The sequence below is a fragment of the Perna viridis genome, chromosome 7 (assembly GCF_037379345.1).
Source record: "Perna viridis isolate PV_CMFRI_1.1 ecotype Kerala chromosome 7, ASM3737934v1, whole genome shotgun sequence".
Lineage (NCBI taxonomy): Eukaryota > Metazoa > Mollusca > Bivalvia > Mytilida > Mytilidae > Perna > Perna viridis.
Genome location: NC_142451.1, coordinates 39,573,772 through 39,684,951, shown reverse-complemented (window position 1 = coordinate 39,684,951; position 111,180 = coordinate 39,573,772). Strand labels below are relative to the sequence as shown.

The window sequence follows — 111,180 nt, the reverse complement described above, 5'->3', positions numbered from 1 at the left end:
TTTTTTTGGACGGTGAAATAAACCGGAATATTTTTTTTTTTTTTTTTTTTTAGACGGTGAAATAAACCGGAAATTGTAATAATTTAATGTAAAGATGCACCAAAATCAATAGTGGAAATACCATGTTTGATTGGAAAAAGAAATATTTGAAGTAAATCCATGACATCAATTTCCACTGCAAATACATATAATTTAGATTTTTCAAATATGTGACATCACCAGAAATTATAATGAACCTTGTATTCTTTAGAAAAGATGTATGCAAACAAGCATCTCGTTAAAAGTATTTGTAAACGTACTTCGTGGAAATGATAAATCCTTGTTGATTCTACCATGCCCATTACGACGTGGAAGCTTGCAAATGAGGATAAGCGCACCACTGTGTCACGGGTAAAAGTAACAATACGTTTTGCATATAGCTACAAGGAGTAGATGTAACTCTAAACAGTTAGTAGAGTTAACGATCAATGCACATGTGAAAGGAATAATAATAAAAAGTAGCAATAGCGAAGGTGTAAGCGAGAGGAAATCCTTTCAGGTGCTCCGAAAGGGTGTTTATTTCTGCTTCTTGCAGAAAAAAGAGATATATCGTTAGCACACATACTAAAATACATACAAAACGATACGTATAACAAAAGGGAAAAAAGAAGTTTGTACAGAAAAAACCGAACCCACAACAAACTGGGAATTTAATCGGGTGCTCGGAAAGGGTGAGTAGTTTCTGGTAGCCTTACTTTTAATTGAGAGCCAACTTGATTAAAAGGAAATATCTTATACAATTGGAGAGCGCTTTTTACAAACTGTGAACTGAAAAAAGGAAAGTGCGTAGAAGCTGCGTAGTAAAAGAAAAAATAATAAAGGAGAGTCACAAAATATGAATACTGCACCATGGACGTGTGTTATGAAATAGTAATCAAGGGAACCAAGATTCTTGCGGAAATCAAAGAATGTAACCCAGGGACATAGACCAGACAAAGGAAACATACAAACTCAACAAAGAACATAAAATTACCAAAATAATACATACAAAGTAACAAAAGTAAATGAGCAAATGAAACTGGTTCAATATGGTCAACACTTCCAAGTCATGGAATAATATTTTAGGAGCTCACGCAGGAGTTGGGAAAATGGCTGGATATTTGGAGGAGAAGACCACTCAATATTGAGAGAGTATACCTATTGATTTTGTAAAATTAGTATCAAGAGCAGGATTTTATAAATGGCAAGATGTAAAGTGAATGTAAAATGACTAGATTTACAGTGTCAGAGATCAACCGGTTTGGTTTGATGAATATGTAGTATAAGTCTTAGTTCAAATAAATTATATACGTAACAGTTACAACATTTTTTGTTACATCGTGAGTCAATCATAGAGCAGTGGAAACGATCCAGGTAAATGTAACCATTTAAAAACTTCAATCCGTACATTCACAACTTAGCTATTTTGAAAATTTCGAAAATCTTTCTTTCTTTTTATTATTTAGAGAAATCCAGTTAAAAGCACATTGAACAATGAAGTTACTATTTTGCATCATTTTAAACGTCTTTTAATGCACCGTTGATCTTGAATCATGTTTACAGTCTCCTAAATTGATAGATAGACTTGCATGTTATTTTTCACCTGACATACAATTACTTCATATACCTTGACATGTAAAATGCATGTTAAATAAAACTCAAAGACATGGGCACCTCCCTAGATATACAGATGAAATCAGTTCTAACATCTCGCAACACTGTTCTAGAACTGCCACAAAGAACAGTTCTATGACAAATTTAGAACAGTCCTCCGATAGCCGGCTCTACTAGTAGAAATGATATCGTAGAGCTGGCTCTACTTCTCGAACTGTTCTTATAGAGCCAATTCTGCTAGAACTGTCAGAAGAGCTGGCTATAGTAGTAGAACTGTTCTAGTAGAGCCGGTTCTGCCGGTAGAATTGTCAAAAGATCTGGCTGAAGAACTGTTTTATGACACATTTAGAACTGACTTTGAGCCTGCTCTGCTAACAATTCCCTTGAGAGGTTAGAACTGATCTAATTAGTTTCTTTGAGTTGAATCCATAAATTAGATTTGTATAATGCATGTTTTCATATGGAAGCTCTCGAGCGTCCTTGGTAATCAAGATTATTTTAACCGCATGGAGTGGATAAAGCTCATTTGTGCAATATTTTTTTTTGAAATAAGACCACAAGCACAGCCAACTTCATTATCATGATTACAGTATTAAATTTGAAAGTCACGCCAAATATTGTTTTGATATATATCAAATTAAGTTCAGGGACACTACCGAATCTGCATTTTCATCAGATCACGCTCTTGACATCACACAATTGGCCCATAACTTAAGAGAATAAAACTAAAAAATACAAAAACAAAAACTCTACCTACTACGATGGTTTGTATGAAAAGCACCACCCTCAAAATTCTAAATTTTTTAAACTTAAATTAACGGTGCATCTCTCTATGTCAAGAAGAGAGCGCAATTATCTAAAACTAATAAATGATATGAAGTGATTAGTAGAAAAAACTCAAAGAATTCAAGATCAAAATCTGATCCATTTTTTAAAACACTTTGCACGCTTTTCGATATATTAGTTTCAATTCCAAAATTTTACGTTGTCCCAAATTGCTTACATAAAGGAATTTTACTTTGATTTACATCATAGGTAACCTAAACATTTTCGGAGACTTAACAACACGTTGAGACGAGTTGTTAGACAGGTAGCATACCTTTCCGAATTTTTACCTTAGTGACCCAAATCGAGCAGGTAAATGACCTTATTTTATAAAATACAACGTCTGATAGTGCGTTAATCCTAGGTATGTATAAGTCATACACAGTGTCACGTGATTTAAAATTAAGTTCAAAACACTTTTTTTCAACGTCAGAAGACAGACTTCATACCGGACCTATCAAAATTCAATGTCGTATTTCCGTTCTACTTAAGATCACTGAGAACCTTGATAACAGGAAGCTGATACTGAACATCCTGGTGGCTGACCAGGGGAAACTTCTAAAAATGCGAGAGAGGACAACATTTGTTTTAAGAGGAAGTGTTTCGATGTTATCTTGATTATGTCATTTATAAGGCCTGCATATTTGTCCCTTTGAACATTTGTAGGTTTCAATTAAATTTTAAATATTTAGCTATTTGACTATTGAAAGTATGCACACCGATTTTGTAAGCACATTCGGAACCAATTTTCAAATGTCGCAAATAAAGCACTGAGTACGTTAATTAGTTGTGGATTCTGAGCATCGCGATGAGTGTAGTTGGATTTCATTTGACGGTTTCCTTGTCATTCATTGAAGACCCACGGGTGGTCTCGGGTGACCTTGAGATGACATTTTTCATCCCAGTCGGATTGTTGTCTCATTGACATATTCATTCCAGTTATATTTTGTGTTTGTTGTGTTTATTTATTTATTTATTGTTATTTTGCTTTGATATTTTTTTATTTATACTTTATTTATTCATTGGTCTTCATATTTGGTTTCCCACTAAGGGGGGGGGGGGGTCAAATAAATTCAACTGATCACTTAAATACTCCCACATCCAGACCTTTTAATAAACGAACAAGTAATTACAGCCTATATCTTTTAGATGTTGTCTTAATTTCATCAATTTTTCCTCAGGAAAAAGGATATTGAAATATGCTGGTTATATTTAAGTACTGTAATAATTCATAGAAACCACATTTGACCTCATAACCAAATTTCCCAATAGATAAATGAAAGATCATTTTAAATGTTCATTGTTTTGTAGTTTGTAGATTGAGTGTGGTTTTAGCGAGAAGAATGATATTTCCTTGTAGAACAATATGAAAGTCATTTGATTTTTTAGGGTTAAATTGACCGTGTAAGTGTACAAAAGCCTACTGTAGTTATATCTTTGCGATGTCACTAGTAAGTCGGAACGGGAAAGAATTTATATGAAGGCTATGAATATATATGTTACAAAAAAACCAAAACAAAAAACAAAAAAACAAAAAACAATACAAAAAAAACAAAACAAAACACACACGCAAATAATATTTAATCTTTTTAAGCTACAAGCCTATCTTTTTGACTACAACAAATGTTTTTCAATTAAGTTTTCTTTTTAGACTTAATGTCACCTTTGTTCTTTTTGTTTTTTTTATCTATTTTTAGACCACTACATCGTAACTTTACAACAATTTCCTTGTACATTAACTATTTTTAAGAACCCAAACAACCTTTGATATTTCAAACGAACTTTACGACTTTCTTTGTTTATTTATTAAAGCAAATTGAGGATTATTCGGTAACAGGTATAAATTCCCCCTTTGTTTATGAGGTAGATATATATTAATATTTTGCCGGGACCTTTTTGAAATTCAATTCATTTCATAAATTATGTTAATTTTGCCATAAACTGCAGATTGAAGATGAATAAAAAGTTCTGTAAAGCAAATAATATGTTTGGTTTTATATGCATATTAATTTGTTACATTAATAATGATACATGAAATATCAAAATAAAGAAAGTATATTTTCGATTAATGGCTAGGCAGTATTAAAATATGCAGAAATTATTGCTTGCAATTATTAATGCGATCCTTGTATATAAGATATCACTATATTGATTCTTACAAGAAAATAAGAAAATAAACTGATGAATTTGTAAGACGACTTGAATGCACTTAATATTGAGAATATCGATTTGGAGTGACATCTTTTTACACCCTGTTGACATACCTACAATATCGGATGTCATTGTACTCGAATCAATATTTCGTCAGTTACCATGCTTTTACATACATTGTTGATTTCATAAAAGGGATCTAGATCTATTCCAAAAGAAACATATGTCGACTTACGAACAGAGAAGTACTAACAATAGTTAATACTGAACAATCGGCTTTTACAAAACCGTACTTATTGTGAACATGAAATAGTAGATCAAAAGATGATAATTATCAAAGTAATATTGTCAGTCTAAATTCTATACTTCGGAATGAAAATTGTTGATTACCATAATTGAAAAAAAAAAAACAGTCTTTATAAACATCAGACAAGAAGTGATTCGTGAATGTAAAAAAAAAAAGACGATGTAGACTTGTTTTACCTGTACATCAAAAAACGTGTTTGTGCTTTTGCATTAGATTAGATAACACCTTATTGAATATATAAATATTTTTGGGAATAATTAAAAGTGATTTGATTAAATAAATCAGGACTCGAAATGAGGTCGTCAAAAGAGAAGAAAACAATATTGAAAAAGTAAAAGGAATCATGAACAAAAATTATGAAGCAATTACACTTTCGGCTTTGACCGCAATGGCCAAGTACTTAATTGGACAAAATGCCTTAAACATTTGTTCTGAACTGTTATTGATGTCAATCAGCAATCACATTCAGGATTTTATTTAAGGGTTAAAATGTACACTGAATAAACCTTAGATAAAACGCGGAAAAGTGTATTTCTGTGAGCGAAGTTTTTTTTTAAGATAACATGCTTGTTGAAATAAAATCTATAATTAACTAAAGTAAAACCCCATGCTTATAAAAATAGTCAAATACGGGTGTCGCAATAAATGACGCATGTGTTCATCAGTGATATTTACCTACATACGTATGACCAAGAATGGGTATACAAGGGTCATGTGATCAGTAAAACTACTCTTGTGAAACAACAGTCTTTAAAAACCCACACGTCATCGACCCAGATAGGGTCGTCACAATTTTAGTTCCTGACGACAACGATTTGTAATTTTACCTGTGTTGACCTGTAGGAAATTGCATTTCAAAATAAAAGAACTTATTCGTATCATGTACATTTACACCATTTGGAAACTAAACAATAAAATCCGTATATCATCAGGCGCGCTGATTCAAAAGTGGGCCGTGCCCATACTTCCTTTAGAGATGAAAAACAAATTGTTTTTTGTTTTGTTTTGTTTTCTGTTTTGTTTTTTGTTTGTTTGTTTTTTGTTTTGCATTATGATATAATTGTTAAGAATCATTCCTCTAGGCAATTATTTTTGTGGACTCTTCTATTTCTAACCCGGAAACATAGATCTAATTCTGACCATTGTCATGTATTTAAGAATCTTTAAAAGTTGATGAGTTTTCGGGAATTCTTAGTTTGTCACTGTCATTGCTTTACAAGCTTTGTTTTTAAATGAACCTGATTACTTCGATACAATTTCTTGTGGACATGAAATGTTGCACGCATATTAGTCATGCCTACTTTGAACTAGTAGATGATGATATATCACAAGACATCACTGGTGGTATTAGAGCTACTACAAAAAAAAACGTAATTCAAACATTTTTATCTTCCATAGTTCTTTACATCTATTATTGGGATCGATTGGTTTTAAAAATTATTTAAAACATGTGACATTGAATTAAAATACATTTATACATCAAACTATGAAATCAGCAGATATCAACTGTTCACCTTTTTTTCAAATTGCACTGACATACATTTTCAGGGCACTGATCCAAGACTGTGTTTATACGTTGTGACGAGTTGTCCTTGTTAAAAGATAAAAACTTTTTATTGTCCTTATTTTTTAGGAAAAAGAAGGGGCTATGAAAATTTCTTATAATATCAATGAATGAATCATTTGGTCATCGAGTCAGTATTGTCAATACTAAATTATGTTTTGGGGAAAATCGTAAAAAATTTGCAGATACATATTTCAAGGAGTAACCATTCATCGTCGACATTATGAAGTTCTAAATTCATAAGTAATTGAACACAAGAAGTATTCAAAACTAAAACAATTGCAATTGGAAGCCAAATCCATCACGAATAGGTTCAACTATGTTCAATACAAGGGACGAAGCCTCAGTGTAAGAACTTATAAACTATTATTTTCTGAGGGGAATTCTTTACATATTGTGAACATAAATAAACTAATTGTGACAGGTAACTGGGGCACAACTTTCTCTCTTTACTCCATAAAACATTTTAAAGTCTATTTAAGTTTGCGGGAAATGGTGCATCACGAAATTCGCGAATACAATTATCAGACAAACGTAAGTATATTGACAGCACCGCCCTGAAAGTTTATCATCGCCCAATTAAAAATCGTGGATAAACTTCAAGATGCTCCGTTAAAGTGAGTAGATACTGTTATACATTAAACACCATTCTTGCTGTCCGTTTAAGACATATCTGTTGAAAGTGAAAGTACAATATGATATTAAATATGCATTCGTTTTGGCCTATATTACATAAATCGTTTTAATGTGTCTTTTGTTAATAATATTTTTATGGATCTTTAAATTGGTCATACAATGGTAAAGCTATATAATTTAAAATATTAAGTATCCATCTTAATATCCTTTTCAAGGACGATGAGTTAGGTAAAGTTATACATGGTGTATGATTTGAAATGACAATTTACATGCTTACATTGTATATGTTTCGCAATTGCATAAGAAAAGATGTGATCGACTAAAATGTATTTGAAACACCACAAGTAAGTGAAAGGTCTTAAAGTCAGTCACACTGTTTGCCCTGCAATAACCTTCAACGTACTAGTTAAAGACATATTAATTGTTACTTTCTCTGACTCGAATTCTCTGTTTTTCATTCGGTTCTTTTAAATGTGATTTTTGTATAATTTCTTATCGTTAACCCAACTGGTCTCTGGTTGCTTTGATTGTATTCGTTCTATTACATTTAATCTCATCGTGTTTCCTATTCTATAGACTTTACGTTTAGGGTGAAAATTTAAAAAAAAAGCACGATGCATTCATGTATAATGAATTGTTCAACATACTGACGTACAGATAAAAAAAAAAAACATCAAGACGAACTCTTTTGGAACTAGTCTCAGTTTGACATTGACCACTAGGTACTTGTACCTAATAACATTATTTGGAATTGTGCACTTTAACTAGAATATAATCTTATGAAACAGGATTTAAATATTTCCCAATAGTATCAAATATTTACCGATTATAAGTCGAGATATTGTGTACTTAATATCCAATATATCTGACATACTAGTACATATGATATAGTTTTACGTTCGTGCCTAACGTAAAGATACTCAAAGATGTGGATATTTTTTGCATATATCTCTTAAATGTGAAAAGATATGGAAGTCCGTTTTAGAGGTCTTTGTGTATTATAAAATCTACATATCACTCCATTTCAGATTTTATGAAGTTAGTAAAAAGTATAAGAACTTGATATTTGGCGGAACATTGTAAGAATAATTCTACATCTTTAACAGCTATATTTCACTTTGAGAACAGATTTTGCATATTTTTTGTCGTGATTTCTTTTGAACTCACCCCTAATAAACAGTTCGGGACACAAAAGGCGATCTGTAAGCAGATTTGTGTTCATTCTTTTTTTTTTGTAAATTTACCATATATAAACATTAATATATAAAGTGACCACTTCTAACACAGGACAACCATTTCAAGAGAAACTGCTCTATCAAACATACATTGTTTGATAATACAAAGCCCTTCCCTTGATTCACTGGAGGTAAATTGGCCCTTTAAGGACCCATGACTGTATTCAAGGTTGTTGTATGAGAGAAGATATAAATTTAATTCATTGACAGATATACCAATCAATCGTCGTTTGAAAAAAAAATAATAGAAAAAATATCTCCGGTTTGATACTCTTTAGCTTCGAAGAAAGAAATATTTTCTTAGTTTTGGCGACTTGTTTTCATCATAAGGCTTCTAACATTAAAATAAATGTGTAGTATTAGACCCAGTGACCCCATAACGATCATGACCCTTTCAGCAACTTTATACCGAACTTAACAATGTATTGCATTTTTTGGTGTATCATATATTACGAAATTTTCACGAACGCTACAGAACTAAAATCTAAAATCTAAATCATTATTATTTTTCTACCTTCAAACAAAATTTTTATTTTCCTGGCATTTCCTACGTATTGCCAACATGCTTTTCACCTTCATGTTGTCATGTTCAAATTTTTTTATATTTTTTAGAGATGTTCGCAGTGATTGACAGGTAGGACATATATTTTGATGACTCCAGGCAGTGGGCGTTTTATCAAATGTCAGGTAGTTGCTTATCTGTTATGTACTAAATTATAAAACATAGCAATATGAACATGTCCCTTCAATGTACTTCTGATTTTTAAAATCACATTATCATTGTTACTGTTATTGTCAAAAAGCAGTATTTATTCCCGCCGCATTTTTTGCACATGCCCAAAGAAATTTCTGGCCTCTGCATGTATGGTTCCGTTTTAACTTTCGGTTTATTTTTATGTTGTTGGAGTATGTTGGGACAACTATTGTGCTGTTCCCTATAATGTTGTTTTGGGGACGGCTGCAGCCTTCCCTGTGGTATGAGGGTTTCATTGAATATTCAATGGGTGGCCTGCAACATTGACATTGACATTTTTCATCCCATTGGGTTATTGTCTCTATGATATACTCACCATATCCATTCTCGTTATATTATATAATACAACGGATTTAATACTGTCCAGAAAAACAGTAAGACGAGGCATCTTTATGGAATGCGTTGCAAATGTTGAAAATAGATGAAAATACTAGTTTTGAGACCAACAAAATATAAAGTTTGAAACAGGTCATAAGTTCTTCTATATAAGGACAAATGATACCTGTACGCGTATAGGGAATGACATGGAATGACCTACCAATTAAGTCATTGAGAAACCTGAACACGTAATAATATGTTTACTATAAGTTGTTCTCACGCGTTTGATTAATTTGGATTAATTTTGAGGTATATTTTAAATTTATACCTCCGCCTATCAACATTCAGTATTGTCTTTTTTACCCCGAATATTAATCATATTGCATATTGTAGTATTTCTATGGATTGATTGACCGCCAGTATATAATGTAATTAATGACATAAATAACAAGTCTTGGAAGTAAGTGTGCACCTCTATAAAAAATGCAACATCAGGTAATTAATTAAAAAGTAATACCCTTACAGCCAGATCAAATTTCCATATTTTTCTTATGTGAGTAAGCAATTAAACCCAATATGTTTTCGAAATAAAGTGGAATCGGAACTAAAACGTAACCGGAAATAATTTTGTTACAGTTTTTACGTGTTCAAGTTTTTCAATACAAATGTAGAATTGAAGCGATTGGTCATTAGACAGCACGTGAAAGGAGTCTATTGTTTTGCTCATTTGGTCCGAGAAGCGTGACATTCTATAGTACATCAGATTTCCAGTGATCTTGACATGTAAAATTACCCGGCGTAGATTTATGGCTGCCTTTTATGATCAAATGTAAACTTTTGTCTTGAAGCAATATCTAATCCAAATAACGCTACCGACGAATTTTTTAGGACAAGAAAGTTTTGCATAATTTATCCTTCATTTAATAGCAAAATAACAGATTCATAACATTTTCGACATTTATGGTTATTCCATACCTAGCACTAGGATAGATGTATGCTATTCAACAGATTATTAGCAATAATTTGAATAGTTTGCAACGTTTTGAGTGTCTACTTATAAGCGGTGGTTACCCTTGTTTACAATTACAAATAATGTTTACTGTATTCGATTAAGGAAATCTTCCATCCTTGATACCTCATGCCATTATGATAATATATATATATATATATATATATATTAAAATGCACTCGTCAAAAAAATGATTTTTAAAGGAAAGAAAACAAAATAATGAAGTTATTGGACACAAATTAAGTCTGGGTGTCTGTGACGTCAGTTAATGTTTACTGGTATTGTGGTTTTATTTGTATAGCAAACACACACAAGAAAAACAAAATAACTTTCAGAATATTAAGAAATACCGGTAAAAAACCTGTCTGATCCAAACCCTGAGTAAAAATGAAAGGTATTCAATTATTGAAGTGTGCAACATTGCAGTTCAGCAATATTTCAAATTTCACAAATGTGAATACGCTGACTACATGGTATTATGGGAAAAAAAGGAAATGCATGATCTCTATTGAAACTTTCATCCCCTGTAAGCTTTGTACTTCAACAGCATGTTTTAACAGGGTGTCCAGGCAAAAAAAAAACAGGTAGTGGGTGGCACATGACATCACCAATTTCTTGTCACAAATGTATCCTTTCTCAAGGCTGAATCTTGTTTTTGGATTAACTGCAACGAAAATAGAGAAATAAATTACGTAGAAAGCATTAAAATTTGTTGAAAAAAGGGAGATAACTCTTTAATTTGAGCAAAATGCGGTTGCTTTGTTGGGGAACTTCAAAGTCATTTTCTGTGCCATCTATTGTCGAACCAAAACAAACTTTGTACTCTTTTGACACACATTTGGTATTTTCATTATATTGAAAAAATCAGTGGGAAAGAATTTTTCTCTGTACCAATCATATTATAGAATCTGCCTGTTATTTTTACATGGACAGCTTTTTAACCGCTACATGTTTGGTCTAAAGCAGTGACAGTCTGGGTGTTCTGTTGTGTATGCTTTCACAATATTGATTCTCATAATATTTTTTTCTTGAAAAACATTTGTCTTTGTCACAATCAGAACGGATAATTTGTATTATTGACTCAATGTAAATCTCATTAGGCTACTTATGCTATGAAATGTTCATATAGTAATTTTTGTGTTACTTCATTGAAAATCTTTGTATTAAAAAACCAGGTTGAAAGAAATATTTTATCATGTACTTCTCTTTTTTTTCTATTTTTAATATTGGTACAGATTTTTATTGTGTAAAAATTTTGCACGCTACCTTGTGAAGTTAAGTATCTGTTTAATTTATAATTTAAAAGGTTTCTTTTCTGTATGTGATTATCAATACTGGGAAATAAACTTCATGTCATCATTTGCATAAAGATTTAATCACTTGACGCGAATTGCAAACTTACATAATATCTGGCGTCATCATGCAAAAATAATCATTGTTTTTTTTTAAATCTGTGATTGATGATCAAACAAACGGAAAACAGAAAGTTACCAAAAGCAACCAACTAAAAGGTTTTCATTGCAAAGAACCGATGTTACATCAATCAGTTAGTTACAGAGTGTTGCGGTGTATTGATTGACACAGTTAAAGACATCCTTTTCTATAACGTTCGTATGATTGACCTAAAACCTACTTTGGTAGTCTTTGTTACAACAATCAATACGAAGAAATCTAGCAGAGAAATTTACGTACTGAATGTTATAATTTAACCCAATTTATAAACAGTAAAGAAAGAAAACAAAACTGCACTTTCATGCTTAATGTAACCAAATATATACTCGTACATTTAGTTTTTGATTTTTTTTCTCTCACATTTATTTGTACTTTGATTTAAAAAAAAGCAATATGTCCCTATTCTAATAAACTACCCCAAGTTGGTCTGTGACATTTTTCTTGAATTTCAGTGCAGATGACACCTACTCAACACGCATTTCTATGAAAGGGTACACGTATTTCATTGAAGTCATCGTCTACATTATTAAGTTGACAGAATAGTTAGTCATCCTGTAGACGTTGTTTCTCGATCAAGTCGTTTCACGTATGGTAATACTTGGTTCATCTAAACAGATGGTTCACTTTTTCCTTGGAAATGAGAGTTTTTGTGAAAGCCTTAGATTAAAACAAAATACAGTAAAATCTGTCTAAAGTCTAAACTGAACCTCTTTAGAACTCGATTAATTGTTCGCTTTAGAAAGAATTTTGGTTTATACAGGTTCAAAATATGTTGCTGTAGTTGAGGAGACTGAATAACAAATCTGGTTTGGACAGGTTATCAGTTTACTTAATGTTTGGTTTCACTGTACAACATATTCTAATATCAGCAGTTTCGACAATATACATCAGCAGAGAGACCTGGCGTATGTTGAGGAAGTGTGATTACCAGATTAACATTATCATAAGTAATATTGATTGTTTCCTGAAATAACTTTTAATTATCCAATTCAGCTACTATCAATTCAAAACGTCATTTTTTTCCATATATAGCATATTGGATGCTATTTACGGCTTTCTCAACTTATACATTGTAGGTTCGTGGTACGATAATTATGCAACACATTTCACGTGTAAAGACAGATTAGTTTCTTTATCCAGTAATATTTACCTTCAATTTTCTTACTTCCCTCCCGTCATTGTACTGATCTATAATAACTTATGTCCTATCGTAAAGAAAATGCTCATATGTATTTTATATGTTACACGGACATCGTTTGTGTACCTTAGAAAAACTTTGAAAAAATTTAAGGATTAATCGACATTCTAGTTTTACTTCGATGCACTTAACAAAAATGATATAATAATACTCTCAGGATATGAACATTACTGTTTGATATAAAAAATGCAATGAAGTGTAAGTCCCAATTAAAACCAGGCAGTAAACAAGGTAAAAACAATATTCATAGCATCATATTCTAGTAAGATAACTCTGTTGAAATAAACATTTCTAACACTGAAATGACATATCCCCTAGTATTGAAGATGATCAAACCCAAGTGGTAGTAACAATTAGCACAAAAAGCCACTTTAAGTGACAATATATCGATTAATCGGTGGGATTTGACATCTCCTTTTTCACTTTTTCACATTTAAAAAAAAACGCGGGAATTTGTCCCCTGCAAAATGTACATGTTGTTGCAAAATCTTAATATGGTACTGACAAGAAAACGCAAATTTTATTTTTATTTTTAATATGAAATTCATAAAACAAAGGCAAAGATAAAAAAAAAAAAACAGAACAGAAACATAAACCGTGTTTACTTAATTTGACAGAAACTCATTTTTAAACAAATAGTTTCAATTGTTTAACAAGTTTTTATTCGTCTGATGCAATCTTTATTGTAAAATCCTATTTAATAGTACATACTTGAAACATAAACTTAACATTTGTGAAATCTGAACCAATAAAATAGTGATTGCCAAATATGTTATGTTAATGAATGACGATTGGTAAATACTTCAATTTACACAACTACTTATAAAAATGAATGGGATTTGTGTCATACGATATAATATGATATGATATCATGTGAATAAGTACACAATACTATCACGTAGTATAGTAAAGTATGATAAAGACGACATTTTGAACGTATACCTAACCAGATTAATTTGGGTTACTGTAGTTCATTGGAATAAACTAAGTGGCCAGATCCGGTGAACCAAATAAACGTAAAGATTTCAAGTATTTATTGACCAATACCAAAAGCCTATTCTAATTTGTATTTCATTCCAATACAAGTACTACGGTTGCTTATAGCTGAAATTAAGATGAATTTGTTTTGGAAAAGAGAGGAGGGAAATGAAAGAGAAACCAAACTCTTGTTTTATATTACATGTTTAGGTATATTTTTACTGTAGTATTTGTGTTATGTAATCACAAACAATACTAACATCTCTACTAGAACTTTCACAGCTTATTACACATCCATGAGTATGTTTTGTCCATTAGTTTTAGTATCTTGGTGTTTTCTTTCTGTGTCTGTGTGAAATTCAGTATCTTTTCTTGGCTTTGGCGTTGTAATTTGTATAATTAATCTTATGTTATCGACCAATCTCAGTCCTCCCAAGTTTTACTTTGCTTCACATCGTTTTTGTCTCTTTGTATTCCGTGATTCTTGTCTGTTGTCTAAGGGGTCCCTGCTTTGGATTTGGATCCGCCTTCGTTTAACACTTAGCTACTTCTCCATCATATGGTCGTCATCACTGACCCATGAGTCGTAATGGTGTATCCATTTTATCATGAGAACCAATTTATCACCGGTTTTCCTTTTTTATTTCGTCTACCCTGATTTGACATTTTATGAACAACTCGGCAGGTGTTTTTTTTTTTAGAAAAGCAGAGGACGCTTACCCTATCAGTCCACCTGGTCCATGATCGTAGTTTTTAAAGGATTCCGGTTTACTCATTTACTTTTGTTTCTTTGTACGTTTGCTGATTTTGGTATTTCTCATTTGTGTGTTTTAGTTTCTTGTCTGTTTGAATCCTAGTTTTCTTGGTTTTCTTTTTCTTCACTCCAATGCCAAATAATGTAAAGTGTACACTATCAACTTTGCTCAAGCTGTTTTTTGTGTCCATTGAGCCACGGATAGAAAGCAAACTTAAAGCAAATTTTTAAATTTAAAATACACTGTTGTTTTCTTACTGTTTTGCATACTGTCAACAATAACTTCAGGCCACCCTTTGTTTGATGTATTTCTTTCTTATTGCTACAACGGCTTTTTCAAACATGTTAAAAATCTTTTACAACCATTCTGTTTCAGTAGAATTTAGAATCAAATAAACAACTTTAGCCTCTCGAAATTTATCTAAACTTTCCTTAATTAGACTTTTTCTCTCATTTTTTTCTACCTATCATTCTTTTTTTATTTCATAGCAAATAATTATCTGTTCATATTCAACAAACTTTTATTGCAACAAGTGGCGAGATGTTGTCTTGCATTATTTCACCCTTCTACAGTCGCTGATAAAGATTTCATCTTCAGTTTAAGTAGGGTATAGGTTTTGTTGTTGTTGTTTTTTTTTTTTTGGGGGGGGGATAATTTCTTTTTACTTTTTCTGTTTGTTTTGTATTCTGCTCGTTCTCTATGGATCTCTTTGGCATTCCTTGCATTGAATTTTACAGCGATTACCTTTGATAGTTTAATGGTGATCATATTTCGACATTTCATATATTATCTGCTGTTGGTATCCTTTTTCCCGACGAAGTCGGTATAGTTTCGCTTTTTAACCTTTAAGACAGTCTTCTATAGAAACGGAAGTCACCTGATCGCAATTCTGTTTCCCGAATGGCCAAATACTTATAGGCGTTCGAAAAAAATGTATTGGAAATTTGAAATGGCGTGCCATTTGTTATTTTCTTGAAAGAAATGAAGTAAAAGGAACAATATTTTACTGCGTCGGCTATCTTTTTTAAAGATAGTACTTGTTTTGTTTTGTTTACAAAAACTACAAAGCTAATTACCTAGGTCCAGTCTATGAGCTAAGACCTCAACTAATCTTTACTTTTACATTTTATATGGTTAGTGTTATACATATTAATGCATCTACTTAATTTTTTTGCAGAAATATATGATAATATCCATTTTTATGTGTAAATTTTCGATTAAAATATGATTGTAATGTATATTCAGCATTCGAACACTTGTCACACAAGAATCAAATGATACATTAGTAAAGCCATAACAATTCATTATATCATTTTAATCTCAGCTAAATAAATATGTATTCTAGACTTTAACATGAAATAAAAATATATAACAATAAAAATTTTCAGAAAATATATGCTTTAGTTCATATCTTTTTAAAGGACTACCTGATAAAAAACCGAGTTTTATGAGAGAAAAAAGTAAAAACTTAAAGATTGATTAATAAACAAATAAGTAGCACTTTTACCTGTATTTATGGCTGTATGGTTGCTTAAAGTTATTGACATGGCAATGACTGCTGACTCAAATACGAAAAGAAAGAAAAGGGGACCTCCCACTTACACGTAAACTAAGTATAAAGTACAAACACGGGGAAATGGTAAATTACAGGACCTTTCTTATCCAAATCTACATTGGGCTAGGGATATTGGTTATAATGGGATAGATAAATGAGAGTGAAGGACATCAAAGCTGATACATATTTCAAGGTATAACTAACAATTTAAACTGTGTTATGTAAGATATATGATTCCAAACACAGTTTAAGCCGAACCCCTTATCAAATGAAGGTTTGTTTACTGTTGAAACAAGTATTCGGTAACGTCAAAAATGCATGCATAAAAGGCGTCCGAAGATATTAAGGATTAAATCTAAAAGCAAAATACTGTTTTCGTCGTTACTGTTACGACTGAATGTGAAACATTTGCGATAAACATGCTGCAGTTACACATTTTTGTGATAATTCGGTCAATTTTATCCTTGAGTGTATGAATGAATATTCTTTTTACTAATGAAAAGAACTAATACCGAAGTGTCAAATTTATTTTATCAAGTATAGTGCCTTCTAGTGATTTAAAATTGATACAAAAGTGTTGCGTTTTTCTCGGAGTATCTGATATTGATTTCAAACTTGTCGTGTTCCTGTGAAGACCTTTGCATTCAAGGTTACTTGAGGACTAATATCAAGACCTAGCGTGCTTCGCCGAGGAACCTATTGTTAATACTAAGGTTTCTCGTGCATCGATGAAATAACCTTGTTTTACGCCGAATATCAATATCTAAACCAAGCAAGCATACAAACGTATGATATAGAACTGAATACACGCATTTTTACGTTCAGGAATTGTATCACTGTACGACCACCCAACTGACCACAGATCTAATATACAAAATGTTATGAATAGTCTAAATGCATGTATGTGTATTGTACATACTCGAAAATCAAGTATGAAGGAAACGTTGACAAACCAGAAACAATATCAGAAATGATAAAGAAAAGTAAAGAAAACACAAAAATGCCTTAAATGAATTGATGTATTGTATTAGATATATTTATTTGATGCATAATTTTATTTATGAAAAACAGAAATACATGATGAGACATGTAACTCCATATGGCTTTCAAATTAGGACGTCCAGTGTGATCATGCGAACAGTCAAAGTTTTTTTTAATCAAAGTGAATCAAAATGTCTGACCACTGCTGTGAAATGATACCGAAAATGCAAGGGAATAACCAAATCGTGAAGTACACGTTCTAAAATGTATAACATATGATCTACTAATATTTCATAATGCTATTTTTTAAATATTTCTGTATATCATGCCACTGCACGTGTATGTACATAGCACATGCTAAAGTCGTAGTCTTTTTAACTAAAGTAAATCAATAGTCTGGCCACCGCTGTGAAATGATAAAGATAGTGCAAGTGAGAATATGTCTAAAAAATATGCATTACAAATGACCTCGGTAAACTAGACGAAAAAGTTCTACATATTATTCCAGTATATTTACATGATACATGTTACAGAATATAATGACTTAATTCAAGGTCGGATGATTTAACTAGTTCGTTCAAGGTGGTGCACCTGTTCTGTCTTCACAAAGCACTTTTTCAGATTTTATCTCTTTTTTTCTAGGTGTATATGTACTTAGTTAGGGTTTTAACAATATAATGGAGAGTGAACAAAATAAAACAGTATAAATGATTGACGAAAGCGGTTAAGTATCAGTCTCTGTAAAAATCAGGCAGTGGGTGAAACATGGTATGAAAAGAAACCCGTTTAAAAAGTTTAATTTGAATATTTGTACCATCAGAATCAAGGCAAAAAGTAAGATTTTCCATATTACTTTGAAAAAAATGAGTTATAACTTCATTGAAAAGCACCGAAAATGAACTCTGCCAAAAATTTCATCTTTCTAATCTAATATTGTATTGAAAACTTTCTGAGCAAATCCAGTATTGCTGAGATGAAAAAAAAATGTTTTTTACTATAGAGGAAGCATTTCTTACAAAAACTTACAATTAAAACAGACATTAACGAGATGGAATAAATCTAATCCTTATATTTACCTGAATGACCTGTTTAAAGAAGGTAAATGACCTTACTTTAAGACGTGCCTGATTATGTATTATAACATCAAAGATTTTAAACACACTGGGTCATAAAAATAATAAAGAGGTATGACTGATAAGTTATGTGGTTTCACTTCAACCATTTCTTTTTTACATCAAAAAAAGTACTACAATTGCTATATGAAACAGTAAACAAATTTTAAAAAAAGTTATACAATATGTTTTGTATGGTTCAGTAAAATGAATAAATAATAAAGGAGCTAAAAGAGCAATGTAAATTAATTTCAATGTAGTAAGTTTTATTGTTTGCTCTACTGCCAGTCTTAAGCGGTGCTGGTTTTCGGGTAATGTCTCAAGGAATGACAGTTGTATCTGTCTATGAACAATAGCATATGGTGTACACTCAGTAACCTGCAAAGTATTCACCACGTGCATGGAGTTTATGTGTGAAAAATATACAAATATCATTCCTTATAGTTGTATTTTTATATAAGGTCTTAGCATTCAACGAGTACATCATAAAAATGTTGTTGGTGTCACTGTCACAAAGCAACGTTAATTCAATGGAGTAAGTGACTAGTTTTTATCCATTAAAAAATGTGTTTTATCAAACTATAACAATAAGACTTTGTAACTTCTAGTACACATAAGTTCCATTTTTAGATATAGTTGTCATGTAAAATTAATAGTTCTACTCTGTCAATACTAATATTATTTAAGTAAATAAATTGCAGAATTCTTGTTTAAACAGAGAAATCCATGAAAGTTTCAAATGTTGAAAAAATATGGTAAAAAATACAAGTGCATTTACTTCACATGCACTGCACGTCTCATGTACTTGATATGGACAAAAAACGTCTTTTGACACGTCACAAATAAAACAAATTCAAATAAAACAAACAAATATAAATATGAAAATGAGTAGAAATATTCTGTACAAGGATGAATAACAAAACAAAAACAGGAAAGGTTCTCATATTCTACAAATATTTCTGCTCCATTCTTTTCCCTTTTAACTTATTTCAGCAGACAGACCTATCGAAATTCTCGAACACTATTTAAATCATTTGACAATCGGATATCGTCAATTAAAATCATCCCATTTTGGGTTAAAACGCCCATTTTGGGTTAAAACGCCCATTTTTATCGCTGGTGAGCCCCATATCTGGCACAATACGAAGAAATTCTGAAAGGACGAATGTAGCGTGCATACTCAGTTTAAAACGTCGGACACCCAAAGTTAAGCAATACTTGCGGTATACATGATAAGATATTATGAAAGGTATATGATATTTATGATTGTTTTTGTTATGCATTTTATAGCAAATGTACTCTGAAAAAATAAACAAAGTTGACGATTGTTTTATTTATTCATTTCATGGTAAAGGATAAATAAATAGTGAATTTATTTAAATAAAAAGAACATAATTATTTACATTATACACTGGCTTCTCTCAAAGACGTATTTCTTGTAATCATGACGTTTCAATTTGTTAAGACCTTTTATTTCCTGATGAATGACATAGTAAATTGGTTATTTCATTTTGAGATGTAAGGATATTATCTGTCTTTCCGGAAATTATTTCCTTTCTCAGATTAAATATCAGGAAACATATTGAATTCAAATTATAAAATTGGGAATGTTCTACCATTTTTGATAATATTATTTTGGGAAGCTTCTTTTAGAACAATAAATACAGTGACTGGTCTTTATATGAGGCGGTGTCAAATTGAGATTTTTAAAATAAATATTACTGTGACAACCTGTATTTTTTGTGATTTTCGAATGATTAGTTTAATAATGCCATCTGCTTTTTATTATATTAAATAAAATTCTATTGTTTATGGCAAAGCTATAAATATATACAGTGGAAGATATCTAAACCTAACATTGAGTAAACCTATGACACATCAAAACTCGATTTCTTCTGAAGTCCTGTATTACCAATCCAATACATTTTGAATCTGTATAAACCGAACAGCTTCCTAAACCACACCATTCATTCAGCTCTAAAAAGGTTCGGTTTAAACATGTTATACTGTACAAAAAATACGAATTAAGTACGACGGGTAATATAACGGAATTAATTGACACCTCAACTGAAGCTAGATCCATCGAGCTTAATACCAAGAGAAAATATTCCTTTTGGTGTATTAATGTGTCTTATGTTTGCATTTGTAATTTAAGACAAAATTGTAATATATATTTTTGCTACCTTTGCTAAGAGGTTTCAAAATTAATGCATACAAAGTAACAAAAGTAAATTTGCAACTCAGATTCAACTTAAAAAAACTAGAGCACGAACTAGGTGCACCGGTAGGAAAAGCGTCCTCTGCTATTCTAAAAAAACAAAAACACCCGCTGAGTTGTTCATGGAAAATCAAGGTCAGAGTAGACGAAAGAGGGAAGGAAAACTATGATGCGTTGAACAAATCGGTTCTCATTGTGCAGATGGATACAACGAAACGATCCACGAGTTCATGATGAAGGCCATATAACGTCTGTAGTGATAACTTCAAACTTGTAGCAACATATACCTGCTGCGGAAGCCTAATTGTAAGACGTCTGGTGCGCTACAAAAGTCTGCGTAGTTACGTTAAGTTCTGGCATGACGTATGAGTTGTGATATGAAAACTCAATTGAGGAATGCACAAGATCTTACTTACTAAGATAGTTGAGATTAAAGAATCATTTTATTGGAATAAAGACAAACGTGTGAAAAACTGTCACCAAAAATATCTCTTTCCCTTGATCTTTGAATGTCTTATTATGTGTGGAAATTGCAAGGAAAACAAAATCGTATTTTTAATTATTCCAGATTACACATTTGTTGAACGCATTTCACTAATAATTAAATCTATGTAGCTTTTTGGTCGAAAACACCAATTATGGGTATTGGGATTATGGGTATTGGGATTATGGGTATTGGGATTATGGTATTGGGATTATGGGTATTGGGATTATGGGTATTGGGATTATGAAACTGTTTCATATATCATCTAATAGCTAAAGATTATTGTGTGCTTTGAAATATCATTCCAATCAAGTCTTCAACTAATATTCAATTAATTATCATGTGTATAGTTTATCGTAGCTATATACATTCCCAATAAACTATTTTTGGACAGCAGTTCCTATAATGGTAACCTTTCAAAGCAACAAATGAACGTCTAGTTCAAGATTATCGTGATTATATTACCACATTATTGAGTTGAAAAAATCTAAAACGGTGCTTCAAACCCTACGCATGAAAAATATCGCAATTAATGAAATCGTTCGTATATTGATACCGCATTTGGTGAATTAAGTGATAAAAATCTAACACTGTGTTATAACTTTAATGCATATATTCGTTATTTCGGTGTATTTTCGGTCTTTTTTTTAATTCCATCATTATGTGTAAGACTCGATCATACTTGAGAAGTTTGATTTTTTTAAATTTTGTTTTGTTTTGTTTTTTCTTGTTTCGTTTTGTTTGTTAGTTTGTTTGTATGTTGTTATATTTATACTTTCAATATGATTTCATATATTTTGACATGATAACGATTTTGTTTTCATGTGATATGGCCAAAAACATATTTTTTGCGTTTCATATATAAAAAAGTACGTCTTTCTATACCGGACCTGAATATGTGCTGTAAAGTATGATTTAAAACACATGAAAACATTTGTTACAATGAATCATATGTAGTATATATAATATATTATCCATACTATAATGATTTTATATTATCATTAGACATTACAATAATGATTATTATTGATACTAGAATATTATTCATATTATAAATATTATTTAAAATGCAATTTTGAGAACCCTGCAATATTTCAACTGTCTTTCGCAAACACAAATGATTCCCTCGAAGCGAAATGAGATGGGAAAAAATCATTATCTTCAAATAATTCAGAAAAACTGTAAAAAAAAAAGACTCCAAGAAGACAACGGTCGAAGAACACGTCGCACTACACAAGAGAACTAGCAATTCCCAACAGAAAAATAAGAATAAAAGACCCTACTAAAAACTGAGGAGTTGAAACTGGGTGTTCTGGATGGTGGTCAACTTTTGCGTCTTCCTAGACAACAATATGCTGCTCGTTTTAGGTCATGCTTGGAAATGTAAAATAATATCTTTACAGACGGAGGTCAGAATGGGCATTCTATATTGGTCAATCAGTTCACTTTGACGGCAAAGATCCCTTACCCAGCCTATATTTGCTTCGCTTACTTTGAGATTGTTGTTTCGGTTTCTTTTTTATAGTTGTTTCCAATTTTAATTTCTTTGCTTCGTAGTTCGTCTTTTATTTTCCTGTCACAAAGCATTACCATTTCGTTTAGCAGCACAAATTTGTTATTAAAAAGATTGGATTCAAATGGAATCTTGTCATTTAAAACCCATTACCTTTGGAGTAAATTAGATTAAGAATATATGAGGTTGGCACCTTACATGCCCCTTATTTTAAGATCAGGTGATATTGAAAATATAAGTAGGTGTAAATAATTCCTTATTTTAAGAAAATTACAAAATTGACTAAAGTTCTTATAATCTATATTTATTCTATGTAAAACCCATATGCTCATAAATAGTCATTACCAAATACGGGTATAATTATTAATGACGCGACACACATAATTCGGTCACGTGATTACTTACAAAATACTATCATATACTATATCAGTTACTCGAGTGAGACGACCGTTTAAAACGTCCCGTGATGTCATCGGCTTAACCAAAGTCCTTGTAATTTTGTTGGCATATGGTTACGGTGTAGGCAAAAACAAAACAAAAATATGCATGTAGGTGTGTTATGACGGTTTCCCTCCAAACTTTTCCAGTAAAAAAGTGGTTATTGGTCTATGAGTACTAGTAGATTAAACTATTTTTTTTCAAGCACCGAACCTCGTCTGTCGTCTGTCACAGAGCACTATATACAAACATTACAACAGACAGTTCTTTCGAAATCTAATGACACATATCTTTCAAGGAAAAAATATTTGAATATTTTTCAACATCTTTAAAATGGCCTTTTTTTCAGAAATTATTAAGGCTGGGCTTTTGGCCAATTTCTTATAATTCAGACAGTTCTTTTTATGGATAAACCATTGGAAACAATAAATTATCTGCTCAAAATGTAAATTGGAAACTGATTAATCGACATAAGATACTAGTGTCCTTTATTTTAACCTTTGTTTTTCAAATACGGTGCTAAACTATGAAATTAAATAGGGTTTATAACAATATGATTGACATTGATACATGACAAATCGTGTCTTTTAAAATCATGCGTTCTATAAAAGTCATCCTAAGTTTCACTTAGTGGGACGAATTGTTACTTGGACTCAGAACATTTGTTATGACGACTTGACATTCATTCGTTAGTAATACATTGCTCGAGTGTCATTAGATGTGACGTAGTCATCTATAGTACCGTATGGAGTTTTCATATTACAACTCATACGTTATGCCATAACTTCCCGTAAATGTGCAGACTTTTTGTACCACTCTAGACTTCCTACAATTAGGCTTTTGGGACAGGGTTATGTTGCTACAAAATTGAATTCATTGCTACAGAAGTTTTATGGTCATCATCATAAACACATGGATCGTGTATCCATCAGCACCGTGAGAACCGATTTGTTCAACGTGTCATAGTTTTCCTTTCCTCTTTCGTCTACCCCGGCCGGTCTTAACGTTTCATGAGCTGCTTGTTGGGTGTTTTTATAAACGTGGAGGACGCTTACCCTACCGGTGCACCTGGTCCATGGTCCAAGTTTTTGGTGTAGTCAGAGTTGCTCATTTACATTTACATTTTGTTGTTTGTACATGTTCGTATCATTATGGTTATTTTATGTTTTTTTTTTTTGTTGTGTTTGTCTGTTTTCCATGTCAGGTCTTTGTCCCTGGAATACATTCTTTTGATTTCCGCTAGGATCATGGTTCCCTTGATAACGATTTTACCATTTCGATATTTAGAGCATTATTTTGAACTTTCCACGTCGACATTTTACAAGCAATATATCAAAGGTACACTGGATAACCACGATGATTAAAGCAGAATTAATCATTTTTTAAGCAAAATGGAAATGCTGTCGACATTTCAAAATTATACCATAGAAATGCTTATAGCTACATTATGTAAAGATAAGATGAAGAAACGTTGCATTTTATTTCGTAAGCACCTCTGTTTTCCTTAAATGACGTGGTTTTTTTTTTTTTTTTTTTTTTCAATTTTGCTGTATTTTGGCACCCTACAATGATCTTACGCAATTGGAACAGTCATCAATTAGAATACATTTTCATGTGGAGTATCTTGAACTTTGTTTTCATTAAACATATCCCTTCCCAAGTAAGACGCTGTAATAGAATTAGCATTGGTTTGTTGTTCAGTGTTTGTTGTACTTTGCGCTACAGATTAAATTGATCTGTCCTTGTTTTGTTATTACATGTACAAAATGGTGGGCATGTACCCACGTAACTATTTCTATTTCTATAATTGTTTAATCCCAGTATAGTTCAATACCAACCCACTAGATTCATACCAATCCTTGTCATTACTTAGTACCGTCATGACATCTGTACCCGCATAAACTGTAGACTTTTTGCACTTCTTAACTTTTTTATTTGTACTTAATCATTATGTATAACCGCTTAGGAAAAGTCCGTCTACATTGTTTAAAGGATTATATGTCTGTTGCGGTCAAGTGAGTCAAATTCTACTTTTGTCAATATCCTACAGTACAGATGATTGTATGTTGGTGTTGTTGTTTTTGTCTGTTTGTACAATTAATCGCGCGTTTTCGCGTGCCATCCAGAACTTATGTAATACGAAACACACGTGTTTTTCTCTTTTTTGGGGGGTATTGGTTTTTGATTTTGTTTTTTTTTTAGGGTTTTGTTTGTTTATTATCTTCCTTTTTGTTTCGTTTTTGTTTTTTATAGAAACATGTATAACGAATCGTACAATGTTCAATTGCTGAATGGGACTACCTCAATTTAAGCTTTATTTCCCGTGTTCTTCTGAAGTTGTATGGTCATTTTCATGTTGACAAAAACATGTGCGAAAGTTGTATTGTTACAGATTATTCTTCGAGAGTTTAACGAGCACTTTCACACCTTTTTGCGTACTAAAAGTCGAACTATAGATTACACATCGCCACTCACACACTTAGTCTCATTATTCTAGTTTCAACTTGGTTCAATTACTTCAATGGTAACAATATAGTTACAATTATCTACGCGTTTTGGTTTCTTCTTTAACTAAAAGCACTGAATTGCTTTATTGTTATATGAAGACAAAATGCGTGTATCATTAAGTTTACAGGTGATCCTTGTAGACACAGACGTGCTGAACTAACTACTACATGAAGTATATATATATGCGCAAAAGAGAAAAAAAACTATTGTTTCAGCTGTATCCAGACAGCTGATGATTTATCTGTTATTTCTAAATGTATAATAATCCGATTAAGTTTTGTAATATTCATACAGATATTTTGATACATTTCAGGCAGTAGGAATTCTTGTATACCATTTAGAAGTACAGAGTAGCCTGTCTTAATCGAACCCTGAATAATCTGAAAACCTGTCTAAACCAGACCCTGAATAATCTGAAAGTTAGTCTGAACCAAATCCTGAATAAACTGAAAACCTGTCTAAACCGACCCCTGAATAATCTGAAAATCTGTCTAAACCAAACCTTGAATAATCTGAAAACCATACCCTTTTGAAAGTCTCTTCATATTGATTTAAGTAGCAGTCTGTCTAAAAATCAGACAGGGGGTGATTCATGCATGTCAAAAAATCCATGGAATTCAGTTTTATTTCTTGTTCAGAAATCGTTACAGATCACATAACCAGCCTTATTTTTTTTTGCATTTGGAGTTTGCGTTTCTGTTGACATAAAATTTATTTAGATTGTACATGAAAACACTTTGCAAGAGTTATCGTTCTTGATTTGGTTTGATTTGGTTGATTTAAGTGGGAGATTAAAGTGTGATTTTCTCAAAAGTACAGATCTAAATACAGAAAAAAAGACTATTGTCACTTAAAAATATAGCATATGTAGACCAAAAAAGCATCGTCTAATCCGTGGCTTTTTCTACACCATGAATCACCTTACCATAGGCAGTGTCTGAATTTCGTACGGACTGGTACAAAAATACACTTGGAACCTTGGGTAACCCAACAACAGTCTAAACCCAACAATTATTTAAGGAGGTAGACCTGGGTTAAGGTACATAACTCTTGAAATCAATGATATGTTTGTATCATATTAAATTTTATCAAAGCCTATCAAGCTTTCATCTGAAACATAATGAAATCAGTCCAACATACTTTGATGCTTACATGAGATTGATGTAAAAATGCTAAATACAAACGTTCCAGTGATTTGTAAGAGTCGTGTCCCTTACCCCAGGTTTACCCCCTTTAAGTCCAAAACAGGTTTGGTTTAGTCAGATTTCACTGTAATATAATGTCAGTTATCGATTGTTGATTCCATATTTACTGGTAATTGAATGTTATAATGAATATCGATTCCAGACAAAGAAATTAATCCTGAGATATAGAATCTGTCCTGTATTAATTGATATCCACATGGAATGTAACGTGAAGTTAGAAGGAAGGGAATAGTGTCACCTTTCACTTGAAACAGAGTCTTGTCTGATTTTTTCGATCGCTTTCTTAGTCCTTATGGAATTAGACAGTTCTTTTGTCAGGGAGCATGATGAAAGTTTTACACGTAACACTTTATCATTTATGCTTATCAAGGCATATATAGCAATTCGACCACCCATCCCCAATTTGTACGTATAATACCAGTATATAGTTCCGCTATAGTTCACGTCCCATAACAGCTTTGTTCTTTAAAGGCAATTTATTCTAAAATGATTTCCATGTTGATTTCATTCACATAACAATTAAAAAAATAGCTTCTCGATCGACATTGCAGGTTGACTTGAGTTGACCTCACGATTTTTGTGCTTGCTGGTTCATGGCTATATGTCAAGGTTCGGACTTCAAATATGTATTGTATGTAAAAACCCCATTGACACTGATAAACTCATGCAAAATTAAATAGTCTTGTATAAGCCTTTATCAGTGATAACTGGGTTTTAATATTTTTATTCAACCGATGTAATTGACATAGCTATGATGGGCGTGTGTCTAGGTTATGGTTCTTGGCGTTTCTTTCCCTGGTTAATACAATGTACTTTTTGTGTATCATAAGCTCTTGTTCAGAGGGTGTTAAACAGGTAGTGTTTGTCACGATTTAAAAGATATACACCCTGTTGATAATGTTTGGTATCTGATAGCTTTGTAAAATTTAAAGAAGATATTTGTCGATGTAATGTGTTGTTAATGGGTGGAGTAGAAAGTTAAGGAGTTGATCGATTTGAATTATCAGAAATCTTCACTTTCGTCTTAAATAATTTACACTGTAAAAAGAACATCTTAGAAGTTTATCAAATTACAGGGCACGCGATTACTACCTAACTTGATAAATAGTGTTCGAATATCAACTAAGGGAGGATATGGTTAAATTGAATAAGTTGTAAAGATTATATGTAACGGATTAATTCGTGTCTTTTAATCATTACTTTGACTCCCATGTAAAAGCTGATAAGAGTCGCTTGAAGATTAAAATTAACTGGGAACATGTAAAGAGAATGTTGAATTTTGAAAGTATATGAATTTATAAAATATAATCATGATGATCTATGTTCATAAAAAACTCTATCAATACACTAATTCATGCCCAGAAACACGAAAAAAAAATTCTCACCTGTATGAGATTTTTTTAAAGCAATATATCTTCTACCAAAGAGTGAAAAAGCCTGCAAATAGCAAGTTGATAAAAACAAAAGAGATCAACAGAAAAAACCGAAAAGTTCCCAAGTAAAAACACCTGTCTCAATATATCTTCCATAGTTTTAACGACGGCGGTGTTTCTTCCAAGCTGTTGCTTGGTAATACTCTAAATGAAGCAAATAGTATTTTGTTTAATATATTGAGAAGATTGTTATTACGTGGCAATTGGGCAATTTGTTCAGTTTGCACCTGTCTTTGCGTTGCTATATTAGTCTGAAATTTGACGTACGTGTTTCTTGTATACAGGTAGGATAAAACTTCTTCCCTTTTAGTGAAATCAAGACTCCTTTCAAGGTAATTTGCATCTCAGATTTTTGCTGCATGTACTGGTCAGTCTGAAGTATATGATATCATAGACACTCGTGGCGGATCCATGTGGGGTGCAAATGATGGACACCCCTTCCATTTGTGTGATTTTTTTTTTTTTGTGTTTCGTATAAATTTACAGCAAAAATGGGCAAATATTTTAGCTTGTTCCCCCCCCCCCCCCAAATATATCTGGATCCACGCCTGAACACCTATGATGGTGTCGCAAAAAAAGGGGTATCAATGCTTAAAAATCCTTAAACAGCATGCATTTAATTGTTTTTAATTGTTAAGAAAGGACTGAAAAATCTAATCATGTTTATACCTCTTTACTTTTTGCAATTATTTGCGACAGATCATACTTGACGATGGGTAATCAAAAGAATTATTCTTTCGGTGCATTTTTATACGACCGCAAAAATAACTTGAATATAGAAAACTATATATAAATATATTACAGTGTTCCTTAAATTAGGACATGACGGAGGGCTCTATAGTTTTGTTTCATTCTAGTCCTATCCCTTTGAAAACAGTGTACTGAAGGGGTTAAAAGGTCGAAGATGTCGTTGATCTATCTGATTTCGATGATTCTTTTAGGTATTATAATCCGAAAGACAGAATAGAGGCTTAGAAATTGGTGAACACCCTGCAAGTAGTTCTAACTTCTTTTTATTAACTGTAATTGAATATTGTACAATACTGTGCCCAAACCACCAGTTGTTAAATTGTGTACGTAATGGACTGTATATATCAAGTGTGTCAAAAACATACAGCGTGTCCACACTTTCCCCAAGTGGACAGAGTAGTGTTGCAGTCATATCATTCTGCGCTCGATGAAGCTCTTTATTTATGTTTTCTAAGGCTTTTTAACCCCGTGCAGGTCCGGGTGTTAAAAGAATAGGCATGCAGCAGCGCTAAGCTTGTCGTAAAAGGCGACTAAATAGTGCTCAGGACCCTAGCCGGGGGCAAGGGCGCCCTGCTCACAGAGCAACTGGGATGTGTGCCCCAGGTGGTGGAATGGGGTACCCCTGGCGTGTTACATGCTGGGTTGTCAGGCTATAATACGGAAAACCTGACCGCAAACCATAGTGGTGCACCGTGTTGGGAAAGATGCCACGTTCTTCGCACGTTAAAGAGCCCTACTGTGGTATTCTCCCGGAGTAGGAACCATAGGGCTCCGCCACAGGAGGATAAATTGGCCGATCCTACCCACCTCTCCCTATTTCCAGTGGTAATCAAAATGTGTTGACCCCATTGTCCTTGTGTCCCATCCTTTTTCTACTTCATCATCATTTCATGTTCATTTTGTCATCAATTTCATGTTCATCGTCTGAATATAGCTGAAATATTGCTGCTCGGACGTTAAACCCCAACAAACTAAGGCTTTTTGTGTTTTTGTTCGTTTGTTTTTTTTTTTTTTTTGTTAGTTTATTTTGTAATTTAGTGTGCTTGGGTAAGTTATCAATCAGTGTATCAATGCTCTTTTGAATAGTTCCTGATTTTCTGATGGTAAGGGAGATAACCATAATTGTAGAGGGCATTGCTTGAAACGGAAGCGACACATTTCCCAGCTGATTTGAAGACACTCCATGTAATTTTTAATCAGACACCAAGTTATTACAAATCAATTCTTGAAAAAAAACGATAATTCGCTATCTTCTTTCTTCTGTAGTGTTGTATTTCGGTATAAAGCCACAAAAAGTATAATCAGAACATGACATCAACCTCTAGCTTAACTCTTACAACGTCAACGGTTGGAACGCATGTATTTACGCTTGTTCCTGTCTACTGTACATGTACATGTAAGTGTGAAACACTTTCAAACGGGGTCATCTATCAATGGCCATTATTAGATAGTCTACCCTATTTCTGTAGTGTTTACCTACATGAAAACATGTAGAACTAGAAGCAAGGCCCTGTGGCTGTGGATCGGAATTCCATTCCTTCCACAGTCCTTAGCCCAAAATCTTGTAAATATATGTTGTATATACATGTAGCTCTAAAAAAGGATAATATACAATAAAAAGCTTCTGTAGAAGCTCTTAAAGATATTGTACACACAATAAGAGCTATCATGACTGTTTATAGCATTTATTGATAAAGACTTCAGACTCCTTTGGTCTCTCTATACTCAATACAATGTAACTCCAAGTCAAGAAAAAAAAGCTTTCTAGACATCCTCTGGAATTGAGTACCCCCTAAACATCAACCACATTTTGTTACTGCAGAAACTATATCATAGTGTTGACAAAATATTCAGTTGCACAATAAAAATGTTTTATTGCAGAAAAGTTTGTCAGTATTCAAGTACATTTTTAGGACAAAAAAAATTGTGACTAGAAGTGTGATCTGCACTGTGTGAAGTGCTACAACAAATGTACCTCTGAATTACATTTACAAGACTATGTTTGTTCACTAAAGGTATTTCCATATAGAGTATATTACTGTTCTTTCCATGCACTCAGTTAGTAAGGGTAGGGACTAAAATGTGTACATTGAAATCAGAAAACCAATCAAACAAAAAATATTATAAAAACAATCATATTTTCTTGACAAGGATTGAATTGAAACCAATTTTTGCATATCATGTGCATATTTCATGCCTTAAAATTTCATAATAATGAATATTTTTGCAAAACATTACTTGGATGTGGGTAAAACTTGGTACAGGTACAGGTTAGACATTTAAGCCCCTACCATTATTTAGTCCTAAATTCTTCTAACCCTGCTACTCCCTCCAGTTATTTCGACATTTGATAATGATGTGTGGAGATGGGTTCAGAAAAGTTCTACAAAAATGGGATTATTAGTGGTACATTTTTTGTGCATCTTTCCGACTCAGCATTTTCATTGGTTGGCCTTAGTCCTATTATATCAAGATTTTGTCAAGTCATTGCTCTGTTATTGTCTTTATACTGCAACAAAATTGTAATGTTTTAAGCAAAAAAAAAAAACAAAAACCCCAATTTTTTTTATCAAAAGTGGGTGACTTCCTGACAACTTCAAAACAACAGGAAGTTGTATTTAATCATTGACTGTATATCACTTGTAAATATATGGAGAATGCATTTGACTGCTTATGTAGAACAGTTGCAGAATAAATTACCTTGTACTAAAGCTTGAATACTACATCAAAGTAAAACTCGACTGGGCATTGACATCCCTAAACCTCCAGCCATCTGTGCTGCAGTCTGTTACTAAAAAAAGAGTAGAAAACCCTTGATAATAATGTTTTTTCGCTGCCTTTTTTTTGTTGGGAGCAAACATTTGTACAAAAAATGTAAACATGTGCTATAAAATCTCATACATATATATTGTACATTGTTTGTACAAAATATGTACACTTACACTGTATTATCTATTTTGCCTGCTCCGGCACAGCACTGCTGCTTTAAGTGACATTTGACTTACTATACATGTCTGTAATTTCAGATTGAGAATGCATAAGCCATTGTATCTGCTAGTATTATACTGTCTTCTCAAAGGAGTTACAAGTACATTGATAGATCCTAAAGGTTATATTGCCTTCTGTCCCTGTATGGGTAGGTATGAAGTAACAGTAATGACATTGTACCATGTAACAGTAAAGACATTGTTATTTGTCCCCCTATGCCTTGTAAAATGAAATAGTAGTGATGACTGCTAACTGTCCCAGTGTAGGGTAGTGTAATGTACATTGAACAGTAGTGACTTGGTCAGCTATCCCTGTATGGGTTTGTATAATGTAACAAAGTGACATTATCAACTTTCCTTGTATGGGTTTGAATATTGTTACAGTAAGGACATTACTGTATGTAACTGTCTCCCTATGGAGTGGTAAAATGTAACAGTATTGATGACTTCCAACTGTCCCTGTATGGATTGTTATTTGTTGTAAATTCATGCACATGTAACAGTTGTGACATTGTCATACATCCCAGAAAGGTTTGCATAATGTAACAGTAGTGAAATTGGTAGTAAATGCAGCAGATTTGACATTGCCGGCTTTCCCCATATGGTTTGGTTTATCATTTCTCTCCTTTGAAATACCTGTCACATATACATGCACATGTATACTTTAATGTGAAAAATTAGTATGAGTAATTTCACATGACACAGAAAAATATTCTTAAAGGTTAATGTTACGAATTTTCAATGACAGTGCAGAATTGATTACACATATCCATTTTGTTAAAACATAGAACTGAACATCTTCATCGAGTTACATTATTTTAATAAATGAAAACTTAAAAAAAAATTTTGTGACCAATTTTTTATTTTGTCTTTCAGGAAGATTTGGTAACCAGGCAGATCAATTTCTTGGTGCCTTAGCATTTGCAAAAGCCTTAGACAGAACCTTAATTTTACCTCCATGGGTGGAATACCACTGGCCGAAACCTAAATCAGTGGGTACATATATTGGTGAATAAATTTGCATATTAGAAAATGTATTAATATAAAGAAATATAAGTTTAAATTGCCCAGATATAACTTAATGTATACTGCAAAATATAATGGGTTTGTTCACCCTATACATTTTGTATACATGCTGGGATTAAATTCAAGAAATTATTCCATCAGCTAAATTTAGCAAGTACTGACAATTTACACTTGCTAAATCTGTTTCTTGGGTTATTTCTGAACTGAACTTGTGATACATATAGAATTCTACAAGCAAATTTCAACAAGTGGAAATAATTTCTACCAGCAAAACTGAATTTTAACTTGCATTTAGCAAGTATTTCCCCTTTAAGTCGGTCCCTGACATGTATGCACTGCATTGTTTTACTTCTTTTAACAAAGAGAAATGCAATAAGGGAGATAATTCATTTTAGTTTATAGACATACACTTTTTTAGAAAGAAGTAATCTGATGCCATGTTAGATTCATTAGTAGTAAAGTCTGTCAAAGTTAGGTTATAAATTTGTAAAAATATGATGCTATCGGAAACTAGAATGTGTTAAGTTACTATAGAATGTACAGTTTTTCATGACAATAGCAGATTTTTCTTTAATAGGTCTTGTTGATTTTGTCATCATGACAAATCTTACTCAGTTATAAGTGGCATAGTCAGTTGCAAATCAATGTGAAAGCCTTTGGAAGCACAAAAGGGGGGAATGTTGGTTACTGTTACAAGCTTGAATAAGCTTTCTGTCTATCTATTCCTCTTTGTCTTGAGTGAGACATAAGGCTGCAATAGTTTCTTTCCATTTATGTCTGTCTTGCACCAACTTCTGTGCCTTTGCCCATGTAAGACCTTCATCTTTTAGCTCTGCCATGACTGTTGTGTGCCATGTTTTCTACGCCTTTAGTCTGCCAGGCTTTCTTTTTCCAGGTGGGGTCCATCTTAGAAGACTGTTGGTATTTGCTGTAGGTCTGAGCCTTTGCTTCTTGAAATACAATATAGTTACTCCACTGATATTTAAAGTCATTTTAAACCATCACCAAAGATTACTCTATAGAGTGTGTAATCTATGTAACAACTGCTACAATGTATTTAATTTTTATACATTACTTTTTGGGAATATGAGCTCAGAGTCATACATGTATGATGATTAATTTGCTCCTAAATGTTTCTAAAACTTTAAGTGATTTTTTTTTTAACTTCAGTAATTTATTAGTATTGTGCATTCATAATTTAATGAGTTTTTGGATTATATAAAATCTTACATTGGAGTAAAATTAAATGTGTTGATAGGAGAGCAGGGAGTTTTGTTTTATGAGCTATGCCTTCAGTAGTTCTAATTCTAATTTTTTTTTAGGTACAGGTACCATTCAACAAGTATTTTAAAGTGCATACTGTGTCAAATTACCACAAAGTAATTCCAATGGAATTGTTTATGGAGAACGTAGCACCTGTTGTATGGCCGCCTGGGGAAAGAACAGGTAAAGTCAATGACCAATTGGAAAAATAGCTACTACCATATAGCTGGTTGTTTTTGCAGGGTGAAAATTTTGCTGTATATTATCGGGCTTCCTTAAGGAGGTAGACTTAGGGTAAGGGACATAACTCTTGAAATCAGTGATATGTTTCTATCATATTCAATTTCACCAAAGCCTATCAATCTTTCCTTTGAAACAGAAGGAAATCAGTCCAAGTTACTATGATGCTTATATGAGATCGATGTAAAATGCTGAATACAAACGTTCCAATGATTTGTAAGAGTTATGTCTCTTACCCTAGATCTACCACCTTAAAACACCAAAATGAATTCGGTTCCTAAGTACTTGGTGCTCTAGTTAGCATCTGCCAAATTTGGATAGCAAATTTTTTACATACATTTTTGCCTCAAAATCAGCAAATTTTACACCACTAAACTACCTTCCATTAGGTACTATATATTTAGGAGACTTTCTTGACTTAATCCAGTTTGTTCCTTTTGAGACTTAGGGTGACTACAGTTTCTCTTCGTTGCTGTTGGTTTTGCTTTTCTAGGTCTTATTCATCTTATTAAGTTTATTTATGAGTCACATCTATTGATAGTTTCATGTACTGTGCTTATAATTTAAATACTCTCATTTCATTGGATAATCAGCTTTTGACACAATGTTTTATGAGTAGATGAACACATCCTTGAGCTATTTTTATATTGGACACACCCACAATTAAGTGGACTTCTTAGATAGATCACTATGTATTGCCTATTTTCTATGTATATCTAATAAAATAGAAATAAAATCAGAGAAGCATATGAATATTTATAAGAATTAAATGTTTTATTGTAGCACTATTCAATGAAAACGTGCAGTGGTCAACGCTTTTACACTCTAATAAAACATTAAAAATGAAACATTAAATTCTGAAATGAACTTAATTTGATATACTGTTGGTTTAAATAATTTTGTAGTACAATATTTATCTTTATAGAAAAAAGTCCTCTTTTTTTCGTTACTTCTATTTAGTTTTTACTTCCTGATTTACAACATTTAAGACATTGAAAAAGGGAGAATTGTGTAGCAGATATGCAGTTCTAAAAGCACCCTTATTTACAAATGCCTCTTTAACACTTTCATAAGCATATTTGAATAATACTAACATATCTGCCATGTTTTTCAGTATTCTGTTACTCTCCAAGGGCACACATTGTGGATAAGAAGAAATCTGATGAGCCATCTTGTGCAGCTAAGGATGGGAACCCATTTGGTCCGTTTTGGGACACATTTGAAGTAGAGTTTGACAAAGATGAATTTTATGGACCACTTTCATTTGATTCCTACAACAAGCATGAAATGCATAGATGGATTGAAAAGTAAGGGTGCTACCATAATTTTTAGAAATGTCTGAATAAATACAATAGTAGCTTCTTAATGTTAACTGGTGCCAGTCTCTGCAAGAATCAGGCAGTGGGTGAAACATGGTATGAAAAATCCGACCATTTTGAAAGTGTATTTTGACTATTTGCACCATCAGAATCAAGGAAAAAAGACAAGATTTTTTGGTAAATTGAGTTATAATTTCATTGAAATGCTCTGAAAATGAACTCTTCAAGGGTAGATAACTCTGTCAAAGAGCAGTGTGGGAAACCATTTTTTTTCCCAACTTGCCATTCTGGCTAGTGGAATATTGATCTTGCTAGCCAAATAGATATTCAACTAGCCAATTTTTTGGGGTTTTTTTGTCTGCGCTATCATCTGTTTTCTCTTTGATTTGACTATCTTATGCCTTTCTTTTTCTTTGTTCAACTATCTTTTCATTTGTTTTTAAATTTATCAAAAACCATTTTCGAATATTCCCTCCCATTGAAGTTTTTCATGTACAATATGTACTCTTTCTGAACTCTTATTTTAAAAATAAAAATATATATCAACAGATTCATCATTATAAAACAAAAAAATGCTTATCATTGCTTCTGTTTATTTTTATTTTGACAGTAAACAAATAATTAAAGGTAACATATCATAAATTACCAATATAATTTCGTTTGAATACTAATTCAAGATTGGGACCGTCGCGTAGGTTTTGGCACATCCCGTTCCTGGAAATTAAAATGGCAGATCGTAAACAATGCTTTACATCAATAAAATTGTGCATATTGTGCCAAAATTCACTTGACATGTTAGATCTAAAGCTAAACTTCTTAAAATGTAGGGAACATGTTTTTAATATATGATGTTAAGGGATGTTTAACTAAATAAATTGTTGGCTGGTTAACTTTCCTTGGAAATCGCCAATCAAATGACTGTCGCCAAATTGATGAGTGTAAGCTAATGAGAACTTGCCAAATTACACATATACTCATATTTGGTGAGCTGGCGAGTGGTGGTTTCCCACTCTGAAGAGTAATCAAGGGAACCACGATTCTAGTGGAAATCAAAAGAATGTAATCCAGGGACATGGAAATAGACAGTTACAACAAAGAACTTAATAAAACCAAAAAAATTGGTGCTAAGTAACAAAAGTAAATGACCAACTTGGAATCTACTGAAAACTTGGGAGCATGGACCAAGTGCACTGGTAGGGTAATAAAAACCTCATTTTTCTAACATTCTGTTGAAAAGTATTGGTCAAATCCAGTAATGTAGAGATGAAGTTACGGTCTTTTCAAATATAGAGAGCATCCTTGAGTGAAATTATATTGTCAGATCAGTGGGTTTTTGATATGAATGTTTCTGATTTTCTCCATTTTGCCTGATTCTTACAAGAACTTACACTGTAAACTTGGTGTAAACATATTAATTTTTGCTGTTGCCTTTTTTTGTAGATTCTGTCAAGTGAACATTTCTGTGGGTATAATTTTTTCACTGTTTCAAAAATAAAACTAGTTTGTGTTTTTCCTTTTCTTTCCAACACGTAAATAGGAAAATTTAGAACAACACAAATATTGATATGTTTACAACTTTATTTTTTGCTGTGTCCTAATGTTTGCTATTTTTGTGGTGAACAAATAAACAAGAAATAGTATTTTTAACACTATAATCAACTTTAATAACTTTGAAACCACAATAACCGTGAATATGTTCATTTGACAGAATCTGTGAAAATAAACAACTGTGAAATAAATCTGTTTACAGTGACAGCTTTGTTGTTCTGTGGTTAATATTTTCTTTGAGCAATAAAAACGCAATGACTGTTCATTTACAAAATTTAACTTTCATTACACTAATAGTAAGACTCACCGTCTGTCTGTCTGTGCTTGCATCACTTCTTGTCCCTTGGATTGTGCTGTCATTTTTTTCTGATTTCCTTCAAACTTTGATGAATGATTAGTAGCAATAAAATCTTGGATATGATTGATTATTACACGTATTGGTTGAGGGGACCACTTTTTTTTAGATGGGGACCTAGTTAAAAATCGAAGATTTAAGCTTGTTGCCTGAAATCTAATTTCTTATGGATATTATTCAAACTTTCACAGAAACCATTTAAGGGGTATTTTTACTTTTTATGTGGGTATATAGAATGAAGTTTTTCGAAAGATTGCAAATGTGTGTACATGGGATATAGTGAGTGTGCTCACCAAGCTATAATAATTTTCGGCAAACAAATTGAGGGAATATTTTGTATTGTTTTTGCCCTGACTTTGTCAGAACAACTCCTTACAACGGCTGAATGGAATGAAACTAAACTTGGCACAAAAATGGATCACGGTATTTAGATGTGCATGTACATATTGAAATTTCAAACATGGTGGTCGGTTAAAGATGAAAAGAAAAAATCATAAAAATGGGAAACAAATCATAGAGTCTTGATAATTGGATGAAAGATAAGTTATTAGACACCTTCTGGTCAATCATATTGAAAAATAAAAATGGCAGCTTTTCCATGAAGGCCAAATTAAAACAAAAAAGATCATGTAGCCATAGAAACTGATTTTAGGAGCTCCTGTGGCAATGGGAACATTTTGAGGAACATTTGTGTTGGTATCCAACACAATTTATAATAGTTTAATTTGATTTCTGACAAGCTTTCTGTTTGGTCAGTTCTTCTATGAGCCAAATAGATTATTTTGTATAACTAAATATTTGGTAAAAATAATCCCAAACACTATAAAGTTTGATTACAAATAAGTTTTGAAAATTTAGACTGGAATTTACCTTGTTTATATACACCCCACATATTATGGTTTAACAGTGTCCATCTGTTCATTGTTCACACTTTGCAATAACTTAAAATGCTGCCACCAATTTTTTTGAGACTTTGGTCAGCTGTTTCTTTCTATTGATCTGAGCTCCCTTCTGATTTTAGTAAATTTCTACATTATTTTGAGTTATGCAACTTTCACTAAATGAGGTGATTTTATGTTTTTGGACCATAACTCAAAACCCCTTGTGATGTCAATTAAACTTCAGTTGTGAATTATTAATTTATGTAGATGGAAGCTTCCATCATTTTTTGTTGATTTCCATTTTCAATTTATAGTTAGTCACTTTGTTTATAAAAAAGGGGAATTTTACAGTTTTCAAACAATAACTCACTTTTTTTCTTGAAGTTTTGGGAAAAAAAGATTATTTCTGTTTATGTTAGCTCCTCTGCAATTGTTATGAATTTCTGATTTTTTGAATTTTATTGATAACAAAAGTGGGAATTTCCCATAATTGCACTATAAACTTCCAAAACATTTCTGATAAATTTTATGAAACTTTGTTGAATTGTTTTTGTTGTTTTGTTTTTGTTTTTGTAATGTATGTTTGTTTTTGGTTCTTTAATACTTTGTGATAAATATTATTTTGTTTGGGGTTAGACCACTGCTTGCATAACTAGCTGTGCCCAGTATTTTATTTTTACCAGGTTATACATTATAACCTGCTTAGGGGCAGTTTACATTTTTATAGAATGTTTTACAGTTTATAAGTAAAAAGTACCACATACAAATTTTGTATGTGTTAACAAATAAGAAACATTTCTCTAATAAACTTACATATTATCAATTTTTTATACTTTTCTATTAACACAGATACCCATCAGACAAGTACCCAGTGTTGGCATTCACAGGTGTACCTGGATCATTCCCAGTGGCTGAGGAAAATGTTGGATTACATAAATATTTACAATGGTCCGACAAAATTACCAAACAAGTAGACAAATTTATAAAGAAAGAATTGTCTGAAGGACCAATTGTGACAATTCATCTTCGACTGGGATCAGATTTTGTAAGTACATATTATGACATAATTTATTAAGTTGATTGGTTTGAAGTTTTATTGAAATCTGATTTATGTGCATACAGTACACATGTCACCACATACACTGTACCTTAAACAAAATCTTGCTCATGTACAGATAGTACATCTATCACAATGATCTGATAAGCTGTTTACATCTCACTTTGAACTTGTGTCTCCCTGTGGTGTTAATTGGTGTCAGGATAACTTTTGATGTTTGATGCAATATTACTATTCTTGTAGTTTTTATAAGGTTAAGTATTACTTGTAAACAAGTTGACATTTCAGAGAATCACCTTATTGATGCTAAGTTCATTTTAGAGTTTATTTAGGATTAAGTTCACATCTTCTTCAGTTCCTGGCTAGCATTGGATACCCCCTGAGATGTAACATTTATGTCTATAAGGTGGCCTTCCAATTTTATTAAATTATTTCAAATATCTGACCACAATCTGCACAAAATTTTTAAAATTCATACATTGTAAGCAATTTTTGTTTCTGTCCAATATCAGCTTCCTGTTGACAACACATGCAACTTCGTGTTAGCTCAGTTTTTTGATGAATGCTTTATAGACAAAAAGAAAGAGTTTACAAAACAAATTAATAAATTATTTCCTGTTATATTTTTATGTGCATAAAGTGAATTTAAGGAGGTAGACCTAGGTAAGGGACATAACTCTTTAAATTAGTGATATGTTTGTATCATATTCAATTTCTCCAAAGCCTATCAAGCTTTCATTTGAAACAGAATGAAATCAGTCCAACTTACTTCGATACTTACATGAGGTTGATGTAATATACTGAATACTAACATTCTAATGATTTGTAAGAGTTTTGTCCTTAACCCTAGGTCTACCTCCTATAAACTATTTGTTTCCTCTACCTGATACACTTTTTTTGTACGTTCTCCCTCTTCCCAAATTAGAAAAAAAAGGAAATTTCAATTTGACTTTAAAAACTTATATACAAAATTGTCTGAAAAAAAAAAATTGCGATCCTCACTGTTTTCATAGATTTAGCTCTAGAATAACAGCAGTCAGACAGAAAATTAATTCTACTGATAACACAGCCAGCCTGGTAAGACCAGATTCTGTGCTAAGGAGACTTTTGGTCAAGACGTCTAAAACTTATGTGTCCACAAATGACATCCTAGTGTTATAAAAATAGCCAGTTTTTTTTAGTGTCACTGCAGTAGCATAGGGTGGAATATACATCATTTGTAAGAACAGGGGAAAAACATAAGTTGCCAATTAACTTAAATATAACCAGTAGTAAGGCAAGCCCATTGTCAGCTTTTCACCCAGTATATTTTCCTTTCAGGAAAATGCATGCAGCCACCTGAAGGAATCACCAATGATGTTTGCTGCACCTCAATGTTTTGGATATCGTCAAGAACATGGACAACCAACCAAAGAAATGTGTTTACCGTCTGATGATGCAATTGTCAAACAAGTGAAAAGGGCAGTAAAAAGAGCTGGAGCTAAACATGTATTCATTGGAACAGATAGTAGAGATCTGATAGACAAAATGTCTAAAGTCATGAAAGATGTAAGTACTTTTTTCAAGTTGTAGGCTAACTTGTAATTCTGTATAATTCAAAATATTACTTTTATACTTGAACTGCTTTTGAACACATTACTTACCCCAGCACTTTCAGAAGTACTTGGTGAGGTAAAAGTTTTGTTAAAAGAGTTTGTACAAGTTTTTAGGGTATTCCAATACAAGATATCTCTGGGGGAGGCAGGTGTAACTTAGAGAACAAAATTAAACATATACAGACAATTTTAAAAATAATCATGTTTTTTTACAGTATCACATTAGCTAGGATTTATTTTTCTTCGTAATTTAACAAGACTTTAAGATGTGATCTATGAACATTTTGTTTCTGTTCAGGATTGAGACAAATAAAGATCCTTACTCAGTATTACTGGTTGCTGGCTGGGATTTTTACTGCCAATACTAAAGTAACCCATTTAGGTTACCAGAATGCATGCCAGGTTAAATTCCTGTCAGACTGAAATCTGGTCTCAGTGCTTCTAAGGTCATAGGTTAGACTCATATTGATTACCATTATGAGAACTTTTTCCTCTATTAATGTGTTGGTCACAGTAAAATTTGATTTTTCTTACAAGATAAATGTATTGCTTCTTGATTTTAATGTATTGGTGGTACCTCTATATACCATGGGTATTGTGCCTCTAGGACACACATTTTTATGTAATAAGCCTTAGCCAACTGTTTCAGCTTATAAGTACAGTTACCCTAAATTTACGAAAGCCCATTTTTTATTTTTTTTTATTTTTAGGGGGATTTTTTGTGGAATTTAAAACAAGGTTATAATGGAACAGGACTGCAACTCCCAAAATTTATGAAAACCCTGTTGTTTTTTTTTATTTCAGTAATATTTGAAAATTGGAGTTGAAAAGGTCTGTCAATACATTGTGATGATAAGCCATGCTGTGATTATAATTCTCCTTTTTCAATTTTAAACCAACAGCTTTCAGTTTTGTTTATCAGAAATAATATTTTATAAAAATACACACTAAAAGTTTCTTTTAAATTTTGAAACTGAATAAATATGGTTATCTTTAATTGATCATTTTGGCTCATTTAGCTGTTTAGGTTAATTTTGTAGTTCTTTTGTAGTGGTAGTATTTTGATGCATAAAAATGGCAATTTAAATTAAAAATTAAGGAGGTAGACCTAGGGTAAGGGACACAACTCTTACAAATCATTGGAATGTTTGCATTCAACATTATACATCAATCTAATGTAAGCATCATAGTAACTTGGACTGAATTCATTCTCTTTCAAAGGGAAGCTTGAAAGGGTTTGATGAAATTGAATATGATACAAACATATCACTGATTTCAAGAGTTATGTACTTTATCCTAGGTCTACCTCCTTAAACTGTGTTCAGTGTCAGTGTCCAAATATATCTTAGTATTCATTATTTTAAATTTTGCTACAAATTTTATCAAATTCTAAGAAAATGTATGGCACACTTCTAGAGATTTCAATTTCTAAAATTTGATAACATTCACAGTATAAGCTGATCATCTTGAACTTTCAAATTTATTTATATAGATTCCTTGCAGTGAGCTTTGGTATAAATTTTAGCTAAGTCTGTAGGGATGACAGCATTGCAAAGTGTGATGAAACTATGCATAGACCTATGTACGCATAGCATATACACTCAGTATATATGCTCAACCCATGTGTTGTATTGCAGTGGTAACAATAAGATTGCATTTTGTTGTTAGGCCTTTGCTTATTCAGGGTCTGGTTTCATAAAACATCTGCAATTGAGATTTTTCTCAAATCCATCCTCAATTCAAAATTCGGCCAATCAGATCACTGGAAATTGAAGATTTGAGGAAATTCTCAACTTGAGTTTTTTTTTTTTTTTTTTTTTTTTTTTATGTAACCCAGGCTTGTATAATGGAAATTAATTCATGTATTGATTTGTAGCTAAATTCATGTTTTTCTGTTTACAGGTTAAGTTTTCTAAGTCCAAGAAAGACAACCCTCATTTTGACTTGGCCTTGATGGCAAGAGGAGATATATTTATAGGAAACTGTTTCTCAACTTTTTCTGCCTTTGTTAAACGTGAGAGAGATGTTAAAAAATTGCCCTCTGAATTCTGGGGATTCAAACAGCATGTAGAACATGACGAATTGTGATGAAGAATAAAATAGAAAATTTGTGCAATATCCTTGTAACAGTTATATTTGGCTTAGTTAAAAAATATCCTGCCTTTTTTATTTTTAAGTAGCTGTCTTTGTAAGAATCATGCAAAATCTGAAAAATGTGATACACCCCAAATAAGGCTACATATTTTAATTTTTGTAATTAAATTATTTTATGGGTCTATATTATGAAATGTGTAATTAATCATTCAAATCTGCCTGCTCTTAGGAGATAATCAACATTGAAAATCCTATAGATTTTATTGTATTTGAGTGTCATTTATAGATTTATCTCCCTTAATTTTGAAATCTACAGTACTTTCAATATGATTTTTATCCCTTAGAACACAAGTTATATGAAAAACATAATGTTAATTACTGCTTACTATGGCAATTCAAACAAAATATCAAAAATAAAAATATGTAGGCTTTTTACCCATGAATCACATTATGCATGATTCTTAGCTGGAGTGCTACTTAAAGAACAGGTCACTTTTATTTAATTGAAGCACTGTTAACCAACTCATTTACACACAAGTAATTTATTTTCTATTTTCATGAGCAACATAAATCGTAAAAATAAATTGCCAAAGATATGCCCCTTTATTATGAGAGAATGATAGTTGTGAAAAGTAAATAGCTGTGAAGTTAGGTTGACACCTAAATCACCAAAAAAGAAGTATCTGGAATAATAGATTGGTTTACATTTATTATTATTATTTTAATTTTCTTTTTTATGAACAAACATCAATCTGTGCCTTTATGTAACAAGTTTTTCTTACATGCATAAATTAATGTTTTTTTCTAAATTTAAATATTATCAGAATGAAGAAGCTTTATCTACAGCTCATATTTAAATAGAAATTTCTTACCTTATTAATGTTATCTCTATAAAAAAAATGTCATTTTACAAATACATTTGTTTCTTATGTACATGTATATAAACTGAATCAGGAATGACTCCAATGACCAGGGTAATTTAAGTATCATGGCCTGCTGCATTTAAGAAGTTTAATTGTATTTCTATCTATTATTTTATTATTAAGAAAAATTTTTGATACTCAAATTTAAGAGATATTTTATAGATTCATTTGATCAGCTATCATTTTGCTCTGAAATCTTTTTGTAGGATTTGCAGGTATGTAAAAAGTACGCATGATGTTAATGTTTTCTGCATTATTTTATTTTATAGTAGGATGGTTCTAAAATGCTGTCATGTATATACATTTTTGTTGATTTTTGTGTCTATAGTTTCTGGTATTAAATTTAAAAGATCTTTATTGATTATGCATATAACTGTATTAATTGTGTGAATGCTTTTTGTTTGAAAAAAGTGCCATTTAAGATTTGTTGTAAATTGGATTTACATTTATATTTTAAACTACAGCATTTATGTGAATTAAAAAAAACTAAGGTTGAATACAACAATTGTTCTTACAGATTTTACTGTATTTCTAAATCATACAAATATTACAGCGAATATTATAGTTAACTTCAGGAAATAGAGTTGGTATAAGGAGATTTAAACTTTCTATCACTCCATAGGTGTTTTAATCTAAGTTCAATAGAAAGTTTAAATTTCTTTGTCCATTGTCTAGTTAACTACATGTACCTTAGGAAGTTCACCAGGTAGGTAATGATTAGACCAAATGTTTTTCCTGAAGTTAACTGTTACTTGCTATAATATAGAATATTTACCATTTGTTCATTGTAAAACAGACTTATGGCTATTATTTATAATGAAGATCAATTTTTGCAGTGTACAAAATCAATTTTTTTGGTGCTTTAAAAACATAATACCATGAAATGGGATATTTTCAGGCGTGGCTCCAAGGAATGGCGTACCGGACATACACCCCCCTTAAATCTGTAAGAAAAATTTCACAAGTTTCACCCCATAATATTTTTTGCCTTGCTTTGCACGGCATTTAATTCAATTTACGCCTCCCCCTTGACTTAAATCCTGGATCTGCCTCTGATTTTGCAGTTTTCTTTGGATAAGGCATGTGTTATTTTGTTGCTCTCATAGTGGTAAGTGTTTAATGTTGACATTTTTTAACTGTAGTAACACAATAATAAGTTTTTGATTCTCAAAAAATCTGCAATTGCTGAAAGTTTGCAGCGTTTAAATAATTTGACATGGGTAGTATGCAAATTTTTAGGCACATTTTTCTTGTAAAATCTGTGGTACTATGTGATAAATAAATATATTTTAAATACAGTACATGTTATTGATATGACATTTGTTTTTAATTTTAGCACTTCCAAAGGGCAAAAATAAACCACATTTTACTGACAACAATATCCCAGTTTTTATGGTCAACATGCTCATGTAGGGTAGGAGATTTAGATTGTTGGTAGCTTTTTATAAAACTTGTTTTGAGATATTTAATGTATTTTATAGTATATATTGTAATGCTTATGTAATGCATTCCAAAATGAATTCCATATTTTAATATTCTGTGTTGTCTGTTTAATGAATTTGTTGGTTTTAAAACTACTTGCAAAGTTGGTTTGATGGGGACAATTTCCTACCATTTTTTATTGTCCCAGTCTAGCATCGATTAGGTAATTGGCATGTTAACAGTGTTTATTTGTGCATTTCATTTTTTGTAATTAGAGAAAAAAAAAAGAAACAAATATGGTGAACCACAGTAAATGCACCAGAATACACAAATTGTTCATACTTTCAGAGGTCACCAAAAGTCCTTTAACAAATATTAACACACCTTAAAATAAGCTCTGAAAGGCAACAGCAACAAAAGTAATAAAATCCACAGTCACAGAACAATGTTTTGTCTAAAAAAAATACAACTAAAAAGTAAAATATTGACACAAAGGCACATTTATGACCATCATCTTGAACATTGTCAAATGGATTAAATTCTTAATTTTAAGTGTTTACGTTAGAGTGTCATGCTTGACATTGAAAGATGCAACGTACCATCTTCTTATATTTTTTCCGTCCATGTTATCCATCTTAAGGTGTCAGAACCTTTAAGTGGTACTGCTGTACATCTATTGTCATCAGTTTATAACAGCTTAAATATTGGAGCCTTTTCTTAGAAATGGGTCTTTGGTGTTAACACACAATAGTTTGTATACTTTCATTTTGGAAATCTTCATGGGAATGATTTAGCATCAGCATGGTGGGATTTACTGCATGTGATATTAATCTGGGTCACTTATTCTTCTTTCGTTGAGTGGTGGAATCTTATGTGCCCTTTTTTTCAAGTTGTTAAGAGGAAACAAACCTTTTCCCAGGGAAAACTGCTAAAATGGTCTTTACATTTTTGTATTTGAGCACCGACAGTATAATTTATGTTAACATGCATGTGCAGGATAGTAGACAGGTTTATTGGTCAAAGGGAGATAATTCAAGCAAGTAAAAAAATGAGCAATATGAAATATCCAAAGCAAATTTTGAAAGAGAACAAAAATAGATAAACCTTGAAATTTCATTTACAGACAGAAGAACTAAACATAATATTGTTTATGCTTTTATTTATAACACATGTAAATCAAAAATAGAAAATCACATGAAATACATTCATATAATTCAGCAATACTCTCATACATCACCAAGCAGTTTACATGGTTAATGACATAATGGACAAAATATATGGCAAAAATTATGTGCATTAATACGTACTAACATTTCGATACCCTTTTGAAATACTTAAAATATTGGTTTTTAAGTGAAGGAATTTTAATTTTTTATTTCCTTTTCGAAGTCCAAAATTTTTATAATAATGTCCAAAAAGATAAGCACATATATTCTCTTTCTTTTGGTAAGAATTAAAGGCTATGGAAGACTTAGTACCAGTGAGACACTACAAGACCAAAAGGTTAAGGAGAGCAACACATGAACAATATATATGGTACATATGTAATTATTTTGATATATATGGTACATATGTAGTTACTTTAAAAACTCTCAAAAGGGGAAAATGTATATTAACACTGATGTTTTTAACATCATTACACTGCATGACCACTGATGCTTTTCACTAAATTGCTCACAATTTCTGATACTACCATGGAATGGAAGAGCACAGTGTGAGATCATACCATGAACATAAAATTTATCTTAAGATCTGAAACTATAATAAGAGACTGTATTACGATTCCTAAACTCAGAAATTTTATGCCTTTATCTGTTCACGAAAGTCTGAACAAAATTAACTTTTCAATTACATTCTAAATGAAACCATAGGTGCTGAAATTTGTAAGAATCATGCCAAATCGAAAAATATTCGAAAAATTGTGCATAGAAACAACACACAAATTTGAAAATGTGGGCACAGATTTATTGGTCTATTGAACACAAATTTACAGTTTGTTTGTCTTAGAAGTGTCAGAGGGTGCAGAAAATCTAGTTAAAGGTAACCAAAGAATGATAGTAAAAAGATGAGTTATCTCCCTTTGATGGTGAAATTACAATGCATTTCATGTAATTTATACTTCAAAATTACTGACACTCAAAAAAAGAAATGAATGCCATTTCTGCAATTAGGAAAACAATTTGAATAAGATTTCATAGAAACACTCATGTTTTTTTCCACCATGATTCACCCACACCCTGAGTCTTACAGAGAATAGTACTTCATCAAAAAAATATATAAATCAAGAATCTAAATCCATATTCAAGAAGATAATCAGTGACGGATCCCGATTTTGTAAGGGACAGGGGTGGAGGAGGCTTACTGGCCTTAGGCCATGTTTCAGTAATTTTCCATATTGTCAACCAAACTTTCCAACATATGCCACAACCCTCAACCCTTTTTTCTGCCAATGAAAATGCATACCATTTGCTAATATTTTGAAAGATTTAAGTGAAAAAGGAAAGATAGAAATTTTGTTTCATGTTGTATGATAGAAAAAGGAACGATTATGGTAAAACACAACAAATGCACCTGTGTACAACCTAAATACAAAATAATAAACACTTTCAGTGCCACAAAGCTTGATGTAGCAAACATTTTTCTCAATCAGGTATTATATTGAAAGTGGCCTCTTAAAATTCTTTATCATGGGAAGATCCTAAACATAATGAAAAGATGATGAATGTAACTCAATTACACATGGAAGTATAGGCTAGAAACCACTAATTCCACTTCCCATAGGCTTCTATGCAAATTTCACAATATTCAAGGGCTTCTCTGGACTTTACCTTAACTTTAACCTGCAAAGGACTATATATCAGCATGATTCTACATATGTCAGCTCACAATCCTCAGAATGGCATGTGGGGTTAGCAGACTTGCAGTGCAGTACTGGTCACCAGAAGTGAAGTGTCTATAACACTGGGAAATTCCAGTGTTTTCACAAGATAGGGATATATTTAGAAATCATTATAGAGATTAGGCTTCACATCACAAAAAGCAAAATGCACTTATAAAATGTACAGAAATGTTTTTCCTTTCAGAAACTGTTTAAATTTTTAAATAAGATGAGAACTTTTTTCACAGCACTATAAGGAACAGGGGTAATTTCTGCGTAGGACTTTTTGCATACGTTCCAAATGCTCATTGGCTGAATTTGTGGTCTGTAACCTATAAAAGACCTATACAACATCTCAGAAACTGTTGTGTGTAGATTAATGATCTAAATATCATGCAGTGGTTGATTCACCACTAATTTTGTTTTTAATTCTTAGTTAATACTGTAAACTCTTTGTAATCTTTGTTTTCCGGGAATGATGTATATTATGATATTATTTTTTGACTATTTTAAGTGAAAATTATTTTAAGAAATTTTGTGTGAGATCATCTCATACTAATTCATGGAAGATTATAACACGAAAACTTAAGAAGTAAATATCCACTGAACTAAACTTCAATTTTGAAAACATATCTTTTATGCCATCTGAAAGGTTTTTATCTTAAATGCATGTATGAACCACTTGTTTCCCACCTTGGCATGATTCTTAGGTTGAACTTCATTTACTTGTACCAGGAAAACTATTGTGCAAGTACTATTGTTCATAGGGAACCAATTTTTGTGGTTTTCTTTGGTAGTCCAAACCACGAAGGATATTTCCACAAATATGTTAACTTAAAACCTCAAAACCATGAATTTAAGAATCCACTAACATGTGTTCTTCCTGAATCCACGAAAACTGGTATCCTTGAATAAAAGTACTTTCACAGTAATACTGAATTTAAAGGAATATGTATGAAGTGAAGCTTGGATCTAACACAAACAAGGCTACTTAGTTATCTCTTACAGTGCAAAAAAATGACTTTCAGATTATGACACACACAGCCAAAAGTGCAATACATGAGAATCACATGATTCGCAACATATGATGATCATATGTAATGGGTGAGATGTGTAAATCATATGAAACAAGTGTGATAAGATAATTATTTATGTTTCAGTTACTGTGAAAGTACTTATATTCGTAGGTATCAAATTCCATGGTTAAGGGGAAAAGCAAAAGATCTTTGATTCTTGAATTCGTGGTTTTGATAATACTGTCATTCAATTTAAAGAAAATAATCCTTCTTTTTGGGAATCAAATTTCGTGGTTTACCTTACCCATGAATTCCATGAAAATTGGTACCCCACGAACAACAGCACTTTTACAGTATATGATTACCTGTGATTATCTTGTGATAATCCATAACTAACATATGAGAATCATACGGCTTTCCTATGTAAATTATCATATGTAATTTAATACTACATGATTATCATACCAATGCACATTTGGCTGTGTACTTGTGAACGCCTGAAGCTATTTGGCCAGAACTGCTCCATTCAAAAATGAAAAAGACTTGTTAGTTCCAATTTCACTGATCAAATGAAAAAAAAATCCATAATACAACAAGAGGGGAACATCAAATTTTAAAGCAAGTACATATCAGATTATACATAGAAATAAGCTACTAGTGAAAAAACAACTCTCAAATTTTGAGATAGGATAAAAATAAAGGAGAAAGAAGCCGTCCCCGTAAAGCTTGTAAGAGCAGTCAAGGGATGTTCAAATCCCCAAATAAAGTCAATTAAGAATTATAAATTTTAAAAGGCAATCAAAATAGTATATATCTGGACAGTTTTGAAACTTGTGGAAATCACAAGTTTGAAGCCAGATTTTAGAGATAACATAGCTACCCTAAGAAAACTCTGCACATTTATGATGTACTATAAAAGTTACGAGCTCTATAAGGTGTTGTGTTTTTTTTTCAGAATGGGCTAGGTGAGGCTTCCCACTAGGGCTGTGGAGCTTGGAGCACATTCTCATTTATCAGTAAACTGCCATAGCTGTGCTGCAGTCTACAAGACAGTCAATAATATGGGTGACACAAACTAGAAAAGGAGATTTCTCTGCACTCCACATTGAAGCATGCAATTGACATTTTAAAAAAAAATTGCATTGAGATTACATCTGAACTTTCTTTGTGTCTGTGAGACATGAACAATGCCTCTGTACATACATGTACTATCAAAAACAGGGCTTACAAAAAAAAAATAAAGTGATATAAAAAAAAAAAACATGCCACAAAAGCCTATGGCATACTGAAATTGATTGGTGCAACTATCCTGAACTATTGAAAAAAATTAAGAAAATGAGTAATCTTTGGCTTCACAAACCTACAATATGTGTACAAGCATCCTACAAATTTCAAGAGTTATAGCTCGATAACCAGACAAACCATGTACCCTCTAATACACCTATTAAATAATGATATTAAGTTAAGAAGGGACAGAACTCTTGAAATCAGTGATATGTTTGTATCATATTCAATTTCACAAAAGCCTATCAAGCTTTAATTTGAAACAGAATGAAATAAATCCAAATTACTTTGATGCTTTTATCATATTGATTAAACATGCTGAATACAAATGTTCCAATGATTTGTAAGAGTTGTGTCCCTTACCCTAGATCAACATCCTTGAACTATCTATGAAAAATGCTGAATACAAATGTTCCAGTGATTTGTAAGAGTTGTGTCCTTTACCTTAGGTCCACCTCCTTAAACTTTCTCTAATTTTGAAATATTTTTAGAAAATCAAAGACCCTCTGCCCTGTGCATCTCCATTATGTCTATAAATTCAAAGCTGCAGCTCATTATCTACAAGTGAGAGGAGATAACCAGGCAAACCATGTGCTAACTATCCAAACAGCATGGTAAGAAACTCACTAAAATTCTAGCCAGTCCTGAATACAATTTTTCAATATATTTACTACATGACTATATAAATTTTTGATATAATTAGCCAGCCATGCCAAAAAAATAGCCAGACTCGTGCTGGCGGGCAGGCTACTATTTTCAACTCTGCAAACAGGCAAACAAAAGTACTGGGGTAAATTATATGTCCACCACATTTAGTACTGAGACTTAAAATTCTGCCTTCCTAAAGATCTTAGAATTTTTAGCAAAAGAAAAAGTAGTAAAACTGTAGAAACTGATAAGCTAAAAAATAAAAATCATCAGCTTGTATGCATAGTTAAACATAGGAAACACACATATATACTTGTTTTATGACTTTAAATGGGTTATATAGAGTGTTTTGATAAAGAAAAATGCACATATTAACACTCAATTACATGTAAAATATGTAAAACTCAATTCAGGCCAGCAGCAATAGTTAATGACGTTAAAATATCTATAAAATACAGTTTCTAGATGTCACTGATAGGCTTCATCACCAGGTGCTCGCAATGCTTGAACAATCCATGGATCTGATTTCGAGCCTTCACGGAACTCATCCTTTGTTAGCTTTCCATCTTTATTCTGAAAAGAAATAACTAATCCATCATCATAATTTTCAGTATAAGCAGTCTGAAAATATTAATTTTACAGTATCTGTCTATTAACATATTCACTGACATTAATTTTTGAAGTTTCAGAATTTTCTTAAAAAGTCCCAATAAAGATATTTTTTTCACAATTGACACTTTTTCACCTGAAAACAAGAAAATTTTAATGAAGTAAAAACTCATTTACTGCAATAACTTTTCCTTTTTTTCCCCAATTATCAAAATCTAAATATAAAATAGAGTTATCTTTCTTAGTACCAGTACAAATATGCTAAAATTCAAGCTTAATTTTCATGAGTAAATTAAATTTTTTTATTTACTTTGATCAAATTATTCTCTACTTCTACATATTTAAGTGCAACTATCATATGGCTGAAAAGTTCTATGAATTGTAGTTTTTGATTTGTAATTTATGTATGTTTGGAGAAGCAATATTCACAAAAAGCTTGAGAATTAAATCACACTGCTGCATTAAACACATGTTGTTGACACTTACATGATTGATTGATTTTTGGGGTTTAACACCCGAGCAGCAATATTTCAGCTATATTCAGGCGATGAACATGAAATGATGATGATTGATTGATTGTTGGGGTTTATTGCCCAAGCAGCAATATTTCAGCTATATTTAGGTGAGTTGGCACTTACAGGAATATCATCCTATTGTAAAGGATAGCTGGCATTTTGAGTCTTATTTCTGACAACTAAAATCACAGTTATTTTAAATCAAAAACATCAAGAACTTCACTTCTTTCATCTTTTATTGCACTTTCACTTAAAAAATAAAGGAAATTGATGAATGCATAATTTGACTATGTGAAAAAAATACCAATTGCTTACTGCATTCAAATCCTAAATGCTCTGTAAACCTCTTCCTTCCTATTTATTTTGGTGTTCAACATAGAATTATATAAGCAAAAAAAAAAAATAAACAGCAAATATTAGTATGTTGGGCCTATCAAGGGTAATAACTCCAATCACGAGTAGCAGTACAATTTTGATCCCTTCCATATTTTGTAGAGCACTTAAAGAAAAAAGAAACTTGGAGATGTAAGCTTAAATTAGTAACCTCTGTGTATACTACATTGAAGTAAAAAAACAGCAACAGTGGCCAAGTGTTACACATCATCAGCATAATTCTCATCAATTGAGAAAAACAAAATAAAATCAAAGATGCTTGTGACTATATTTAGTTATAATCCACTCAATGATACCACAGAGCAGACCCCTTTAAAAAAAGCAAAGGACATGACAGGTGATGGCATAACTATAGCAAGGTAAATAAAAAATATTTTTTTTGTACAAGGGAGGTAAGTCACCTTCAATTTCAGCAAATAAAGAATTCCCCTTCATGGTCATTAATGTATTATTCTGTATATGTAATTAATGTTAAGGTGTTAATTTTTGTGCTGTACTAATATTCGCTGTTTTTAGGAGTGGAAAATTAACCCAAAAATAAGTACCACCAAAGTTGATTTGTTGCACTAAAAGGGAGAAGGGGCATTAAGCTATGAGTATTGCCCAAAAATATCAACTTTGTTGTAAAAAATAAAAGTTGTTCATAACACAGTAAAATATATAGATAAAAAGAGAAATGATATTATTTGGCATTTGCTCATTGTAATGATATCATAACGGTGCCACAATTTAACATCATTTAACAAAAACTGTTGAAAATTGTAAATTTTTTTTTTTTTTTTTTTTTTACAAATGTATATACATTTGCATTCAGTAAACTAAGTCCACATCCAAGAAACAACTTTATATTTTCACATAAGATAAACTATGTAATAATGAATGTATGCACTAAATATGAAGTTGTTTCTTGGATGTAGACATCCTTTCCTTACAAAAAATATGACCAAAAAATACAAAATTTGACACAATATCTAAATATTGGTAAACTTCAAGCAATTTTCATGTCCTTGCAGTGCAAGAATTATCACAAGTCTTTATGATTTCTCATTTGTGATGGATTAAGTTTCCAAAATCACAATTAAATCATATGACACTTCATTGTTAATTTTCAGATGTATTTTAAGCCAATAAGACCCTTTATCGCCCCTTCTCCTTAACGCCCTGCAAATACGTTAATTTGAAACAATTTATGAAAATTACTTTATTTATAGTACCTTCATACATTTCATATACTGCTATATTCCTATATCCTAAAGATGGAATGAACAGATACATGAAATGCAACAAATACACTAGCGTATAACTTTAAAATAGTAAATATTTTCAGATGACTCAATTACTCGTTAATGGCACTGTCCATTTCAATTACCTCCAGAAAACTTTCTCACAAAATTACATATCAATTAACAAATTGTGTTTCCTTGAAGAATTATACTAACAGCCAAACCCTTTTAACAATTTTGGTTCCATAAAACCTTCTCTGTACGCTTTTTTCAAGAAATACTACCTTAATTACAACACAACAATTCCATTAAGTGATAATTTACCAACTAAATGTACAGTCATGTGCATTTATATGTAAACATAAAAGTCATCTTAGCAGGCTGTTTTGTGTTTCGAAAGATCTTTTATTACATGACGGAATGGTAGAAAAAGAAACATTGTCAAGGCGTCCTCCAAGTCAACAGGCAATTTTGTGTTTCATTAAACTTTTCTAATTAATTGAACATAAGAAAAAAAGAAACTTGGTCGACAAATCAGACAATGCAAGTCAACAGGCGATTTTGTGTTTCATTAGACATTTTTCCCTAACGGTCCATTAAAGAGGAAAACTTTGTCATGGAACCAATCAATGTATTGACACGTAGCCCTGTGTGAAAAATCAAATATTGTAATCAGATTACTCCATATATTGAAACAGACATTGATTATCCCAGTCACTGCCGACAGATATTACAAAAACCTAATTACGAAAACAATAGCAAAGGTCTTTGTTGTATCAGGTACTCAGTGCAATGAAAGTGATAAAAAAATTATTTCTTTCAAAAGCTTTCAAGTTATATAGAATGTAGCTACAGTAGTTGGCAGGCTAATAAAATGAAACAAGTCTTATTTCAAAGGATTAAGAAGGATGAAAGATTCGGAAGAATATAGTAAACAGGGAACTTTACTGCAGTTTTATTTCTGGCTATTTTTGCAACAAGATTTGTAACATAATAAAAATAATCTAATATTGTCTTCATAGAAAATTTCATATAATTTGACGAACAAGTATGATACAAAGACTAAAAAGAAAAACCTTAAAAAAAGATAATTTAATGTCTCTGTTTACAGTCTGAAGAAATATTCTAGGAATGAGTTTCTGAAACTAAAATTTTAAAAATACTGGGAATCCAACATCTTGCCTGAAAAAAAAAACATTATCTGCCAAAAAATTTAGCCTTTAAACATGTGATCTATTTCTGACTTTTCAATCTTACCACATCCATCTGAGCAAATATTTTCTCGACTCGCTTAAGAGGTGTGTCCTCCTCCTCTGGCAAATCAATCAGGTTGCCCACCATGCTATAAATAGCATCAACAATGTTGACCATTTCTTCCTTGGTAATATAACCATCGTTGTCTAAATCATAAAGACTGAAAGCCCCTAGAAAACAGAAACAGAATGCTTTAGGCATGATTTGGTCAAAATTAAAATTAACTTTGTTTCTCCTACCCTATCTATCCATAAAAATTGGTCCTATCTAAATAATTTTATTGCCATCCTCTGACAAGATTTTCAAAAAGAACTCAAAGCTACATTTTTCATTTCTATGATGATGGTTTTTACAGAATCAGATGAACTATGGAAAAAATGTTTTCCCTACCTACCTACCCAAAGCTAGGATGTAGGGTTGGGTTAGCGGGAACAAAACTTTTTTTTTGTGTGGCCTTATAAAAGAAAATTACTATAAACATGTACCATAACATTTTTCATCAATACTAAATTAGTATAATAATTAAAACTTAGTAACGCAAGCTAACACACCCTATGTTTCTCATAGTTATAAAGAAAATTTTTTGGTAGAAAACATTACTCAAGCCAAACTTAAAAGGGAGCATAACCCTGAAATCAGTAATTGATAGTTCATGTCAATAATTTAATCCAATGCACTCACAATTTAAAATGATTGGGCTTTTATGAACAGAAAACAGTTAAAAATATTACAATCAACCTATCTAAACCAAAACTGTTCTAGACAGTTTACTCTGTTTAGAGTGTTATTGGGACTATAACAAAAAGTTAAAAATATATTTAAACTGCTACAAAGGGACTGTTCCTGGTTTAGACAGGTTTCCAGGTTATTCAGTGTTTGGTTTAGATAGGTTTTTAGGTTATTCAGTGTTTGGTTTAGACAGGTTTTCAGGTTATTCAGTTTTTGGTTTAGATAGTTTTCAGGTTATTCAGTGTTTGGTTTAAACAGGTTTTCAGGTTATTCAGTTTGGTTTAGACAGGTTTTCAGGTTATTCAGTTTGGTTTAGATAGGTTTTCAGGTTATTCAGTGTCTAGTTTAGACAGGTTTGCAGGTAATTCAGTGCCTTGTTTAGACAAGTTTTCAGGTTATTCAGTGTTTGGTTTGCACAGGTTTTCAGATTATTCAGAGTTTGGTTTAAACATGTTTTCAGGTTATTCAGTGTTTGCTTTAGACAGGTTTTCAGTTTATTCAGAGTTAGATTAAGACAGGTTTCTCTGTAATATGGCAGATGAATTTAGTAGGATATTGAGCAAAAAATAATATTTTAGCTATTTTCCAAACTTAAAAGGGGGCATAACTCTGAAGCCATTCATCAACAATACATATAAACAATCCATGGAAGTCAATTTGAAAATATGAGCTTCTGTTATAAAATACTGATAGACATAGAAACTCTGGGGTTGATGGGACAAACCCATTTAACCCTACTTAATCATGGCATGGGCTATGATATAAGGTAATTTGTGTAAGCAGAAATGTTTTTCGCAGAGTCTCATGACAATACCACATTAGAAAAAAAGAAACCGAAAATCACTCCCAAATTCCAAAACATCTAATAATGACAATAAAGTACTAATTAGAAATTCTGTTGCTTAGACATGAAATGTAAACATATAGTTTATTACAGACATTAATGAAATAAAAATATTTTTATGATTAAATATGGCGACAAAAACATGATTACCAACATTGACACATGAAAAGAACTTGACAGGAATAAATCTATAGAAGATAATCCCTGACTTTATCTCAAGTATAAATCCTGTGAAAGATCATGCAGGATAATTGAATTGATCAGAAGACATTGAATCAAACTTGTTATTGAACTGCGGTCTAGAACCTGCAGACAGCTAGAATATTATTGTAGAAATGACAGTAATATAACTTAGGGAGACAGGATTGGAAGATGTCTATGAGAGAAAGCTTGTCAAGTTTCAAGAAATGTACACAGGCATACAACAGACAAGAATACGAGGAAATATGTTAGACTAGGTTAACAGATATGATTTACCAGTAGAGGTAGGCTGTAGAGGCTTTGGTATTCAAACTTTCTGGAGGGTTATGGGTTCCAAGAATTTAAACTGCAATGAACATAATGTAGAAGCTTAAAGAAAGACTAGAGAAACATGTAGACGAAGCTTCTGGTTGGATACAGAGTAAAAGAGAAGAGAGCGGATGAGCTAGGAGATTCTCGGCTAAGCTTGGTAAGCACTTCAGCAAATGACTGGAGAGGATCATGGAGAGGAGACCCACCTAATGTCAGAAACACCTGATGAATGAAAACACTGTATATTTAGGTATATGTCATACATTGTAGAAATACCTCCATATAATGTGTATAATTTATAATTCAGCTTAAAATTTATTTGGCTGGTGTTTGAATTGTTGATTAAATTTGATAATTTACAGTCAGATTACCATGGACACTATTAAGAGGGCATTATGGGAATATATATTTACAAATCTACATGTATGACAATGATAAAAAGTGGTTCAAGTTAAAATTCAAGAAGAATTAATCAAATCTTACATATCATAGAAAAAGTACATCAGTACTTATATTTATATCAAATCTGTGCTAAGTTTGAATAATGTTGGTACAATAGTAATTGAGTTGAGAGTCTGTAAAAACTAGAATTAAATGAAAGGATATGATAACTACCACAACTCTCAGATGTGGCTTGTACTATATATTGTTTGGTTTGTGTCAGAGTTCTCCTTTTTACTGGCAGATAGACAGTGCTCTCTTTATATGATTTTTGACAGGATCAATGCAGTTATATGGACGCTGATCAGTCAGTCATAGCTAGTCATTACACAGATCTGTCAAACTCATCAAACAATTACCACATACTTAAGGAGATAGACCTAGGGTAAGAGACATAACTCTTGAAATCAGTGATATGTTCGTACCATATTCAACTTCACCAAAGACTATCAAGCTTTCATTTGAAACAGAATGAAATTAGTCTAAGTTACTTTTCACGAGATTGATGTAAAATGCTGAATACAAACCTTCCAATAATTTGTAAGAGTTGTATCCCTTACCATAGGTCAAGCTTCTAATGTAAATTAAATAGGAATTGAACTGAAAGTTCACCATATAGCGACCAGGCGCATAGCTGCCGTTAGGCAAAAAAGCTTTTGTCTGCACTTAATTTTGCCAATTTTTTTTTTTTTTTTTTTGAGATAAAATACATCCAGGAGAGGCATAAATGATACTCTAAAATACTATCTCCACGGAGCTTCGGGGGGACTTCGCCCCCCCCCTGGACCCCCTGCCATAATTTTGCCTAATTTGGACTCTGCTACGCACCTGGCGATATAGCTGCTACTGGTTCCAGGCAGTGACATGTAACCTCAAAGGAATATAATTCCGACATTTCATTTTCTTTTAATTTCTTCGACATTTCAGTAGAGAAGAGCTGAAATGCCTCTTAGCAAAGATTGATACATAAAATTATTGAGATACACATAAATGATGGTTGATTAAACTCGGATTACTGCGAATAGGTACACTTTGTGGACATTATTTGGTAAATTACAGCTGATAATGAAATTTAATCACAGTGATGTGGTCGATAAGGTCAGAAAAAATTGAGTTATTGTGTGCTACAGACAAATTTATGATGAACTAATGTCTTATATCAATAATGGGTTCTTTTATCTTTATGCAAAAATGCTTTATGAGCTACTGGGCTACAGAAAATTTGTACAAAACCAATACCAAGAGTCAAGTTTGAATAACATATTAGTAAAAGTATCTAATGCTAGGATGTATTGTATACAAACTAAAATAAACAAAACTATAAACTTTGTTATTCTCTGAAGCTATCAGGCAGTGGGTGATTCAACAAAAACATACACGTCTTTGTATGAAATCTTATACCAGTACATTGCAATTTCATCATCAAAGGGAGATAACTCTCTTTTTATCTTATCATTCTTTTGAACTTTCGAACTTGCGTTTCTGCATCCTCTGAAACTTCTTAGATGAATGAACAAAATTTGTCATCAACAGACCATAAACTAAGTGCCGAATTTGGTGCCAGGAACCAAAATTTTGTATTTTTTTACCACTGCTATTAACACAGGGTCGGATGGGGTGATGAGGTGATGGGAGGGTTTGGTGGCCATGCATAGGAAAATGGGTCTGTAACCAGAAAATGGTCATTTTTGGCAATTTTTTGTCATTTTTCACAAGATGTGGTGCTCACCAGGATTAAGACAGTGTCCAAAGTGCAATCTTTCCAAAGCTTGTTCCCTCTGATGGTCATTTAAGCCAAAAAATTGTCACTACAGTTGTAAGTGAAAGGTCAAGGGTCCCCAGTGGGATCACTCGTGAGAAAAAATGAAAAAAATGACCATTTTTTGCAATTTTTAGCTTCAGATTCGCCCTAAAACTGGATGTGGATAGTATATGGGGTTGACATTGTGGGAGTGGTGAAAGACATCATTATTCTATAGAAACCAGGTAAAATGAAGCACTATACATCCATTCTTCTGTTGTTAGAGGACTGAGAATTGAGCCCTACCACTAAAAAATCACAACTTTTTGTGGCCTTCTTAACACTTGAAACTTTTTAAAAAAGTTATAAGTCAGATACAAAAATATAGCAATTTGAGGGGATTTTTAATACATAAAGGCAGAAAATTAAAGGAAAAAGGCAGCAGTAAACAAAATTTTAAGATTATTAAATAAATATGCAATAAATGAAGATAATGTCTAAAAATTACCCCATGCAGTTAGCTTCAAGTTATTGAAACTGTCACTTCAGCAAATCAATATCTAAAATAATGCACAAATAAATTGACATTTTTCTAATAAAGGGAGGTAATTTGTCATAACAAAATGACTTACAGTCTAGTTTTTCATCTAAAGAGCCTCTTGATGTAATGGATAAGGCAGATATAAACTCTCTGAAAGATATGTAACCATCCTGAAACAGACATGGATCAAATTAATTATTATCAATTTTCTAATGCAGTTTTATATCAATTGTTTAAGACAGACTGGTCACACGGAATCTATAATTATAGAAGAATTTAACATAACATTGAATGATACAAAAAATCAATCTTTATAGTGTTAAGATATGAAATTTGCCACTAGTTATTGCATTAAATATTTATATATATTATACAAGATGTACTTTTGTTGGAAACACACCAATGTCTCAAGGCATTCCAGAAAAGAAAAAAAGGAATAGAAAACTGAAGGTGTTTTCAATGTTTAAGGAACATAATTTCACCAAAAAAATCTAGAAAGTAGAGAAAAATTCAAACTCAATATGTAATACTTGATGGTAGACTCATATAACAGAATCAATTCACTATCAGGAAGTGCCTGTGAGTTAATAAGTTCAAAACAGCGTGATTGTTATGAAATTTTCAAATTTCAATTAAGACCCATTATTCAGATAAAGATCAAAGAAGGCAACTGACAACAATTATTTTCTTTCAAGTACATCTACATTTGATACCAAGCCTTTAAGGGCATAAAAACCTGGTGAGATTATGTGAAGTTTTTTTTTTTTTTTTTTTGTTATTGAAAAAATATAATGAGAATGGATGTGTTGAATAGGTCATAGAGACAACAACCCCATCAGAATGAAAAATGTTAGCTCAAGACCACCCATGGGTCTTCAATGAATGAGGAAACCTTCACACCACAGGGCAGGCTGCAGCTGACCCAAAACAACAATATACACAGGTAAAGCAATAGTTACCCCTATATACTCCAACAATGTAAAAGTAAATTGAAAGGGACAACAAAACAATTTGAAACAAACAGTATCACTAATAATTTCACAATGTGACATTTCCTCCTTACATGTATGATAAAGATGACAATATCTGTAGTAAATGTATGCAGTCTTATTTAACCTGGTGATTGATGAATGGACACACAAACCAAGCTTTAAGAAACCAATGGCAATACATCATTAAAAATAATAATAATAAAAAAAAGATCAGTTACTTTACAGGAGCAATATAGTTAATATGGCGACTTCCATGGCAATACACCATTAAAAATGATAAAAAAAAAGATCAGTTATTTTACAGAAGCAATAAGTTAATATGGTGACTTCCATGGTAATACACCATTAAAAATGATAAAAAAAAGATCAGTTACTTTACAGGGGTAATAAAGTTAATATGGTGACTTCCATGGCAATACACCATTAAAAATGATAAAAAAAAAAGATCAGTTATTTTACAGGAGAAATAAGTTAATATGGTGACTTCTATGGCAATACACCATTAAAAATGATAAAAAAAAATCAGTTACTTTACAGGAGTAATATAGTTAACTTCATAAAATAGAGTTGGTCTTCCTTTGATTAAATGATGATTCCTTATGTAGTTATGTGAAGCAAGGGCAGATACAGATATTGAAAAATGGGAGTATGCCGACTGACCAAAGATGGGGTGTGCAGTTATTTTATTTTATTCCAACCATTTTTTTTTTTGATAAACGGAGAGCACACAATCATCACCTAGAGCTCGGATCCACCTTTGTGGATATAGGACAAATTAAAGGATTCAAAATTTCTGTCAAACAAGATTAAAATACATATAAAATGATAGAAAGTTTTATGCCCAATAAAATACCCAAAACATTTCATTGGGTAATGGTCATTCAATAAAGGAAAGGCCAACTCTATTCCCTGAAGTTAACTATTTTACTCGCTATAAATGCCATTCTATAAAAAATATTTTAAAAGCTGGTTGTGCTGAATGTTCATCACTTCATAGTTTATTGATGAGGGAATAGGCTATTATGTTTGGGATAATTCCATGTTATAGTTTTATAAAACATTCCATCATCATCCATTATACAACTGACATTTGGAATTTTCTTATGAGAATCTAACTAATCATTTATTTTTATTCCATCTTCACGTCTTTGTACTGAACTTGTACATTGATCCTCCAACAAACTTAAAACAGTCTTCGCCAGAATATGACAGTTCATGAATTTTTTATGACTATTCATGTTTTTTCTTTCTTTAGTAGATCAACATGCTACAAATTACAAAATCTCTTTCTATAAGAGACAAAGCCCTCCTAGCATTTTAGCCTGAGATGTCATTTGAAAACTACAGGATATTGCCACTATGGGAGTCATCTGATCGATATCCTATGACACTGAAACTGAACTAACACGCCATTTGTTTGTGATGATTATGAACATACAAGATTATAAAAGCCAATTATAAGAGAGATTACAAGGATTTCTGTACAAGGAGAAAGAAATCTCCAAAGGCAATGAATGCAGTATCAAAAATCAATTTTGTGTTTATTTTAGAACCTAATGACAGCGTCCTGATGTGATTATTGTCATTGTTTCTTTAATAAAAAGCGAAATCAATTTAACAACAAGTTAAAAAACATCTTTTTAATTAGGCAACTTATTTTTAGTTTTCATTATGTCACTTTTTTCCCTTTCATCTAAGATTTTTCTTCCTCCAGCTATTTTGAATAATGTCTGCATTTTCAACAATTTACACTTCCTTAGAAACAAGATCAACAAAACAGACAAAATCATTAACAAACAGGAAATGGAAGCAAATTGGAATAGATTTATTTTCCATCTTTTCATTTGTTTTTTTTTCTCACTCTTTTGCATTATAAATCTAATATTGATGAAACAGGAATAAATAAATTAATAGCTATACTTTTGATTCTGTTTCGTCAGAAAACATACTAAAAATAACCAAAATATGATCAAAAGCTTTTTTTTTTCAGTAGACATCATTTTGGTTTTCTTAATTGTGATACTTTTATGGTTCCATCTAAGATTAGGTTTTATCCTTCTAGTACTTTGAATGTCTGCATTTTGAACAATTCACACTTCCTTGGAAACCAAATCATCCAAACAAGTCATGAAATCAAAAACAAACAGGAAATGAATGCAAAATGAAATTGTCTTATAATTATTTTTATTGTTGTATTTACCCATCACTACCCCAGGTCAGGGTGAGGGTTGAGCACTCACAAACATGTTTATCCCCGCTACATACTTCATGTGCCTGTCCCAAGTCAGGAACTGTGGTCCAGTGGTTGTTGTTTTTTTTTCATTTTCATTGTTATTCCTTTAAAGTTTTTTTCTATAGATTAGTTTGAGTTTCCTCTTTTATAAATAGTTTCACATCAATTATTTTGGGGCCTTTTACAGCTTTATGGTATGGGTTTTGCCCATCAATGAAGACCATGTGGTGATCTGCAGAAGTTAAATTGTTAATTGCTTGGTATTTGGTGAATGACTGTCTCTTGACAATCAAACAACATCACCTATTTTCATATGAATAACCAAAGTCTGATCATGTAGTACCAAAAGGAGATACTCCATGACTTTGTAGTACTCACTCCGTGCACACATTAAATCTGAAAGAGTTATCTGCGATTGTAAAAATTTTGCTCACGACTATCAAAGCAAATTATTTTAGTGTAATTTCAATTTTTTAGTATTTTTCACATATAACCAAAAATCTTATACGATGTATCTTTATATGGTAAATTCTAAATAATTGATTCTGTAGGGTCATTTCCACAATATTGACAGGTATGAATATAGTTTATATATTACTATTAATGAAGCTATCTCCATATGGAGGAATGATCTAATAATGCAGGCAATATTTATGACTCTATTGAAGAAATGATGTAGGGGAAATGCCTATGAGATACATCACTACGTAATGGTGAAAAAAAGGGGGAAGGCAAAATGTTCAAAATGGCCTCAAAAACTGCATTTAGTATTTAGATGAAAATAAAACATAATCTGTAATTTATGGTACTAAATAATTATACAAAGTTTTAAAAGAACTCATTCGTTTTCAAGCTATCATCTGGAAACCATCAATGGTTAAACAGACCGATGGACATACAATTATTTGGAGGGTATCACATATTACCTTCCCATTTCGTAAAAAGAGTATAAAATAGAACAAATAAACAAATGGTTGGCTTAAATATTGGCGCATTTTTTAATGTCTTATGCACAACTTCATACCCCTGGTCATTGTTTTATGGTCCCATGCGGGTCCAGGTGTCAAAAGAATAGGCCCACAGCTGTGCTTAGCTTGGGGTTGTCAGGTTATAATATTGAAAACCTGACCGCAAACCATAGTGGTGCACAGTGTTGGGGAAAGATGCCATGTTCCTCGCATGTTAAAGAACCCTGCTGTGGTATTCAATAGTAGGAACCTTTGTGCTCCACGCAGGAGGCTAAATTGCCAGTGCATCGACCCTATTATCCTTATAGGTATTAAACCCCAACAATCAATCAATCATTGTTTTATGCCATTCATCAATGGTCTTATTATTATTAACAGATATTTTAGTCAATTCAAAAAAGTTGTAGGTGTATAATAAGTCGTAAGTGGTGCCTATTGACGTCACAATAAGAAAAAAACAATATATTATGGACAGTTATGAATTCATTAAATTCTAAAATGGTTATCATAAAAATTTTTTGACACAATAAGTCTGTAGTGGAGGATGTTTCAACAGCCATTTGCCAATTTACATATACATTGACAATTTTGAGTACAATTGATATTGTGACATCAACTAAGTTTTATTGAATATTTTAGGATGGTTGGTAAATATGCTTTTTGATTTTGCAGCATATCAATTTAACCCAGTTTTCCACTTGTGTCACTATTGTGTACACCCACTTATAATGAAACATCTTAAATAGTACTCCACATAAAAAACATGCAAAATGTTACAGTAAACAGACAGTGAAATGTGGCTTTTCATACATCCCCTGTTCATAGGAGATAAAAATTATGTAGAATGTACTGTTGAATTCAAAATTAAGGGAAATAACTCAGTAAATGACATTAAAATACAATAGAAACTATTGGATTTTCCATGTGGATTATCTACAAAGAACACAGAGATTGGAATGAATAATTATACATTTCTATATTTCATCATATAGACCTATAAAGCAACTTAATGACAAAAATGAAAACATGTAACCTTTTTTGAGGTGTATCACATTTTACACAATTTGCATGATTCTTACAAAGACTGCTACTTAACTACTTTAATCAGTACATACCTTATTTGCATCGAAGACATTAAAGACAAAGTTTGCAAATTTACTAGGATCACCATTTGGGAAGAACTGTTTGTATATGGTTTGAAACTCCTGTAAAAAATGGTCAGAGAACTATTAATCATTGCACTGGTTAATAAATATGGTGTTGTCAAATAAGATTAGCTTCATAATATCATAAAAATAACATCCAAATATATAAGATTTTTTACAAAAATAAAACATCATGATAATTTTCATATCGACATTGCATGAAAGAATAAAAAGCTTCGCTGAGCATAGCATCATACCACTGCATTCAGTTGATTCTGTTATTCTGTTCACTTGGGGAAATACTGGTTTTTGAAACACTTTAACATAGGGACTTATAGTTCATCATAGACATAACAACTGGTTTGGATACAGTTGTGCATAATATTTTGATATTCAATTAAAGTACAACGTTCTGCTTTCTGTAATTAAAGTCAGATGAAATATATACAAAAAAAACAGTCATCCAAAAACTAACAGTTTTGGCCCCTTTGACTTCTTGTTACTCAAAAACTATGAGAATTATTCCAATACTGATTGAAATATGCAGTTAATTATTTCCAAAATTGGATCAGCAATATATTGATTTTTTGGGATGTGGCCCCTCTGTACTAACTTAAAACTTTAAAATAGTAAGAGAAACCAAAAGTTTGATTGAAATTGCAGCCTGAGATTTTTATCAGGAATCCAATACTGTGAAAGTACTATGATTCATGAGGTAACAATTTTCATGGTTTTGTGGGTAGACAAAACTACAAAATTTAGTTCCCAACGAAAAAAAAAAAGATTCTCATTGAAATGTATCCTGAAAACCTGAAAACCATGAATTCAAGAATCCACAGACTTGTGAATCTTCTGTTATTCACGAAAATTGGTATCCATAAATTAAAGTATTTATAAAGTAAAGAAAAAAAATTTAAAAGTGGACCAAAAATAAACTAGAAATAATATGAGCAAGCTTACAAAGAATGCACCCCTCCCTTCAAATGGACTTAAAGTGACAAAGGCTTGTCGGATGATCTCCCTTTGGAATGATTACCCAGTAATTATATTCCTTCATGCCTATCTACATATATCTTCCAACTTTGCTATTAACCTTCATCAAATTTCCCTTCTCCCCATAAGAGGAGTTGTGCCTTAGAGGTTTTAATATGTAAAACCCTCAATTAGGATTATCACCCTTAGGAGTCCTCAATCAGTAATTATGTTGTTTTTCACAAATTAACATACATGTATGATATTCAACCTTTCTATAAAATTTCATCACAATCCCTTAAGCGGTTAAGGAAGAGTTGTGCTCACAAGGTTTTAACATTAAAACCCTTAATTTGGATTATAATCCTTAATAGGAGTCCTCCAACAGTAATTATATTCCTTCATGCATATCTACATATGATAATCAACCTTCCTAAGTTTTAGGAGTTGCACTTACAAGAGACATGGACAGGCAAGCAGGCAGGCAGACAGACAGACAGACAGACAGATAGACAGATGGGGTGATTCCTATAATGCCCCAAACTTTGTGGGTATAGAAAGTTTTTTTTTCTACATTAATTTTAAATATACCCCTATTTAACCCCTTTGGCCCCCTTTTTACAGAATGGTAGGGGCCAGTGACCCTATTTTTAAAAAGCAAGCTTCCTCAAGAGACAGGTAACATTATATCAGAATTTCATGACATTTGATTCACTACAACAAAAGTCATCGCACAGAACATATAAAATAACCATGACCACAGCAATGACGATACTTCATAACACAATTCTACCACCATTTTTCAGTCATATAAAAATTGTAAGTTTTAATAATATGAATCTTATTTCTGGAATTCTGTTATCCTTTTATTTTCAAAAAAAATCTGCTTCGCAGCAAATCTGAATTATAATATTTAATACATGATGATAAACTTATTAGCTAGAAAAACTGTAAACAATGCTCACTATTACTTGATATCCAACTTCCCCATTTGATAACACCAACATATAACCTCCAAATTGATTTGTATCAAACTCTAAAATAGGACAGGCATAAGGGGAATAAGGTTCATTTAATTCCATTCATTGGTTTAGCAGGAGTAACAGATATGAGATGGGTACCCCTCTTTGTAAAGGTCGCCAGAATATAGATGAAATATTGCTGCTCAGGCATTAAACCCCAACAATCAATCAATCAACTTTGTAAAGGACAGAAGGAAGGAAGGAAGGAAGTATGGATAGGACACACACTCCTATCACTATAAACACCCACTTGTGGGGAGGGGGGGCATTACTGGTATTTGCATGAAGGAAGATTATCATAATAGTGTGGTATGTCAGATGCCTTACAACACTACATTATCTTTTTGAATGTAATTAATCTAAAAAAAAATTATGATGCCTAACCTTCCTAAAAAGTCCAAAGTCCAAAGAAAGTTCATCAAAAATTGCACATACAAGACAATGTGATTTATACATGTATATACATGTACCCGAAATTGTGTTTTATACATGTATATACCCGAAATTGTGTTTTAGCAGTTTTTAATAACCTTTAACCCTACAAAATATGTTTCATTGAGTTATACAGACTTCTTTTTTCAATTTATCCTCGGATGCACATGTAAAAGTCGTTCAATAAATTCATGCGGCAAAAACCAAATTAATGTTTTAAACAGCACATGGAAAAAGAAACACAATAATGACCTAACAGATAAGGATCATCCCTATAGACAAGTTAGAGAAAATTAAAGTACACTACACACCTATAAACTGTTTACAAAATGTGATGAAAACATCAAATTTGACATGTTTGTCCTATCCCCCTTTATCTAAATTTCGATCAAATTTTGAGATTATTAAATCATGTCTAACGTCACACAGAATCCAAAGATAAGACCTATGCCACAAATATGTTTATAAAAATCCAATCTGACCATTCAATTCTCAGGAAGTAGCTAAGCCAAATTTTCCAAATTCGTTCTGCGTTTTTGGCACTTTGTTTAATATAACCAATTTTAATACAATAGGATTAATCTGTTTATCAAAACAACAAAGTATTGAATATCTAAATATATCTGATTAACATATCTTATTTTGTGACCATTAAATACTTCAGTTTGAAAAAAACAATATAATACTGTGTAATATTTCATTTATTAATTAAATAATCATTTACTATATCAGCTTACAAAGCCATATTTGTAAATTAAGTACTTAAATATTGAACCCTATCTAAAAGTTCAAGAGAAGCCAATATTTCTATGGTTTTTCTGTTTCCATTTCTATTTCTGGTAAATCATTAAAATCCATTGTAAATGTTGTTTCTAAAAAATCCTCTCGTTTAGTAACATAGAATACCATGGTCAAAAGTTAAAACATTAAATGGAAATGAAAGGAACCAGATTATAAATTCCAGCAGTAATAAAAACAAAAGGCTCTCAAAGAGCTTGAATCGCTCAACTGGCAAACCATGCCCAATTAATTAAGTAAGTAAAGGTATCATGCTATGTTATCATATTTGACAAAAAAATTGCTGAAAAGGAGCATCTACAGATGAATGCTGTAAGTCATTTAAGGCACTGTAAAATGTTGGAAATGCCTTCCAAGTGTTTTTAGAACCTCAGGAAAAACTCTGGGCAGTAGTCCCCCTATGCCCTGTTATCCCAATGGGTCTGAGGGGATACCATACATTTGCTGAAAAAAGAACATAAAATGAAGTTAAATTATTCTTCTATAGTTGAGGAAAAAATAGCAAAAAAGCCAATTTGACCACTATGTTCTATTTTCAGAAATGATGGCCATTTTTTTCAAACTGATGGAAAATTTTAAACAATCAGTTTGTGCAGGAAACTTTAAGGAGCAATTAGGCTAACTTTAATTAAATTTTGTTGCATGGTTTCAGAGGAAAAGATTGTCCAAGTTGTACAACAACAAAAAAATCAAAAACTTCTACATCGGGTGATGAATCATTTCGACAATTTTGGCATAGGTACGTCTTCTTATGGTGAACAATATTACCCATGTGAAAATTTTGCTGAATTCAACTGTTTTTGAGTTATTTGCAAAAACTGTATGTTGCCCCCTACCTTGTAATTTCAGTAGACAGCACCATGTTTAACATTTCAAAAATTTTAAACAATTAGTTTGTGCAGGATATATATACCCTAAGAAACAAACATGCCAAGTTTCATTCCAATTATTCTCATAGTTTCAGGGGAGAAGATGTTTGAAAAAAAAAAAACAAATGACAACCACGGACATCGGACGCAAAGTGATGAGAATTGCTCACCCAGTCTTTAGGCCAGATGAGCTAAAATATATAATGCAATGAAACTATGACAAGACAATCAAATTGAATCATATTGTGATCAACCAGTCCAAAATGACAACAATAAAACATATGATCAACCAGTCCAAAATGACAACAATAAAACATATGATCAACCAGTCCAAAATGACAACAATAAAACATATGATCAACCAGTCCAAAATGACAACAATAAAACATATGATCAACCAGTCCAAAATGACAACAATAAAACATATGATCAACCAGTCCAAAATGACAACAATAAAACATATGATCAACCAGTCCAAAATGACAACAATAAAACATATGATCAACCAGTCCAAAATGACAACAATAAAACATATGATCAACCAGTCCAAAATGACAACAATAAAACATATGATCAACCAGTCCAAAATGACAACAATAAAACATATGATCAACCAGTCCAAAATGACAACAATAAAACTTTTGAAAGAATGAGTTAAATCTTGTAACAACATAACCATGTACCTGAAGCCTATGTAAAAGAAGTCTATGTTGTTCATTTACTTTGTTTCTTTGTACGTGTTACATTGGTTATTTCATGTTCTATATGGTGCGTGTTTATTTTCCCTGTCTAGTCTTTATCCTTAGAATATAATTTTTAATTTCCACTAAAATCTTGGTTCTCTTAATTACTCTTAATATCAGTATAAAGTGATATGATCATATGTTTCAGTTTACACATGATTCTCACATGATTAAGATCTGATTATTTGATAATTGATTATCATCTGCCAATTATTTTGCAATTTTCATGTGTTTTCATACAATTTACATTATAAATCACTGGTATATCATGGAGGGTGATAAAAGCATTACCCCCTCCCTTAAAAATGAATTTCTTATATCTGCATTTTACATCAGCAAAATTTACAAATGCATAAACATCATTCATAGAAGTTAAAACTGCAATTCATTAAGCAATTACTGGAAAGACAAAAGCATCTGCTTATGCTCACAAAATATACATATTTGAGTATTTTAATGTGTTTTCTGACTATCAGTCCAAGTTCAACCACCTCTATGACTGTACCCTTGTATTAAGATTTCCATAGCAAAAGTTCAGACAAGTATTATGTAAATACTGCCTTACAAATGCCTAATGAAGTCAAATATACTTATCATGTCAGTGATACAAGAGGGCAATCAGTCTTCTATTCTAGAGATTATTTTTTTATCAATATTAGTGAAAAGTTTTACAGGCCCAAAAGAATTTTTACCAGCCATAGGTTAATCAGATTATTGATTTATCATAAAGACAGGACCTTTGAAGGCATTACATACACTAGGTTTCCTGTTTAAAAAAAAATAAAAAAATTTTAAAATCAATCTTATAAGGGAGCAACCACTTGATTTTTATAGGGGAGGGTTGGGCTAGTATGAACTTTTTTTTTTTTTAAATTTCATCCAAGCACCCCCATAAAAATAAAATGGTAGTTCCCTAAACCTTGTATTAACTGAAAAAAAAACTTATAAAATGTCTAAATAATCATGTACTACAAGTATTTATACCTCAATACCATGGAAGACTATAATCATTAAGCATTTTTATTACAATCAAGGCAGCTACAAGTATTTATACTTCAATATCATGGAAGACTATAATCATTAAGCATCTCTGTTACAATCAAAGCAGCCAATTGCTATTGCATGTAATTCAAAAATATACAATTCCATTAATTCAACATGAAAGAAGATAAGCACACTATGTTTAGATTTATTCCAAAAGTACCAACAGCCCAGACAAATACATCAAACAAGACAGAGATTCTAATTCCCATAAATGGCACAAAAATACCATGTAATAAATCGTAGCTAATGGACACATCCTATCAAGGTGACAAAATGTATGGCTGTAAAGCTATATCTGGTGACATTGGTAGCAAATATGATTGATTGATTGATTGATTTATTGTAGTTTAACATCGTATGAAAGATATTTCATGCAACACAATGCATACACAGCCAAAACTGCCACATATGAGAATCATATTACTTGAAACATATGATTTTCATATGAATCAAGCATGATACGATTAACATATGTTTCAGTTCACATATGATTAACATATACTTCAGTTTACATTTGATTAACATAGGTTTCAGTTAACATACGATTAACATGTTTTAGTTATATGGCAAGCCTATATTTACACATGAGAATCAAATAAAGTGCAACATATGATTATCATATGAAGTGAAAATGATGTTAAACATATGTTTCAGTTAACATATGACTATCATATGAATTGAGCATGGGAATGCAAGTTGATTAACAGATATCAACAGTCAGACAGACAGACGGACAGACAGACAAGCATTTATTACCTACAGTCAATGGCAAAATGTTCTACAAAACTCCTCAGCCTCAACTGATACATAATAAAATTGTGCTACATTAGAAAATCTGATTCTATTGTCCTTGTAATAATGTCCTTGTTATGATCGCAATAAAGACATCCAGAGTACTGACAAGGATGAAGCAAGCTACAGTTATTAGGCTACAATTATTTTGTCTCATTATTTCTCCTGTGAGGTCTATTAACTGACCAAAAAAAGCCATAAGAATTATCATTTACTATCAAACAGCAACGGAACTCTGAAATTTCCATAATTTCCTGGCAGGAAACAATTGTCAGTGTCCTAACACAAGACTATTTCAAAAACCATGATAAGATCATATCATACAGCAGAGTAACTGGTTAATTCATATAATCCCTTGACAGAGAAAAATAATGTATTTTTTTTTCTAGTAAAAAAATCTATCTGTATGGTCTTCAAAACATTAAACTTTTGAACTTATGTTACACAGCATAATAGGGTTTGTAACAGTAAGTCTTGTTCTACTTTTATTTTCCTGGATTTGCCAATGTAGAGTGTATTGAGGCTGTACTATATCACAACTTCCAGGATTTGGAAATGCTGCATTACAATGCAAAATCATCTACTTGTCACTTTTCTTAACACTTTTATCATATAGAAATATATATTTGTAATTTTTTATCATTAATTTTACACAGAAAGATGTTTTGCTTTTAATATTGAACTCAAAGCTCAAAAATGACATATTTCCATGAACTAGAATGATAGATTAGAACCCATTCTGGTGAAACAACAGACTCAGTGACAAGACTTACAAACCCTATTGCAGCCCAAGCAATGATGATGTTCAGGAGATAGTTCTTTTCTTAATTAATAGAAAATCACCCAATGAACTGCCTTAGGTATTTTCTAACAAGTATTTCTCCTGTCTTATTCCATGGATATTTGAACTTATATATGATAGAAAATTTAAATATTCTTCTAAATTGATCAGTGATCTTTTAAGGCAGTTATTTCATCAGGTGATTGTCATTTAATTCAAAGCAAACCATCTCTATCTCCTGAACATCATTATTGTATGTGCTGTAACAAGATTTCATAACTTTGTTGTTAAAAAAGCATTCAGAATTTTTCCTGATGAAATGCATTCAATACTGTGAACACAATTAATAGTCCTGATATAGCATTGTGAAGAGAAATAATTGTTGCTTTGGTATATAGGGAATAGAAAGGATGATAAAATTTTGCAGCATATATTCAACTTTTTTTTTAAATGATTTTTCACAATCCTAAAACTGCATTGTAAAGTACATTTTGATTGTCTGTAAGGCTGTTGATTGGTTCATTGAATACATTTTAGCACAAAAATATCACTACATATATACTATAGGCAGACCTAGGCATATTGTTCTGAGGAATGTTAAAAATTTAACAAATTGTGTAAAATTTAGGCAAAATAAAAAAAAAGTAATAGCCTGATTCATTTGACATGTATCTATATAAATAATATAATTGGTAGAAATTGCCATTTATCAGGTAAACAAGGATTTGTATTAAATGCCAACTGTATGAAAATGTATTCAGTCACCAAGGATCAGGAAGCTTCAGTACCAAAAAAGTATCATAAATTCTGGGAGGACATCTTAACTTCAGACCTTCATCACAAAGGAATCAAGTGCACCATTTTATCAACATAAACAATCAGTGCCTGATCTTGGAATTTGTACTATGTGACCAATTATAGTACAATGTAGTAATTAGAAGTAATGGCTGTAGCATAGCTATCCCATAGATCAAAAATTTTAAGTTTCTAAAGATTTCAACTGAAAACACATATTATCCTTTAATTACATTGGACAACTTCTAAGTTCTTCAATATCCTTTGGCTTCACAATATATAATTAACATGTTGCTCACTATGTGCTTTTTATACTTCAGAAGTTTTAAAAATGTTTGACCAACAAGAACTAACAAGCTCAGTATAAAAACTTCATTCCATAAGCTGTGGAATAGTTTGTTGAATAATAAAAAAGTCGACTACATATGAAGCTCTGAAGCTCCCTCTGTTGTAAAGAAAAAGACACCGGTATCATAAGAAAAGCTCCCTAAAGATAAAAAAGAGAGAATCAGAGCTTCAATCATCTTGATGTGACGTACCTATACTCCACAGAAAATATAAAGGGAGATCTCTTAGGGACAAATTACACATAAATACATCAAATTACAGTCATCCCATCAATAATTGGTCTTTATTTTCCATGAAGATGCTACTTATAACATGAAAGTACCCACAGAATCTATTAAATGAAGATGGTCATGAATCCCTCCAAGGAGTTATTTCCATCATTGCATTTCCTGATCATGGTACTTTATTGTAACCTATTGGCAGACATCAAAAGACATTAGTGATTCTACTTGCAAGGAAAGTATATTGTTTTTCCCCCATTTGTTTAGCAAGGGCTTAAGAATCTAGCTTTGTCAGTCTGTCAGTCCATTCTTCTGTTGACAATTAAATTTCGTTCTTCTTAATGGATTTTAATTAAAATTGACAAGTTCATATCGGACACAAATAAAAATCACTTACAATGTATGCCCTATCTATATATAAGCAACATACCACATTTGAAATCAATCCATCCATTTGGAGTAAAGGTAACTGTGATGAAACTCGGATGAGAAAGGTGATTCCACTACCGAGTATATCATTTAATGGTTGAGTGGGGGTATAAATATCACCCTTTTGTGTATACACAGGTTCAGGAACATCAGCTTTTGATTTACTTTTATCTTGATACCTCCCTATAGTGTTTCTATTCAGCAGTTTATAATTGTAATTGCTTTATTTTATTATTATCAATTTGATCAAAGATCATAATTGATATAGTAGTTGACTGAGCCTTCATATTTTAAAGACTGTTAGCATATCTGCAAGTATCTTGCACTACTGCAGGAAAACAAACCCATTGGCATTCCCCATTAAGGTTCAAATGCTGACAGTTAGGTCCACTTTAAGGTATTTCTTATATATCATATTTAATTCTATGCTATTTATGCCAAAAAAACAATCCCAATAAACAACTTTTACTGCGAAATGAATATGCTGATTAATCAACAATCCAATTAAAAATAGTTTACCTTTAACTTCCTATCAGTAAATGTTTATTTCTATGCATTTACCCATATAAAGTCAATCGTTCACTATATTATATTCAATATATCGATATATTCAAGTTACTTACCAATGCTTCATTCTTAGACGCATAATAAACCATTTGATATTTAGCTAGAAATGAAAACCCTGCAAGATTATAAATAGTCATCGATCATATAAATGAAATATAAAAAGAAATGCTGAGTGTCAATTGGAAGAGCTGTTTTCAGATATGTCATGCAAGGCCCAGGGGATCCATATATTTACAAAAAGGGGGCAGTGGTTCCGATCAATAAACTGATATAAAGAAAGAGGTTCCAGGCAGGGCCTACACTTCCTGTTCCAGGCTAGTATTTTCCGCTCATTTTTTGCCAAACGTTTAACAAAAGGGTAGCATGACCTCCAAAACCATACTGATATATCAACCACTGTACCATGTATTATTATTATGGCTACCGCCTCGTCACATAGGGAGCCCGGAGATGACCAAAAAAAAAATGAATCTTTGCTTAAAGACAATGGAATAGAAATTTCAGTCATGCATTACTCAGAACTTGTGTCATTTCTGTGGTTTCAAGATATTGCTTTAATATTGATAGTGACTTCTTACACTCATAATTTCATTTTTTTACTTTTGCATATGATTTGCATAATTATATATTTATACTCCACGTAATCCTGCAGATCCATGCCATGTTTACCGCCATAGCATCATAGTTTTAGCTTCATACAGGATAAAAATGTACTTCTTAAATATCATACATGTGTGTTCTACGTGTGTTTCTTGCTTGTATGAGAAAGGGAAGTTTACATGAAATCGGTTAGCATTGAACATTACCCAGTTTTCAATTCAGGTACAGGGGCTCGTTACCAGACTAATGCATTAACAGGGCCCCAATATCTATGAATATTCATTGCCAGTTGTTTAATCTGATACCTAATCTGGTTCCCTGGTCAATATCATAAGCGACCCAAAGATCACTACAATGCACCTCTTTTTAAAAATATCATACACATATCTATGTGCGTGTTTTTTTTTTTTTGCTTGTATGAGAATGGAAAATTTACATTAAAAGATAAAATGATCGGTTAGCATTTAATTTATGCAATATAACCCAGTTTCAGATTCAAACACTGGGGCTCACTTAAAATTGAGGTCATATGTATTATCGGGACCCTGGTATCTTTATATAGCCATTGCAAGTTGTTTAATCTGGTTTTGGGTAAGTGAAAACATTCAGGTCATCATGTCTGCACCTGACATCATTGTTAAAATTGTATTCTAAGACTAAGGCATTTATGTTAAGGTGTTCCACATATACTGACATCAAATTTGATTATTACGTAAACTGGCACACTGCTGTAATGTGTCATGAATTTGTAATGTTCTTCATACTCCCCTATTTTTGCAATTTGATTATTTGAAGTGTAAAAATTCAAACAATCGATATAAATTGATTTAGTACATGAGTACTTTGATTTTATTATCTGTTATTTTGTTAGGTGAGGAAATTGTTTTTTTTTTTTTGAAGAATAAGGTTAATTTGTCTTGTTTTTTTTTTTCATTTTGTGTATGTTGCATGCCAAAACCCAAAGACTTAAGTATTTTTTTTTCCCTTGTTATTGTTGAAGTCGCATGAACAAATTCAAGGACTCAATTTAAAAATTCCATCCATAAATTTAAAAACCTATATAATGTATGTCTTAGCTATTTTACTTTATTATTTTTTTTCTGTCATTATTACTTATGACTCTTAATTATTCATACATAATGCACTTGTTTGCATTGTTTGTACATTAAGTTTTATGTGTGTCTGTGTATTTCCATTTGTAATTTCTATCTAGTGATAATGATGTAAATGGTCTCTGTTTGGTAGTTCCATTCCCATGATGAACTCTTATTCTGAACTTGTAGTGTTATGTCATAGGTTCATTTTATTTTTCCCCAATTACAGTGAAATATGTCCATACTGAACCCTGAATAACTCTGAAAACCTGTCTAAACCAAACACTGAATAACCTGAAAACCTGGCTAAACCAAACCTGGATATCATCAAAGCCTGTCTAAACCAAACTCTGAATAACACTAAAGCCTTTCTAAACCAAACTCTGAATAACACTAAAGCCTTTCTAAACCAAACACTGAATAACATGAAAACCTGTCTAACCCAAACTCAGAATAACCTAAAAACCTGTCTTAACCGAATTCCGAAAAAAAACCTGAAAACCTGTATGAACCAAACACTGAATAACATGAAAACCTGTCTAAAACAAACTGAATAATCTGAATACCTGTCTAAACAAAGCTCAGAATAACCTAAAAATCTGTCTAAACCAAACCCTGGATAACATGAAAGCCTGTCTAAACCAAACACTTTCTAAAGTCACTTTACATCAAATTTTAATGCATTTTGAAATGAAAGTCTTCTATCAATGAGCATGCTTAGAAAAATAGCATAAAATGGCTTATTTAAAATTACAGACGAGTATTGACTAGCAAGCCTTACAAATATGCTGATCATGACATTTAAGAACTCTTCAAACCTTCAGATTACCAAAATGTAGAGTCACGGTTTTCAGTTGATTTAAAGCCAACATTTCTTTCAATGAGTTTAAATTCAAAGTTTACAGAATACTATTGTAGGTAGGGCCAAATAATGTCTGCAATGAATTTAAAAATATTTTGTTGTTTACAAATGTATATAAAGGCATTTCAAGGTGTGCAGGTGTTTATCCCTTTAACAGGTTGTTTTTTACAAATTGAAACTATTGTTCCTATGATGTTCAAAACTCCATTGTTTTAGAATTGACTATATACCCAGGGAGTTCCATAAGCCCATACTAAAAGAATACATAGATTACAATCAAAATGGACCCTTCAATTGTTAAATTTCTGCCAAAAAATTTGGATGTATAATAGTATCATGTAAAATACAGGAATAAATTATTTAACCATTATCAAAAAGAAGCATCATAAAAGAAAACATATATGATAGAAGTGCATATATATATGTGTGTGCATACAATTTTTTTTTTTTTTTTTTGGTTTCCAAATTTTCAGTTTTTTTTTTATGCAATTCATACCATAAAAAGCCAGAACCCCAGCCTAATGTGAATTTTCGAAAGAGGTTTTAGGATGATTGAATGCAATGAAATAAAATATGAAGTTCTGATCTATTTAAGAACCCGGCAGGGCAATTTGAAATAGTGATACATTGAGAAAAAAATTTTGAACTTTTTAATTGCCAAAATATATCAAATGCTCATCAGAAATAAATTCTTCATACTTAGCACAACGAGATGGTGAAAAATTCAATTACTTGGGAATAGGTTGGAATTTATTTTAAATTTTCCTAGTATTTTTGTTCTCTATTTTACTAGTATAATTATTTTCTTTCACTATGCTTTTTTATACTTCCTTCAGTTGTTATTGCCACATCCTTCTTCTCTCCCATATTTGTTAATTTTAAAATTTTGGTAGAGTTTTTTTTCTTTTTTCATATCCAGACTTGTTATACATCCTTTTAAGTGAACTTGTACATTACAAGAGAAAAAACTTGTCTTCAGAAGGATTTTGGAAAAAAATCACACTTCAAGCATTTTTTAAAGGTAGGAATTTAACACTTATTATGAAGTGTTTCTTATATGCTTGATATATATTTCAGAAGAAATGAAAACTAAAATTTAATAAAAAATATAACTTTTAATACAAAACAAATCTGATTAAAATGCAATTTAAATACAAAAATGCATGTTTTTCTTAAATGCTAAATTAACAATTGAAATTACATTATCTATGCTGCTGCCACCTGTTTGTCAAAGGCTGGTCCATAAATTGCATCGTCTTTCCACACATGAGGATTCTTTGAATACTTAGCTTTATAAGCCGGCGTTAGTTTATTCAAACGTTCAACAATGTCTTGAAGTTCCTCAGCTGTGACTTTCTTGGTTTTACGAAGTCTTTGCTGTTTTTTCTCAAAGTTCGGTATTTTGGGATTAGTTTTTGTAATGGGTGGTATTTTGTAAATGAATGGTTTCTTTTCTAAAGGCTTTCCTCCTTCACTAGCTACTGTTGGTTTTGTTAATCGATTAATAATGCCCGAAAATTCATCTTTGGAAACTTGTTTGTCACCATAAACAAAATCAGTGTATTTCCTCTGGACCCCTGCACCACCAGTACTCGCTACAGTTGGTCTAGTAATCCTAGACACTATATTGTTCATTTCTTTTGAATCAACTTGCATAGATCCATACACGTAATCCTTATTTTCATATTTTTCTGCAATATCGACACCACCACGACTTGAGACAGTTGGTCGTGTCATTCGATCATTAAGTTGGTCCAAATCTACTATTTCTGAATCAGCAGGAGTTGTATCCCAGCTATCGTAACCATAATCTTGTGTACTCCTTGTGCTCCGTCTGGGAGCTGCTGAACTCAATATAGAACGTGCCCCTGAGCGACGCAGACGTTCAGATGAATTGCTGCTATAACCTGTATCAGGTCGACTCATTGCGTAATCATAATATTCATTGTCCTCAGAATACCTGGCTCCCACACTATGTCCACGACTGCATGGCCTCAGAGCTGGTTCAGCTAATCGTTTCACAAGCTTATTCATGTATCTACCATCAACTCGATGCCAAGGTCCAATTGTCCGAAAATTATCCAGTTTTGCACCAAATATATAAAGTCTTTCAGTCACTTCTGAATTCTCATCAAGTCTAGAAGAATTTCTGCTGCTTTCAGTTCGTCTGCTTCTAGCTGTAAGGGGTTTTGACTGATCAGGGTCTCGTAGAGGAATTTTTTCTATAATTGGCCGATCCTCAGTGTAACTATCAGAAGTATCTAATCCGTCTTCTTTTTCAACCTGAACCCTTGAAGGTTTTGGCACATTTGGTGAAGGCATTTTTGTATTTAAATAATATATAACCTTTTCACAACAGCCTGTTATATAATATTCTGTAACCACGCACAAAACCAAAGTTTAATATCCTTCAGCAATTTTTAATCCTTAAGACTTATTAGCTTAGCATTCATTAATTATCCTTTTGGTTTAAATTCAAGGTGTTCAACAGTTTACCTTCAAAATGAAGATTTTGAAACTGTCAATTCAGCCGAATGTTTGATTTTCTAAATTATTCAAGGTACCAACCCATTTTTACAGTTTCATATACAGTAACTATCAAATTATGCAATATCCTTTTACAGTTATTCAAACTCCAATATGCAAAATAACTGATTTATTTGTCAAAGTTACTTATTTATTCAAACCTTAATAAAACAAGTAAATAAACTTCAAACTAAGTATCCAATCAGAACTGCTTTAACAGTCAAAGCTGTCAACTTGTAATTTTGGTCATTGACAGTTCTGGTTTGAGCTGTGAAATTTAAACAACCAATTAAAAGTTTTATTGAATATTTCAAGCTGGTAACTCTATGATTAAGTAAATCCCTATATTGTCAATTCGTCAATCAATTATTGGTGTATAGTAGTTTTTTAAATTCCACAAAAGGCATGAAAAACACCTGTTCACAGTTTTTAAAGAATGTTATATCAGATCCTGCTTAATCCTAGTTAAGCGTTTTTCAATAAATGTCTGTACTAATAAAATTACTTATTTTGAAAAATTCTCTCCATGTTTCAAACATAACAGACTGCAGTATAAAATACTTTTAAAAATCCTCTTGGTTCAAGTAAATGTTTGTCTATATAAATAAAGATTTCAAAAATATCCTAAAAGTCTTTCCATCAAATCTCCTATTTTTCATTTGAATTCTCCTGATAAATAAATAGTTATCCATATACCATCATCCAAATTCCTTCATTTAATTCTCCATTTTTTACTATAGAATGACCAGTAGTCTCCAAGTGTCAGCTCCTATCAAATTGACACTGAACTATAGCATAAAATCTACAGCAAAATATAATAGCATTACTGTGCACAGTAAGCCGTAAGTGAAATCCTAAGCAACAGAACTGTAGTACTACATTTGCACAATAAACCACCAGAGCACCACACGCCACAAAGCTCTAAAAATCTAATCCTTAGGAACACGATAGGACTCAGGCATCAGGCCCCTTGTCAATCAAGTTAATAACCCTCTTAATAGCCAGCAACGGTGCACGGCAAACCTTTAATTCCAGAACAATGCCTATAACCCAATCTGATTATGATGGTCGCGTCTTAGCTTTTAACATCTGACCTGACCATATAAATCGCCTCTCTTATGTCAGGTCTGATTTTGTGATAATTAAATTTCTTAATTGTTCATTTTTGAATGACTAAGATCAATTTTCAAATATAAATATTTTGGATTCCTCAATTACTCCGTTAATAAACTGCTTCAAGTAAGTTAAGAGTTGGATACAATCCACTTGATACTGTTTCTACCAATAAACTAAATTTTGGACTGATATATTTGAGCTTTTATGTGAATATATCATTATAGATTTCTGTACTTGTCCCGTATTGTGCAAATAAATCACATTTTAAGTTGGACCATAAACAATATTTATACCTTTTACTCAAGATTTTCAAGTACCAGTCACTATGAATATCAGACAGACAGTTACTCATGCATGTCAAAAACCCATGAAATTCACTTTTACTTCTTATTTAGAATCAGTTACAGACTACATAACATGTCTTTGTCCTCCCTTGGTTGTTGTACTTTGGAGACATAAACTATATAGAATGTGTCAGAAATTTGCACTTCTCAAAAGTTATTATTCTTAATTTTGTAAGATTAGGTTGGTTTTAGTAGGAGATATATGGTTTTCTCAAAAAAATAAAACTTAAAACAAAAAAAAAAACTTAAAATAGAAAATATATCATATGTAGAACGAAAAAGCATAATTTGTTGGGTCGGATTTTCTACACCAAAAATCACCTCTAGAATTGCCTAAATTTTATATGGACTGGTACTTAAGAATAACCACATATACAGATTTTTTTATTGTGGTTTTGTACTTTACATGTGTGTATATTACGCTGGGATAGGTGCATGAATAGAAAAGAATGCTCTCAGTGCTCTGGAAATTTGGAACCTTGTTGCTTTCTAAGGGAAAAATAAGCATGAAATTATCTTATTTCTGTTTAAAACTTAAAAAATCATCCCTGTCTTAAAGACTAAGAATTTATTCCTAGATTAATAATAATGTAAGGGAAACAATATTTTATTTGCAGCCATAATACCTTAGAACTATGTGCTACTGCATTTTTAATCCTAAAGAATACTTGTCCTTTTTATTCATATTTATTTAATCTAACGCTGAATTCCATTTCTTTCCAATTATTGCAAAAAAATATGTTCAAAATTTGACTTCTTATGTACATATACAATTTGGTTAGTAAATATTTTTTTTGGGGCAGTATATGACTAACAAAACAAATCATGTTTATAAATTATCTCCCCCTTAATCTTAATGTTTAATAGGGCATCATTACATGCATGTAATTTAGTATTTGGTTATCATGGATGTATGCCCTAGCATTGAAAACTTAACACTTTCCATAATTTCATATTTTTAATAAAAAAACTTAACACTTTCCAAATTTTCATATTTGCCATCAAAATTGAAGCTAAGGACAAAAAAACATGTGTGTCACATATATTTCCAATATTAATGGCTAGATATTAATCAATTCCCTCATGATACTCTACAAAAACATGTATCTAAAACCGAGTACATTTCAGCATGAATCTACTCTGAGTCTCTTCATTATATTTTTTTCAGGATACAAACAGATAATGTGGTCACATCTTTTTATAAATAAGTTGCCTAGAAGCTGAATCAATGTCAAGCAACATAAAAAAAGCTAACACTATTATTCTGAAAATATCAAGAGGCCCTCAAGATCCTGAATCAATCCCTTGGTTTGATAGCTTTATAAAGAATACATGCAAAACCCTTAAGTGGTCAAACACTTTTAACAAAACTTGCACTGATAATATTTGTCATGATATTGAACATTTAAACATTAATTATCATTCTACTCATTTAACTAAATAATATACTAAAAGTGCAAAGAAAAATTACAAATGCAATCAGCAGATTTTTTCTAAAATTTGCACTGATCAGAGATCTTTACATCTTTACATACTTTTACATTTAGTATATAAATTTTTTACATTTACATTAATCATCAATCTACTAAACAACAGGCAAAATCAGGGAAAATGGTCCAAATGACATTTTCTGGAGCCGAAATTCCATGAAGGTTAAACAGATTTTTCTGAAATCTTCACCATAATTAGATATTGAAGTACTGAAAATTTTATCAATTTACAATTATTATCAATCTGCTTTCATTTTCTAAATAATAGGCAAAAACTGATAAAAATGGCAAAAATGATAATTTCAAGGGTCATAACTCCCAGAAAGTTCAACAGAATTTTCTGAAATTTGACACCTTCAAGGGCCGTAACTCAATGAAGAGTCTGACAACAGATTTTTCTTAAATTTGCACCAAAAACTGATATTGGAATACTGAACATTTTATCAATTTACATTAATTATCAATCTACTTTTGTATTCTAAATAATGGGCAAAAACTGCCATAAAAAGGTAAAATTAACAAAAAAAGGGCAATAACTTAAAAATTTGAGAATTGATTATCTTGAAATTTTCAAGGAAGATAGACCTCTTTGAGATTAAGAGCCTAAGATGTACCAGATTTCTTTTATCTGTTTTGGTTTTTGAAATATAAAAAAAGGTATGATATACATCTTTGTTCTTTTATTAGTAAAAGTGGCCATGTGTGTTGGCATGGAACCAAGTTTTATCAAATTATGTTATGTTGTTTCTGAGGAGAAGAATTTTAAAGAAAAGTTAATGACGGACAACAGACAATGACAAAGACAACAACTAGAATGACAAAGACCAAGTGATGATAAAAGCTCACATGACCTTTTAGGCCAGGTGTGCTAAAACTGGGTCAAAGACAGAAATGGCCAGGTCACCATAAAGTTGAAAAATACACCAAGTCAGTAAACGTGAGAAGGAAGTGTGACAGACCTAAAATCTTATCCCATGAAAACGAGGATAACGAGACCCAATGCTGAAGTTGTGTACTAAATATCTAGTGGCTGTGATATTACTTTTTTTCCCCGCCTGCCCTACTTACAAATGTACATTCACCATTTTATAAGATGGTTTGCACCAGTGCAATAGGCCAAAAATAAGAAGGTTTACAAGGTTGACGTGTCAATACTGTTAAACAAAGGAATTTTGTAGCAAATTTTTTTTTGTAGTTGTACCATTCTATCTTCTTTTCACTGTCCTATGTTGTCTGTGTCTGTTTTCCATGTCTGGTCTTTGTCCCTGGAATATACAGTCTTTTGATCTCCGCTAGAATCTTGGTTGCCTTCATTACTCTTTGATTTGCAATTGCCAGTTACTGTAAATCGGGAAATTTCGTGCTAACTTTTTTTCATGGTTTTTGTAATCAATGTCTTTTCGTGCGCATTTTAATTCACAATCGATTTCCAAGTTGTAATATAATGTTCTTAGAAGAAAATATTCATGACGGATTAATATCCCACCACGTTACAGGTCTTACCATGAAAATAGCAAAGTAAAAAAAATGCCGCAAAATTTCATGTTTTACAGTAAATCGTAATTCCATCTTCTTTCATGATATTGTTAAATGCAGACTGATCTTCCAATACAAGCAAAAAGTAGCAAAAATTTTAAAAAGTTGCAATAAATTTCCTATTCCACAGACACGAATTCCGCATAAGCTGTAGTATATTGTTAAGTATCAATTTTCTTTCAAACTTCAAATCAATAAAATTTTATCACATTTTGTCATTCCACATTAATCCAGCAAATCGGGCCATGATCTCGAAAGATTTACGCAGTAAAATGCAATAGATTTGTTTTTAATTCCCATGTAAATGCAAAAAAGTCATTTATATTGCAAATACTTCAAGAACCATCAATTTATTATCGAACCTACAGTAAAAAATTATGAAACGAATCTATTTCGTTTCAAATCTGTTGTAACAACCACTATTTATGAGCTTTCAATATGAGTACAAAAAGACAACGCCATTAAAATCACATACTTATGTAAAGTTCGTTTTCTACCTTATTTTAATTTGATGTCTTTTAAAAGACCTGGATTAACAGCTTTAAAATCTGTCACAGAAAAGAAAATTCTAATGTTGACTAAATATGTATTGATACCTATGCAAACTATATTGAGAAAAATATTTAAAAAGAAATTAAATCCTTTTCAATACTTTTCAACAATACTACATGAAAATAGCCATTTTCTACTTAACATGTAAATAATATCACAATAAGATAATAAATGAACATTTAAAGGGGAGTAAAAAGGTAAAACAGATCCATTGTTAATCTAACCTTTCATGGCATTCATTAAAAGAAAATTTGAAGTGAATAAATATACCTGAATCAAGTCAAGTTGAAAAGATTTTTGATGTTTTTCTTTCCGTGCTGTTAAGGGATTGTAATATTTTAAAGCCACTGCAGACAACTAGACAAATAATTAAAGATGAAAGAGTGATAAAGCCCTCCCTTGGACTTCGTACAATACTTAGCTGTGTATATTTCTAATATATTATTTAAGGGACTTGATTGTATATTTTATGAAAGTTTGTATCAAGATTTAAACTAATGACAATCCTACAAAGCTTTGTAATAAATGTGATCCAATTTTACCGAAAATAGATTTGGTATCAAGTTAAGTTGAGCTTGACAAAGTGTAACAGACAGACGGACAGACTAAAAGATTATGAAAAAGGATTGTTCTTCTAATTACACATCTTGATATTAGTTGGTATCCCTCAAAGACAGATAGTACTAGTAAAACATCCCAGACCCTGGGAGAAAGAGCTTCTACATAGCAGTCCAGTTACTACATGTACAGGACATACTCAGACCCATTTCTTCTATCTGGTATCCTGTAGGCTGGGAGTCAAGACCATCAAACTCCAAACATAGTAATTACATATACCCTTGCTTTCATACTTGATAGATAAATCAAAAGGGGCCATAAATTCAGAATGGTAGAAGCTCATTACATGACCTGTACATAGTTTATGATACGTAAAAACTGTGGCTGATTACAAAGAAAAAACATTGAATTACACTGAAACAGGGTCCCCTCTTAAGCCAGTCAATGCCCCCTCCCCCTTTTTTTGGCATTGCTAAATTCTCATCTGCTGTTTATATTTTATGATCCACATCATTATGTATATAAGATTTGGTTAACACAGGGTTTCCTTAGTAACCATACCAAAATTATAACATGGATGGACAGACAGTCAAACAGACAAACAGATGGGTAAATTGACATGAGGATTACTATTACTGTACTCTTAGTCTGAGAGAATTTGTTGGATCAACAATCATTTCTTGGGAAAAGTGTTTCAGAAATGGCCCTTGTTAATCCTGTAGAACCAAATGTCTTTGTGGATCAATAAAATATAAATAAGAAAAATATTATTAATTTGAGTAAAAATAAAAATTTCATTTGACCAAACATCTAGTAAAATTTCAAAAGTTTCTCATGGACTGTATACACTGATTAATTATTCGGCACACTGGAAGGGGAGGTAAGATGTTACATATGAAATTTTCTTTCCAACCAAACAACAATTTATAAGATCAAACTATCAAATCACCTTTAAAAAGAAGTGAATAACAGATATTTAGTGAATAAATCATGTAAATGGATCTTATTCCCCAAGAATATCATATCTATCCATTAATAGGTCAAGTTTATAAGGCTTGAATGCTTTAAAATCAACAAATATGGTACTTGAAATTCATTTTAACAGGGTCATTATAAATCAGTGTTAGATTAGTATCTTTTGTGTATACTTTTGAAACATGTATTGGCAACAACATGCCTTTAATTGATAAAAAATTCATATCTAACTGTAATATTTTAAAATTTAGTGCTGCTATGAATCAAAAACAGCAATCCAAACTAAGAAAATTGTGCAAATTCATTAGAATTATAAATGACACTCTGGATTCTCTCTGACCTCTAAAAAATTATGATTGTATTTCCCTCCGCAACTGTACAACTCAATGCAATTTGTAATAATATGTTTTTCTGCATACCTTTGTACTACATCGGTTTTATCAGAATAAATTATATATAATTTAAAGTACCTCTTAAAAGGAATAAAATTAACAACTAGATTTTTATCCTTGTTTTGAAATATCTTCAGCTCTTCCGCACAATTTGCACTAAATTTCAGAATAAATACACCATAAAAGTGATATGTTAAAGTTGTACCATGAAGTTACAAACTCCATGCAAAATGTAACTTTTTTTTCTAAAATAAAAAATAAAATTAAAAAAATAAAAAACAAAGTGTTCCATAAACTAACAAAACCTTCACATTTTTAAGGACTACCATTAGTATTTGAAGTAATATTTACATATAAATTTTTCGTGGTTGCTAATTTTTGCGGATTCTATCAAGTGAAAGTATTTATGGGTACCAAAAATGATTTGCGATATATAGTTTTGAAAATCAATTTCAAGGGTACAATTTGAAAATTTTTCTGTCCACCCAATAATAGTGAAAATTAGAACACCTAAAAAATTAATATATTTACATTATATAGTATGTTTTAAGTGCATAGCAATGTACAATTATTATTAAAATGTGAATAATAGGATAATTACCCTTTAATTGGAGAGAGTGGATAACCAGAATATCATCACGAGTGCAAAAAAATGCCTAGATTTAAAGAGTATGCGAAAATTGTTCTGCACATGAGTTAAATCTTAATGCATTCTTGGCACAAGTGATCATATTGTGGTTATTCATGATAGCCAATTGATTCTTTTTTTCATTATATAGATTTCCTCAATTATTTATTGCTTTTTTCAACATGAATTTTAAATTTCTTTGTGAACATTGGATAAATATTTGTATTGTGATGTTTCAGTAGGAATAAGTCCAATAGTGAAATTACCGAATTTATTTTGTAGTGTAAATTATCTAACTTTATTACACTGAGAACATTCGACAAAACACAGCTACTTATATAATAAAGATGTATTCCATACCAGGCCATCTAAAATTTACAAATACATTTGGTTCATTCCCTACAGGATCTTCTCCAGATTTTTCAGAATGATTATACTGGACTTAAATTTCAATTTATCTGTTCTGCAATTTTTAATGAATGACACCCAATTTAACTACTAGGAACCATTTGTCAATAACCATCTAACCTAGAAAACAACGGTTTATCAATAATCATACATAATTCACATTACATCACAGCAACTGTCAAATGCCTATTATAAAAAGAACAGATTTTAAAATTTCCCATTTTCCATGTCTAATTCTCTGTTTTATGTACACCTGGTGTTTCCAATATCCCCTACAACAATATTTCTACCATCATCATTCCATCAAGTAATAGCTAATGGCTCAGGTTTCGAACATTAATTTGATTTGGGCATCTAATTTTTTCCCATTTCCTACAAGCACCTTTCTACTTTACAAATATGAACCATTTTCTGGTAATTAGATTGGAAGCAATTATTACTCAGTATTAGAGTGGTAAAACCTCTATTGATGGCCATGACAACTTACCACAAAACATAGAAAAAATCCACTTACACATACCTATTAAACTTTGGAACAGTTCGTGTGGGAGAGTCTCCCTAAATGACAGTGTCTCATATGAGAGATTTTTTTTGTAAAGGCTAATTTTTTTATGTAAAATTCAACAATTTAGTATTTTTCACACAAAATATAGTAATTTTAACCAAAAAAACTCTCACAAATATTACATTTCAATATGTCAGATTCTAAATTTTTCATTGATTTAGTGGGAGTCTCCGCACTGATGTGGTAGGATTAACAAATGATTATACCTAACATAAATCATATATTAAAATATCTTTTTATTTACCAATACTGTGTTTTGCAGTATTCAAATTTGGAAGAAATCATTTTGTATAGCAACAACCATAAATTAATTATGTGCAAAATCATAAACTGCTTTGTTACAAGTAGTTCAAGAATAATCATGGAAACCAATGTTATAGCGGTAATCAAAATAATGTAATCCAGGGACAAAGACCAAACATGGAAAACAGACATACACAACAAAGAACATAAAGTAAACAAATAATACATACAAAGTAACAAAAGCATGAATGAGCAACTCGGACTCCACTGAAAACTGGGAGCATGGACCAGGTGCACCAGTAGGGTAGGCGTCCTCTGCTTTTCTAGAAACACCTTCAATTTATTCCATCTCATGTGTTTATAGTGTTACTGTTACCATACTTATATCTCCATATTTATAAAGAATGACAGGGTTGTTATGAAATACGTATTTCTTTCATTCTTGCCGTATCAAAAATGCTTGTAACATTTTTAACCACTGGGCAGTGATTAAATTTCTGTGAGAGTTTTCCTGCCATTTTACATTTTCCAAGGTGTCTACAAATTTCATGGAAGAAACATATTCTCCTTCAGTCTATTCTTGATTTTTATAAACCATATCACCACTCTAGTAAAATTAAGATTTTATCGTGCTCACATAAAGCTTGTACATAAGTATGTTGAAAATCTTAATTTTACCATGTAGAGTGGAGAAATAATTTAAACCATTTACAATACTGAACATATTTACCATTTTCCTGGTACCAAAACTTCATCAAAGTAGACATAATCACCATGAACCAAGAACTAACAGTACCGTGATTACTAAAATGGGTTATGGCAATAGTAAATAATACGTAAGTAAAGTGGATGGTCGCATGACAACTACGTCTGAAATTTATTACAGGATGCATCAAACGTCAAAACACATATATGAATATATGACCAAAAAATAAAAAATCAACCTGTTCAGTGTAACGTCGTTGTGCTGAATGATAAGACTTGCACAAAACCCGGGAAACTTAATTCAATGAAGCGTGACCAAAAACCATAAAAGCGCCCTCTAGACTACATATGATGAAAAACCCAGGAGAAAATAATTTCATTCTAATGCACTACCCATTTAAACGAATGAAATTATATGTATCTTCATTTCACATTAATGAATATTCACCACTAAGTTTTTCACTATACAGTAAAACCTGTCATTACCAGACACTTTTAAAAGTCCCTTTATATCAATTTATATGTATCGTGAAGCACTGTAAACCTAACACCTGTCTATACCAAGAAAAATAAAAGTTTAAAAGGGGTTAGGTTAAAACCAATTTCACTTTCATAGCATCACAAAAATCATAACTGTATTTAGATCTAAATACCTGTACATGTAAACAGAATCAATGCACAGAACAATTTTAGCACATTTTATCCTCATTGCAAAAGTACTTTTTATTCTTTTAAACATTAAGACAATCTCTTCCAACAGTTCACAACAATAATTCTCCTAATCAAACATTTAGAAGAGCCATTAACCAAACACTAATAGTCAAGATTAGGAGGAAATTTGATTTCCATTATTTTGGAATCTGATTTCCTTTTCACTATTACCACCATTTACTGAACATTAATCAAGCATTTTCATGATTTTTGGGACAATCATTACTGGATAAAGAATAAGAATACATACATGACAACTGTCTCATCTACACAGTGTATATAATGATCCTTACCATTGTCAAGGGGTGGATCTAGAAATTTATTAAAGAGGGATCCGGGCTGTGACTTGCTACTTTTTCCCTAGAATTAGCAAAGAGTAATCAAGGGTACCAAGATTCTAGCGGAAATCAAAAGAATGTAATCCAAGGACAAAGATCAGACATGGAAAACAGGCACAGACACAACAAATAGCATAAAATAACTAAAATAATACATAAAAAGTAACAAAAGTAAATGAGCAATTTACAAAACTTTCCAACAAAATGGGAAAGGTATAACCCAAAACATTCTCTGTTGACAATAAGATGATGTTTTAAGGAGGTAGATCTAGGGTAAGGTACATAACTCTTGACATCAGTGATATGGTTGTATCGTATTCAATTTCACCAAAGCTTATCAAGCTTTCATTTGAAACAATATGAAATCAATCCAAGTCACTGTGATGCTTACATGAGATTGATGTCAAAAGCTAAATACAAATATTCCATGATTTGTAAGAGTTGTGCCCTTACACTAGGTCTAACTCCTTAAGGAACAGCCTTTAGGGCATAATTTAGCTTTACTTCAATTTGAGAAAAGGATAGTTTTTCAAACTATACCTACATAGGAAAAATTACAACATATAAATCACATGGAATCACACATTTTCAAAAGTTATAAGAAACCATATTTTTTTCATACATTATGACCTATGGAAGATATATAATTACCATATGATATATATTTACACATTCTCAATTAATTTGTCTGTCCTAAATATATGGTTTTTAGAATAGTGGTCCTATACACATGAAAACTACATGAAAACTACATGAGAATATATGTTTTTCAGATTTTTTTTCCAAACATGTTGCATTTTAAAAACTGGTCATTCCCCAAAATCTTCAAGGTTCAGAAAAGACAAACTATTAACAGACCTTAAAATACGGCATCATAGCAAGTGAATAGTTTGTATGGTACCACTAATTGCATTTTGTTTGACCACACATGACACCATCTGAATATTACTGCTCCATTGATTGAACTATCCCCATTACATACTTAATAATAGACAAACCCAGATATAAACTGAATGCTACATAAGTTTCTATAAATTGAATTATCTCCCCTTACTAACAAAAGCCCGAGAGGTCATTACCCTAAACAAACTTAAAAGCTTTGGTAGACTTTGTCTATGTTATTAAGTAACTATTACAATAATTGCTGGAACAAATAAAGGATAAGTGGATTTATCTAATTTAATTTTCTACAACAAAACCACAAATTAGATTCAATCAATAACTACCATTATCCAATTAATTATGGTAGTGCAAGGTATTACAGAAAGAAGTTACTTTTAAAAGTACTTGTCCAGCTAAGATTCATGCAGAGAGTCATCAGAATTAAAATTTCATGAATGGATACTTTTCTGAATATTAATGGGCCATTTTATAAACAAACTACCAGTACCAGTAAATAGATATTTTCTATCTTATTTGGACATTTAGAATGTGATAAATGATGCATCTAATCTCATTCATGCAGGCAGTAATTTACCTTGACCTTTTACCTATTTACTGGGAAAATTGAACTGGAATAGTCCTTTTTTCATATTTACAGGATGCAAGCCATTTTAATAAGTTCTCAAAGGGATGTAATCCACCAACACAAAACAAACTATTTGGTTGATTGATTGTTGGTGTTCAAAGACCCAGCAGCAATATTTCAGCTATACCCTAGCGATGAACATGAAATGATGAAATGAAAAATGGGATGGGAAACAAGGATAAAGGGATCAACAAATTTTTATTGCCACTGGAAATAGGGAGAGGTGGGTAGGGTCGGGCAATTAAACCTCCTGTGGCATAGCACAAAGGCTCCTACTCCAATTAAATACCACAGCAGGGTTCTTTAACATTCCAGGAAGATGGCATCTTTCCCAATACACAGCACCACTATAGTTTACAGTCAGGTTTTCCATATTATGGCCTGATGACCCCTGCATGAAACATGCCAGGGGTACCCCATTCCACCATCTGGGGTAAACAACCCAGTTGCTCAGTGGGCAAAGCGCCTTAGCCCTTGGCACACATATAGTCCCCTTCCACGACAAGCCTTTTGACACCCGGACTCTCACAGAGCCAACCTGTTTGGGGAAAGGAAGAACAGTTAATATTTTTCCTTGAAACTTAAAACTATTTACACTTCAGCAAGTAGCTGAATAGTTAGAAATAAATTATTTAAAAGTATCAAATTACTTACTGCAGCTACAATAAGTTAAATTTTAGAATTTGAAATCTACTACTGTTCATTGCTCTAATCAGACAGAAAACCAATTTGTTGAGTAGGTATGTTACTTCCCTTTACTCAAAATTGTCAAAATCTGGAATATGGAAAGGGTAAAAGGATAAAAAATTCTGATTTTGCCTCCACATATTCTTTAATAACTTTTACTTAAATGCCTTTCATTGAAGACTTCATCAATAATTTACTGTAATGGAAAGCTGCAAAACTAACATCACAAATGAAAACAAGTGTCCAGTTACAAACTTTGCCTGATTCTTACAAAGATATAATACTGCATTAGATGCTAATTGATATTTTACTGCATCAGTCTATTTTACCATATTTTCAATACAAGTCATGCAATATTTCACAGCAAGTTCTAAGCTGAAACATGCAGTGGTTTGTACAGCCAATATTCAACAACTGAAATTAAGAGCTGGGCTCAATATTTATTTGGGTGCTAAAATTCTTGGACAAAGCACACACAGGTACCACAAAAACATAACGATGTGCAGATATGATATTCATGCCCTGCACTGCAATTCCTAAGGGTTTAGGAATTAAAGAACCTGAATAAGCACACTGACAATACCCCACATGCCCACATTTGCATTCCTAAGAAAAGTCCAGTTCATATACTTAATACACAAAATTACAGGTCTTCCTTGACAGATTTGAGTGAAAATCAATAACATCGAAGATTTTATAGTTTCCATACTAACCATTCAAAAGTTTGAAGAAAATCAGTCAAAAATTACTATTAAACTGACAAGCCAAATCAATTATTTGTTAACTAAGTCCCCTACTACAAACTAATCCCCCCAAGACTAATATCCCTTCCATTTAACGAAGTCTCCTCCTACAAACTAATCCCCCCAAGACTAATATCCTTTCCCAGCTAACTTGATGACAACATGCACAGACAAACAAGATGAATGAGGTAAAAACATTATACCACAACAACTCATTGCATGAGGTATAATTTTTAAATGAATTAAAACTTCACAAAAATCACATTTATAAGATGTACCATGACACAGATTTTATTTTTAGAAAAGAGGATATGTTTTGTGGGAAACAGACAAATGTTCTTTTTACACTTGGTACAAATGGAATAAAATCCCTGGATGAAGTAAAATTTTGCATTTGAAATTCACTAAAAATTAAATTCAAGCTGCAAATCTCTTTGTTTCGTGTTAAAAAGCTTTTTATCAATTTAAATCATGCAATCCCTTTAAATACTTAAACCCCCTGAGAAGTATTTTATGTTTATGAATATCAGACAGGCTACATCCACAGGCTTATGAATTTGAGATTGTTGCTATCAAATATTGCCAAACACAATCAAAACAAGTAATTTGAATTATTTCTGGTTAAACTCTACAAGTTTTTCCTCTCGACTTTTCTTGTGATCAATTTCTGTTTCAAGTAGTACAGAAAGAACTTAAATAATTCATGAAATTTTTCCATTTCTGTATTTTTTTTTAAATGACTATTGAAGATCAGCTTGGTACCGTACATTTCTAATGGAGTCAATCAATTTAGGTGGCTAAATGAATGGTCTATATGGAGAAAAACTAATTTCTTCCTCAATATGGGTAAATTGGGAGGTCTATAAAACATATTAAAAGGATTTTTAGCCCCGTCTAAAAGATAAGGTAAAACAAATAATAGTAATGTTTCCTGTAACCAGCAAGAAAAAACTACTGAAGGTAGGTAGGTAGGGAAATTATTTTATTTTTTTAAAACATTTTACATTGAGATAATGGAGAAACAACTAATATAGACTTTAACAGTGCTTGAGCCAAAATGGTCATAAAATATTTAAGGTAGGTACAAAAAAAATTGGGCAATTAGGGTAGAAGAAAAACAGACACACATGTATTTCATTTTGCCTAAAAGACAAATATGAGATAAAGTGTGCAGTAATAAGGAAGATATTTGTATGTTCTTACAAGTGAATTATTGTTATCAATGATTCGTTATTCACGATTTAGCAATAAATATAGACTGATTCCCCAAGTGATATTACATCAAAATCATTTTTACGACTTCAGAGGTCAAACCGCGACCTGAACAGTTGGAAAAGTACATTTGTACAGTCGCCACATAAAAGCTGGATATATTTCAGAATTTGAATTGTGAAAGGCCCCTTTACTTAATGATACATGCAGTTAGTATAATGCAACACATATTTATACCATGTAAAAAGTATTTTTATGTGTATTATTGGACTTTTCAAAGTTGCTTGCTGCATATTTTGCAAATCCAGCAACCCTGCCTACCCTATTTTGGTGTGCTCACCCTTAACACTGTGTGGCCATTTCAGTTAAAGCACAGTTAAAGTCTAGATTGTTTCTTCATTAACTCAATGTAAACTTTTTTGGGAAAAATAAAATAATTTCCCTTCCTACACATTTTCTTCTTGCTGGTAGCAGGAAACAACACTTTTTTTTCTGACGCAGTCGGTATATTTTCGCTTTTTACCCTTTGACCTTAAGGACGCTCATCTTTGGAAATGCTAGTCACTTAATCGCAATTCTGTTTCCCGATTGGCCAAATACTGATAACTTAGTGGCGTAAAAAAAAAAAAAATATCGAAAACTTGAAATAGCATTCAAAAACTGTATCGAAAATCTGAATTGCATGCCAAGTGTTATTTTCTTGAAAGAAATGTAGAAACTTAGACGTAAAATTTAACTGCGTCGGCTGTCTTTTTTTAAAGATAGTATTTGTTTGGCTTAAGGTCCAAATCTAAAATCTAAATCCCGGTACATGTTCTGTTTCACCATATAAGAGGACCCAAATTTTAGTTTTGAACCCTCTGAACCCTGATTCAGACCAAATTAAAAACCAACTTGAAAAAAAAATTATCAACAGCATATCAAAGAAACCTGATTATTCATTATAATAAAGTTTAATTTATAACCCATAGGACATGAGCATGGATCAGTTTCCATGGAAACCAAATACACGGTTACATACAGCATACCTAAGTAACCTAGAGTCATAGAATGTGTACTTGTGCAGTATAAAATTCTACTTGGGATAATATTCCCCAGTATTCATATAATAACCCTATAATACAATTATCTGAATTCACATGCAACCTTTGAATTTATCTATATATATGGCAAAAAACTTTGAAATAATGCACACAAAAAATGAGAATATTGGTAGGTCAATTGAGAAATTTGATGCTCCTATCCAATTGAGTGTGATGTATATAAAAACAAGACCAGTGCTGCATAAAAATGTTCCTTTTACCTGTATAAGTCTTAAACCTCCATAAGAAACCTTACTTTCAATATCAAGACTGTGAGAGAATATTTTTTTTAAAAAAGCAACATAACACAAGAGAGAATAAATCTCTATTTTAATCTGCTACAGAATAACTCCAACGCTCATAAATCTTTGTATTAATCTAGCGCACTAGATTACAATGATAAATCAGCCAAAATTTCATTCTCCTTGAAAGAGCTTTTAGCAAATTCAGTTAATTACTCTCCAAATATAGGGATTTCCTTCATTTCAGAAAATGTACAGTTGCTATTAAAGAAGTTCATAATTGCTTTCCATTTTTTTCTCATTTGGCTTCTTAATTCTAGCTTTTTTAAAGACTTAAGACAATTGTTTTAGAGCCTAAAATACATTTTTTAATCTCAAACCAACACCAGTGATAGATGTTGTGAAGGTTCATGCTAATTTTTAAAGGAGTAGGGTCAATAAGAGGTTTAAAACAGACCCCAAAAATAGATGTTACTGTTAAGGAATGGTAGTACTTGATTATCCAAAACTGATTTTGCAAATATAAAGATTAATTAAGTCCTTTAAAGTGCTTAAAAATTATTGTTTTAAGCAAAATAGTAGAAAATGCTTTGAATTTGATTTTTTTAAATCTAATTAAGCATGAAATAAAAGTGTTTCCAGGTGAGTTATAAAAAGATTATTTAGCTGTTATATTAAGTTGTTTATGGCAGTATCTTCTGAGCTAAATCTGGATTTGTAATTTAAGTCCAGTGATAGTTGAGTTAAACAATGTGTCGACTAAACCTTGTAACTTACAAACAATTTGAAAATTGTTTTTTTTCCCTCACTTTAGAGGTGTTGTTCAACAAGTAAATTGGCTTCATCACACTACAGTAAAAGCATTTTTCCATTATCATATATGCTATTTTGAAATTCTTCAGTTGGTGTGAAATATATCACTGATTTCTGATTTAGGCCTGAAGTAGCTCTTATAGACAACTCACACTATTGTTTATATACATTGTATGGCGCTTTTTGATCGAAATTCACGATTTATCTCCCTTTGACCATAGAAGCAATATGACGTCGAGATTCAAGGGCTGCTTTGGAAAATCTTCCGCAAATGCCAGGCATCCGTCGGTATGTCCGTCGGTCCTACACAAACTCACGACTACAATTTCACAACGGATTTCGAGGAAACTTATTCCAAATGTTACTAATACTTAGACTTAGAAAAAAATGATAATCAGCATAATGGCATTGTCCGATAGTTTTAGAGGGAGTTAATGCCAATTTGATTATCAAACATTTTTTTGTATGAAATCATGACTGACTGTTGTCCATTTGCAAACAAAAATCTATGCCATATCAGAGTAGGAACAATACAAAAATAGTATAGCTTTACAATCAGGATATGTGTTTACCAACAAGGATGGCCTGCCAATTTATTTTCTTTGATTCTAGGATCAAATTTTCTGTCCTGCCCTTTTTTAAAAAAAATATTTTTCTTCTGCATAGAGCGCCGAAATATCTTTTAATGTAAACGAAAAATATTAGGACAATAATAGATCATGCCTTTTTATTTCTTGAAAATTTCAATCCTGAATTTTTATTTCAAATTTGACAAAAAGTACGCCACAAGAAGACAAACTTGTACAAGTACATATGGGATGTGCACTTTCTTACATGTAAAAATACTTCATCGGTGACTGTTATGCGATAGTTTCTTCCTATTGTTTAGTAAAAATATTACTACTAACTGTTGAAACGCTCCACGTACATTTGTAAATGTTGAACTTTAGATCCCGATAAGTCATTCGCTATTGAAGTATTATCAATAAACATTGTGGTACGTGTAACATAAAATATAAATACAAATTATTACATGTTAACACGAAGAGACACAGTCATGCAACCAGAATAGTTTTATGTATATATCATCTTTTGCCCAATTTTCTCTTCTCTCCAGTTGTAATTCTTTTTGACTTCCGCTTATTCCTTCACAGTCAAGTTTTGCATTGCCGTTTTAATATTCTATTTCTTCTAAAGACGTTCCGTCACTGACTATGACTTAACGTCATCCAACATAACATTTGGAGTAGGAAACGTCCAATAACCAAACAAAATTCTGTAGAAATGGTACACAAATGTGATTAACTTTCTAATTTGATCAGTGACCCCGACTTTTTAAAGAGTTTATAACATCCGCTAATGGATACATTTTCATACGTCAAGTTTTAAAAAAATCTTAACATGAGAAGTATTTCAGATTAACGTGAACATGGTTCAAAAGTTAGTTTTTCTTTTGACAGGAAACAATAAAAGGTTCTTTTTAGGCAGGTAAAACTCATTGTATTTTGTTATTAATGTTTTATGAATGAAATACAGACAATTTCCAATCTACTTGTGTATGGCATGTGTCATTCGTAAAAATATTGGCAAGATCAGAGACGTCTGAATTGAATTCAGAAATGACAAAGACTCCCAATTTTAAGAATTTTTGAACTGCTATATCTTTGTTAAAAGCATGGTGACCTATATTTTTCGGAAGCTTATATCAATGCCTTCACACTTGAGACCATTCCATTAAAATTTCACAAAATTCCTAACATCAGAACTGGTTAGTCTGATTTGTCTTTAATGACTCTACTCCTTTTAAGAATATTATTATTACATAATATGGTGTTATATACTGTCACTGCAGAAATTTCATCAAATTTTTTTAAATTTTATTTCCCTTTATTTGGTGGGAAATTGACAACATAAGTGATGCATGCATTCTGTATTCCCATAATGGTTTATAATACCAATAGCAAAGTACAAAATGTATTAGTAAGCCTACTAAAGCACTCTTAGGTACATTTTAATTTTCAATACAGTTTTTTCGAAGTTATCAGTATTTGGCCAATCGGGAAACAGAATTGCAAGAGGTGACTTGTGTTTCCATGGAAAGGCGTCTTTAAGGTCAAGGGTAAGAAGTGGAACTATACTGACTGCATTGGAAAAAGGACATGGTTTTTATAACTAACAATTTCAATCCTAAACGCATGAATGAAATGACAGTGTAGTGCACTACCATTTTTTATTTCAATGACGAAAAAAACAAAATTTGAGTTCTTCAGACTTGATTGTGGAAACCTATACAAAATATACAGACAATAAGATAGAGTATAAAACTACGCTACTGCCCATTTTCAGTAAGTACACTGAAACCAAACACTTGAAATCATCAGAGAAATTAGAATACCAAATAATCGGGAATACAGACAGACACAAGATTTAGTGGTACATGTACCAATTTTAAGAAATTTACTGCAAATTGACTATAGAGTTAAAACAAGGAATTAAAGCCCCACCCCCACCCCACCCCAATTTTCAATAAATACTTTGAAACTTATTGCAACACTTGAAATAATCTGAGCAATTAAGAAACTAAATAATAATACTCTAGAATACAGACAGACAGATAATATACACAAGTGATGCCCATATTTCAAGAAATTTACTGCTAATTGACTATAGAGTTAAATCAAGGAATTATTTATTTCTGCTTATTTTTAAAAATAGCTGAACCAATTGACATTAAAATGTACAAAAGCAAGGTTACAAATTTAGTTTCCTATGTATGTAAAAAAAATAGTCGATTGTTTTAGTTGTAAAATAAATCCAGCTTAAATCCAAAGGGTAATTGAGCAGAAATAACAGAGCATTCTAAGTGGAAGATTTCACATTCATTGTCCAATCAATTATCTGACACAGTGCTCCCTGTTTCAAGATGATTTATGAATATCCAAATATTATATAATATGGCAAATGATTTATAGTAAATACTACAGCGATCATTTCTTCTGCCCCAACATGTAATTTTTACATCCCGATGTGCAATAAAGAAATACCAGACCTTTGTTGCTAATATTCCCAATGTGTAGCTACTAAAATGTCAAACATACATTACAAAGTTGTAGGGTATCTGAAACCTATTTGCAAAGTATCACATTCTGAACATATTGACTTTGATGGATACTTGGAGAAACTTTACCATTTAAACTCAGATTTAACACAAATAACATTTCTAGAATCATACTATGAATCAGGAAATTTTACTAAAGTGATGCTAGATGTTCTTCCTCATTCATGGGAATGTATTGTATGACTCTTTATTAAAGAAAACTTTTCTTTATTTCACAGCAAGTTAAAATGATATAATACCAATAACTTTTTGTATCTATCAAAATAACTTGACTTGTTTATTTATTCCTGTCAAAATATTCAGCAGCAGGGAAGTAGCAGGAGGTATTGGCAGGTACAGCTGGGGCTGGACCAATAATTTTCATTGGTAAGGCAGGGTATTATACCCAATAACTAATTTTATGTAAAACGAATTCAAACATAGCATTAAGCATCCTTCCCATCTCTGCACAGTAAAATAAAGGTACACAAGTATAAAAACAAGAAATTTAAGTAGTACACAAGCTAAGAATCATGCAAAATGTGATTTATGGGTAAAAGCCTACATATTTTTATTTTTGATATTTTGTTTGAATAGCCATATTTAACAGAAATTTACATTCAGTTATACATATAATCCGTGTTCTTAGGAGATAAAATTTATATAGAATGCACTGTAGATTTCAAATTATGGGAGGTATCTCTGTAAATGACACTCAAATACAATAGAATCTATTGAAATTTCATTGTTGATTATCTCCTAAGAGCAGGCAGATTTGAATGAATAATTACACATTTCATAGTATAGTCCCATAAAACAACTTAATTACAAAAATAAAAATATGTAGCCTTTTTGGGGTGTATCACATTTTTCAGAATTTGCATGATACTTACGAAGACTGTTACTTAATACTTTATCAAAGAAACACATGAGTATATCATAAAATATACAAAATTCATGTTCAATAATTAATGTTAGAAAAACTGAAAGCACTCCCTATAACAAATATAAACTTAGTTGTCAAAGAGGAATTCAATATCGCTTTAGTCTGATATCAAAACAAGTGGTTGGATGGTTAAGACCTGTTTGACTACCGGTATACATGTATGACTGAGCCTGTTGTCCAGTATACATGTATGACTGAGCTTGTCCGATATCATTGTTGATTATCTCCTAAGAGCAGGCAGATTTGAATGAATAATTACACATTTCATAGTATAGTCCCATAAAACAACTTAATTACAAAAATAAAAATATGTAGCCTTTTTGGGGTGTATCACATTTTTCAGAATTTGCATGATACTTACGAAGACTGTTACTTAATACTTTATCAAAGAAACACATGAGTATATCATAAAATATACAAAATTCATGTTCAATAATTAATGTTAGAAAAACTGAAAGCACTCCCTATAACAAATATAAACTTAGTTGTCAAAGAGGAATTCAATATCGCTTTAGTCTGATATCAAAACAAGTGGTTGGATGGTTAAGACCTGTTTGACTACCGGTATACATGTATGACTGAGCCTGTTGTCCAGTATACATGTATGACTGAGCCTGTTGTCCAGTATACATGTATGACTGAGCTTGTCCGATATACATGTATGACTGAGCCTGTTGTAATAAGAAATTATTAAAATGATATAAAATACTGTAAATCTATTAATATTTGCAGTTGCTGATTTTTATTGATTCTGTCAAGTGAACATATTCACGGGTATCAATTTTCGTGGTTTCAAAAAAAAAATGACTAGCGTTACATTGTGTTAAAGATCAATTTCGCGGGTACTATTTTTCATGGTTTTCTGTCCACCGCAAAGATAGCAAATATTAATACATCTAAAAAATTGGTAGGTTTACAGTATATCACTTATCAGCATCATGGTTAAAATAATATTAACCACTAAAGACTTATTTTGTTCTATTAATTAATATACATGTACATGTATATTAAAGAGAATTGCTCATATAAAATTTCAACAAAGTAATAATTGAATTTGATTGACAATCTTTATAAGTCAATATAGATCCTAAACCCAATTGCAATTAATTTAGCATTAAAGCAATCCATTAGAAAAACAATTTCTGATTTTGGTTGTAAGTCTCTTAAGAACAAGCCCCCCTGGAGCAACTTCTTTACACATTAGCCTAGGAACACTTGCATTAATTGAAATTAAATGAGGTTTAACGGATTAAAATATTCACCTCCTTATTATTTCAGAAACAAGTGGTTCAATATTTATAAATAATATTTTTAATAGTCATATACCCCTTAGTATAATATTGTCTCAACTGATAGAACTGATTTTTAATACTTTAAATTAAAGTTGAAGAAAGTGTCTCCTGAATAAATGTTTAAGTACCTTGGTGGGCTTGATCTAAGCTATGAATTGTCCAAAAATTTCCTAATAATGCAGTATTAGGACGCTTACCCTACCAGTGCACTTGGTCCATGCTCCCAGTTTTTAGTGGAGTCCGAGTTGCTCATTTACTTTTGTTACTTTGTATTTATGATTTTAGTTACTTTATGTTCTTTGTTGTGTATGTCTGTTTTCCATGTCTGGTCTTTGTCCCTGGATTACATTCTTTTGATTACCGCTATAACCTTGGTTCCCTTGATTACTCTTTCAAAAGATATGAACATAAGCATAGACAACATAATGACATCAACAACAATTAGTACATGTATTCTCTTAAATTATTGTTTTGTTATGTAAGTAAAAAATGGGATATCATAAACAATTTAAAGAAATAAAAAAAGATAATTCCAAAGGAAAAATTAATAATAAACCTCTCAGAGCTTTCTAACCTATGTCTAGTCAAATTTAAACACTCTCTATGTATTACATGTTGTTCAGCTCATTTTCAAACTCAACTATACAATGTAAACCTGGTTTCACTTCCAGGAGAAGATCCATCCAATGAAATTAAGAGCTTTTAAGTTCCTCAGGAAGCATCTGTATGAATGCTTAGGTAATCTATATCTGTATGTAGAGACTTGGGTAATCTAGGTTTAGGATTTTTAATCATTCATACAGATGATTTCCATGGGACTTCAAGTTAAATAATTTCCAACTTCATCCAAAGATCAGATAGTCTAAGAATGCCAGGAAAACTTTGGTATGTGAATATGAGACAAATTAGTACTTACCTCTTTCTGTAGAACACCATTGGGACAATCTTTCATAAAATCTCTATACCTAAAAAAAATATTAACCTGAAAATAATCAACCTTCGTCATAGTTATTAAAATGATGTGGATAGTGACATTATAGTGTTTAATTGCATAAGAAATTTTCATGTGCTATACTCCTTGAAACGTTTACATTTCACATTTAAGGAGGAACACCTAAGATAAGGGACATGACTCTTGAAATCAGTGATATGTTTGTATCACATTCAATTTCACCAAAGTCTATCAAGCTTTCATTTGAAACAGAATAAAATAAGTTCAAGTCACATCGATGCTTACATGGGATCGATCTAAAACGCTGAATATACACGTTTCAATGATTTGTAACAGTTATGTCCCTTACCCTAGGTCTACCTCCTTAAGCATTAATTGTGCATCATTTATTGTGCATTTGCTATGCCGCCTGAGCATTTTTACTATTAATTTTTTTGTGTTACATGTATTTAGAAAAACAAAGTTTTTTTATTTTTTTCTTTCTTCATTAATAGTAAGTATTACTATATTTCATCGTGTGTTTTTACATGCTAAAAGCATTTGTTTACATGTATCATACATTTGCTGGCATGATAGAAATCTCTTAAGAAATTTATATTCGTGGGCCCCTATGGGACAATTGAAAAAAAATAATTTAGTCTATATACAGTGAATCTTGTCTAACCGGACACCACACTGCCAGACACTCTTAAGAGTGCTTTAAGGAAGTTGACCTAGGGTAAGGGACATAACTCTTGAAATCAGTGATATGTTTGTATCATATTCAATTTCACCAAAGCCTTTCAAGCTTTTAAACAAACGCTTGTATCGTGCATTTAAACAATGGCTTCTATCGGACATTCATCGTGCGTTAAACGAACCCAAAACGATGTGTAAACGCACAATAAACGATGCACGAACGCTAAAATGGGAAACGTGGACGTTTCGAGGAGTGTACACACAGGGGCTTGGTGAAATGTATTTTTAGTAACATATATGCTCGCTAGACAATGCAATGCGACCTCGGGAAAAAAAACCTTTCATTGCCTAGCAAGCGTGTATGTTACTAAAAATACATTTCACTAAGCCCTTGTGGTGTACCCAAAATATCATCCGGCCAGCATGTGTCGATCCCCAACTTCCGTGTTTTAAAACTGAAAGACATGGTTTTTAGTACATACTGTGTAAATCATCATAAATCACGGTCATGAATACCTTATTGTCCCAATAGTTTATCTTGTCGAAAAAGATGTACCTGTTAATTTTGAAATATCATTATTGTCAATTATGTGGTTGTCAGTATTTGGCGGGAAATAGATAGACAATAGACAATAGATAATTTTATTTGCACGAACACATTTACAGGAAATGGTTATGGCATGAACAAAAACAGAACAATGTAATATACATTACATATAAACTAAATTTATGACCATGGTGCGACAGTGGTGTAAATCTGATTAAAACAGATTAATCTATAGTTTTAACGGTATATATTAATATTATTTCTGTTAAATTAAATTGACCTTCGATTCAAACATTCATTCATGAATTTGATAGTTATTTTTAGTATTTGTATAGAGCTACTGTTTAATATATATGCTATGTCTCTCAGTGTGAGGTGGGGTTTTGATGAAGAAATTAAATCATGGTTGTCCAATTTCATTCTGTATTGATTTCTTTGCGATGTGTAGTGGGTGCACACCGAGAAGAAATGCTATTCATCCTCTATGTTCCCACTATCACATGATTTACAAATACATTGTTTCTCTCTATGTTTTTGTACCGACCTCTTTCTATTTCTAGTTCATGTGCATTCAAACGAAATTTACTGATGATAGATCTTTCTATTTTAGATTTACATAAATCAATATATGGGGGTCTTTTAGACGGAATAAATATTTTACGGAAAAATGACAGTTTTCCACTCTCAGCTATTGAGCCTACTATATGTTGCTTCAACTGATCATGTAGTCTTTGTTCGATTCTTTTGATATAAAATTGAAGGTTATCAAGTTGAAAGTTAAGATGTCAGAACCCTAATTTATTGAATATATTTTTACATGGGACATCCACAAGTTGTTGTTTTTAACTTCTCTGAACATTTCGTGGACTATTGTATCAGGGGAGTTAAGGATCTGGTTTAAAAATATAATCGTATTCAACTGAACTTTTAGATGTAGAGATGTTCTGTTCAGTTCTGCTAAGCACGCAGTGTTATGAATAACTATATGAGGGCGTCCTGTAAACGCCTTTCAGGCTTCCACGAAATAAGTATGATGAATATGTACTTACCACTGCTGTAATTCTTTCTTGTTAACTAGAACATATACAAAAAAAATAAATACAATGAGACCCAGAAATCAACCTTTAAATGTTTTATAACGATATTTAAAAATAAATAATGAGATATATTATTCCCTATTTGCTCGGGATGCAGCCATATTTTATCCTGTTTTGGCAGGGTCACCTCCCGTAAGAGTAGGTGTAATTTCGAAGTCTCTCTAATCGATGTTCGGATTCGGGTGCAGAAAAAAGAGGTAACTCGAATGAAAATGGAATCCCCAGCAAACACAACGGTGTTTCTAAAATTTACAGGGTGTTTCATTTTGTTGGTAGGTTACATAAGGATGATTTTCATTTGTATCCCGGGTAAAGAAAATCTATGGAAGGGTCAGTAGAACGAGAAATTCCCTTTTGACTTTCGAGATTTTCTAAAGTATCGTCGATATCGGATGGAAAACCTTACGTGTTCCGAATAGACACCTGCTCCAAAGGGAGATAAATGTTGACAAAATGTTGGTCCACAAGTCGGGAATAGATTAATATATTTAATTATACCAAGCAGATATCACTTGTTTTGGAATATAATTACGATCAAATTACAGGAAATGCAGAAATGGGGAATGCTAACTTTTAACTAAAGATCGTGCCAAGAAAGTAGCAGGAACCCCAAATATTAGTTTTGAGATCTTATGAAGTCACTGGCTAATCAAAGCTGTTAAGTTTACACAGAAAAAAATATTGAAGATGATTTTTATGAATTGCACATGACTTTCACCTTAATAGAGCAAAAACATGTGAACTAACGTGAAATTCACGCAAAGTTCCTGTTAAGTCCATGAGAACTTAACTTACGCAAAGGTCGACTCGTGTGAAAATGACCATATATGCAATTATACCGTGTAATCTTGAAACAATGTTTCATCCTTGGTGCACGTAAAAATATGTTTCTCAGTATATTAACATGAAAAAAAAACGAACTGACTAAAATATTTTATAGTGTACACATCACAGTTGTTCGTGTAATTCCAGGGTTTTTTAACATAAGAAGTTACCGACGCCATGCAATCATATACATGATTTTTATCTAAATTGACCTAAAATTAATATTGTCATTCCGTTATTTAATGTGAGATTCTTGTTATTTACACATATACTTTTTTCTTACTTTTTTTGGCATATTGAGCCTACAAAAGGTTATTATATACCTTTAAAAAATATCTGAATATGTGAATCGAACCGCCTTGTGAATTGTAAATTTGTCTAGATCTACGTAAAAAATGATCAGAGATATCCTGTAAAAAAAACTTAAGTTTGCAGGTTAATTTTTTGCTGAAAATCGCAACTCTGAATGAACTTGTTGCTTTTAAAGGCTTAAATTCATGAGTATTTCACGTCAAAAGTCAATCATTGTGGTTTGGGTATTTAAATTTCTTTGCAGTTACTAAGGAGGCTTGTCTAATGTAAAGAATAGCCATGCACGTACAATAGTTATTTCTGGTAAAAAAAGATAAAACTCACAATTTGTAGTGTCTAAAAGTTCATTAAGATCCTTTGCAGCCAGTTTGCTCCCCTTCTTTCCCATACCCTGTCGGCATTTGTCCTGTCAAATACTTCAACTTCAAAAGGCCTTTTAGCACTGTGTATACAATTCCGAAGAATTTCTGAAATTATTTAATTCCATATATATATATATATATATTCTCCTTTCCTGTTTCCTTATAGACTAAACCACCTAGTCTTGTAAATTACCAATAGAATATATTTTTTATACTGTGAGTCGCTCAGTCATGGATTTGTCAACTAACTCCTAGCGAAATCATCACGAGCTGAGTCGCCGTGTAGGTAGAGTAATTATTTGTGTTAATTAGGAGTCAGAAAAGCCATACTATCCAGGCTGCTTTGACGAAGAAAGTTATTGGAAATCGACACTGAACTTTTCAAATTAATGGAAATTTTAACAATGTTATGCTTTTCTAGACAATCTGAATCATTATAAAAATCTTAAGCTTAATCAGCTGGATACTGTTACGAGGTTTTCTTAAATTCTCCTAAATATCTGTAACAAATCTAGGTCTGTCCTTGAAAAGACGATCCTGAGAAGTTTCTATATAGAGTATGATAATTAATATATAGCCCAAAGCGGTTCGCTATCTACAGGATGAAACGAAAATGGATTATAAACAGAACAGCTGAAAAATACTCTCGATAACAATTACACCTTCGTATTCATTTACATTGTTCTGTCAGTTTTTTTATATAAAGAATTGTTAACTCTACATGCATGCAAATCTGTGTATATACCAAACTAACATTCTATCACACAGCGAGTCTGGGCGACAGGGTCCTAACCGTATTTTTTTTTTTTAGAACGTGAAGTAATCTAGGGATGTGACAATGAGTGAATCAGGATGGTTCAATTCCGGTTGTTTTATCATTAAATCAAGCAGAATAAGAAGTGAATCATTTATAAATCATATTCACGATGTAATTTACTAATCATTGGTTACGCTTTAGCAGTATGATATTTATCCCACAATTGAGTTTCCCCATTGCATTTCAATGCCCCTGGTTTGTTCAACGTGTCTTAGTTTCCTTTACTCTTTCGTCTACTCTGGACCCTTTTTATGAGCAACTCGGCAAGTGTTTCTATAAAAACAGAGAACGCTTACCCTACCGGTGCACATGGTCCATGCGCCCAGTTTTTAGTGGAGTCCGAGTTGCTCATTTACTTTTATTACTTTGTATGTATTATTTTAGTTATTTTATGTACTTTGTTGTGTGTGTTTGTTTTTCCATGTCTGGTCTTTGTCCTTTGATTACCTTCTTTTGATTTTCGCTAGAATCTTGGTTCCCTTGGTTACTTTTTCAAATCATAGACACTTTTATTTTTTTTTTTTGAGCAACAATTCTTAAATAAAAAGTTAGGCCGCACCATCTACATGTACAAGTGGATGATACATTCGCCACCTTTACGTTTTCATACTGTTAGTGAATTTTTATCATCGACAAATGGTAACAAATAGCAGTGCTCAATTAGACCCTAACCCACTCCTACCCACCACGACCCCTCCTCTTCAAAACAAAAAATGCGACAATCAAAAAACATATGGAAAGTATGAATCTGACATTATAGGTCAGTGAAAAAAAACATTATACTTGTAAATGTTTTTAGAATAACACGGGGTTGTACAGGATGTCATGCTAAGTATATCCTGTCTCATTTCTCATTCCCGTTCAATGGGAAGTTTATAGGAAAGACCGACAAAATTGCTAACACGTTTTATATGATACCAAATCAAGGCCAGATCCAGACATCTTGAAAATTTTCAAATGAAATAGGGGTGCCAACTTCCTGTATCTCCTCTGGATATCCACAACTGCAAATTGAAGCAATAATTCTGATTAAGGAAACAATTTTTTTGCAACGAAAATTTTCCATGTCAATACATAAATTGAAAATTTCAAAGTTCAAAAAAGAGAGAATAAAAAATGTTACATGTTTCTGTGTTTATGGTGTAATGTTTGTGTAATTCCCTATATTGGTTCTTATCAATAAATGTATGGGAGGGTTGGAAGGCATTTTTGTGACCCAACCACCCATACATAAATTTAAGGATTAATACACCTCCAGAATTCCCATCATACGACGCGAAATGTGAAAAACACACACACCCTCTTTTACAAAACAAAACTCAATACAAATTAAAAACAAATAAAAATGAAATAAAGAATCATCATGAAAAAGTATGCAGATCTTCAGATTAATATGAATAACAAGTGAGTAAAGTTTTATGCAATAATCATAAAGTGTTTTTGAGATACGGCGCTACATGTATCCTCTATTTTAGCTACCAAGTCCTGTATCTTGAAAGGTTTTAATCTGATTCTCACCAAAAAGAATTCAGACCGTTTGAACATTATAAGAAACAACTAAGTAAAGTTTCAAGAAATTAGGATAAGCTTTTTTCAAGTTACGGTGCGACGTGCGAAAAAAAACTTGTCGCTCTTTCAAACAAAAAAACTCAATAACTTGAAAATAAAATATAGAATCATTACCAAACGGTATACAGATTTTTTGATTGATATAACTAACAAGTGTGTAAAGTTATAAGCAATGATCATCAATTTTTTTGAGATACGGCGCAACAAGGGACCCACCCCTATTTCATTTACAAAGCCCTGGAACTCGAAAAGTTTTAATCTGATTGTCACAAAAATATACAGACCAGTTGACCATCATAAGAAACAACTATTTTAAGTTTCAGGAAATTTTGATATGTTGTTCTCAACTTATTAAGCGAAATGTTTACGACGGACGGACGCCGGGCTTTTGTATAACATTTTAACGGACGTATAAAAATATGCCTTTGGTTACCAAACTTGTTTCATGAAAGCTGCTTTTTTTTAGTAATACATGAATAGTCCGAAAACGGGGAGATCAAATAAGTCGAAAATCTAATACTAGTATAGGAAATTTTACTCCAGCAATGCTAAAGGTTGTCTGGCAAGCTATTTTCTGACTTGGTGCCATCCTACACCAATAGAATACAATATCAAAAAGTCATAAAATTGTAGATAAAGTGTTTTAGTGTATCGTAGGTACGAAAACGGGAAAGTATCCATTTTTTGTACGCATCGAGCGAAAAATACGAAATTCGTAACAATCAAAAAGAAGCACGCATCAAGAAAGAAACAATACATCTCAAAATCGTGAAAGTTTTGGGTATTGCGCCTAGTGTGAACTGTTCCCGGATGGACTTCGGTTTAAAAGTCTAGTGTCTAGAAAGACAGCTATGAAATTGGTCGATATGTAGATCGCCTCTGGTTTGAACTAGCGGGAAAAATCCCCCCCCCCTTTTTCGGTGTACCTGTGGGTTCCAATCAAGAACTTGCTTGTTGATGTTTTTGTCGTTCTTTAGTAGTGTATTTCTAATCCATTTCCATTATCTGTGTTATTGGTTGTTACTTAGTTCTTTTCCATAGTTCAATATTGAAAATCATAATGCATTCCTAATGCACTGGTATTTAATGTGTAGTTGAAGGAAAGGCAATTCACAGATTCTCCGTTCTGGGCCTGGAACCTGCGCTTATCTGAACCCCTGTATAACACTGCAATGAATTTATCAATTTTTATCATTCATCAAAGTAACCAGGGACTTTAAATTACACTCCCTGAA

The 111,180-nt window shown here is 31.8% G+C and overlaps 3 protein-coding genes across 9 annotated transcripts; 1 reads left to right on the top strand and 2 right to left on the bottom strand.

Annotated features, from left to right (window-relative positions):
• Positions 1-28,416: 28,416 nt before the first annotated feature.
• LOC148612662 (GDP-fucose protein O-fucosyltransferase 1-like) lies at positions 28,417-45,834 on the top strand. 6 transcript variants are annotated; one of them, XM_088594308.1, is made up of 8 exons: positions 28,417-28,545; positions 32,038-32,147; positions 32,875-32,990; positions 34,347-34,470; positions 35,642-35,834; positions 39,480-39,675; positions 41,008-41,235; positions 43,185-45,834. In XM_088594308.1, the coding sequence occupies exons 2-8, from the start codon at positions 32,045-32,047 to the stop codon at positions 43,368-43,370; spliced, it is 1,146 nt and encodes a 381-aa protein (XP_088450434.1). In that variant the 5' UTR covers positions 28,417-28,545; positions 32,038-32,044; the 3' UTR covers positions 43,371-45,834. The 6 variants fall into 6 exon arrangements, with proteins under 6 accessions (XP_088450434.1, XP_088450435.1, XP_088450437.1 ...); XM_088594309.1 differs by having other exon boundaries at positions 28,447-28,524; XM_088594311.1 differs by lacking the exon at positions 28,417-28,545 and adding an exon at positions 28,574-28,593.
• Positions 45,835-46,868: 1,034 nt separating this feature from the next.
• Positions 46,869-108,378, bottom strand: LOC148612660 (neuronal calcium sensor 1-like). Of its 2 annotated transcripts, XM_088594304.1 has the most exons (8): positions 107,522-108,378; positions 106,013-106,037; positions 103,703-103,751; positions 92,962-93,210; positions 65,659-65,748; positions 60,442-60,520; positions 55,545-55,711; positions 46,869-52,120 (listed from the first exon to the last, which is right to left on the bottom strand). In XM_088594304.1, exons 1-8 carry the CDS (start codon positions 107,583-107,585, stop codon positions 52,016-52,018), a joined length of 828 nt encoding a protein of 275 aa, XP_088450430.1. In that variant the 5' UTR covers positions 107,586-108,378; the 3' UTR covers positions 46,869-52,015. The 2 variants fall into 2 exon arrangements, with proteins under 2 accessions (XP_088450430.1, XP_088450431.1); XM_088594305.1 differs by lacking the exon at positions 92,962-93,210 and having other exon boundaries at positions 107,522-107,906.
• On the bottom strand, positions 79,153-81,616 carry LOC148612661 (uncharacterized). The gene has a single exon (XM_088594303.1). The coding sequence runs from the start codon at positions 80,377-80,379 to the stop codon at positions 79,264-79,266; it is 1,116 nt and encodes a 371-aa protein (XP_088450429.1). The 5' UTR covers positions 80,380-81,616; the 3' UTR covers positions 79,153-79,263.
• Positions 108,379-111,180: the final 2,802 nt, after the last annotated feature.

Coding starts and splice junctions, on each gene's coding strand:
- LOC148612662 (XM_088594306.1), top strand. Junction 35,835..39,479: donor ATGCATAGATGGATTGAAAA/GTAAGGGTGCTA, acceptor CTATTAACACAG/ATACCCATCAGACAAGTACC. Junction 39,676..41,007: donor TTCGACTGGGATCAGATTTT/GTAAGTACATAT, acceptor TTTTCCTTTCAG/GAAAATGCATGCAGCCACCT.
- LOC148612661 (XM_088594303.1), bottom strand. CDS start 80,379: ATGCCTTCACCAAATGTGCCAAAACCTTCAAGGGTTCAGGTTGAAAAA.
- LOC148612660 (XM_088594304.1), bottom strand. CDS start 107,585: ATGGGAAAGAAGGGGAGCAAACTGGCTGCAAAGGATCTTAATGAACTT. Junction 93,211..103,702: donor ATGGTGTTCTACAGAAAGAG/GTAAGTACTAAT, acceptor TTCCCCAAACAG/GTTGGCTCTGTGAGAGTCCG. Junction 52,121..55,544: donor TATTTGCTCAGATGGATGTG/GTAAGATTGAAA, acceptor ATTTCTTTTCAG/AATAAAGATGGAAAGCTAAC.